Here is a 144179-nt window from a genome sequence, read left to right on the forward strand (position 1 = left end):
GGTGGCATGGTTTAGCTGATGTGGTGGTGTTAGGTCATAGGCCGGACTGGATGATCTCAGAGGTCTGTGATTCTGGGGCAGGGTCTGATATCCCTGCAAGGCTGAGGACAGACATTCTTGTTCTCTGCAACTCCCTGAAAGGAGTTTGGAGCCAGGTGGGTGTTGATGTCTTCTCCCTGGTAACAGATGATGAGAGGAAATGGCCTGAAACTGTGTGAGGGGAGGTTTAGATTGGATGTTAGGAAAAACTTCTTCACTGCAAAAGTGGTCAGGCATTGGAACAGGCTGCCCAGGGAGGTGGTGGAGTCAGCATCCCAGGAGGGGTTCAAGAAATGTGTAGACATGACACTTTGGGACATGGTTTAGTATGCATGGTGGTGTTGGGTTGATGGTTGGACTCAATGATCTTGGAGGTCTTTTTCAACTAAAATGATTCTATGGGATCCTGGGCCCTGGGCCGGAGGAGTCTTGGGAGTAGGGTGGGAATGGTCAGGCCTGGTGATGCCCTCAAGGTCCTCACAATATAAAAGTAGACCTCACAATATAAAACCAGACATATCCTATGTCCTGTCATAACTGTAACTAGTAATATGCAATATGCAAGTAGTCTTTTACTGTCATTCAGTATTCTACAAATACTGAATATAACTACAAATTGATGCACAAATATACACATAAAACTTGTATGCACTTATAAAAAGACTTAGAAGGGTCTATTAAAGTAGGAAAATGGTAGGGAAATCAACAGCACTACAATACTTTAAAAACATATAAAGCCTTTTTTCTTTTACAGATACAATATGTTGGCTGTCATTTATAGCTGAATATAGTTCTTTTAAAACTGAGACTGTAGGGTTTTTTAATTGCTCTTTGGTCTATTTTGAGGAGAGAGTCTAGATGGAGCTTGCAATTCTGGGCTAGCTCTTTCCTGTCACCAGTTACAGCCATGTCTAAGCAGGTGGAAAAAAGTTGCTTTCTAAGCCGCACAGAGACAAACAAAACATTGGGGCCTATCACATGAAGGGAACCTCCTAGCACCAGATTTCTTTTTCCATTTGCTCTCGTTTGAGGGGAGACTCTAAATGGAGCTTGCAATTCTGGCCTAGCTCTTTCCTGTCACCAGTTACAGCCATGTCTAAGCAGGTGGAAAAAAGTTGCTTTACAAGCTGCACGGAGACAAAGAAAAGCATTGGGGCATTTTGAGGTAATTAAATCTGAATTTGGTTCTTGCAGTATTTGGAGGAAAAGAGGGTATCTGTATTTAAACAGAAATAATTTCAATATCTACACATTACCTGAAGCCTACCTCCTAATGTTTCGATCCTATTCATGTTAATGATTAGTCTCGGAATTAGCATACACTGTTGGCAAAATCATAGCTGGTGCTTTTTTTGTGCCTAATGAGGCACTTAGAGTACTTCTTTTATGTAACTATTATGTAATAAGAAAATGCATAAAGCACAAAAGCCATCAGATGACTTTTAGCATTAAAAAAAAATTTATTGAGTTTATAACATAAACTGAGAAACCACAGAATTTCATTATAAAATGTCAAGCACTTTCTGTTTCAACCATTAACATCCAGCTTTTTATGAACTACCTTCTTTTTTTCCTTCCCATAAGAAAGGTTAATATACTAGTCTGAAGATCAGAAGAAGGGTAAACATTCAAGGAACGCAGATGATATTTTCAGGTCTTAGGTTAATTCAACTTGCAAGCTTGATCCCTTTCCTGCTGGAAGTTTAAGTACTGCAGCAAAGTCAGGGTGGGGTCCATGCTGGCTGTCACTGTCTTGGCTGGGCTTGTTTGACACGCAACTGGTTTGCAAACTGTATTGTTAAGGCAAGTGATGTGTGCCTAGAAATTCTTAGCAGAATTAAGAGGTCTCAGGTTGTAGCTTTACAACTGTTGTGATCTATACAACTGATAGGACTGAGTTTTGATCACTTGCCATTGCCTTTGATACCGTGTATGCAATCCTTTGAGCTTCTTGAGCTCATTAAACCAACAGAAAGTTACTTACTCTCTTGGATTTAGCTTGGCTTCTGCTGTTTTAATGAAGTGGTAAACAGGTAACTTGGGATCTTAAAGTCCAGGGAAGGGGTAAGGGAAGAGATGAGGTTACCATCCTAACACCAGCTGCACATGCACGGAGTTAGTCTTAATCCAGAATTGAACCTAACAGCAGTGAAGTGCAAGCCAAAATGCCTTCTCTATTTCATACCTCATTAGATCACAGAACTTTTGGTAAGATATTTTTTTTTTATGTGCTAACATGAAAATCTGTGGTTTCTGACTCCATGGCTCTGCTTTAAAAAATGGAAGTTTTCTGAGCTGTAACATGCAGTGTTTGCAGACACTCTTGAGGGTCAAACCCAAAGAAAACATTTGCATGAGTCCAGGTGAGGTGGGTATACAGCAGAATATCCTGTGTGGAAGAAATGATGCCTTCCTGGTTGGGCCCACAGAGAGGAAGACTGTTATTATTACCATTGGAGCTAGTGGAGCAATTCTGTACCTTGGGCAGTAGAAATTAATGGGCTGTACAAAACAGCTGAAGGGTCAGAGGGTTAGTCCCAGCTCCTTAAATATATGCTGTTCATAACAGCTGTCCACACGTGCTTTACACATGTTCATATAGATCCAGAAATAAAGTCTGGATCTTATACAGTGTATTAGAAAGAAACCTTCATCTAGTATTCATCATCATCTTCCAGATCTTCCCCTGCTGTGGCAGCTTCCAGTGCAGCCAGAGCTGCTGCAACTTCTGCATCTTCCTCCTCAGTTTCTCCACTGAAGTCTTTATGATTGGAGTGTGTGGGTATCTGTGCTGCTTTGCTAACAGCCACAGCAGTGGTACCAGCAGTAATGCCTTCACTTAGACTTGTGGGGTCAGTTTTAAAAGATTCAATACTGTTTTCCTTCACAGGTGAAGGTGGGGTTACACAAAGATCCTGGTCCTGTATTTCTGAAGGCCAAGTGTTTTGGTGTGAATGTCCACAACTGACTGAAAAGCTGTCTTTTCCAACATAGTTCCTGGCTGGGTTCTCGTTTTGGGGGTAATCAACAACCGGCAGTTGTACGACATTATTTTGTGTCTCCAGTATTGCACTTCCTGTGAGGAAAACACTGTCTTCTGCAGATCCCAAATTCTTCTCTTGAATACTGTTTGGCTCATCACAGGCTGCCTTCATCTGCCTGCTTGTCTCTGCGTCAAGTTCTTGGCCAGACCTGTTTGATTTGATGTAAAAGTCTCTATTGTTGGCTGAGGAAGCCTCTGACTGGGTGGAGGTCCCCTGTTCACTGGCTTCTTTCCCTGGGTTTGTGTTGGGATTGAATACAGAGTGCACTCCAGCACACGAGCTGCCACCATTGACTGCAACATTAGGCTTTGCAACGCGCTTTAGAAGGCCATCCTCTTGAAAATCATTGCCTCCATGCTTCCAGAGAGTTTCATGTGTGCTGTTTACCTGATTTTGGTTTTCTGTTCTGTTTAGCTCATCCTTCTGCAGTGCACTTTTATGTTCTGGAATTTCACTGTTCTCTTGGAATTTGGGGTTATTGCTGCCTTGCTCATTGTGTTTATAGCTGTTTACTTCGTGAATGCATCCAGGTGATTGTACTTCTTCTGGATCAAAAATATAGCTGGAGTAAGGAAAATTTGCAGAAGAAATGTTAATTATGTTGTGAATCAATATAATTAGGAAAATATATTAATTTTAAGCTGGAGAGCTTGAGGAGCTGGCGTAACTAAGCTTTACCTAGGGTCCTGAGAATGAGCTAATTTGAGTGGAAATGCTAAACTGAGCTGCTGTCTCCCAGGCCTCATCGTAACAAAGCTCTGTAGTGAGATTCACCAGGAGCATAAGGAGGACATTGGAGAGCTTTGTGGTGGCTTTCGCATGCTTCCAACTTCATTTATTATTTTCTCTGGAGGGTTGATTAGCCAACGAGTAGTCATCATATAGATTGTTAAATGATGTGTCCTCCTGTAGTTGCTACAATCTCTTCCTTTCCCTCCCATTGTTCTCCCTTTTACATTGTCTCTTTTTGTCTTTTGGTTTTTTTTAACATATTCTCATTTTTTTCTTACTTAATTTTTCCTCTCAGTCTATGTTTTCTTTGACTTATTTCTTCATCTCCCCTCTTTCTCCCATAGCACCAGTTTTCTTTCTCACTTTTTCACCTGTTCTAGAGATATGGCCAATGGGCTGAAGTGGGGCTGGGCTGCCTGTCTAAAACTAGCTAGTCTTCCTCTCCATAGAGACTATCAATGTGGGAATTGTTCCCACAACTAACTATGTTTAAAAGCACTGATGGAAGCAAAGATCTATAGTTCCTTTTCATTGCTTAGGAGAGAGGGAGGATCTGACAAAGTCTGTGCTTCAGGAAAATCTCCAACCTTGTAAATGGGTTTAGTTTAAGCAACAAGTGTAAGAGGAGGACAGACACATGGTTTAATGCATTTCTTTGATTCAGTCTGAGCAGCCCTTGTTTTGCTGTACCTTTGTATCATTTTGCAGCATCTGCACCCCATCTGGATTTTCTTTAATCTGAAAAGAGAGAGAGGGAAGGCAAGGGGGAGGGGAAGTGAGTGAAGCATTATGAAATTAGGGCATGGGCAATTGCACTGAAAATGATGCTTGTGTTTAGAAGGGGTTTATTAGCTCAATAGAAAGATGTTTGCAGAAGAATAGATGCAGTATAGTTCAAGGTCTTTCTAGGTTGCTATCTTGCATTCACCTTGGCCTTTTAGTTGACGGGGGAATCCAGGGAAGACGTTAACAGTTCTTAAACAGATAGCAGCATTCTCCCAGAATATTGCAGAATCATAGAATCCTTTTTGTTGTAATAGACTTTTAAGATCATCAAGTCCAACTGTTAACCCAGCCAAGCCACCACTAACGATTTCTGTAAGTACAACATCTCTATGGCTTTTAAATGGCTGCAGGGATAGCCACTCCTGCACTTTCCTGGGCAACCTCTTCCAGGGCTTGACAACACTTTTCAGTGAAGAAATTCTTTGCTAATATCCAACAGAAACCTTCACTGGTGCAGTTTGAGGACATTTTGTCTTGTCCTATCACTTGTTGCTAGGGAGAAGAGATCAACCCCCATCTTGCTCCAACCTCCTTTCAGGGAATTGCAGAGAGCCAGAAGGTCTCCCCTCAGCCTCCTTTTTCTCCAGACTGAACAACCCCAGTTTCCTCAGCTTCTCCTCACAAGACTTATGCTCTAGACCCTTCACCAGGTTCACTGCCTAATGAATATTTTCCTAATCAATTTTATGACTTGGAGACTCCTAAGTCAGAATTGTGGTGGTTTAATGTTTTGGGTGGGTGGGTTGGTTTTTTTTTTTTTTTTTTTTTTTTTTTTTTTTTGTTTTTTTTGTTTTTTTTGTTTTGGTTTGGTTTGGTTTTTTTGTGTGTTTTTTTTTGTATTTGGCAACTATTTACAGACTTCTCTTCCATGCGGTTTTTTTTCTCCACGCTGGTAAACTGCATCTGCAGCACCCTTGTGAGTTTCACAGCCCTGTTCCACCTGTATTTTACTGTGGTAAATTCTTCTGAGTTTGACTAGAGTGAGCAGAGTTTGTTTTACTACACCTTATGTTGCAGGCTTTTTCTGTGTTGGTGTGTCATTGCCTGACCCAGTGAGGCGCTAAGAGCACCCAAAGTCTATTTTTTTAATGGGAGGAAATAGTTTGCTAATTTGGATCCTTGAGAGCTTTGATATTCTGAACCGAAAGTGCAGACACAGATCTGAACATCCCAAAGTCCTAGGGGAAAAAAAAAAAACAACCCACATTATCCTTAATGGGTTGGAGCTATCTTATTTCAAGTTAATCCAGTCAGGACAGGTTGTTAGTATGTTTTGTCCATTGCTGTTCAGGCTCTTCCTTTTTATCTTAAGACATTATCTTTTAAGATACTATTTCTTCAGATATATATCTCTACAACCTCACATACTTTTGCCATTGCCTAAGGACAGCAGCTCACTTCACATAAAACAGAAATTGATGATGCAAGGTCAGGGTATTTTCCAGAGTGATTTATTAACAAAGCACCAAAGCAAAGTAGTATTGATTTATCCTTATCAGGCAGGGTGAGAACTGCACGTCAGTTTTTTATGCTAGCAAAAATTATAATCAAAACTCTCTGCTGTATGAGTTTATTTTCTCACTGTTTTCCTCTAAAATCTCACTTCCTCTGGTAGTGGCACTAATAAAATGGCCAATGTCAAGATCATCATTCCTCAAGCCTCTAAGGGTCTACAATCACTTATCAGCTAGTTTTAGCTAGGGTATTGCTGCTCCTGTCTATGCTTTTTCTCTTTGCATGTGAACTGTTCTGGAACCAAAACTTCTATCAGGAGCAGCTAGCTTGCTGCAGCTTGGTGCCTGTTGGGATGGCTTGTAAGGCAGCTGCTTGACTTCCCCTGGGCTGCTTCTCTCTCCCTCTCTGCTGATCTGGTGCTGTGTTGTCACCCCTCACCCTACAACAATGTGAGAGCAGGAACTGCAATACAAGGTTTTTCATCTGAAAAGGATGCATCAATGTAGTGACCCTCCTACGTGCAGCTGTACAGTATGAAGGCCTTTGGGCACTTTTTGGCTAGATGCGGGGCTTATCTGAGCTGCCTGGCAAAGCCATCTTTTCAAGACAAAGAAGAATGCTTCATACAATTTGTTTTGATCATCCTAAAACTGGATTAACTGTAGCCCTTCTTTAGGTTAAGACTGATTTGAAGCTAATTAATTCAGTTGAGCTAAGCCCTATGTGGACACTTGTTTTGGTTTGACTGACATCTTTAGTTTTAGCTTAAACTTGCTTATGAACTGAACAACTGCAGAAAGTTTCCCAGCTGTTGATAGACTCAACCTTTAAGTCTCATTGGTTGGCCGGTTTCTACTTAAGTAAGTCATGATGTGATCCCTGTTCATGGGAAAGGCAACAAAACTTGGCTTGTGTTAAGCGTCTTTCTATACAGCCTTTTGCCATCCCTCATGCTTGCCATGGGCTAGGAGTATGCAAATATTATTTCAGCTCTGCTAAGTCATGATGATTTCAATTGCTGCCATTTGTCATGTGAGCCCACTCAAAGGATCAGATAGCCTTTGGCTGGGCTTTAAAGTTGATGAGGTTTGGTGAAACCCAGACAGCCTTTGGCTTGGCTTTAAAGGTCATGGGTTTGGTGAAACCAGTCCCAGTTTGTGTGTAGACCAGTTCTGAGAACAGATACTGCTTCTAGCTGTGTGTGGACACTCCAGGTCAGGCTGCTTTTGTTTAAGCTTTTATCTGACAAATTTCCTCCTCAGTGCTTTTATTTATAACTTTTTGTGATTTTAGAGCACAGATTCTTGCTCTTAGGCTTTAACCCTTGGGATGTGCTAATTGCTGTCTTTTATTCGGTTGTAAAGATGCTTGTGATGATCATAGAAGGCAATTATAAATGGAAATTACTGTTGCTGTTTCCAGAGGAAGCACTTTCCTGGTTGTTTTTTTGTAATTGCAACTGCTGTTTGTATTATCGCTACAGCTACTGCACTAAGCTTTTCCACTGATTAGTTACAACTGGATCTGCCCTCTGGCATGAATAAATTATTCCATATGGAAAACACTTTATGTTGTTTCACCTTATGAATTATTTCACATCCCTAAAATAGGAATATGGTTTTACACTGTCATTGTCTAAACACAGCTTTGTTTTTGCTTTTCCTCTTGCCCTTTTCTTCCATATTTATAATGATTTTTCAAGTCAGGCTGGAAAATAATTCTAGGGAACAAATTGCTTTGATAGCATGGAAAGGCATGCTTTAATCCTGCTGATCTTGTTTTAGCTACCTTGCTCTAAAGACTAGTATATTGTGTGATGTTCATAGTTCCATTCATGGATAAGTAGCATTAATAAGCTTCTGTCTGGAGCAGTTGGAATCAAGCACATGCTACAGCCTGGCAAGGGAAAAAAGGTTAGAGAGCTTATTCAATGGATAATATGTTATCTGATACTGAGCTCAGAGGCATTGCATCCTTTTATATTCACATTTCTTTGCATTTTTGTAAGACATTTATTCTGTTACATACTGGGTGCTGCTAAATTGATTAGATAATTTCAGATGTAGGGTACATGATGCTGAGTGCTTCACTGCAGAACACGTGGGGGGTGCTCCCAAAAATGCTGCCTGTCTAAAGTGACAGGAAACTGCTTTGGCCTTCACATTGAGATACTCAGAATTCACATCCAGCTGCCATTCATCCTAGACATACTTTCTCAATCACAACATTCCCGAAGGCCTGTAAATTTTTGCCACTGGTTATTATGCAGTCAGTTAATCCTGAATACAAACACATCACCGACATTAAAGCTCTTCTAAAATATTAAGTACAGATAAAGATACCTACTTTGTTTTTAAACATGTGATGGAACACTTGAAGCATTTACAAGACGAGATAGAGCTATTTCAGGGGAGAGGAATGAAGGGAACCTAGAATTAAATTTTTTGTTTACTCTGCTAAATTTTGGACTTTGACTTTCCGTCTTTGAGTAGCTGCTGAACCTTCTACAGTGTGTCTCAGAGGCTGAGCTTTTACCACTTTCCACAAAATAATCAGATTGTTGCAGCACGAGAGAGTCAGATAGCCTTGTGCTTTGTATATTCAGTGTCAGTGCTTGCCTCAGTTAAAGTTACGATCATTTTCTTCAGTGGAAGAGATGGAAAAGGCCCAGCTCTGTGTGTGCTTTTCCAGCCACCTCAGCAGGCCTTTAGCTGCTGAGGATAACAATAGTTCCTGACTTCAAGAATTCTACCTTGTGTTTGAAGCTGCAACGTGCTTTAAGAGGAGTCTGCTTTGCAATTATCAGATTTGAGAAACACAACCTAGCTTCTATTGTCTGTTTCAATTTCAGCTGTGCTAGGGTTAAAGAAAAGGTGAATGAAATTATGTCATAAAATGGAAAGGAGAAATAAAAATGGTTTGACAACCTTTATCAATATTCTTGGAAGTTTCCATAAAGCCAGAAAAAGAGCAATCTTGTATCTGTTCATGGTGTTTGGTATTTTTTCTTCTGTCTTAATAAACCCCTCAAGAGCAGAGGTAAAAAGCTAAGGGGACAGCATATTAAAATAGCTTTTCCAGTAGGTCTCAAATTGATAAACTCTTGGTGACTTTGGGTCTGGGTCATTCTTTTTTAAGCCAGTTTGGGATTTTTGGTTGGGTTTTTTTGTTTGTTTGAGTTTTTCCTTCCCTACACCCTGGTGCTTTATGAGATTTTGCTGTTTCTTTGATTTTTCCCTCTCCTTCATCCTTTCCCACTATAGATTACAAAGTGAAGAGACTTTTGTTGTGTATTTTCTGAGCTACTGAGCCTGCATCATGCGTCACCCAAGGGCTTGGGGCATCTCTTTCCATGACTTTTGCCAGCAGAGGCACCTTTCAAATTAGACCCTGCTGGTGTCTTTCCCATCAGTATGCTGTGCTTTGCATCCCTTTGTGAAATTTGTGTTCAGGGTACCAGCCTGAGCTACCACTCTCTTTGCAATGGTCAGAAACTCTCACCCATCAAAATTAAGCCTGACTGCCCCATTACTAACACAGACACATTTTACTCAGTGGTTTAGTTTTTTTTGCTAATGAGGTCTTGTGTAGATGTCCCTTGCCCATCACATGGGGTTGAAATTAGGTGATGTTTAAGGTCCCTTCCTTCTCAAGCCATTCTATGATTCTAAACCTAGAATCACGAGAGTAACCTGATGTACTTGAAGATGACCCTGCTCATTGCAGTGGAGCTGGATTAGATGACCTTAAAAGGTCCTTTCCAACCCCTGCCATTCTGTGATTCTGTGACTGTGGGCAGTCTGTGGCTGTTTGTTGAAGTGGGAAGAATTTGGTGTGCTCTCTCTGCTGTTCAAGGTATGAAGTTTGTGATTGGCTTTGTGTGTAGGGACTTAGGTATAATTTATACTTTTTTTCCTAGTAAAGCCATGAAACTGGTGAAGACTCACATGTTTTTCAGGGGAGAAAAGTGGCTTTAACCAGGGCAAGTGTCAAAACCTGGAGGTTCTCATGCCTCAGAAGCCTAAGTTGCTTGTTATGTAGCTGAATTTGTAGGAGTTGCTCAATTATGGCAGGTGGGTTGAAACTAGATGGTTTTTAAGGTCCTTTCCAACTCAAGCTGTTCTATGATTCTGTGATAAATGTTGAAGCTTTGCACTCTGATATAGTTTCATTGTTACTGGGGAACTAGCTCTGATACCACAACATAATTCTGCTTCAGCAAGGTAACACATGACAGGCTGACAGAATCCTTAAATGAAAAGTGCATGTGAGTAGTCACAGAAAAGAGAAAAGCAAACCAAGTGTCACTTAGATGGAATTGTTTCCAATTAACTGAAGCCTACACTTTTCAGGAGATTGCAGAGCACAGTGATTTAATATCCAACACCCAAATAACAATCACTGTGCTTGCACAATCAGTCATCAATCCACCATGAGCTAATCACCACACTGTGGCCTCCCCAACAAATAACCAGTGGGACTAATTCACAGATTCACAAATTGCATTGGACTGGAAGTGACCCTCAAAGGTCATCTTGTCCAACCCACCCTGCAGTGAGCAGGGACACCTCCAACTAGATCAGGCTAACCAGGCCACATCAAGCCTGGTCTTGAATGTCTCCAGGTTGCCCCTACGTATGTGCAAGACCTTGTACTTTGCCTTATTGAACCTCTCAAGATTCTCATCAGCACACCTCTCCAGCCTGTCCAGGTCCCTCTGAATGCCACGCCATCCTTCAGTCTTATCAGCTGCACTACTCAGCTTGGCATCACCTGCAGACTTTCTGTGGTGCCCTTGTTCTTGCTGTTTATATCATCGATGAAGATGATGAACAGCACTTGTCTCAATACAGACCCTTGAGGGACACCACTTGTCACCTTTCTCCATGTGTACATTGAGCCATTGACCACTACATTTTGTATGTTATTATCCAATCAATTCCTTATCCACTGGACACTCTACCCACCAAATCTATATCTCTCCAGCTCAGAGAGATAGATGGTGCAGAGCACTGTGTCAAAGGCTTTACAGAAGTCTGGATAGGTGATGTCTTTTGGTCTTTCCTTGTCCACTGATGTAGTTACACCATTGTAGAAAGCCACAAGGTTGGTCAGGCAGGACTTGTCCCTGGTGAAATTGTGTTGTCATGATTTTAACTTCTGTGTGGTGTCATCTGAAAATGTCTGCATGTATCAAGTGTTTATCCAGGAAATTTGCAATAGTAATAATTGACAAAAATTTGCAGTGACTGTGCTCTTTGTCCTAGGATCACAACATTAACAGTCAACACTAATTACTAGATACAAGAAATAGTACAACATGTGTTTTGTATCTTTGGATTAGTCATAACAGCATCCAAGGGAGAGTGTAGTCTCCTAGCTGAGAGGTGTGTCTACTGTGCAGGAGTCAATTATGTCCTCTAACTGTGGGGGAGTGCTGTGGAAAAGCAACCTGCCAGCATGATGTCTGCTGCACTCTGATGAGAAGGGACTCTGGCAGGAAGGATGTTTGGAGTAATGGAAACAGCTGCTTATATTCGTATTCTCACTCACAAAGCTATGAAAAAGTCAGATTTAGCCTGATAGATTATCTTCTCTGTCATAGAATAGTAGAATGGTAGGTGTTGGAAGGGACCTCTAGAGATCATTTAGTCCAACCCTCCTGCCAGAGCAGAATCACCTAGGGAACTTGTCCAGGCAGGTTTTAAAAGTCCCCAGAGAAGAAGGCTCCACAACCTCTCAGGGCAGCCTCTTCCAGTGCCCTGGTAGCCTCACAGTAAAAAAGGCTTTCCTCACATAGAGGTAGAACTTCCTGTGTTCCAATTTGTCTCTGTTGTCCTTTGTCCTATCACAGGGCACCAGTGAAAAGAGCCTGGCCCTTCTTCTTGACACCCACCCTTGAGATATTTGTAAACATTAATAAGATCCCCTCTCAGTCTTCTCTGTAGCTGTAGTACCAGCTGTAGTTCCAGCTGTAGCTGGAATGAGGAGCATCTGAATTGATGCAAATCCATCATGAGAAACTGCTCCACTTCTTTACAGCCACTCTCTCCCCATGCCCTCAGGCATCTCACCATGTTTTTATCAGATGCTATTTCTTCTCCCACCTTGCCCTTTCACTTTATGGCTGTTTCCTGCACTTGATGTTTGCAGGTGTTCTGGTGTAAGGAGAAGGTAATGAAAGGTAGACGCTATCAGGCTTACAAAAGGTGTTTTGTTTCATGTCGTAACTTTTGGTTAGTGCCCAAGACTGGTCTTCCAAAAAAATGTAATAACATGCATAGCTATGTTAAGTCCTTCTAGCTCCTCCTCAAAATATTCTTTCCAAACCAGTAAAGCCAACCAGATCTTCCACTTACCCCTTGTAACTTTCTGACAGTATGAATCTTTATATGAAGTTCCATGTTTTATTCTTATCATAGACTCATATTTTCACTCTGCCAATGTATTTTTTTTCAAAGTCCTTCTTGTGGTATTTAATTCATAGAATCATAGGTTTGGATTGGAAAAGACCTTCAAAATCATCTAGTTCCAACTCCCCTGCCTTGGGCAGGGTTACCTCCTACAAGACCAGGTTGCTTAAGGCCTCATCCCAACCCCAAGATGGAAAACTTCCATGCTTGGAGCTTCCACCCCTTCTCTGGGCAACCCGTTCCAGTGCCTCACCACCCTCATAGGCAAGAATTTCTTCCTTGTATCTAATCTAAGTTGATATTCCATTTTGAAGCTCATCTCCATGCCTTTGTCAAAAGTCCCTCTCCAGCTCTCCTGTAGCCCCCTCCAAATCCTAGAGGGTGCCCCTGGAGCCTTGTCTTCTCCAGGCTGAACAAATGCATCTGCCTCACACTGTCTTCATAGCAGAGGTGCTCTAGCTTTCTGATTGTCTTCATTGCCCTTCTTTGAACTCACTGTAACAGGTCCATGTTCTTGTGTAGGGGTCTTCAGAGCAGGGCAACAGGACTCCAGGTGGGATCTTATGAGAGTAGAGTAGAGGGGGAGAATCTCGTCCCTTGACCTACTGCCCATGTTGCTTTTGATGCATCCCAGAACATGGTTGGTTTCTGGGGTGCAAGTGCACATTGTTGGGTCATGTTGAGCTTCTCATCACCCTGCACCCCCAAGTCCTTTTCAAGAGGGCTGCTCTCTGTCCTTTCTCTGCCCAGCCTCTATTTGTGCTTGGGATTGCCCCAACCCGTGTGCAGGACCTACCACTTGGCTTTGTTGAAGTTTGTTGGATTGGCATTTTATCAGCTCTCAAGCTTATCATGGACCCTCTGGATGACACCCCTCCCCTCCAGTGCATTGACTGCTCCACACAGCTTATTGTCATCAGCGAACCTGATGAGGGTGCCTCAATCCCACTTGTTCATATCTCTGTCAAAGATGCTAAACAGCACCAGTGCCAGTACCAACCCCTGAGGAACACCACTTGTCACTGGTCTCCACTTAGTCATCAAGCTGTTGACCAGCACTCTTTGAGTGACTAATCCCTCTGATAGCTGTAGACTTTTTATACAAACACATCTCTGAGAAAGTAAGAGCAGTTCACAGGGAAGGTGGACCTTTTTGTGAGGCTCTTCTTACTGCAGCAGGATGCCCTAGGTGGCACATGGGCTATGACTTGGAGGTGACCCAAGCATGTCCTTTTTTTCCCTGCTATGCTCTTGCAATTGATTTTAAATATTTATAAGCTACTTCAAAGGAAATGCATTCTCCCTGTCTAGTTCCTCATCACTCACAGCACGAGGTCACAGAACATTTCCCTACCCCCATTATTTACCATACAAAATGTTTGTTTTATTTTTGATGATTAAAGGGAAGAGTGGGGCAAAGGGTAAAACTCTCACAATCATTAGCCAGTTTGCACAAAGGGAAAACAAACAGTGCTTGCAGCATAAAAATCAGTTGTTTCCTCTTCAGCACAACTTATTCCTTACATTTGGTCTTTGCAGACTTACATCACTGGTGCTTAAGTTACTGAAGTTTATATTTCCTGTCTTTTAAACATGTTAATCCTGTAAAATATAATACCTTGTGCTCTAGGTGGAACCTAAAATCACAAATCATGTTTAGGGCCATATTGTGCTGAGGCAAACACAGAAATGTGCTCATTTCTGAGAAGTCTATGCGTGTGACAAGGCAAAAAATGGATATGGTAAGCAGATGGTCATGTACATGTGAAAGCAGCAATCAGCAGAGAAACTACAGTTGATCCAGGATTTGTGTTAGAACCCCACTTGGGCCCAGCCTGTGTTTGGGAACACAGCTGGAGCCTCAAAACAGTTGTAGCCAATTTTTATGCAACGAAGGACTGTATCTCATCTCTCCAGGAAATGTCTCTTTGCAATATTGTGTGACTTTGCACTTTGGGAGATGGATTCTTTGGTTTCATAGACTCATACAATGGGTTGGGTTGGAAAGCACTAACTGCACCAAGTCTGGTGCTAAGACAGGTCCCTCAGCATCACATCTATGCAACAAGCTCTCTAGGGAACCTGTTGCAGTTTTTGTGAACACTTTAATCAAGAAATTACTTCTGATACCCAACCTAAACCTTCCCTGGTGCAACTTGAGGCCAGTTCCCCTCCTCTTGTCACTTGTTGCTAGGGAGAAGAGACCAATACCCACCTTGTTCCAACCTCCTTTCAGGGAGTGGTAGAGCAAGGTCTCCCCTCAGCCTCCTTTTCTCCAGACTAAACAACCCCAGTTCCCTCAGCTGCTCCTCACCAGACCTGTTCTCCAGACCCTTCACCAGCTTTGTTACCCTTCTCTGGATGCACTCCAGCACCTCAATGTCTTTCGTGTAGTAAGGACCCCAGAACTGAACCCAGTATTTGAAGTGTGAAGTAGAGTCCTCCCACTGATTGATTTCTGAATGTTTCACTGCAGGTTTTATGTGTGTTGTTGTGCATAAAAATTACAAACCATTTGAAGATATTTTATTTCCCCCAATAGGTCTCTCAGACTTATCTTTAGAATGTTAAGGAAATGAAAGAAACTAAAGTTCTTGTGGTAGCTTTTGTTTGGGTGCTTCTAGTTCTGTCTACAGAGCTGACTGAAGAAGCGAGATTTTAACCTTTGGATGAAGGAAGAGATAATGAAGAAGGACTTAACTTTACAGGATTCAATAAATTTAGGTCTGAAAGAGGAGAGAGAGAGAGAGGGGACAGAAACATGCTGCTTGGCTCATTGATATATTAAAGGTTTTGGTAAATTTTGAGAATTGAGAGGTCAAAGACATCTGTTAAAGATAGCAGTGGTTGAAAGATGTTCCTGTCCCTGGTGAAAAATCAGATTGAAACTTTAGCTGAATTGGAAGAAGGGCAGATGCTGAGGTCAGAGAGGTACAGCAATATGCTGGGATCTGCAGTTGCATCCAGCCCTTGACAGATTAACTTTTGGCTATGTCCCTTTTTGGCTCTGTGTGAGATGGAGCTGAGCAAAGTGATTAATTAGAGTGCCTAATGAGGCATAGCTGGGGGATTCAATACTTTTGTCTGACTTAAAGATGAAGTAGCCCTGAGCCAGGGTATTGAGCTGAAAATTTGGACAATGCTGATCACTCAGGTCACCAGCGTGGCAGCCCCTAGGATCCTGTAGGGATGCAGGATCCACATGGCAACATGAATACAAAGCAGATTCTCTCTTGGCCATGATGTGGCCTTAGTGTGCTGCACCCTCACCAGAAGGGATGGGGAGAATGCAAATAAGGACAGAATCTGCTTTTCAGAATATTTATTACTCTGGGGCTGAACATGCCAGAAACTGCACAGTTTGATTTTCTGTGCAGGACTGACAGGAAAGCAAACAAATCCTTTGGCTTGAATTGTGTATGTCAGCACAATTGGCTGTGAAGCTGCTTTTATTTTTCTGTCTTCTGTCTCAGAAGTCACTTTTTCTTAGACTTCAATTTTCAGAATCAGCTGAAGACTATAAGACTGCTTAAATACAGAAGTGTTTTCTAGATGTGATTGTTTCTTGTCCTAGGATACACCTATATATGTAGAAAGGCTATTTCTGTAGGCTTCTGGAATAATTTCATTTTTATTGTGTCAGTTTAGTGGATGCTGATACCATTGAGAAATTCTACTTTGGGACATTAGGCAAATGGAAAACACCAGATGATGAGTGTGAAGGCTACTGCCACAGGACTTAGTCCATGAGAAAGATTTGGCAAGCCAGACTGGTTGCCAGCTCTGTTATGTGATTATGCCATCTCATACAGCTGCCATGAGCCTGCAGCACAGTGTACACTGCTATGACATCCAGTTGGCAGCTGGTCAAAAGTAGTGTTCCTCAGGGCTCAGTACTGAGGCTAACTCTCTTTAATATCTTTATTAATGATGTGGATGAAGGGATTGATGCACTCTCAGTAAGCTGCAGATGACACCAAGTTGGATGAGAGTGCTGTTCTGCTTGAGGGGAGGAAGACTGTACAGTGGGAAACAATTCTATAATTCTATGACTTGGACATGATGGGCTGAGGCCAACTATATGAGATTCAGCAAGGCCGAGGGCTGGGTCTCACGCTTGGTTCACCATAACCCCATCAACCCTCCAGGCTTGGGGCAGACTCATTGAAAACTGCCCGGCAGAGAAAGACCTGGGGGTGCTGATCGAGAGACGGCTGAACACGAGCCAGTGTGTGCCCAGGTGGCCAAGAAGGCCAACAGCAATAGTGTGGCCAGCAGGACCCCCTAGGGAAGTGGTTGTGGCCCTGTACTCACCACTGGTGAGGCCACACCTTGAGTACTGGGTTCAGTTCTGAGACCCTCACTGCAAGAAAGACACTGGTGTGCTGGAGCAGGTCCAGAAAAGGTCAGTGAAGCTGGTGAAGAGTCTGAAGAACAGGCTGGCATGAGGCAGATGTCAATCTCTTCTTGCTAGGAACTAGAGACATGACAAGAGGAAATGGCTTAAAGTTGCACGAGAGGAGGTTTAGTTTGGATATTACAAGAAACTTCTTGACTGAGAGTTCTCAAAGACTGGAACAGACTCCCCAGGGAGGTGGTTGAATCCCCATCCCTGGAGGTGTTTAAAAGACATGAAGATCTGGTGCTGAGGGACATGGTTTAGCACCAACTTTGGTAGAGTTAGGTAATGTTTAGACTAGATGACCTTAATGGTCTTTTCCAATCAAAATGATTCCACGAGTCTATGAAATCAAACTCTTTGTTGATTTTTCATCTGCTGGAAGTTGTTTCCTCTTATATTTGCCTGTGAGTTCTGGTCAGCATCAAAAACCCAGAAGCAATTTCTTGGCATTCTGCAGCAATCTGGGGGCTCTAGATAGCAAGACCTTTGAAAAAAATGCTGTTGAAATATTTAGGTGACTTGGGAAACATTTTGTGAGCAGAGGAAGATGAGAGAGAAATTGGAATTGTTGGAAGTGGGCATGAAGAGACACTGCTAGAGTTTAGCAGGCCTTTGGCCTCTCAGTATGCCTCACATTTTTATTTAGAGGAGCAATATTCTGCAAGTAGGCCTGGATGTCCATGGAGATTGCTTCACACAGGTACTGGAGGCTTTTGCATATCCCTTTAGCCAGAATTGAGGCCAAGGCAGGATATGTGATCCCAGCTGTGATATTCAACTGTAGCTTTATGTCCCCCCAAATCATCTTGCTCTGAATATTTCAAATGCTTTTGATTTGTTTATATCATCTGAAATATTGCTCGTGGCAGTTATGGTAGTGGTAGTGGGGTTACTGCTAGATCATCAGCCTCTCTTCATACAGAGAAAACTGGATAAAGCTGTAAGCAGGCAGTAAGAGCCAACAATTCTCTTTTGTAAAAAAAAAAAAAAAAAAAAGGAAAGAAAAAAGAAGTACTAAACCCCCCAAACCAAATAACAAATGGATCAGAGAGCTTTCTTAAAATTGTCAGGATATTGCATGTGGCCATTTGATGGAATAACCTGCAGCTCTTTGTCAGGAAGCTGTTGGAAATCAGTGTGCTCTCCCTCTCTAGCCAAATCAATCCTTCTGTCTTCCAACTTCTTGTCCTTTCCCCAATCCCCCTTTTTATTTCCCCCCTTGCCTTAGCTTGTTCTTATTCTGTCCACTTGCCTGCATTTCCACATTCTCTCCTGCCATTTTTCATCTCTGTTAACTGATTTACAATGAGTCAGCTTTGTAGTCCGGTATTTCTTAAAGGTAACAAAGCTGCTCTGGAGAACAGGTCTGGTGAGGGAACTGGGATGGTTTAGACTGGAGAAGAGGAGGCTAAGGGGAGACCTCATTGCTCTCTACAATTCCCTGAAAGGAGACTGGAGCCAGGGGGTGTTGGTCTCTTCTTCATAGTATCAGGTGATAGGATGAGAGGAAATGGCCTGAAATTGTGCCAGGGGAGGTTTAGGTTGGATATTAGGGAAAAATTCTTTCCTGAAAGAGCGGTCAGGTATTGGACCAGGCTGCCCAGGGAAGTGGTGGAGTCACCATCCCTGGAGGTGTTCAAAGAACATGTAGACATGGCACTTGATGACATAGTTTAGTGGCCAGGCTATTGTTGGGTTGATGGTTGGACCTGTGATCTTAGAGGTCTTTTCTAACTGATTCTTCTTTACATCATCTATTTGTAAACTTCAGAGTGGAAACTGCCAAGGTTTTTTTTGTTACACCAGAACTATTGGGGGCTGGAAAGGAACACGATTTAGAGCCTGTTCTGTCACCACTTCAAAGCAACATCACTAAAAACGATAGTGGAGTACTGCAGAGAGAAAAACAATCTAATGATGTTTTCTGTTGTGGAGTGCTGAAGTTACAACAGGAGAATAGAAACCCCACAATCCTACCTTTTAAATTGCACTCCATCGACTCCCGAAAGGTTTGCTTTAAATATCTTGATCCTGCAACAGCAAAAACAACACTTTGTGAGTGGTTTTCTCATGTGCTTACACAAGTAAGGAGGATACTCTGAGGTGTAGGCAGTCTGCTGCAGACAATGTGCAATGTAAAAACTTCCTCTTTGTGCCTTTGTGAGTTATTAATTTAGACAATGATCAAACAGCTCACTTGAGTTGTGTGCTCATCCCCTTGAGCTGAACTGGAATGCTAACCTGCTTAAACTGAGTGTGAGCTTGCCTGCTGCAGTGGATTAGGACTCATGTGAAGTGCTTGTACTTCAAATAACAACAATAAAGTTATAAAACTTTCAAATATGCAGTATTAGGGGATTTCCTTTTCTTCTTTGCTGGGAGCCAGGATATTTATTGTAGCAAGGAAACCTTTACCTTTACTGTATGCTTGTCAGAACTTCAGATTTTCACAAACTTTAAAACTTAAGAAATGCTTCTGGCATTGCAGTAACATTCTAGATATCACTGAGCTATTGCTAATTGCTAGCTTTCAGGTTTGAAAGTATCCTTGACTGTACAGGTGATTTCATGGTTTCTGTTGGCTTACCAAGTCAAGAAGCCAACAGTTCGTAGTGTCTGCCTCATAGGTGATATTTAGAAGATTTTCTATTAAAAGCCTGAAATATGACTGAAAACTAAATGCAAACTAGGATGGCCCAGGTATCTGATGTGACTCACTGCTGAGCAGAACCTAAGAACTCTTGATTCATTGTGCTGCTCTGTTGCCCTACAGCAAGTCACTTCACTTGTCTTGTAGGCTACCATTTCATATTCTTTTCAGAACTCAATGTTTGTGCAGCACACTGGAGATTTATTTCCCTCTGCAATCTTTTTATATTGTTGCAAAGGGTTGAGAGTGTTTCTGTGCATCTGTTAGAGGTGCTGTCAGTAATTTAGATGGAATAAGAGATAAAGCTTATGAAGAATGAGTCACTGTGTGTTCCTATTTTTATGCAACCTTTTACTGTGGTCATCTTGTGACTCTTTGTACCTTAATTCTATTCCTACTTGATACAGCTGTCATTATTAATTACCAAGTAGATTCTTCCATTTAATTTTTGTTCCAGTCTATAATTAATCTTCCTTACAGTGCAATTCTGTCTTGATGTCCTTATTTGTTTGGTGTAAGCCATGGCCCGAACGTTTCTGTGAACAATGAAAGTAAAATGAAAAATAAAATCCATGGTCTTTTGCCCCATGTAGAAAGCAGGCAGATTTTGTTCACCAAATGCAGTCCATTCTTCTCTGCTGTGAATTGCTTTTGTCTAATAAATTTTGAAGTAGTAGGTTAGCTACAGGGTTTCATTTTAATTTCTAATTGGGTTTTGTTTGTTTGTTTTAAATCTTCTAAGAAATGTGTTACTTTAATTCCCAGAAGACTGAAACTGAAAATGACCTAAAGAAGAGCTGGTGGGAGTCATAGCTCTTGGTAAGTTGGAGACTTACCCATTACATCACACCAAGTGATGACTGATATCACTGTGAACTTCTGTCTGATGCATGTGACTGGCTTTTGACCCAAAACTAGAGTGTGATTTTTCTTTAATGAAAAGGAAAAGCAATGAATTAGTGGAACTGTTTGCCTATAATTGTAAAATGAGTGCTGAAAAATCCAAATGATGGCTATTTAACAGAAGAATATGTGTAGAAGCTGTATTTCAACTCATTTGCTCTGTGTCAGACAGGATCAGGCATAAACCATTCTATATTTGTAAAATTTGAACTAAAAATATCCTCTTCTCATTATATTTGGAGCTTTTCCTTCTTCTGCATGGGACATGGCTGCTAGTCCTGCAAATTACACTTAGGCATCATAATTAAATAGTCTTTTTTCCCATCATCTTTGCTTAGCAGCATTCCTTTTGAGATATTCTGGGAAACTGAATACTTGTCTGGTGTGTAAAACAGAGTTTGTAAATCAAGGAACATTGCCACATCCTGCTCCCTTACATTGTTTAATACTTTTTATATTACTCTTTCTGAGACAGAAGCAGGAAAACTTACACACCCAGTCGCTCCAATTTATTGTGTGACAAAACTGCAAGTGACTTGAAACCCAGTCCTTGGATTATAGTTTACCATGTTAGTGTAGATCTTTCAGGTGAGGAAACAGTAGATACATGGTTGTCATGGATCCAAGCAGGAAGCAGTTCTCACAATCCAAAATAACCTGGAATTTAAACACAATCATGAGGCTCTCAGAAACTCCTATCTGCATTTTTTCATTTCATATAGCTGTGAAAAAGTCATATAGTCAAAATTTAAGTGCAGTACCCTAAACCTGCTTTGGCATGAGCTGTGGGTACACTTCAGACCCTGGGTGTGTTTTGTGCTGGACTAAATTAATTTTTTGGATATCAAGCAGTTATTTCTGTGTTTACTTTATGGTGCTGTGGTTGAATCTCTTTCCTAAGTTTTTTGTTTTTTAACTGTACAAAATGCAGGCCTCTTGCTTGTTGATGGTAAAACTGTGATTGACATTGCTAGGTGTGGAACCAAAGCTTTTACAATTCTGTGGCAACGTCATGAAAGTGAGGAGTTTTGTGAAATCAAAGCTGAATTTGAAAATCCTAAATTGTTTCTGTGAATGCTTGGAGTGAAGAAACAATCTTTCATTTGTAGAATGCACACTCCCCAAGGCTTGCGAGAAGCAGCTGAGGCATCTGAGGAAAAGCAGCCCAGAGAAAAGGAGGCTGAGGGGAGACCTTCTCACTCTCTACAACTTCCTGAATGAAGGTTGGAGAGAGGCAGATATTGGACTCTTCTCCCTAGGAACAAGTGATAAGAGAAGAGGAAACGGCCTCAAATTGTGCCAGGGAAGGTTTAGTTTGGATATAAGAAAAGAATTTCTCGAATGAAAGGTTTCTTAAACACTGGAACAGGCTTCGCAGGGAGATGGTTGAATCCCCATCCCTGAAGGTGTTCAAAAGCTGCAGAGATGTGTTACTGAGGGATATGGTGTAGCACCAGACTTGGTAGAGTTGAGAATGGTTGGACTCAATGATCTTAAAGGTTTTTTCCAACTGAAACAATTCTATGATTCTATATCTGTCTTGATTTGCTGGGGAAATTGAGAAGGAAAAGAAGTGACCAGTTAGCTTTCTTTATGAGGAAATACACTCTGGAATACCTAGGAAATACACTCTGGCAGGGGAATTGGACTAGATGATCTCTAGAGGTCCCTCCCGACCCCTATTATTCTGTGATTTTATGAGGGATCTTGACAAACAGCTGAAAAGAGGCATTAATCATCTGGAACAGCTCTGTGGTCAGTTCCTGGGAGCATGGGTTGAACTTTCAATTGCCACCTTTGTGAGCTGAGCTGCATTCATTTTGCTATAATCTGTAAATGTTTTAAACTGGTGGTGTGTTGGACTGCAAGAAGTGGTACATTCAAATATGTACAAGGAATCTCTGGAGCATTGCCACCCTTCCCTTAACTAAGGCAGCTTGGGATAGTGCTGTCCATTGAGTTGATCTTGCAGTCATCACGTGCCCATTTGTGTCTAGATACAGGTTCTTAGCTATAGACATCTTTTAGTGAGGCCCCTTTGAGTCAATGGCAGAAAGAGATCTTTTTGTGTTCTATTTGTTCCACCACTTTTGTAGCAGACCATGCTGGCTGCTTTATTTTCTTCCTGGCAGCTAGTGATCATGAGGTGTTTTAGGTAGCAGTATTCTTGTTCCTGGCAGTATCCTGTCCAGGCTTTCTGCTGCCTGGACTATGAATCACAACAAAATAAATTTGTCTTATGTTTTATGAAGTGTTGTACAGAATTGTAAAATAATTGTTTGAAAGGGAGCTCCAGAGTTCATCTGGCCCAACCTTCTACTTTGTAGAGGTCAACAACATAGTATGAAACATGTAACACCCAAGTTTAGCTCATTAACATGTAGGAAACTTTGATCTTTGTTGGCAGTGTTTGCAACAGCAGCATATGGCTCTGCTGGGCAGGTGATGCAGTGTCAATACTCCGTCTGTGTTTGTGTAGTTGTTTATTAGTAAAAATCTCCCAGAAGCCCGGGGTGAAAGTTCAGCACACAAAATTTTCCACTCTTCTATGTCCCCTGTTCTTAGCTTGGGTATTAAATGTGCTCCCATTGCTTTCCTTCAGACTTCAGCCCAAAATGCTAGCAATCTGTCTCCTGTTTAAGTAACCTAGAAGAAGAAAAGAACGTAGTGGTGTCATGCTGCATGGTGCTAGTTGCATGTATCCCTGTGTGCTGTGGAAGTACACAGATATTCATATTCCCTCTAGAAGAAGAGATTTGTGGCAATTTCCCTGGGCCTGTTGTGAAGCAAAAGCGTTTTGGTTGCAGCAGATGACACTGTACCTCAGGTACTGCTTTATAATTTTAAATTTTTTTGTGTCAGTACAAGTAAAATAGTGCCTAGAAAAGAAATGTCACATGGATGGGACCTATTATAGCTTCACCTTGCAAGCTGCTTGGGCACAGAGATGTAGACTATTGCTGTAGACACTATTCAGTCAGATCTGAAAGACCGTGACAATCTGGCAGACAGGACTCTTCATGGAGAAGCTTTCTTTTCTTCTGCCGGACAGAGAGGCACCTGGGGGTGTTGATTGACAGCCAGATAAACATGAGCCAGCAGTGTCCTCAGGTGGCCAAGATGGCCAACAGCATCCTGACCTGAATCAGGAATAGTGTGACCAGCAGGTCTAGGGATGTGGTTGTTCCCCTGTACTCAGTACTGGGGGCAGTTTTGGGCCTCTCACTCCAAGAAGGACGTTGAGGTGCTGGAGCATGTCCAGAGAAGGGTAATGAAGCTGCTGATGGACCATGAGCATAAATCTTATGAGTAACGCCTGAGGGAACTGGGGTTTTTTAGTCTTCAGAACAGAAGGCTGAGGGGAGAGACCTCATCGCCCTCTACACTTCCCTGAAAGGAGGTCGGAGTGAGGTGGGGGTCAGTCTCTTCTCACACGCAACAAGTGACAGGACAAGGGGAAACAGTCTGAAGTTGTGCCAATGGAGGTTCAGGTTGGATATTAGGAAAAATTTCTTCACAGAAAGAGTGCTCGGGCATTGGAACAGGCTTCCAGGGAAGTGGTGGAATCACCATCCTTGGAGGTATTTAAAAGATGAGTGTGGATGTGGTGCTGAGGGACATGGTTCAGTGGCAGTGGTGGTGGGATTGTGAGTTCTAGGCAATCTGTTGGACTTGATGATATCAAAGATCTCTTCCAACCTCAGCAGTTCTATGGTTCTTTCTTTGTGGAAACTGAGAACATGCAGCCTTTCCTGTGATCGGAATTGGAGAAACAAACCTGCCCAGATGCTTAGGAATTAATTAAGAAGAGGGAGTGAGCAGAACCAGTTCCCAGTTCCTGTGGCTGTCAGCACCCATAAATCAGATCTGGTTTTCCTTTTGTAGCAGGACAAGAGCATGAATTTAAATAATGGGTTTGACTTGCTCTGGAAACACAAAGCAGGGAAATCACCATGCCCACACCTTTTGCAGATGCTGTAAACACACAAATGTTATTGTGTATCTGCTCATGGAGGCTTTCCAGCATCATTGTGCCAGATACGGTCGAATGCCTCAGGCAGGTGGCAAGCCATTGACTACAACAAATCCTTGTTCTGTGGACACCCAGATCAGAGTCACAAAGGAGCAGCAGGTTAGCTCCTGTTTTCTAGGTTCCACCTGAGTTCTGCTCAACAAAGGCATTAATAATGGCTGGTAGAGAAAACTCTAGGGGAAAACAAAAAGAGTGGGGTTTGTCTGTTTTCCACAATTGGGAATTTAATTATAATATGAAAAAATAAAAATAAAAAATAGACTTATACTCTCACTGTAATGGATCATCAGGAATAGTTCTGCATGGTTTGATTTATTTTTATTTTATTCTACCTTATTGTCAGAGAGTCATAGAATCATTAAGGGGGAGGGACTATTGACAAAGGCATGGAGTCACAGGTTGAGGGGGTAATGGCTTCAAACTGGAAGAAGCTGGATTGAGATGAGACATGAGGAAGAAATTCTTCCCCATGAGGCTGGTGAGGCAGTGGAACAGGTTGTCCAGAGAAGCTGTGGGGGCCTCAAGCCTGGAATTGTTCCAAGCTGGGCTGCATGGGGCCTTCAGCAAGCTGGTCTAGTAGGATGTGTCCCTGTTCATGGCAGGTGAGGGTTTGAAGGATCTTGCAGTCCTTCCTTTCCAGTACAAACCATTCTATGATAGGCCCTTTTGGTTACCACAGATATCTCCAAGATGTAGAATTAATATCCAAGTCAGTTGGGAAGCAGTGATGCTTTAATAAAATACTGAAAACCAGGCTTGAAGATACCAATAAAATGGTTGAATATTGTCCCATATTCCCTGTGTTGCCTACAGGTGTTACAGTGTTCTGGAAACTTTAAGTGCAGGATGGCATCCATTCTCCTATGGTTGCTTGAACCCTGTGATGTTGTACTGACAGATCTTCCTAGTCTGTTTTTGTTTTATTTGTTGCTTAGAGAGAGGTTTTGGGCAGAACCTATCTGGTAATTCAAGGAGAAACAGGCCTCTAAATTTCAGAACAGCATTACCAGAGCTGTGGTGAGTGCACTTATGAATATTTATCTGGGACTTAAGATTCAGAGTGATTGTTAAGAGTGCAAACCATTGCCCATTTTAATCAGGAGACATCCTCAGACCCCCTCCTCCTTTCCCTGTCACACTCATGTCCTGACAAGCTCCACAACCTTTGTTTTTAAAAACTTATGCCAAAACAAGAACATCCATAATAAATTTCAGCCCAGAAATGCTTCCTTCTTTTTAAAGTGTAAATATTTAAACAGACCTATGCTAGCCAGACACTGACACTGGGAGATGTTCACAAAGAATGCCAGACACTGGCTGGGTCTTTGCGTTTGTAACAAGAGAACATTTTTTCCTTGAACTGTAGAATAAATATTTTCACTTTCTCATCTATATATAAATGCTTTAATTAAAAATATTTTAAGAATTTCCTAAATTATTATTAAAGCTATGCCCAGCAGCATTTTATCATTTAAAATTCTTCATCATCATGATTTCACTAGCACAACTTCATGAAAAGGTTGTCTTGTACACTTTGGAGTCTCATGTAGACATGGCTGAAAAAGTAAATCATCATCCCCAGCTCTTGCCCTCACCTCATTACTGGACAAGGCTATTTTCAGTGTAGGGAAGGTGGAAGAGGCTGAATTTCTTTGTTCCTTTTTACCAAGATTCACAGCACATATTAATATGAACTGACATTTGTTGCAATTATCTTTGATTGCTGCATAGAATCATCCGGGCTCCGAGATCATCAAGTCCAGACACTTCACCCATTCCACCAAGTCTGTCACTATACCATGTCCCCAAGCACCAGATCTCTATGACTTTTAAACATGTCCCAGGGGTGGGGATTCAACCACCTCCCTGGGCAGCTCATTCCAATGCATGTTCCACCATGTCTTCTCCATGGCACTGGGCCTTCCTCCAAAGGGAAGGAACTTGTATGGTCCTTAAGCTTGGTAAATGCTACATTGTCAGTCAGTTGTGATTAGCTGTGTTACTTTGTTGTGTGATTCTGGAGTGGCTGAAGGAACTGGAGCTGTTTAGTCTGGAGAAATGGGGGCTGAGGGGAGACCTCATTGCTCTCTACAACTCCTTGAAAAGAGGTTGGAGTGAGGTGTAGGTTGGTCTTTTCTCTGTAGTAACAAGGGATAGGATGAGAAGAAATGCAGCAGGGATAGTTAACGTTGGACATTAGAAGAAACTACTTGACCAAAAGGGTTCCTGAAGTCTGGAACAGGCTCTCCAGGGAGGTGGCTGAATCCCCATCCCTGGAGGTGTTTAAAAGCTGCAGAGATGTGGTGCTGAGGGATATGGTTTAGCAGCAGACTTGGTAGAATTAGATACTCGTTGGACTCAATGATCTTAAAGGTTTTTTGGCAACTCATTCTCTGATTCCTGAAGCTCTTGACAAATGAAAGGTAGAACTTTATCTGCAAGTAGCGTCATGCTTTTAGCTGTTTGTCCTGTCTCTGTGTTGTGCCCCACCTTCTTGGGGAAGTGATGGGGGAAAGTCTTGTTTTCAGCTTTTTGTCATGCTCTTCTGGAGAACATTGAGGCTGCAATGCCATGGTGTCACCTAACAGTAAGAGGTGTCTTACAGCTGGGCAGAGCCAAGGACATGCTATAAGCCTGAGCTCACACTGCCCCCCCTGATGCTCTGCTCCCTGCAGACCTGCTTTCCCTTGCTTGGGCTTTGCAGGGAGCTTCTGTTGTCTATATTCTTGCAGCAACTCATATATTTAGTGGTGGAGGGGGTGGGGAGATGTGTGTGCTGTGGACATCTGTCTCCTCTTTCCACTACCTATTTTGTTAAAACTGTCTGATGTGACATGCACTACTTGATGCAGATGTATCCATATGATTAGCAAGTCTTGCCAGCTTTATCTGAGTTGCAACTATCTTGCTTAGAACCTGGCTCTGCAAGCCCTATTCCCAGACACCCAGCCACCTCCCAGGCCGACTATTTTCAGACACCGGTGACAAAGCAACATCTAAATTAGCTCCAAAAATTCTGAAGGTTTTTGAAGAGTGTAACTCACTGTCACAAGCTCTTCAGCTGGCAAAGAGCCATGGGGGCAACCTGTAGAAACAGGATTTCCCCCCAGGCATGTTTTTGAGGATGTGGAAATGGATGACTTTAAATTATGGACTGTAATTTAGACAGTGAGGAGATGGTAGACTGATTCTGTTTGAAGAAAAATCTCTTTAGGAAAGAGATCACATCTACAACTCTGACAGAAGAGTAGAGATTCAGTCAAAACCTAACTTCTATAAATGGCTTAATAGCAAAGATTGTGCCCATAGAGGTAAGAACTGTGTTGTGCTGAAGGCTGCAAAACATGGGGAGCTTTGAGGAGTGGAATTTCTTTTCTTTTTGAATAGTGTAGAGTAGTGGCAAGATGTTCTGAGCTATAATTAGTTGAACATGACTCTTATATTGCAAGGTTTGAAATAACTGTCATTGCATACGTTTGTAGTTGAAAGAATCACAATGTGCTTAGCATTCACTTATGGATTTGGATAACATATGCAGCCTTTAAGGCCCCAAGTTTGGAGCAGGACTTGTTTGTTATGGTTCGTAATTGTGTGAATATTACACTGACACAATTAAAGAGTGAGCCAATGTGGAATAAAAGTCCTTCAGATGACATTTTGAACATTCAGAGCTAGCAAGCACAGGCTTGGGATCAGCTTTTCCTCACAGAATTATTTTGGTTGGAAAAGACCTCTAAGATCATCAAGTCCAACTATTGACCTAACACCATCACGACCACTAAACTGTGTCCTGAAGTGCCATGTCCACAGGTTTCTTGAACACCTCCAAGGACCTCTGGACGTGCTCCAGCTGGAAAGATCAGTCACAGTGGCTGCTGCACCTTTCTGCTACTTTTGGTACATCAGATCCCCTTCTGAAAACGGGATTTTACTGAGAGAGTGAAGCCAGGTTTCTTGTTGTTTAGGAAGTACAAAATTGAGTGGAACTAACGGATGGGCCCTTATTTTATAGTTATCATACATTTATGTACCTCAGCTTGCATCACTAATCGATGTTACCAGTATATGCTTGAGATGACACATATATTTGTTCTGCAGTTTCACAGAATGGTAGAATCATTTCAGTTGGACAAGACCTCTAAGATCATCAGCTTCAACTGTCAAGCCAACATGGCCATGGTCATTAAACCATGTCCCAAAGTACCATGGCCACAAGACTTTTAAACTCCTCCAGGGATTGTGATTCCTTGGCAGCTTGTTCCAATCCTTCACCATTCTTTCAGTGAAGAAATTCCAGGGTCTGAGAAGGAGTCTTTTGATGAGTGGCTGAGAGAATTGGGGTTGTTCCGTCTGGAGAAGAGGAGACTGAAGGGAGACCTTCTTACTCTCTACAACTCTCTGAAAGGTTGGAGAGGGATGAGTGTTGCTCTCTTCTCCCTAGTAACAAGTGATGGAATGAGAGAAAATGGCCTCGGGTTGCACCAAGGGAGGTTTAGGTTTGAGATTAGAAGAAACTTCTTGACTGAAAGGGTTCTCAAACACTGGAACAAGTTTCCCAGGGAGGTGGTTGAATCTCCATCCCTGGAGGTGTTTAAAAGCTGCATAGATGTCATGCTAAGGGACATGGTTTAACCCCAGCCTTGGCCGAGTTGCAGAATGGTTGGGCTCAAAGATCTTTTTCAACAAAAATGATTCTATGATTCTGTGATTCTAAGATTTTGAAAATGGAAACATTTCTCTAATGTAGTCTTCTACACCACTTCAAGGTCTTTTTCAGAGCAGCTACTGCAACTTAGCTGGACTGAGATAATTTTTATTGTTTCTTTTTCTGCTACATATTTCCACACTGATATGTTGTATTGTGGTCTGAGTGGCACTTGGAACTTTTTGGAAGGAAAAGAAACAGTGTTGCAGCCCAGAACAGATGCTACTTCTTTAAGTAGCAGAAGTGGAGGTTACAGGCCCACTCCTCTGTATTTATATCATTATCTCGGTGCTGACTGCTCACAGTCACATATTAAATGGCACAAAACTCTCACTAAACACCTAAAAACTCAGTCGTGTGCATCACATCCCACAGTTAGCAGAAGTGGGTTTGCATTTAAAGCAGTTTTATCTTAAAATAGAAACTCTTACTGGGCATGTCTTCAGCAGCATCTGCTTGCTTTATTTAACTTAATTAAAAGCTGCTTTAAAATGCATTGATGACATCAACATTTGGATAACATTATGGTGTGATGGCCTCTGAAATAAAGAAAAGTTCTTTTTGAAGTATATATTTTTTTTTCTTGCAACCTATTTCTCAATTTAAAATTTCTAGTGCTGTGAGACTGACAGTCTAAGCATCAAGAAGGCTGACAGCATTCTGGCCTGTATCAGGAACAGCATAACCAAGAGGACTAGGGAAGTGATTGTCCCCCTGGAATCAGCACTGGTGGGGACACAGCTTGAATACTGGCTTCAGTTTTGGGGCCCTCACTACAAAAAAGACATTGAGGTGCTGGAGCAAGTCCAGAGAAGGGCAGCAAAGCTGCTAAAGTGTCTGCAGAACAGGGCTTCAGAGGACCAGCTGAGGGAACTGGAGCTGTTTACTCTGGAGAAAAGAAGGCTAAGGGGAGACCTCATTGCTCTCTACAACTTCATGAAAGGAGGTTGGAGCCTAGCTTTGACACAACCTCGGTTTTCAAAGTTAAAATAAGTTAAAATTAAAATCCTGGACTTTGGGTGCACATGGAATCATAGAAATATTAGGATTGGAAGGGACCTTAAGTATCATCAAGTTTCAACCCCCCTGCTATGGGCAGGGATGCCTCACACTAGATCAGGTTGCTGAGAGCCACATCCAGCCTGGCCTTAAAAACTTCCAGGGATGAAGCTTCCACCACCTTCCTGGGCAACCTGTTCCAGTGTCTCACTACTCTCATGGGGAAGAATTTCTTTCTAATATCCAATCTGAACCTACCCATTTCTATTTTTGTTCCATTCCCCCTCAAAGCCAATATTGTTGCAGTGGTTTTCTTTTACAAATAGCCTTTATCTGAGGGTCTAAGTCATCTACAGTATGAGTATTACCCCCAATAATAAGTACTTTTTTTTCCTCAGTGGTTTGTTTTTCATGACCTCTGTGGAGGCAGGGATGTCTGTATGGACTGGGGGACACCTCAGCCCAGAAAGCTCTTGCACTTCAGTATTGCAGGTCTTCTGCTGTGGTGATTCACTGTAAACACTTCTCAGTATTTTGACATCTGGACACAGTCACATTTATTGTATATTTTCTTTTTCAAATGACATGTGCTAATAAGATTGAGGGGGGAATGGTAAGTCTCGTTTATAGAAGCCAAAAAAACATGTAGCCTTGTTCTGGTTGAGAAAACACACATTTTTGTTTGTGGCTTCTTCTTAAAATTCTCTGTGAAAATACCATTCCCCCCTCTAACTTTATAGGGTGATCTTTGAGATGACCTTTCGCTGGTTCTGAGGGCTTTGAGGTTCTTGTACCCTTGGAAAAATATATCAGGGCTTAGTTTTTGTGTTCTTTGTCAGGCTGCCAGTTTGATATCCAAAGAACAGAGCTTCTTTCCTAGTCTGAATGACAGTGCCGGTAAAATAGGATGGTGAAGTGACAGGAAAATGGTTGAACTACTGATGGAGACCCAGATAGCTACTAGATTCTATCCAGGAACTGTGACATGTGAGTGACTTGTGGTGTACACTCCTGTCACAACTAAATTTCTGTGGTGCTGAACTGCTGCCGAGAGATGGCCCTTTCCAGAACTATTCTTTGTGCTGTGCTGTGTGTATTCCAAAGGAAAAAAACTGAATTTGAAGATTCACAATGAGCCCAAGTCAGAAAAAACACCCAGTCTCCTATGGCTAGAGCTTTATCTGAACCGTAAGGTGAAAGCCTATGAACCAGAGAATTCTACACCTGCTGAAACCATTGCATTGTCCTATCACATCTCCAGCTGAGGGCACCCCCTTGGGCACTGGCTCTGAGTGCAGCATCTGGTGCCCCCCAGTAACGTAAGGGAGGAGTTTTCCCCAGGGCTGAGAGGACACAGAGGCAGCTGTCTGCTGATCTTCTCCTTTCTTCCTCTAACAAAGGAGTTTCTTTATTCAGGTAGCATTTAAAAGTCAGAAAGCAACCAGGGAGTTTGCAAAACAAGCCTGCTGTTTAATTTGCAGAGGCTGGGCTGTTGTGACATGGTCTTGAAACACCAGCCATGCTGCAGCTTGTGCTGGGACAGGGATGTGGAAACTCTTCACTGCTGTTGACTGTGGAAAGGACCTGGGGTCCTGCAGCCTGGAAAAGTGCAGACTGAGAGGGGATCTTCCCAGTGCTGATCAATGGCTAAAGGGTGGAGGTCATGAGGATGGGGCTGGGCTCTTTTGAGTGGTGGCCAGTGATAGGACAAGGGGCAGCTGGCAAGAACTTAAGGACAAAATTCTTCACTTTGAAGTTGCTGGAGCTCTGGACCAGGCTGCCCAGAGAGGCTGTGGAGTCTCCTTCTCTGGAGTTATTTAAAACCTGTCTGGACACATTCCTGTGCAATCTGCTCTAGGTGATCCTGCTTCAGCAAGGGGCTTGGACCAGATGGTCTCCAGAGGTCCCTTCCAACCCCTACCATTCTGTGATTCTATAATGTATGGCACACAATGTAAAAAGAAACAAAGTTTGTCTAGCTCAGGCTGTTTGGAAAGATCTTGCTGTATTTTATTTTTTTCCCCATTTATTACTTTTTATATAGTAGAAAGCTTTACAGGTGTGGAAGGAGCATGGAAAGGACGTCTCCTTAGGAAAAGCTTAAACTGGAGGAAACAGGTGGCAACCATTAATATTTGGGTGGAGCAGTGATTGAGGGAGGACAGCTTTGTGATTAAGAGGCCTGCTCCCTCCCAGCAGACTGTTTGTGGCTTTCCTGCTGGCACTGCCTGCCTGTGCTCTCTGTTGCCCCAGTAGGGGGTGAGGTGCAGGAGTGGTCCATGGGACATAGCTTCAGCCCAGCTCTGTCATTGGTCAAGTGCCACATCACAGCAGAACAATTCCCAAAGTTCCCATCTAGATGTGAGGGATATTAGTGCCTTTTATGTATAAAATTTTGCCCTCTATAATCTGTGTAGTTGTCTAAAGTCCTGTTCTTAGACTTGACAGCAGAGTAGTCATGACAGGTCCCTTTCTGATCAAGGTATCTTGACAGCCACATTGTCCAAACAAATTTAAGGTTCATAAAGCCTGGTGTTTCCTTGACCTTGAAGAGTCCCTGATGCTCTGGGTGAGCTCTGAGCCTACCTCATAGAATCACAGAACCATTAAAGTTGGAAAAAACCCTCTAAGTGCATAAATTCTCACCCAGCATGCCCTCAAAACCATTTCCCCAAGTGCCATGTCTGCACATTTTTTAACACCTTCAGGGATGGTGATTCCATCACCTCCCTGGGCAGGCTGTTCAAATGACTGACCACCCTTTTCAGTCAAGAATTTTATCCTAATATCCAACCTAAACCTCCCCTGGCACAACCTGAAGCCATTTCTCCATGCACAGCACTGACACCAGAATCCGTTGCTGGCAAAGCCACACGAGGCAGCAGCCACCACACATTATGCAATAACATCCTGATGTCATCCACAATCTGGGATTTCAGGGCTCTGTGGTTAAGTGGCTCCTAATCCCAAGGGATTAAAATCCAGAGTGTTTATTTCTCAGGAATTCTTTACTGAAAAGCAAGATGGGATTGGGTTATGCTTCCTTGTTCTCCCTAAAGCAAGCAGGTGGCAGAAGTGTGGATCCAGTCTGGAAGTGTCTAGGTAATTGACAAATATATAAATAGGCTTTATTTTATTAGGCATCTCCCTTACCGTCAGGGCAATGAGGCTTTTATCACTTCTGGTACCTGCAGATGCTGCTGTAACACAAACAGGGGAACATTGCAAAAACCCCTGAAGAAAACTCAGAGGCAAAGCACTCAGAGCCTCTGCAGATGGGGAAATCCTGCAGGAAAGGAGGCAACAAAAGCCCTGAATTATAATGGGAGCTGGGTAAGTGCTCTCTGTGAATAACACACACCTCAGAGTCTTCCAGGCATCTCACCTGGATGCTTCCAAAAGGCCATTCACTGAAAGCTTTGTGGCAATCAATTGCAATCTCTGTTTCCACAAGGAGAACTTCAGGCCTCCTGGAAAGCAAAAGAAATGGCTGGAGAAAGAAGAAAGGTGAAGCCCAGGCCCTGTTTCTGTTTCTCTTTGTTACCAAGCCTTTCAAATGGGCTCATTGACACCGGTGCTAAGTCCTTTTTTGTGTTGCTTTTTTGCAGTGCTTCTTAGCAGGAGAAAAATGCATTGGCTCAGTGAGGAGAAGATTTTTCCCACATCAGGCTTTTCTAGGCTTTATGATGCTCTAGGTTTCTTTTTTTTCCACATAGTTGTGTTATTTTTTTCCATGGGAGGGAAGTAGCAAAAGATCTCTCCGTGTAGGATGGTGGCATGGGAGGAGGGTGAAGCAAGTTCTGCAAACAGGCTTGTTTCAAATACCACCCTAGAGAGAGAGAGTGCAGGTTTTTGGAGACCAGGTGCCATGTGGTTGGTGGGAGGGGATTTCTGTGCTATTGATTAATTCTAAATTGTGTGGGGTTTTCTTGGCATAAATGAATGGGGTCTCTGCCAACTTCAGCTTAATTTTCCTTCTGTCAAATGTGCTGTGAGAGCTCTGTGAGGAAGAAGTTTTGAAGGTGGGGGTTGGTCTTTTCTACCTAGTATCAGGTGATAGAGCAAGAGGAAATGGCCTGAAATTATGCCAAGGAAGCTTTAGGTTGGATATTAGGAAAAATTTCTTTAGTGAAAGAGTTGCTGGGCATTGGAACAGGCTGCCCAAGGAGGTGATGAGATCACAATCCCTGGAGGTGTTCAAGAAATGTGTGGACATGGCACTTTGGGACATAGTTTAATGGCCATGGTGTTCTTAGGTTGAGGGTTGGGCTTGATAATCTTAGAGACCTTTTCCAACCCAAACAATTCTATGGTTCTATGAAGGACCCTGAAATCTGCAGGGCTTGATGGAGTTAACTTTTCCATTTGCTTGGGAGAGGGAGCGTGGCTTTTCCTGAGCTGTAGTATATTTACATATGGAGTTCCTTTTGCAAAGTTTCCAGAACCTCATTCTCAAGAAACCCTGAATATCTTCTAGAGCTCAAAAGGCTTTTTAATGATATCTTTGGATATTATGCTTCTTACTGGGGATGCTGTGAAGATGAGGAAAACTAAACTAACCTGAATAAAGTGCAAATCCTTCATGGTAACAATAGAAATTTATGTAGATTAGGAAACAGAAGGCCAAACCTAAAAAATGTGTGACTCTTGATGGATTCTGTCCTTGTGTCAGAGAATTTGTGCCAGTATCTGGGTGAGCTGCTCAGCAGTGCTAGCACTGCACTGTGCAGTGAGCTCTGAGGATGGAAGAATATTGCAGGCTGGAGGAATGTAGGTTAAAATAAAATCGAACTGACAAGAAGAAAGAATCTGTTTTACTGAACAAAGGAATCTCAATCTATGCTTAACTTTATTTCATGTCAAGAGCAGAAGGTACAAATCTAGGCTCTTTCATGGCATGATGCTGAACAATGCAAGCCCTGTAGCACAAAGAGCATCACACTGCTGGATTACCTGTCCTAAAATGTGTTTCAGAAAAATTCAGTCAGGTTGGCTTTATCTTGACAAATACTCATTTAATGCAGCTGTTAGAGCAGTGCAAGCCACAGATTTGCAGTAAGTCACATTTCTGGGGCTCACCCCAAATACTGGCCTCAGGAAATTTGGGTATTTTTTTCAGGTTTGTCTTTTTAAATCAAGCTGGAATGATACAGAGAATGGAAAATAATTTCATAAGATAGAAGAATCAATGGTTTACACCTTCAAAATAGTGACAAAGGCAATTTAACATAGAATCATGGAATCATAGAATGGTTTGTATTGGAATATGAGTGGCAACTTAACAAGTTAAGGCACCTCAACAGGTTTTGGGGAAAAGCATGAAACTAGGTCCTTGAAGGGCAAACAAAACTCACAAGGAACTGAGTTGATGTTGGTTTCACTGTTTCAAAGAAAATTTAGATAGATACAGGAGAAAAAAAAAGATTTTGTGTGGCTGGCAGAATGGAAAATCTTTTGGGAAGTTATAACTGGATCTTCAAATTGGAATGTAAGCAGAAGGAAAAGACACTGAAACCTGTTTATAAATAGCTTGAGTTTGTGAGAATAACATCTTTAGTTTGTTACTGCTACCCAAAGTGAACCCTGCACAGAGGAATAGGTATGACCCACAGACCAAATGTGTATTTTTCTGACAAGAACAGCATGAATTAACAACTCAGCCTCGCCCCAAATCCATGGCTGCTAGCAGGTCTGAGAATCAGAAGGCTGTGCACAGGACATAGTATCTGGGCTAAGGCACATCCAGGAGAATGGAGTAGGAGAAGTAAATGTAAAGTCTGGAGAGCAATACACTGGGTGCAGATGAGGTGGTGGGCTTGAAAGAAAAACTTGACTTTGCTTATCTTAAAAAATTGCTTTGGACAATGTGGGTTGTAAAGGTGCCTTGCTCAGAAGGGTACCTGCCATGAATATGCTGCTCTCAAGTCATATTTCTTGTGTTCAGTTTTGGGGCCTTCACTACAAGAAAGACATTGAGGTGCTGCAGCAGGTCTAGACAAGGGCAACAAAGCTGGTGAGGGGTCTGAAGAACAGGTCTGGTGAGGAACAGCTGAGGGAACTGGAGTAATTTAGTCTGGAGAAGAGGAGGCTGTGGGGAGACCTCATTGCTCTCTACAACTCTCTCAAAGAAGGTTGGAACAAGATGGGGGTTGATCTCTTCTCCCTAGCAACAAGTGATAGGGTAAGAGGAAATGGCCCCAGGTTGCACCAGGGAAGGTTTAGGTTGTACGCTGAAAGATATTTCTTGGATGAAAGGGTTTTCAAACACCGGAACAGGGTCCCAGGCAGGTGGTTGAGTCCCCGTCCCTGGAAGTGTTTAAAAGCTGCAGAGATGTGGTGCTGAGGGACATGGTTCAGCATCAGACTTGGTAGAGTTAGATATTGGTTGAACTCAAAGATCTTAAAGGTCTTTTCCAACTAAAACAATTCTATGATTCTATAAACAAACTTCAAAGTCACATTTTTCTCACCCAGTTGTCCTGTATGGAAATGATGATAAAACTGATTTTATCATTTTCATTGTTAATCCTTATAGCTTCACAAAATGAAATCCTGATAACTAATATATCTTTGGTTGGGACACACGAAGAAGATCCTTTCCTCAGCAGAAATATTTGCTATGTTGTGGGAGGAGAGTTGGTCTATTTTGTGAGCAGAACAGTAATAGTTATGTCAGGCATAGCCTGAATGAGATGAACACAACTGATGCATTTCTTTTTCCTTCACCCTTTTTGGGAGAGGGTGGGCTGGGGGTGAGGTGGGATGTTGGTGGGTAGCTTTTCCCCATTGTTCAAGATGTTCTCTCTATATAGTACTGCTTTTACATAACAAGTGTGGGAATCATATTAAGATGCATTTTGTTTTTTAACTTCATTGTTTCTGAACATTTCACATAAAAAAGGGTCAGCAGAGAGTAGAAAAGGAGAGAATTGTTTGAGCCATAGTTAAAAAGTACTGGCAAAATGGATCACGAACCTTTTAAAAGAGAAAAATACAGAAAACTCTAAAAGTCACACTCAAAAGACCTCAAGAGAAGCCTCTGCTAAAATACCTTAATAAAGACCCTTTCATGTAATGTAACTTTTTCACTTACACAAGTTCTCCTTGATTCAAAGGGGTTTTCTTTCCTTTTGAACACAGCACTTAATTAGTGTGTAAATCATGGAGATAATTCAATCTAGAGCTGTCAAGAGTGCAGGTGAACTCTTCCAATTGCTTATTTTAAACCAATTTCCTGCACAGACATTGAGTGATGATAGGTGGCTAAGGGAGTGATTAGTCACAATGATTTTGTGAGCAGGAGCAAAGAGTTTTTATAAGTACAGTAATTATTTCTCATAATGAGGCACATTAAGAAGGTCCAAATGTGGCTCAGATCTGGTAGTGATGAGATAGCAGTGAAATACAGCTGCATTTCTGCTGTGTTATTGAGTTGCTCATCTTGCTCATCTTGATTACATTCTCAACCTTTTTCAGTGTCTCAGTAGAACAAGACTTGAAAGCTACAGAAGTCTACATTGTCTTGAAAGACAGTATTGTCTGGCATTGAGCCAGCTCAAGAATATTTATTGATATTTCTTTTAGTCCTGTGCAAAAGAATGGCCTTTATTCACAGAAATTGTCAATAAAAATTGCACTATGAGATCTGATTTTCTGGATGGAGTGTTAAAGGCCAGGTTGAACAGGGCCTTTGAGCAACCTGGTCTAGTGGAAGGTGTCTGCCCTTGGCAGGGGGGTTGGAACTTGATGAACTTGAAGGTCAAACTATTCTATGGTTCTGTGATGACTGTGTTTCAGCAGTGGAATTGCTTGTGATGCTCTATGCTAACAGCAGGCTGACATTTCAGCAGAACTCCTTGTTGCAAAAAGTTTCTGCTGTGGCTCTAAACGGTGTGCCTGGTAGCGCTATCGTAAAGCAAATACCTGTTGTCCGTGTGCTAGAACTTTTCTCTCCTGGCCTGTCTGACACACTGCACTATGACAAGTTACCAATACTGAGCTAAATTTTGAAAGGGTGTTTGTCTTTAGAGGCAGTTTTGAAAGGGTGTTTATATTTGGCTCTTAGAGTGTTTGGGAGACTTTGCTTCAAGTTCTGCTTCTTGCCCAGAGTCGTCGGATTGATTTGGCTGCTTGCTTCTCAAACCCACAAGCAAATATGGGTGACTATGTGCTCTGAGCTAGATCACAGAATCACAGAATTAACCAGGTTGGAAAAGACCTTCGAGATCATCAAGTCCAACCTATCACCCAACACCATCTAATGAACTAAACTATGGCACTAAGTGCCTCATCCAGTCTTATTTTAAACACTTCCAGGGACAGCGACTCCCCCACCTCCCCAGGCAGCCCATTCCAATGGCAAATCACTCTTTCTGTGAAGAATTTCTTCCTAGCATTGAGCTTAAACCTCTCCTGGCACAGCTTGAGACTGTGTTCTCTCGTTCTGTCACTGGTTGCAAGGGAGAAGAGACCACCCCCCACCTGGCTACAACCTCCTCTCAGGTAGTTGTAGAGAGCAATAACATCTCCCCTGAGCCTCCTCTTCTCCAGGCTAAACAGTCCCAGCTCCCTCAGCCTCTCCTCATAGGGCTTGCACTCCAGACCCCTCACCGGCCTTGTTGCCCTTCTCTGGACACATTTGATCATCTCAACATCTTTCTTAAATTGAGGGGCCCAGAACTGGATATATTACTCAAGGTGTAAGACAGGTGGTCTCTCACTCTCTCCAGGATGGAAGTCCAGCTGCATTGATTTCAGTGGTGCTATTGTAAAGCTTCATCGTGGAAGGATGGCAATGAAACAAAAGAAAACTGTTTGGTGAATACTGGGTACTGGTGTCATCTGAGAAAGCACCGAGCTGGCCTGCCTCTAGCATCTAGCTCTTTGTCCTCGGCTTGGCTCTGTTTTCTTAAACTGTCTCTGGGGCTTTTTGATCATCTGTGCATTAGCCAAGCCGTATGTTTGTACTCTGTCTAAACATAAAGTGAATAGAAATGTTTTTATAGAAGGTGATTAATTGGATAATTGCACTTGGATAATTGCACTGAGCATTAGTTTTTAATGTGTATTGGTAAATATGGACTAACCTTTTAGCAATCTGTGTGCACTCATCCCAAGCAATGGAAAATATTCCCAAGGGATTCTAGTTTCAAAAGAGATGTTACGGAAAGAAATTGGACCTTGTACATGGCTCTAGCTTCTCAGGCCCCTGGAGGCATTCAGTTCAGGGCTCAAGACTGTATGTAACTTTGTTTCATTTATATTGCAAATGAAATCTTACGGTGGTTTTGGTCTTTAGTCACATAGGGAAAGGGTGCCTGGCAGTTGCCTCTGTATCTTTGCTGCACAGACATTGCCTGCTCACCACTAACACACGTGTTCTCTGACAGCAGAAATGCAGAGCTGATATCATGCCGTGCAACATCTGCTAAATTCACATGGGGAAAGAGAATATGAAAACAAATACACAAAGGGCACAGCTACTGAGATGGTAAATATTGGTTTTTCCATGCCACACCCAAACCAAAAATAGAGACAGAGGGCCCCTTAACAAAGCTTTATTCAGGTTCCTGAGGGCTGAGAGTAACTGTTTGTTTTCCACTGAGCTGTGAGAGGACTTCAGAAACATAGATTTGCCTGAGCATTACACTTTTACTGTGAATAGATCAGAAAGAGATGAGGAAAAAGCTCTGTGGAAACTCATAGCGTTAAAGGTAATGCAAATGCAATCACTGCCAAGCTTGCATGCCATAAGAGGAATAAGAGCTGATAACATTATTTTTCACAGAATCACAAAATCACCATAGTTGAAAAAGGCCTCCAAGGTCATCAAGGCCAATCCTTATCTAACTCTGCCAGGGTTACTACACCATATCCTTGAGTACCACATCAAGATGGCATTTAATTACATCCAGGAATGTAACCACAATGTAATCCAGTAACCACTTCCCTGAGCAGCCTGTTCCATGCTTGAGAACCCTTTTGGTACAGAAGTTTTTCCTAAAGTCTAACCTAAACCTCACCTGGTGCAACTTGATGTCATTTCCTCTTGTCCTTGTGACTTGTGAGAAGAGAACAGCACCTGCCTCTCTGCAACCTACTTTAAAGGAGTTGTACAGTGAGAAGGTCTCCTCTCAGCCTCCTTTCTCCAGAATAAACAATCCCAGCTTCCTCAGCTGCTCCTCACAGGACTTATTTTGGGGCAAAGAAACTGCCCATGATGTGGGCAGTTTGCATTTGCTAACTGGGTAAGAGGAGCAGCAGGTGAAGGAGCCCAGGGGCTGGTGGCAGTCCAGGAGTTGGGAGGTGCTGTAGGAGTGGTCATTCCACCCAGAATGGAGAGGAGGAAATTGCTGAGTGGCTTTGTTGGGGCATAGGTGGTGCTTTATGCATCCTAAACTCTTGCACAAACCTCAGGTGCTTAATAAGGTAGATAAAGTTGGGCACTCCCAAATCTGCTGCTGATTAAACTGTTGCAAAACAGCAGTGGGATGAAGGACAAGGCAGTGTAATAAATACAGCCCAGTCAATAAATACAGTAATTGCAACAAATACAGGAGGGAGGACAGGAAGTCAGAGGGGGAGAAGCCAGACAGGTCCTCAGGAACTGGGCTCCATAGGGTTCATCTGGGATATTCCCTCCCCCTCCTGCCTGAAAGCTGCCTTCAGAGACTCTGCACCATAAATGGATGTTATCGAATCACACAATCATGAAAGCTGCAAAAGACCTTTAAGCTCATCTAGAGAAACCATCAACCCAACACCACCATGTCCAGTAAACTGTGCTCCCAACTGCTGTGTCTACACATTTTTTGAACACCTCCTGGGATGAATGCCAATTTGCCTGGGCAAATTGCCTTAACATCCAGATGCACCTTTCCTGAGCATGGCAGACTGGGCAGAAGTGAAATATCTGTTCTCATATGATTTGCAGAACTTCTGTCCAACACAGATAAACCTGTACTGCTGTGGGTATCCATTCTGCTGGCAGCAGTGTGCTGCGTAGCACTGGCACAGTTTGCACTAGGTTGTTTCTTGTTCTCCTGGCCTCTGTTGACAGCATGAGAATTTGATACTATTCCCACTGGAGCCAGCATGAAAAGCTCCCTGGGTGGACTTCAGATTGAAAGGGTTGTTGGTTGTGTGCTCTTCTTGACATGGGATACCACATCTTTGTTACTCAGCTCTTTCAGAAAAGCAGATTGCCTGCTATAGTAATCAACTGGACCTTGTTTATATAAAATTAGACAATCATAGAATTGTTTCAGTTGGAAAAGACCTTTGAGATTATCAAGTGCAACCATTATTTAACTCTACCAAGTCTTGTGATAAACCATATTTCTCAACACCACATCTCTGTGGCTTTTAAATACCTCTAGGGATGAGGATCCAACCATCTCCCTGTTCCAGTCTTTGAGAACCCTTTTAGTCAGGAATTTTCTTCTAATATCCAACCTAAACCACTCCTGATGCAACTTGAGGCCATTTCTTCTCCATCTATAACAGCTAACTGTTCTTTAATAGTTGGGAATTTATGCCAACATATTCCAGGCCCAGTTGGTAACATCGAAAAAATATAAGTCTGAAGGAGATGTTTTACTATTCCAAAAAGAAAAATAACTTATGTGAATTAATAATAGAATATTGAACTAGAAATATTTTTTCTAACCAGAAAGCATCTGCGGTTTTGCAGCAAACATCTGTGGTTAAAGTGGAAAAAATGGAAGTTAAAGTTGTACAAAAACTGTAGACAGAAAAAGTCAGAGAAAAAAAAGAAAACTTGGGTCTTTTTTCTTTGCTTCCTGTTGTAAGTGATTAAATGTTTAGTTTCTAAACAATGTACTCAGCTCTTAATAAAAGTTTGAAGTTCTTCCATATGTCTGAGTCAAAGTGACTCAGAGGAGAGCTCACAGAAAAATTGCTGCTAGCTTGCTTTTTTTTTCCTGATAATCCCTTTTGACCTTTCTACCAAAACTCATTTATTTTGTCCATTTTGATACCAAGCTTTCAATAAGTGAAACTCCATTGTGTTTTATAACTATACTCCTTAGCAATACACCCTGCCTGCCAGCAAAAATCAGTGCTTGCCATGCATCATTGCTTGGGCATGAAGCTTTGACAGTACTTCTCCTGCACGAGCACATGCTAAATGAGGTGCTCTGGTCAAGGAGCAGTGAGGATCTGGCCTCCTGCTCTGTGTCAGCTGTACCTCATCCATGATAACTTTGTTGTGTGTAAATCATGACCATATATAACCCTCAGATAAACAGACTCTGAAGGAGGGTATATTAGTTTGAAACAAATATTTATCACCTCACTTCATATTGTCATCCTTCATTTGTTTGTGTTGAATTCCCATGCCCCAAGTCTTTTGTGAAATGGCATCAGTGGAAGATGTAGACAACCCTCGTTTAACCAGATAGTGAGCAAACATAGCAAAAGACCATCCCTTCCTGAAAGGCCTGAAGAAAGTCTTTCCTTGGCTTCCATTCAGTAAAGCCTGAGAGCAAACACTTGAAGTAAGATTGTTTCCTTGAGATCAGGTACAAACAACCTTGTGGTTAGAGAAGGGCCTCAGCACTCACAAATGTTTACCACATTCAGTCAGGCTTTCCAAGGAAGCCACAATTCCCTTCTCTTTGTTCTGGCTTCCGACCTACCTAGAGCTGCACAAAACTCATCAGGTTGGTGGCCTTAAACCTGGCACAAGCTTCCTGAGATTTTCAAGTCTTTTCGAAGATCTGGACTGGCTTTTGACCAATGCTTGGCTTGTGGTTTTAGGGTAAAGAGGAAATTATTTCAAACTTCTGGCAGTGTTTTGATTTTTAGAACTGTTAGATTTCCTACAAAGTCCAAAAAAAAAAAAAAATCTCACTTGAGTTTCCAATAATCTGTTTCAAAGAACCTCTCTTTTCTTGCTTATGAGCAGGAATTACTTGATTTATCTGTCCTCCCCATGAAACACTCTTTTTGACTCTATTGCTGTGACAAAGCAAGGGAATAGGATGGGTTATTTCACTAGGAAAAAAAAAAAAGTAATCATTAAAGCAGTGCAAATTCCTGTAATGAGTGTAAAATTGTGGGTATAATGAACACCTGAACTGCTGGAGAGCCAGACAGCAAATCATAGAATCACAGAATGGTAGGGTTGGAAGGGACCTCCAGAGATCAAGTTCAACCTCCCTGCCAAAGCAGGATCACCTAGGACAGGTCCCACAGGAACGAATCTAGATGGGTCTTGAAAATCTCTAAGGAAGGAAACTCCACAACCTCTCTGGGCATCCTGTTCCAGTGCTCCACTTGTACTCTTTTCTTGAGGAAACAAACTACTGCTCCCCCTCATTCCATGGCCAGCCTCTCTCTCTGGTAAAGAAACTTCAGTGTTTGTCCTGCCCTTCACCTCACAAACATAGTTGTGTAATTAACACTGAACAAAGTTACCTGCTGAGCTGCTAAGTGCTGGTTTACCGTGGCACACCCCATTTGTACAAACATTTCTGGCCACGGCAGGCTGCTCCTAGCATGTCAGGTGCAAGGTTACTCCTCAGTGAAAGCCTGGGGAATCGGATGGCTGTTTATCTGGGAGCTGGTGAGCTCCCCTCATTCCCTTTAGCTTTAAATTCAGCTTAGCAAATAAGCCCGTTATCTCCGAGAGTTTCTACATAGATTTTTGTAAATAATTGAAGTTCAGAGGACAGGTATAGTAAATTTTGAAGAGAAATGTAGTAGCTTCTTGTTATAGTCCCACCAGTACAGATGTGAGCTCCACTGTTGGGAGGTTAGAGGTACAATTAGGTATAAAGTTTTGATGTCTCAGGCTGAACATACACTAGGCCATACTAGGATCTTAGTCCTTCTCAATGTTAGACCTGCTATGTCTTGAGATTAGCACTCTGAAAGCGAATGACAGCATTTGAAGTTTTAAGCACTACTGGTAAACTTTAACAGGAGGTGTCTGTACCCATGGCAGGTGGGGGGTAGAACTAAATTATCTTGAAGGTGCCTTCCAACCCAAACCATTCTAGGATTCTGAACTTGTTGAGGCTAAGATTTTAAAATCATAGAATCATAGACTAGTTTGGGTTGGAAGGCACCTTCAAGATCATCTAGTTTCAAATCTCTAATGTACTGTTATCAGTACTGGTACTGATAAAACACTTCTCTTGCTTTTTCTTTTTTTCCCCAAAGAAAATTGAGAGCTTGTGTGGGAAGAAGAAAAGGAGATGGGCTTTATAGAATAAACTAAGGGAAAAATACATTGCTTGCAATCACCACCCAACCACTGTAGGAGTAAAACAGTAATCACTGCTTGTTGATTTTGTGTAGGGGGAATCCTCAGGGGGTGGAAATCTTATGATGCACTGGAGATCTTTTAGTAAATATAGATACTGTAGCTCTATAGAACATAGTCTTCAACTACAGTCCTATAAAGGGATTACAATGCTGAGTATTTAGAACACTGTCTGAAAATAATTGCCATTTAAAGACAGATTGTGTTGAGAAAAAGATCTTTGTGATACAAATGTTAATGCTGTACCCTGAAAAAATCCTTTAGCACAAGTAAAAAAAACCAAACCTCCTGCAATATTGCCAGCAATTGTCACCAAAACTTTCTGACTCCATGTGAAAATGGATACTCTTTAGTGTATTTTGAATTTGTGATTAACTGGGGTTTAACTGACTTTCCTCTTACTCCCTATTTCATATGTTTTTCTCACTGTAATACTCCCCAGCTGCCTTTCATTTGCTTCTGTAAGATTTAAAAATAAAATTTTTTTAATGCACCAGATTATAGGAGGGGAAATCAGAAATGTTGTAAGTTCAATGAGGAAGCCCCATCTGTTAAAATTCACTTTGATAGAAGTGACCGAAACAATGTACAATTCATGGTGTAAGAAAAGCCAAGGGTTCTAAACCCCTTCGTTTCAGATATCAAGGACATATTAACTCCCCCTGCACCCCACGTACTCTATTACAACCATTTCAAAAACTAAGAAATCTTTTAAAATACTACCTTTTTAACATAGATTTGGCTTAAAAATTTGTTTTGTTTGTATCTCTCCTGAGCCAGCCCTTCTTCTGAGTATAAAAACAGTACTGACTCTACAACAGGTGGAACAAGTGAGGTCAGCTATTCTCAGGATAAAAGTCTTTAGACTATTCTGACAGCTAAAAAAGGAAAGAGGGCACAAAAAACACCCTGCAAACAGTTTCTCTGTAAAGCACAGCGTTGCAAGTTTAAAGGCAGAAGAACTTTTCCTACCTGTACCTTTTGTGCGGATCAGGAAGTGTAGCTTGTTTCTGATTACAATCTTCCATGGCTCAGCTGGGCTTCTGCATTTGAATGTTAAATATGTAAGAATGCCTTGTGGAGCTGGAGAGTTTGCATGACCTCTTAATGAGACACTGTAGTTAGTGTCATTGGGTATTAAGGCATCATGTGACTGTAGATGAAAATAAAATCCTTTAAAGTTTGCATTTAATACTTCCTAGAATCTGTAACCCTTTACCTGCAAGCTGGCTCAAAACCTGAGAGAGCTCACTGTTTTTTGGTCAAGGGGGTGAGAAAAGAGAGGAGGAAGGATATGTGCCAAACAATTCCTTTTCCTCAAGGACAGTCACTTACAAGAACCACAGGTCCGAGCCTGTCAGTCTGTGAATGATGCTGTTTTCATATTTTTAAAATTAAATCTCCCCAGGTCACAAACGGTGCTGCAGAAAGTTGCTCTGGTTACATCAGGTACTTTTGTCTAGCACTGACATTTAATCCCCACTGTTCTGGGTGATGTTCCCTGGAACAACTCTGTTCTAAGGGGGATCTGCAGGCATTGCAGTTACCTCTGAAAGTTGCTGCTGACTTTCCTGGAATCATTTTGGTTTGGGTGTGGTGTTTCCAAAAGTGGGATGAAAGATGTTCTGCTGTCACAATCCAGTTAGGAGAGTGGTCCCTGGGCAGGAGGCGAGATTTCACTTAGGTAATACCTGCAAGCAGCTGGGTCGGGGGTTTCCCAGCTGTAATCTTTAACGTATATCAAGATACCTGGAAACTAAAAAAAAAAAACAAAAACAAAACACCACCAACAAAAACCGTCCCACACCTCCCGGAAAGAACTAGCACTAACATTGCATAATCTAAATGTGTGTGTCACAGCTGGGAACAGTCCAAAGCAGCACTGGCAGAGCAGTTTGGAAATGTTCTGCTAAATCCTGTGTTTGCTTGTGGTGTTAAGCCTCATGGAAGCAGCTACACAAGGTTCAGCTGCTGTAAGAGTAGGTGTGCTGTTCTCACCTTAAATAGTGGCGGGCTCCTACTGGAGTCCTGCTTGTCTTTCTCATGCAAAGCACCCTCCTCAAATCCAATTCCAGTAGCGGAAGTTTGTCCTGTTGTGTTTTGTGAGGGGGAGGTAAGACCATCCAACTCATGTCAGCAGTGTGCTGAGGAGAGCAGGCAGACGGGTCCTGTGCTGGGGTGCAGAGGCTGAGCTGCACCACCTGCCCCCGGGCTCCCTCGGTGGTGCTGTGCACTGGGGGCTGAAACATCAGATGCCAGCAAAGAAATGAATAAAAGCTGCTTTGGATGTGGTTATTTTAAGCAGTGTCATCATGTGAAGGCCAAATATCATTTACAGGCTGTGAGCTAGCAAACTGCAAAGCTCTGCAGCAGCTCTTTGGCTGATTTTAATTTTTTCTCCTGCAATCTTTTAGTGCCAGCTGAAAACAGACTTTGAAAGCCAGGAAATGTCTCAAAAAAACCTTCACTAAACCTTCGCAAAACCTTTGCTAAACTCTCCCAAAGGCTCTCTGGTCAGTGAGGGAAGAATTATCAGGCTACTAGATCACCAGGTTGTTGGAGGCAGTGAGGAAGGAGGGATAAGCAACAGACTCACGCATGGTGTGATCTGTGTGCCCACTTTACAGCCCTGCCAAGCTGGGGCTGGCCCCAGTGGGTCAGCTCTGTATCTAGTAGTATGTGGCCATTACCCTCTTGATGGTTGGGCTAACAGGATGCCAAATGTCCCAGGTGAAGAGCTATGTGGTGAACCAAGAGGCTGCTGGAAGTGACCTCAAGGAGACTGCTTCCCCCTTTCTCCTGATACCTGACCTCCTCCTCAGACCCTTTTCAGAGCTCCTGTGTTTTTGGCATTCCACAGGCCATTCATCCTTGCAGTTCCTTAAACCCACAGCTGGTATTTCTGCCCCAGCTCCTGCACTGCTCCTATAGTGCTGTTTCTGAAACCTAACCTCTAAGTAACCTAGAGAGATGGGGAACTACTGGAGGGAGTCCAATGGAGGCCACAAAGATGCTGATGGGACTGGAGCATCTCTCTTACGAAGAGAGGCTGAGAGACCTGGGGCTGTATAGCCTGGAGAAGACTGAGGAAGGATCTTCTTCATGCTTGTCAATATGTGTGGGGCAAGAGGATGAGGCCAGACTCTTTTCAGTGGTGCCCAGCAATAGGACAAGGGTCAAAAGACACCAGCTAGAACACAGGAGGTTTCACTTAAACATGAGGGAAAAATTTTTGACTTTTGGGGTGCTGGAGCACTGGCACAGGCTGCCCAGAGAGGTTGTGGAATCTTCTCTGAAGACTTTCAAAACCTCCCCAGATGCATTCCTGTGTGACCTGCCCTAGGTGACCCTGCACTAGCAGAGGGGTTGGACTTGATCATCTCCAGAGGTCCATTCCAACCCCTACCACTCTATAATTCTGTAATGCTTTCTATGGCTATGTGCAACCTGCTGAGACCTTTTCAGACTGATGGTTTGGTCAGGTTTTCATAGATGTGTCCTGCAGGAAATGATCATTTCTCTCACCAATCCATTGTCCTTGTTCAAAAACATGAGTGTGACAAATGCTTTTTGTAAAAGGAAAAGTAGTCGAGACATTCAGCCTGCAGAAATCCTCTTTTTCCTCTAATCTCATTCTTGTACCTTAGTCAACTGTTTTGGCTGAGGACTTTTTTTTGGAGACTGTTCCTGCTGAGACAGAAGTCTGCCTGGAAAAAGTACAGCCCCAAAGGTCAAATCTGAAACTTCAGCTACTGTTGTCAATATGATATTACAGTGGCAAATGCCAGGCAATTTACTAGCAGGCAATGGGATAATGGAGACAAAGGGCAGCAAACCATCCTGTTATTTTTGGGGTGTTCTGTTTTCATCTGTGCTACAGTACATCTGCACTTTAACTTCCTCTCTCACTTTGCAACTGTGTGCATTTCACTTTAAATCCACTCAATAGATCTATTTTGGTCTAGAAGCTTTCTCCCATACACTGAAGTGCCTGTAGAATCAGAGCCATCAAAGAAGGGAGATGATTTTATTTCTCTTTGTTTCATGCTACGTAAAAATACAACCTGTAGCTAGTGTGCTGTGTGGTGAAAGCTGTGACAGTGGGAACATGTGAAGGCATCTTAAATCTGCTTTTCTGTATTCCCTGCTGAGGCTGGAGAAGGACTCAGTGGGCACGGCACTCTGGGATGTGTTTTAATGGCAGTGGTGGTGTTAAGTCAGTGGTTGGACTCGATGATCTTGAGGTCTTTTCCAACCAAAACAATTCTAGGGCTCCATGATGCCAAAAGGGCAGGTGCTGCAGGTGTACCACGGCTGTGCTGAGCTGGGATGGGAGCATTAGCCAGGCAACATGGGCCTGGGTTGATGGGGCAGCAGAGGCAGGAAGAAGAGCTTGCCAAGGGCAGATTTTAACAGTCACTTTGGGAACCATTTGTGATTTGAAGAGCACATGCTGCTGGAGTGGATGTCTTGGGAGCATGTTCCCTGTGGTTATTTGCCTATGTTTTCAAGGGAATTTAGACCTGCATAACTGGTCCTTGATAGTGAAAGTCCCTTTTTCACAGAAGGATGCTGGTACAAACTTCTCCTTCTGGACAAGCACGTGGTAAAATACATCATCCCACCCTGGAAAGAATTGTGATGACTATTCCTTCAGTGTTTGACCTTCCTGTTGAAACTAAGAATTGGGACTTTGACTTAGACCCATACAAAGAGTGTCACATTGCTCATATGTCAGGAGACTACTTCCAAACTGCAAGGAATTGTGCTCAGTGACTAGGCTGGAATGATAAACCATGGCAATAAAGATAGCTCATTGCTCTTCTTGCAGTGATGTGGTGTTCTGGGAAGAGATATTGAGGTATCTTGTACCCCTTAACATGGTACAAGAACTTTGTAGTTGGTCACATCTATAGCAGAAATGCTTGATAATGATTCTTAGTAACAAACCTTTGGTAGCACAAACTACCCAGAAGGCTTTACCCATGTTTGAATGACCACAAAATTCAATTTATGGTTACATAAAAAATAATGTGTGATGTCTCTGGTTTTATAATTAGAAGAAATGAAAATAGATTTCAGCCCAGGGGGGGTCATGTGTGACCCCTCCCTGGAAGTGTTCAAGGCCAGTTTGGATGAGGCCTTGAGCAATCTGGTCTAGTGGAAGGTGTTCCTGCCCATAGCAAGCGGGTTGGAACTAGATGGTCTTTCAGGCCCTTTTGAACCCAAACCATTCAATGAATCTATGAATCTATGTTAAAATAACTATTTTTACTGACAAAATAGAACAGTGGAGATTGTTGCTAATAGCCTAATGGTAATGTCCTTTAAGGAGTTCTTTTGCCAAAGAGCAAAATATCTGGATTTTAAGCTGACCTGAGGCTGAGATAGTCCCCTCTGCATATGAACACCATTTCAGTGATATAGTTTTGCTTTAAATTCCCTTTGCACCATGGAGAAAGCAGGGCTGGGGAACCACTGAAACCTGAATGCCTTTTCCAGGCTACATGTTAACTCACATTTTGATGCTATCTGATAATAATGTGAAAGAAGTGGAATGGCCACGGGCTGTATGAAATGAAGTCACGGGCTGTGCATTCCCCAGCTGTGGTGCAAAGGAAATGACTGATGAAAATATTTTTTCTAGCTGACCTCTGGCTTACCTTTGTCTGCCAAAGAATTTCCGGCTAGTTCCCCTCCAAAGGTCATAGCCTATTCCTAGAATCTTCTGTGTCAGAAAATATGGACCCCATCTCAGCCTGTTTATTGATGTGCACTTTAGATAAAGAATAAAGGAAAGCTTTGTTCTAGATATGCAAATAGTGCTCCTAAAACGAAAGCAAATCACCCTATTCCAACCTAGGGGTAGAACAGCACTTGGTATTTGGATGGCTCATTGTTAGAGAAACTACTTTGTCCTTGTAGCACAACACAGACATACCTGGGGACAGACTTGTGAGGAGCTCTGAAGTTCTTACTCTTGCAGTACCAAGTATTTGGACACTGAAGAGCCTTAATAACTACATTTCAATATCTGAGGGGAACTTACAGGAAGGGTGGGAGGGACTGTTCAGAAGGGCTTGTAGTGACAAGACAGGGGCCAATGGTTTGGAACTGGAGCTGGGTAGATTTATGTTGGACATAAGGAGGAAGTTCTTCACAATGAGTGGTAAAATACGGGAACAGATTGTCCAGGGATGTGATTGAGTCTCCATTCCTGGAGATATTGAAGATCAGACTTGATGTGGCCCTGGGCAGCCTGATCTAGTTGGAGGTGTCCCTGCTCACTGCAGGGGGGTTGGACAAGATGACTTTTGAGAGTCCCTTCCAACCTGATGCAATCTGTGAGCATGTAACTCTGCCAATGCCATCCAGAAGCAGAATGTGTCTGCTGCTCAGGCTCAATGTGAGGAGTCTGATCCCTGAGAAAGATATTCAGAAAGGTGAAGTCTGTTAAGACACAGATAAACTATGAAGAGGGACAGGACTTTAACATCATCCTTGAATCACAGAATTGTTTTAGTTGGAAAGACCTCTAAGATCGTTGAGTCCAACTATCAACCCAACACCACCATGGCCATTAAACCATATCCTGAAGTGCCATGTCTACATATTTTTTGAACACCTCCAGGGGCAGTGGAATGAGATTAGGAATATGATACTTAGCTGAAGGGTTTAAGTGGATTAGGAGTCATATTGATGCTTGTCTTTCTCATTGTTTTACAACTAAGAATAGTAGTTCTGCCCCACTCTTGGCTAGAACACAAAAGACTAAGGTTGAAAGCAGGACAAGAACACCCCTTCCATCAGCACTGCTTGCATGTGCCAGCCTATTGCTTTGACCAACTAGACAAGGCCTAAAATCAATTCCCTTTTTGACCTGAAATGAAGGGAAGACTGCTCTCACTTTAAGCTCAGACTTCTGTTTTGCTGGCAACAAGAAGCTCCAAGAAGCTGTGCCCTTGCACAGAAGACCACAAAGTTCACTGAGCCAGAAAACACGAGCAGCAAAAGTCTCTCATTCAGCTGAGCGAGGACCAGCTGGGTTCTGGTCATGCTTCCCCAAAAGGACGAACATTTCTCTGGTTCTGTCTCTTGCTTTGTTTCTGCTACACCTCTTTACTACCCAAGGATAGCCTCTCCTGGCAGATAGATGTATTTTTACTCTTCCAAGGTACTGAGTTTCCAACATCATGCAGCTTATGCACAAGGAGTTCCAGGCAAAAATGTGTGAGTCAAGTCCAATGTTTGAAAGCAGGTGGAATTTGTTAACCTTCAGGACAGGATTCTGGGAGGCATGGATCCCACAGCCCCTTCCCATAGCTGCAAAGATCCAGAGGCGTGTGGGATTTCAGGTGTTCCCCTGAGCTTCCTACTGAGTAGATTACAGAAACCTTTGTGTCTGTTGACTTGCACACAGTATGGAATGTAGTCATAAGCAGCATCTAAACATGGATATTTTGGGTTAATTTAATTGTTTTTAGAATGCTTTGATTGAGTTAACTGAAGTGAGAAAAATGCTGGATTTTTTTCCTTATGGATATAGCCCTTAAAAAGTATTTAAATATAGGCCAATGGGAGCTGCCAATGCCCTGTGCCCTCTACCAGAGGTAAATTTCCCTGAAATTAAGGGAGAGACACAAATGTGTTTCCTTAGTTTATTAGTACAAACAATGCATACACAAGACTGTATATTGTTTGAAGACTGCAATAGATTTCTAATTTAACAACTCTGTAACAAAATTTAACTAAATCTGACATTTATGAAAATATAAATCTCTGATTGGGTAGGGTTGTTTTGTTTTGTTTTTCCCAACAATACAAAGTTTACATAAAAACATTCAGTATGATCTATTAGTTGCAAACAAGTTAGGAAAAAACTCATTCAAGTCACTTATAATACTATATTGGCTTGTACACTTAACATTCACACACTACATCAAGTTCTAGCTCAGCATTCATTTCTTGGAAATTTGTGGCATGGAGATCTGCTTTCAAAAAAGAAAACTGTTTTTGTTTAAATAATTGGAAGAAATTTCCACAGGTGTACCAACTTGAGGAGGGGAGAAAGTTTTTTATCCTTTCAGATCCAGTATTTTTATTTTACTTTATTCTCTTCACTTGGGAAAAAAATTAATTTCTTTATTAAAGCATTTGTCATTGTTTCACAATTTCTGCCTTGAAACTGGTAAAAGTGTACAAAAGGCTCAGAACAGTTCTAAAGCAGAAAGTGAAGCTCATAAGCACGTGGAAGTAAGAAAAACCCATTAGAAACTGGACCAGTAAAGAACCTTAGGACAGTCTTTACATTTAGTGGAGTATTTCAGCACATGTACAAGCAGTCCCAGAGTGTTTGGTCATCTGATCTGTGTTTAGCATGGGAAAGAACAGAAATGACAGTAAGGCAAACGTTATCAAGATTAATACACGGCATCTCTGAAAACTTTCTGTTAAGGTTACTTTGGGGACACAGGTGATACTTTAGATTTTCTTACCACAAAATGGATAGCAATCTTTTAACAGAAAGAAATGAAGGTGTTTTAACTTTTCATCTGTAACACCCTTTCTTTTTGAAAGAATTTTAAATATGACCTAATGTACTAATATACACTGTGAAGACAAAAGAAAATTCCCCCAAACCAAAAATAGCCCCCCCAAACCTACATTCTTTATATGATCTAGGTTCTTATCATTTTTATCACAATACAGAAACCTGAAATCCCTGCATGCAGTTAAAAAAAAAAAAAATCTTTCAGTCCATTCATTGAGGTGAGCAAATACTTAGCAGCTCACATTTATTTTTTTTTTGCAGCTGACTGGCACCTACTCCTTTCAACTCAAAGATTAATCTAGTTTAAAAAGAGCAACAAAAATTAGATATTTATAAATGATGGAATGTATCAAGTGTTCCAGGTTGGCAGGTGACATCTTGTCATTGCACCATCAAGCATGAAAACATTTTTGCAAATGGGTATAAAGTTGGCTGTTAGCTATAGACCCATCTATGCGACTTGGAATATAAAATAGTGGTCTGACTCTTCTCACCCATCATGTGGAGCTTTACTTCTAGTTAAAAGAGTTTGTCAATCCCAGATAAGATCACCTAACAATTTTGATAGTATTGCTAGAAATTTTTAATCAAGGCCTTGGTGAAATCTTGGACTGAACCTTGTATTCCGAAATGTAACAAAAACCAACCCTGCAGCCCATTTGCTTTATGTTTGCTTTTTTTTTCCCTGTAAGGATATTTGTGGAGGAAAACCCAGCTGGTCTGCCCTCTGCTAGTCCCATCTGTCTTCCAAGAAACACACGGATTTTTATGTGAATTCAGAAGACAAATCTATGCATCTATACTATTCAGATAAGCTAGTCCAGAGAGTTACTCAGTTGTCAGCAGTAAAGCCATGTCCTCGGCAGTCTATGGCTGCACACACTTTCTCATAGCAATAGTTGTGTTTTTTGGTTGGGGTTGCTTCACTCACCTCAGGCTCTGTAACTGTAATGGGGCTATCCCTTGCAAATACCTCGGTTGACTCCCTCCAAATGCAGTCTGCAGTTGCTTTGAAGCTGTAATTGTGACATTTTGGCCTAATCACTTGCATTGTATTGTTGAAAATCTGACGGCTGTTTGAAGTGGCAATTTTGATTTTCAACGTGGCGTCAACTCGATCCACTACGGTGTAAGTACCTATACTTCCATCATCAAACCCAATGATAATATTTAAATGTCTCTGAGAGACTGCAAGAAAAGTGGGAGTTTTATAAAGAGAACAGGCACCGATGTTTTTGCCATCTGCTAGCCTCATTACTATTAAAGTCGAGACTGCACCGTTCTCATCATCTTCTTCACTGCAAAAACAGATGTACACGAGGTAGCGGCCATCCCGGGACAGCCTCTGCCGCCAGATGATACCTGGAGCATGAACCACACGAAGTTTGCCACTGTATAGATCAAGAACATTGATGTTCTCATCACCACGGGTTATAATTCCTAGCTTCCCATTTGGGGAGATTTCGAAGTCTTCCAGAGTTTTTAAGAAGTTGGTGGGCAACTGCACACGTCTGCATATGACCTCTTCTGTCAGGCTCCAGATGTTCACAGTTTCAGTAGATGTTATAAATACTATAATATCTGGGCAGTCTGGTATCAGCTTAATATCCACGATGCTTGCACCATCATCACAGCAAAACTTCTTGGTTATACTGCCTGTCCAGAGACTCACTGCCAACACTTTGTTCTTTGCCATTCCGACCACAAACGTATTTGCAGTTGTTATAAATGCGTTCTGTAAGGCAACTAAAATATTGCAAACCCTATGTCCTGTAGCCAGCCGCCAAACTCTGGATGCATTCTGCTCACAGAGGGAGACCACAAATTGATCGTTATGAGTAATCATTAGCTCTGAGATTTTTTGTCCGTTAATGCGAAAGATATTTTCTCCACTAACAGTGTGCCACACATACTGGCTGCTCTTATCATCTGATGTAACCATTATCTCTCCAGATGAGGTCAGCACGCAGTTTTCAACAATACCTTCGTGCTTGAACACAGCTTCAATAAATCCAGTGCTGAAGTTCCACTTGTGGACAGAATCTGATCCATCCAAGGTGTATATCAATTCCCCTCTGGCTGGCAACACCAGTCTCTGGATAGGCTTGCCAGATTTGTCAATATTGGACATCGCGGTGATGATGTCAATATCCCAAATGGAAAGGACACCACTGGTGGATAAAGATAGCAGCATGTTGTGATGATTTGATTTAATTAGCCTGACTATAGTTCCTGAGATTTCCTGTAGGCTCGCCATACACTGTCCTGTATCTCTTCTCCAAACAAAAATGGCTGAGGTATTTTCCATTGAAGCAATTATACAGTTGCCATTTTTGGACAACACAGCAGATATGAAGCGCTCGTTGTGTTTAGCTCTGAACTTTTCAGCCACCTTCCACACACGAGTGTCAAGAAGTTCAATGCTGAGCGCCTTACAAATTAAAATTGCACTTTGGTCTTCAGAAAGCTCTATGCTGACAACTTCACTGTCTTCTCTCCTGCAGTCAAAGTCATCTGTAAGCTGGGGATTTGTGATGTCCTCCGTATTCCAAACAGAGAGGCTACCCTCATTGTCCACCATCACCATTTCTTGGGCTGTGTCCAGAATGAGAAGGAATTTCACAAACCCACTAGAAAATTCTGAGGTCACAGTGGCCAGCTTCTCTCCACTGCCCAAGTGGAAAATGGTCGCTGTGTTCAAGTACTGCCCACAGAATGCATAGACTCCATCTGGAGAGCACTGGACACAGGTCACCTCATACCAGCAGTGGAAGTGGTAGAGGGGCCAACCATAAAGAAGGTCTATGACAGTAACATCTTTGCTGGCCTCCAGCCAAGCCAGCGTGTGATTGACCGATAACGTAAATCCATTTATAAAACTGGAGCCCCCTCCAATCCCACAATGCTTTGACCCCTTAATTTCCACCTCAGACAAAAGACAGGAGTTTATGTTATCATATATCAAAAGAGTGTTGTTTGTTGTGGCCACTACGAGGTACTTCTCATCACTCGTGAGCTTCATCCCTAAGATAACCGACGGAGCTGTTGTAATCTGCCTGAGTAACTGGCGGGTCTCTACGTCCCAAGTACTGATGGAGCCATTTTCTAAAGCAGCAATAATGGTGCTGGGATTAAAAGTAGGCAGAATCTCAGTGACGTGCACGCAGCTGGACGAGAGCGGGAGGCGCTCAGGGCTGTAGGTCACGTCCATGGAGGAATGCAAAGGGACAATAGAGCAGTACTTGGGTCCGTCCTTGTCACATTCTAAGAGGAGATGTCTGAGCTTAGGCAATGAACTTACCACTGGGAGAAGCCTCTGCTGCAGCTCAGCGGAGAGCGAACCTGGGTATTTGACTACTTTGAATTTTATGCTGCGGAGGGTACTGGCCAGAAACTTCAGCTCCTTTTCTTGAGAGTAGCTGTAAGCCAGTTCTATGTCAGAAAGTGCTTTATCAAACTGCCCTATTCTAATCATGGTGTACAGCCAGCTGAAGTTCATAATGACTCCATACAGAAGATCATCTGTTTTTCCACATCTTGTCAAATGATGAATGAGCTCTGTCATTTTTCTGTGATTGATAAAAAAGATATCAGGCTCTAATGGATTACACTGAAAGACCCATGGCTGATCAGGTGCCTGCCTGTCAAAAGCAATCTGATCCATGCAGTGCTTTTCATCCACATGCAGGCCTCTACTGTCACGGTCAGGACAACCATTCAGATACTGGTCATTGTTGTAGAAAGGTTTTCTTCGTCCACCTGACCAAACCCCAAGGAAATACTCTGCCATGACTGTGTGCATTTCATGTAAGTCTTCTTCATTGTGCAGGTACAGTTTCTGGGCAATGAGCTGCAAGTGCCTATTTGCCCATAGAAGAAGCGTCACATTTTTCACCTGCCGCTCTATCAAGTAGCCCTGCAAGCCCTCCTTAAGCCTTGCAATGTATATATATGGAATTCTCAGTGGGTTACTTTCCCTGACACTCTCCCTCAGTTCATACATGACACTGTTGTCAAGGGCTAAAATATCTTCCAGCTCCATTTCACTCAGGCCAGATTTGGACATAGTGATGTAGCCAAGTGCTCTTGACAATAGTTTTGATCCGCACTTGTTTTCCAGTGACCAAAACAACTGCTCTATGCTTTCATGGACAGTGACGCAGAGGGAGGACTCATCCACATCTTTGTGCGATCTCCAGTTCCTGACCTCTCTGAAGGTCAAGTTCACAAACATAGGCAGTGTGCACTTGGAGAACGCTTCATTGACGTAGATTTGTTGCCCTGATGTTACTTTTCTTTTAACTCGCAGCAGCTGATGTTTCAGTACTTGGCTACACATCTTTCTGTCCCTTGCAGTCAATTCAATGTAGTTGTCTTCTTCATGAATAAGGCACCTCAGTTTTTGCAGGATCCCATGCTTGTTAGGCAGTGTTGACAAAATGATCCGTACAGAACGGGGAAGGTGAATGGGAAGCCACCAGAGCTTCCTGCCATCATCACTATCTGTCAGCTGTTCTAGGGCATCAAAGATTATTACCAGCGGCCTGTGGAATGAAGACTCATTCAAGAGATTGATGAACAAGTCCCGAAGGTCATGAATCTTTTTTGGGTAGCTTTGTACAAGGCAACGATAATTGACTGCTAATTGCTCACAAATGCTTTGAAGGATATTCTTCAGATCTGTACTTGTTTCGGTGGATCCCAAAAATCTTATCACTACCACAGGGTCAGAATCTGATCCCATCTCTTCTTGCAGCCAGGAATAGGACTAGAATACAGAGCACAGTTTAGTTAACATGTACGCACACTGGCAGACTTTGTGAGTAGTGACTGTCTATACACAAATAAACATTTGCAAACTTTACTAGTTGAATGGAAATGCTTTCACTGGCAGAGTTCAAGGCTGGTTTGCTTTACATGCACTGAATCAAATTCCTGTCATGTATCATTTCTTTAGCCTGGCTCATATCCCAGAACACGAAGACCCAGATACACAAAAAGGCTTATATCTAAGGGGACATGAGGAGAATATAGTCCATAAACCCCAGGGTACTCCTTGCAAAATCCCTGTCTCACTTCTGAAAGCCAGTAGGCAGATCCTCTTATTAACAAACTTCCTCAGACACTAAGCAATGTCATCCTTGGCCAGGCAAAGCAGCTTGCCACCTAAACCCATTTAACATTGATTCCAAGCGGAGTATAAATGCATGCCCCGAGAGCTTTGGAGGGCAGGGAGCAGAGTACGGATTGCCCTTTACTAGCAGGTTACCTCAATTCCTGGATCACAGAAGTACAGTCTGTCTTGGTGTGTCTGTGACTTTTGCTCTTACACACTGCTGCAATGGGTGAAAAATATCTCTTGCTGTTTGTTTTCTTCGCTTACCATACTCAAAGCAATTGTGGAATGTGGCTTTAATTCCTCTCTGTGAAGGCTAACACACTCAGTTCTCTTACTTGGTAAGCCTCGTCACCTCACTTTCAGTTATTACAGAATATTTTAACAGTATAAATTTGAGTCTCTAGATTAATTTATGCATGCACATCTGAAATAAGATCTTGAGATGCAAATCCCAGATTCATGCATGCAACTAATGACAACCTATAGGAAGTCACATTTGGGAAAGATATGGGGTTTTAAACATTATTGTTCCCTTCTCAATTTCCTTCTCAATGATTCAGCTGTTTCCCAGCCCTAAAGTCTCTGAGCATCCTTCAGGGAACTCAAAGTTGTGACTCTCAGCTGGAGAATTAGGCTTAGATATGCCATCTTGGTCGTCTTCTGCATCTGGTCCTGCCTTGCACAAGTGTTTCCCTCATCTCCCTGTAGTACTCAGCTGAATCACTTTAACAGCCTATGGCAGACAAAGGAGTACAGGTATTTCTGCAGGGCATTACAAGCTGCTAGCAGGTGTACCAAACTATTTCTGGACTAACTTCTGATGACAACATAAGATGGCATGACTTGGGAATAAGACTAAAACCAGCACATCATGTTTAGATGGTTCCTGATTCACAGGACCTCAGTGGGAAAAGAGGGAAAGAGATCCTTCTAAAATATATGCTATTAATTCAAAACTCTATTGATTCCACTTAGGTTTGTAAGAGCTCTGATAGGGTATTTTTGTTTTGCCTAAGCATGTGATACAGATACATTATTATGAAAACTCTTTTCCTGAGTATGCAGAATATATTTTATATACTGAGGCCTGCTGATAAAGGAAGACTGAGAACCAAGCTGGCCCTTACACACTAAAGCTCCTACCATCACCATATTGTGAGGGGCAACGGGTACAAAATGGAACACAGGAAGTTCCACCTCAACATCAGAAGTTCTACCCCAACACGGGAGAGGCATGGAATTGGTCTAGAGGATGGCCACAAAGATAATCAGAGGGCTGGAGCACCTCTCCTATGAAGACAGACTGAAAGCATTGTGGCTGTTCTCCCTGGAAAAGGGAAGGCTCCTAGGATACCTTATAGTTGCATTTCAATATCTGAAGGCGACCTACAGGAAGGCTGGGGAAGGACTGTTTAGAAGGGCTTGTAGTGATAGGACAAGGGACAATGGTCTGAAACTGGAGCAGGATAGATTAGGTTTGGACATTAGGACCAAACTCTTTACAAGGAGAGAGGTGAAATACTGCAACAGGTTGCCCAGGGATGTGGTTGAGGGAATGCCTCCTGTCCCTGGAGACATTCAAGATCAGACTTGATGTGGCCCTGGGAAGCCTGATCTAGTTGAAGATGTCCCTGCTGACTGCAAGGGGGGCTGGACAAGATGACCTTCAAGGGTTCTTTCCAACCCGATGCAATCTGTGAATCAGAAAAAACATCTTTACTGTGAGGCTGGAGCACTGGAACAGGCTGCCCAGAGATGTTATGGAGCCTCCTTTTCTGAAGACTTTCAAAACCTGTCTGGACACATTTCTGTGTGGCCTGCCCTAGGTGATCCTGCTTTGGCAGAAGAGCTCGACTCACTGATCTCTAGAGCTCCCTTCCAACCTCTACCATTCTGTAACTCTGTGATATGTGAAACGTTAATTTACCTTCTTTGCCACTTCAGCTAACAAAAGAGTCTTCCCCGTGCAAGGCCCTCCGTAGATGATCAGAGGGTTAACGTGTCCTATCTTGCTCGGCAGAACGTACTTGTGAACTGTGTTTAGTGCTTCGCATCGATACTCGTAGAAGGTGGAGTACATTTTACAGAGAGATGAGTGCTGGAGAACCTCATCATACAGCAAGTCTGTCTCGGTGTCAAAATTCTGCTGCACTGTTGCTTGGATGATATCAATCATGTCTTCATAGAACTGTTTGCCAAGTCCTTCAATGTAATGGTTCTCCACTTCTTGGGAGTAGCCCAGTTTCATGTCACAGTGAGTGACGGATGTGTAGACTCTCAGATTGGACGATGCGACGATGGTGGGAATGAATTCATCCCTGAGCTTGATCAGTTTCTCATGGGCTTCGGGATCTCGTAGGAACTTCCCAGCTGTATGCACCACATCCATGTATTTTCCCATCTCTGGAATCTTCACGAAACGCTCGATGTTGGCAATTTTCCGAATGTAGCAAACACACTTCTTTAGGAAAGCTGGGGTTTGTTTACCCAAGGCAAAATCAAGTTCATCTTCAATAGCTGAAGGATGAAAAGAGAACACAGAGTCTCTGTTATCTTTTTTTTTTTTTTTTTTTTTAAAGAGTTCAAGATCATCCCCCACCCCCAACGTGCAGATTTGGAAATGTTTGTGTCTGATTTCTGTAGAACAGAAAAAAAATCGCTGGCTGCTTTTGTGTAGGTTTTGGTCTCAAGCAAGGACAATGAACTTTTTGTCTTTCTCTTCAGTTAGATGAAAACAGAAAATAGATTTTCATGTTTGTGGAAAGGTTGATGGAAAAGACAATAAATGAATATATAGAAATAGTCTGAACTTTACCAGAGGAAAGATATCTCTTTGCTTGGCTGTGTTTCATTTTTCCTTTCTCATACAGCAATTTCACAGAGGTCTTAAAAATCTTCTTAATCTCTTCCGATATATCTTGCCATTTGGTCTCAGTCATGGTGTTTGAAGAGGATTCCATCTTTTAAAAATATCCAGAGTTAAACAGTAGCTGTAATACACACATCTACAACTTCAGAAAGGAAAAGTTTACTATCCACAGCCAGAATTAATGTGGTAACAAAGAAATGCATACAGTAAGAAGAAATAAAGAAGAGTTCAGCTTTTAATGCTGCAGACAATCACTATGTATTCCAGTTTGGAATGAATTTAGCTACTTGGAGTATTTTCTGAATTCCTACTGTAGGCAGCTAATGTAATATTTTGGAGGAATAAGAGCAGTAACACCTTTATAGAAAGAGAATTTTGGGAACCAAGCCTGAAATAATACTAATAAAGCAGTTATACTGCTAGAATTATTTCTCTTTTAATGTGAAGAAATAGTAATTATTTACACTTAGATCTCAAAACTGAAAATGAGATTCCTAGAGGAACCTGAAAAGAGGAATACTGAAAAGTATTTCAAAAATACTATACTTGACATGACTTTTGTTCACTTATTGCTATAGTAACAGTAATATTACTTTAATCAGAGAAGGACCTGGATGGAAATTCACTACTCCTTTCAGGTGGTATCTCCCAGATGCCACAATGGAGGTTCCTCCAAGGCAGTCATTGCTGCATTACTTACTGCAGGGATAGTGTTTAAGAGATCTCCAGTTTTCCTGGAGCGTGTAATAGGAAAAAGAATAACCTCCAGGATAAGCTCCCTAACACTTCCTTCTTGACATGTTCAGAGCTGTGTATCTGTTATTGCTTTCTGTAAGCTTATGAGATATAACTCTATGTTAGCTTAAAGTTATGAACTTCAAGTTATGAATTTACTCCTCTGTATCAGTAGCTTGAGGAAAGTTACAGTGTTTGCAACAATAAACCAGCCAAGCTTTAATAAAAGGGATGCTGTGGCTGTTAGCAGAACAATGCAGAGTTACAAAACTTGCATTCTCCCTGTGATCACTAGTACCCTAAATATAGAAATCCCCTAAAAAATCTAAATGACCTTGTTTGTAAATAATTTTAAAAAAATCTAAATATTATTTTTAAAGCACTCCTCATAATGAAAAGCTGTTTTCAATAATTAGCTACAATATACTGCCTTCAGCTCCTTAAAACTCGTTCCATGTCTATGTTTTTTTCATACAACAGTATAAATAAATGTTGTGCCACATGATAAGCGAACACAGTGCAATGGTTTAATTTAGCTTTCTTGCATAATACAGAGTATACTCAAAATGAAGTGAGCACTCTGGTAAGAACTTCCCTTTTTTGTGCACTGAAATCTGTCCTTGGGTGTATAGGATGTACAGGAGGGCAGAATTGAGCCCTGGGTAATACACAGTTTTTATTGTCATCAAAGACATTTCTCATTTAAAAATTATAATTAACACAGTTCAAAAGTCTGTTAGAATACAGTTAATAAGTTGAAAGTATGAGCTCTGACTCAGGGTAGCACTAAGCACTTGTTTGACTGTTAAAGAGCTTTCTTGTACGGGCAGAAGGGAAGGTGTTTATCTCCTCTGCAAATCCTGAAATCTAGCAAAAGCACAAGAGCAGGGCAGGAGGCCTGAGCTCCATCATCAGGGAAGAGAAATCCATACAACTGTCCCACTGCCCCCAGCAGGTGATGAATTGCTACAATCTTCTTGCCCCAGGTGTTAACAGGACAGAAGTCATGACCTGTTGTGTTTCTTGGTGTTTCACTGCTGCTCCCTTCACCCTGTCTGGCAAAGGACCACACACCCTGGTTGCTTAGATGTGCACAGGGCTGAAGAAGCGAATTCAGTGCCTGGCCCTGGGAACTGTCCCCCACTCTCACTGACTGAGAAGAATTTTGTGAGGAGGTGACTAAGACTTACCGTGTTCTGGTAGTTCTTCAGCATTTCAGATTTTGGTCTGAGGTAATAGGCTGGTGGCACCGCGTTCTCATCCCTGCAGTACCACTCCTCTAAAATCCTTGTCTCTAGCTTGGCTTCTACAGCAGCATCCAGGATCATTTCAAATTCTGCTGACTCAACCTCCCCGGGGATTCGGATGTTCCCATACTTCTCTCCCAACAGGCCCTGTGTATTTGCAGGAAGGTATGGATTAAATTTTGATTTTTGACTATGTAAAAACCCTCCACAGCATCTGAATTTCATAAAAATCAGGGTGGCAGTACTTTAATTTTGAAATTGCTAGGAAGGGAAACAAACCCCATGCAATGTTCCAGGCTGGAAAAGTGACCGGTAGAAAAAGACCTGGAGGTGTTGGCTGATGGTGGGCTAAATATGAGCCAGCAGTGTGCTCAGGTGGCCAAGAAGGCAAACAGCATCCTGGTCTGGATCCGGAATACTGCGTCCAGCAGGAGTAGGGAAGTGATTGTCCCCCTGTACTCAGCACTGGTGAGGCTGCACCTTGAACACTGCGTTCAGTTGTGGGGCCCTCACTGCAAGAAAGATATTGAGGTATTGGAGCAAGTCCAGAGAAGGGCAATGAAGCTGGTGTAGGGTCTGGGGAACAGGTCTGGTGAGGAGCAGCTGAGGGAACTGGGCTTGTTCAGCCCGGAGAAGAGGAGGCTGAGGGGAGACCTCATTGCTCTCTACAGTTTCCTGAAAGGAGGTTGTAGTGAGGTGGGGGTTGGTCTCTTCTCCCTAGGATCAGCTGATAGGATGAGAAGGAATGGCCTGAAATTGTGCCTGGGGAAGTTTATGTTGTATATTGGAGAAAATTTCTTTCCTGCAAGATTGGTCAGGCATTGGAACAGTCTACGCAGGGAAGTGGTGGAGTTGCCATCCCTGGAGCTGTTCAAGAAACATGTGGATGTGGCACTTCAGGACATGGTTTACTGACCATGGTGGTGTTAAGTCAATGGTTGGACTTGATAATCTCAGAGGTCTTTTCCAATCAAACCCATTCTATGATCCTGTGAAATACAATGTGTGGGGCATTACTGTTGAGGATACTGAACTGATCTGCATTCTGTTATGGTGACTTGGTAAAGTTTCAGGTGGACACATTGTCTTTTGTAGTATTAACTGGTACCAAAGCCAAAAGGCTTTCAAAAACCAAAAATGATCCCCAGGGAGGTGGTTGAATCCCCATCCTTAGAGGTGTTTAAAAGCCACAGAACTGTGGTGCTCAGGGACATAGTTTAGCACCAGCTTTGGTAGAGTTAGATTATGGTTGGACTCAATGACCTTAAAGGTCTTTCCCAATAAAAATGATTCCATGATTCTATGAAGAGAAGAAATTTAAAAATATCCAACCTACTTTCTTAGCACAATACTGACTCATGTATTATTGATTCCCATTAGTCATAGGTTGGCATTAATCTTGCATAAAAATGCCAATGTTGAAACCCATTCCTCTGGACTCAGGCTGCATCTCTGATTCCTTTATCTCTGTGTTTATTCTTAGTTTCAACACCAATGAGACAGATTTTATGTTCTGTTAGATGAGAATGGACATGATGTTATGTAGAGCTTGTATTGATACAATTAAAAATGTGGCTTATACCAGCAATACCAAGGATCAATGTTGCCCAGTCACAAGCTGCTTTCCCTTATTGCAAAAATGTTGAATGTCTTTGCTCCAGAAGCTGTTCAGTGAAAGGAGCAATGGGGCAAGGTAAAAGTGGTTTTTGGTCAACTACCAAGTAGAAATAGAAGTAGAAATAGAAATGTCAGTACCTAAGTGCACATATTTGGCATGCAAATGCCACAGGGAGCCTACAGGAAAGCTGGAGAGTGACTTTTCATAATGATGTCTAGCAACAGGACAAGGGGGAATGGTTTTAAGATGAGGAAGAGTAGGTTTAGACTCGGTCTTAAGGAGAAGTTCTTCAGTATGAGGGTGGTGAGACTCTGGAATTGGTTGCCCAGAGTGGTTGTGGATGTGTCCTCTCTGGAGGTGTTTAAGGTCAGATTGGATGAGGCCTTGAGCAACCAAGTCTAGTTGAAAGGAGTCCCTGCCCATGGCAGGGGGGCTGGAGTAGATGATCTCTGAGGTCCCTTCCAGCCTAAGCCATTCTGTGATTCTATGCAGGTAAAGGTTTGAGGAAGTAATTTCTGAAACTATGGCATGAGAGATTTTTCACCTTCAACACTGAAGATTAAAATACTGGTTACAATGCTGTGAATTTTGAATTTATTTCCATAGTCTGCTGTCCCTAAATATTTATAAAAAGAGAACAGAGGAAAACTTTATAGAAGATAGAGTTGCAGGACATTCCTGCATTCTTTTGACAAATTTGTGATCATCAGCTTAATTCTGTATTCAAATCTTGGTCTAGAGAAGTCAGTGAGAACTGTCACTTCCTTTGAAGTAGGATTTTTTATTTCTTCCCTTATTTAAATGGATTCAGCAAAGACTCTGAGTTAATGAGGAGTGCTTAATGCAGAGAGGAACCAACAGTATTGGCATCTTGATCTGAATAAGCAAGATCTTAGTAAGGTAACACTAATGCAAATACAATGGTACTCTAAAAATGTAAATGACCTTGTTTGTAAATAATACAAATGTTTACTGTTATAAAAGCACTCATAATGAGAAGCTGTTTAATACTTTTCCAGCTGTAACTAAACTCTGACAATCAATAACTGATGATGATGAAGCTTGCTTCACTCATTATAAAAGCATGAAGCTGCAGATGCCTTTTCTGAATACAGTTATTCTGAAGGTACTCAAGGGGCTCATAGAATCCTAGAATGATTTGCGTTGGAAGTGATCTTAAAGATCATCTAGTTCCATGTCCCTGCCATGGGCACAGACACCTCCCACTAGAACAGCTTGTTCAGGGCCCCATCCAACCTGACTTTCAACCCTTCCACCTTGGAGCCTCCACAGCTTCTCTGGCAACCTGTTTCAGTGACCCACCACCCTCATGGGGAAGAATTTCCTTCTTCCTCAGTTGAGCTTCTTCCAGTTTGAAACCATTACCCCTCATTCTGCCACTCCATGCCTTTGTCAAATATCCCTTTCCAGCTCTCCTGGAGGCCCCCTTCAAATAATGGAAGGCTGCATCATGCTAGATGCTGTAGCCTCACAGCAGAGAGGTCAGAGCAGTGCACATGAACACTTCCTAGGCTCTTCCAGGCCAAACCACTGCAGTTAACTCTGACCACAGCTCATGCTGTCTAAATTAACCTGGCTGATTTCTGCCTGGACCAGGTCAGAAAGAGCTCACATGAATACAGAGCTGGCTCTGCTGGTAAGCCTCCAACACAAGAGTATTAACAAAGGGCTGATGGACAGAAACAAGGCAATGTCTGTCCACTGAGAGATGAAGGACAATAGGAATAGTGGCAGTTCATGTGTGGCGTGTTTCAGTCTCTGACAAGTCCCAGCACCCCAGTCCTTCATAAAGCTGCTCCAACAGTGAGGCATTAGCGGAAACAAAGGTTTGCCTGGTTGCCCATTCATGTTCCAGAGTAGCTTCCTCAAGGAGCTAGGAGAAAGCAACAAATGCATTCAGTAACTAGAATTAAATAATAATAATTGCATTGAAATGTTCCAGTATTTTTATTGCGTGTATGTATTTTTCCTGTGTAGTTATTCTAACCAGTAGCTCCTCTCACAGAGTGCTGCTTTGCTTCTTCACATAATGAGACAACTGGTGAAAATTTGTACTTTTTACTGTTCTGATCTATTCATAGAGCCCTGGAATTTTGGAATTCTGATGCTGCAAAGGTGTAAATAAAATATAATATTATTTTCCTTCTTTATTCAAGTGAAGCTAATAATTCATATCATGCTGAACTGCAAGCATTTGCACATTCAGGTTGGTGTAGAAATCTCACAAATTTCGCTCAGAGGAGCTTTGCCATGCAAATTTTGTAATTATCTCAAAGCAATTATTACTTGAAATTCATTAGGCTGCTCTTTTTCTGAACTGAAGTCCAGTGGATTCAATAGACAGTTGCCCAAGCAAAGATCAATAGCTGGGCCCCTCATTAACCATACTAAAATGTCAACACTAAAATGTCTGGGTTTAATATACTGACTTTAATCAATTAGATTTGTTTTGGCATTATTCTGTATACTTTTCTGCTTCTCTGGTACAGTTCATGCTGTTCTCTCTTCTCTGGACTATAGGTAAATAACAAAGGCAGTACTTTAAAATGAAAAGAGAGATGCTTTTTCCTTCTATCTTGTCTGTCATTGCAAGAGACATTATGTAAATAATCTTGTGTTAGGGATCATCCTCCTGGCTACTAGAACAAAACAGAATGAAAAGGAACTTGGACATGATCAGAATACTGGAACCACCAGGGATGACAGCATCACAACCTTTTAAATAAAACAGATGCCTATGCAAATACTATCTGAAAGCCTTCACATTTTGTAAAATCAAATCTTAAACAGCAGAGGATACACATTTAGCACTGTGTACCTTGATGCTATAGATGGCATTGCTAGTATTTTGCTAGTCCAGCATTTGCTGAAGGAAAAGTGGCCATATACTGCAGAGGAACTGCACAGATAAAAGAGTGTCCTCCATTTGGGATGATGACAGTGAGCATCCATAAAGCTTACCAAACAACAAAATAAGCCTTGCATTGTTTTGTTTTGAGGTATTTCTTCTCTTCTTGCTTGGTTGTGGTTTATGGAAATGAAGGTTGATCTTAAAAGATGACACATGCACAGTATAAGAAGAGAAGGAAGTCTGAGTGAATATATGTGACACTGCAAGGTGAAAACTAAGTGTAGTTTATCTTGGCATCTAGTGTTCATCAGCTGAGCACCATATAAGGATCTAAATGTGCTACACCATTTAGTTTAGAACATAGGAAAAGGAAGATACAGAGGTCATGCCAGTAACCCCATGGCGATGTGTTTTTATCCTGAGAACTGCTCAGGGAACAGCAGGCAGCATGGTGAAGAGAAGTTTTCTGTAACTGGAAGAGGGTAGATTTAGACTGGATATTAGAAAGAAATTCTTTAAAAAGAGAGTGGTGAGCCATTGGAACAGGTTACCTAGGGAGGCTGCGAATGCCCCTTCCCTGGAGGTGTTCAAGGCTAGGTTGGATAGGGCCTTGAGCAACCTGGTCTAGCTAGGAAGTGTCCCAGTTTCACTGGCCATTTAACTGAGGTACTGACACACAGCTTTGTTTTTCTGGAGAGGACAAATGTAGGTGATGCTGTTTTCTAAGAGGACTGCAATATCACAGCCCAGAGATGGAAGCAGGAGGCATGCTGAGGAAGTGCAGCTGTTCTCTGCTGAAAGGTTGAAGCTTGAATGCTGAACTACATCACATAACCACATCAAGTTTCTGAGGAACAGTTCTTTACCTAAGCACACCGTCCTCCAGATGCACTGCACATTTTCCATTAACAGTGGTCACCAATTAAAAAAAGACTAAGGAGTAGAAGCTGATAATTGTGTTCACCAGATCTTAGTAAACTGTTTCTAAGGCTATGCGGCAGCCTTAGGCTGGATGCATTTATGCACACAAGCTGCGAAAACTACATCACCCCATGTTTAGATACAGAGGTGAGGCTTGGAAGTATCTCCTCCTACCTGGTACCAGGGAATAGAATCACAGAATGTTAGGGGTTGGAAGGGACCTCCGGAGATCATTGAGTCCAACTCCCCTGCCAAAGCAGGATCACTTAGCTCAGGCTGCATAGGAACGCATCTGGAAAGTCTCCAGAGAATGAGACTCCACAGCCTCCCTGGACAGCCTGTTCAAGTGCTCCAGCATCCTCACTATAAAGAAATGTTGAGGTGGAACCTCCTGTGTTCTAGCACCCATTGCTCCTTGTCCTGTCACAGGGCACAACTGAAAGGAGACTGGCACTTTCTTCTTGACACCCACCCCTCAGTTATTTATAGATATCGATCAGATTCCCTCTCAGCCTTCTTAAGACTAAACAGCCCCAGGTCTCTCAGTCTCTCTTCATAGAAGAGATGTTCCAGTCCCACAGTCATCTTCGTAGCTCTCCATCGGACTCTCTCCAGCAGATCCCCATCTTGAACTGGGGAGCTCAAAACTGGACACAATATTCCAGGTGTGGTCTCACCAAAGCAGAGTAGAATAGCTACCTCCCTTCCGCTCTTTTGGTGTTGTTATGGTTAAATTTATACCTTGCTGTGTGAGTGTAGTCTATCAGGGTACCACAAAACCACTCCAGCCTTAGAGAAGTAAATAAAAAGCTCTGAATTGAAGTTTACTTCCAGTGGCTTTAGTGTCTGAACTGGATCCATGGCCAGCAGCCTTTGGAAATACCTGCCCCCCTCTCTATATTCAAGTAAAAGCAAATTTCTTCATAGAAAAATGAAGCAACAGAATTTACAGAAAATATAACTTCTTACAACCTTCATGTTGTTTCCTACTCAGGCTGCAAATAACAATACTGTCAGACCTGTGTGAAAAATATCCCAGTACTCTACAGTAATAACCTCCAACTTGGATGTGTGATAACAACACTGCAGCATTTTGATGATTATTAGAGGAAACTATTTTTAAAGGGAACAGTAATATTTATGCTATGTTCAGTACCAAGAGACAGCTTTATATGTAGACCTGTGAATCAAAATCTCCCACCTGATGAGTCATTTTCCTTTAATAGTAAACCAGCAAATTAAAGACTCATAAGATTGAAGGTAATTGAACTGTTTAAAGCTACCAGGCTGCCAAACACACATAAAACCCTCAGCAACCATTTGTATTTAACAAAACTTGAAGCTTGGGAAGGGCAGATTTAGACTGGATATTAGGAAGAAATGCTTTACAGTGAGGCTGGTGAGACACTGGAATAGGCTGCCCAGGGAGGCCATGAATACCCTGTCTCTGGAGGTGTTCAAGGCCAGGTTGGATGAGGCCCTGGAGCCACCCAGTCTAGCTAGGAGGTGTCCCTGCCCATGACAGGGTGGGGGTTGGAACTAGATGATATTTAAGGTCCCTTCCAATCCAAAACCATTCTATGAATCCATGAATTAACACAGGGAAAAATCAGCAGTAGTCTTCTTAGCTTTGCTGAGTCCAAGGCTGAAGTTCCTATTACGTGAGTAAGAAATTACTGGTTAGATCCAGATGCGGAATATTTTTCCCTCTGATCTTCTTGGAGTACAAAGGTATTAAAATTATAGGCACAGTCACAACAATGAGCAAGAAGAGGAAGTCAGATTTGGATTTGATCTTGATATGATGGATTCTCACATTCATCAGACTTTATCACTAAAATGGCCAGGACCCGTAATACCATTCCTTTTATTAATGCAGAACAAACTGAAATTTGATAGAATCATAGAATCACTGAATCTTTTTGGTTGGTAAAGACATCTAGGATCATCAAGTCCAACCAGTATCTAACTCTACCAAGTCTGATGCTACACTGTGTTCCTCAGCACCACATCTCTGCAGCTTTTAAACACTTCCACAAGTTCCAGTGTTTAAGAAACCAGGTAGATTTTATTCCAGCTAGGAGATTTAATGAGGATTTAATAAAACAAGATGCCAAATATCAGCAAGTTATATTCATTACTGACTGGTTTCATTAATCTCTTTAAAAAGGTATGTATCAACAGCTGCAAAGCAAGTAATTTGAAACTTCAGTTGTAATATTTTGTGAAGTGATTTCACATACTTGCCAACTCCAGAGCAAAAATTGTCTTGCTGTTTTGTCAACAGAGAAAGCTTCAGATTAATTAAAATACAGTTTTGCCACTGGTGAGTGACCAGATCTAATGATCTTTTGCTGGGCTTCATGGGATCAGTCCTCCCACTTGTACTTCTTAGTCTCTGTGAGGTTTCCTTCCACAACAATGCTAGCAGCATGATGGCCCATTCAGCTTTAGACTGACATGGAACTAGTAGGCCCTTCTGTATGCTCTTAACTTATGTGCATGTCTCCTACTTTTCACATGTTTTGAGGGGAAGAATTTTTTTTCTGCTTTATTATATTATAAATTTTGAGAGAAAGAATTTTTTTTCCTGCTTTATTATATTATAAATTTGTGGGAGGCTAGAAAGGGCAGTAGCATACTTGCAGGATGAAAGGAACTAATGCCTATGAAAGGAACTAATAATCTAAACTTTAATAGCAGTCAAGGAGAGAAAGAAAAATGTGAAAGAGCTCTTCAAAAAAAGCTGATCTGAAGTAAAAAGACTAAAGCAAGCACTGTGATGACAAAGATTAAAGCTTGTCTTGGCTTTATAAACCACACCCCTTACACCCTTGCCTGCAGCTGACAAAGAATAATATTGCTTGAAGTATTCAGAGTGTCAACGATCTTCACAGTTAATTCAGACCACCAAATATTACAATGAGAATGCTAAACCTTCTAATTTCATTTATATTAAATACAAATCCATCTTTTCATAAAGCCATCTCCAGAACTGCCACATTTCAAGAACTCTTGTTCTTCATTTCTACCCAGTATTAGTTTTGCATTTCTAATGCAGATGAAAAAATTCACCTTTATATGTCCTCTTAGCTTTCACATACCATATATCTTCAAGACTGGAATAGCTTAAAATCAAACCTTGCCTGCAGTAGCTTTCTGCTGGGATATCTTCATGCCTTTCCTAACACTAATTTTTAACTAAAAGGCAATCAGATCTAATATTAATTGTAAGTGTACAAGCACTAAATGCTAGATACTGCCTGCAGGGAATAGGTCAAGTCATTAGCTAAATGTTAAAAAATTCTGTAGCAAGGCCCCAGGGGAAACAAATGAAATATGGCAAAGAACATCAGGTCATGACACTTGTCTCAATTAAAACACTACCTTGCCTTTGCCATGCAATGGAATGGGCAAGAGGCACAGTCTGTGCTCTGCCAAAGTGTGTGGCCAGGCACTGAACTGCTTTGCCAGCCAGGAGCTGCAATATTATTCCAAATTCTTTTTAAACAGTAATTTCTATAGCATGCAAAACAGCTAACAAGAAAAGAACATGTAGCTTACTCATCATAATTACAGGCTCCATAGCATCTCCATAGCACCTCCTCATGACAAGGTGACCTCCTTAGTGGATGAAGGAAAGGCTGTGGATGTTGTTTACCTGGACTTTAATAAAGCCCTTGATACTGTTTCCCACAGCATTCTCCTGGAGAAACTGACTGCTCGTGGCTTGGGTGGGTGGCTACTTCACTGGGTAAAAAAACTGGCTGGATGGCCAGGCCCAAAGAGTGCTGGTGAATGGACTTAAATCCAGTTTGTGGTCAGTCGGGGCTCAGTACTGGGACCAGTTCTCTTTAATATCTTTATCAATAATCTGGATGAGGGGATTGTTGTATCCTCAGTAAGTTTGCAGATGACTCTAAATTGGATGGGAGTGCTGTTCTGCTTCAGGGTGGAGTGACCTGGCCAGACTAGATTGATGGTCTGAGGCCACTGCATGACATTCAATGAGGCCAAGTGCTGGGTTCTGCACTTGGGTCATAACAACCCTATGAACATTCTAGACTTGGAGCAGAGTGGCTGGAAACTGCCCAGCAGAGAGGGGCCTGAGGGTGTTGGTCAACAACTGGCTGAACACGAGCCAGTGTGTGCCCAGGTGGCCAAGAAGGCCATCAGCATCCTGGCCTGGATCAGCAATAGTGTGGCCAGCAGGACCAGGGGGGTGATTGTGCCCCTGTGCTGAACACTGGTGAGGCCACACCTTAAGTACCTGGTTCAGGTTTTGGATCCTCACTACAAGAAAGAAATGGAAGTGCTGGAGTATGTGCAGAGAAGGGCAATGAAGCTGGTGAAGGGTCTGGAGAAGACGTCTGGTGAAGGGTCTGGAGAAGAGATCTGGTGAAGGGCAGCTTACCAATTCCATGATCCTAAGCAAAAATTCACTGGTGGTTTTTGGTTTTTTTTTTTTTTTTTTTGAGGTGGAGTGGAATATAAAGTTACTCTGTGAGGTTATCCAGTTATGAAAGGAAAAAGCACATGAACAGGAACTCCAACAAAAGCACTTTGCACCAAACCCAAGTATTTTAAGAGAAAAGAGGCAATACCTTCCATATGCATACCAGAATCACTATGAAGAACACTGATACTGTCTCTTATTTTAGTTCTGTAACTTCTTATCTTTCACGGAAGGGAAAAGGGATCCTGTCAACTTACACAGCCTGATCATACAAGAAACCCAACTGACCAAGTTACTGCTAGGTGGATTTAGCAATAATCAGACTGAAAACTGAGATAGTTAATTTGTGGGTCTGTTACTCATAGCAACCTTCCAGTACATGAAAGGGGCTACAAGAAAGTTGGGAAGGGACTTTTTACAAGGGCTTGTTGTGACAGGATGAGAGGGAATGGATTGAAGCTTGAGGAGGGTAGTTTTAGACTGGAGATTAGGAAGAAATTCTTTACAGTGAGGGTGGTGAGACACTGGAACAGGTTGCCCAGGAAGGTCATGGATTACCCCTCCCTTAAGGTGTTCAAGGCTAGGTTGAATGAGGCCTTGAGCAACCTGGTCTAGTGGAAGGTGTCCCTGCTCATGGCAGGGGGTTTAAAATTAGATGATCTTGAAGGTTCCTTCCAACCTAAACCATTCTACGAATCTCTGTATTTGAGGAAAGGGAGGGTATATACCCTAGGTGCAAGTATCATTAAGAGTTCTCTTTGAATTTATCAACTCCCTGCTGAATACTGTAAAGTTTGCTTTTTTTTTTTTTTTTTAAACACAAAATTAAGACTGCAAGATTTGGGATTTCACCCACCAACCCCTTCTTAGTTCTGCAGAATAGCTAATGTTGGCTTTCTGGTCTACAGTCTTATTTGTAGATCAGAACATTACATCTAGCTTATGACAATACTGCCTCAGAAGGTGGTTTGGTAAAGCTCCTGAGGGTCAAGAGGAAACAAATCTCATATATCTCATGTAGCCTGTTTTTTCTTCTACACATTATACATAGAATGATAGAAATCTGAGCTTATGCTAATCTTGTTCTCACTAATATGGTAATTTATATTAAATATAATACCTAACCTTTCTGGAAGGCAGCACCAAAAATCCTCTTTATGTCAAGAAAAAGAAATACAGTGACTTAGCAGAAAATATGACTGCAGGCTGAAAATGCAAACTATTTTAAGACCCATCAAAACTCATGCAGTTTCTGTGTTCCACCAAAATGCTGCCTGATGAATTTTGTAGCACTTTGCAGTGGCACATGTTTAAAAAATGGGTAAGCATTTTTAGACTCCAGATTTGAGTTTTAAAGAATCAGAGATGATTGACAATACATTCCCAGCCCTTAAGCAGACCAAGGAACTCACTTACGATAGCTTAATCACAGAGCCTCACCCTGTGCTCGATTCCACTCTGTGTATGTGTGGTTTTCAGAGACAAACAAGGAAATGGGTGTACAACCCTTGCCTGTTAGTCTGGTGACTGTAAAAGAAGACCTGGTCTTGCTGAGGGGAAGCTGGTATACTCTGCCTTTAAAATTGAATCACTTTTTCTGTTCTGAAGGATTAAAAAAATACACAAAGCTCCACTTTGACATTCACAGAAAAATCTTTCCTGCTGGCCAAGTCTATCGAAAACAGGATTAGTGTCCACAGACATACACTTCACTTCAGATTAATGTCAATGAGTTCCACGGAGTCACTCCTGACATGCTGTATGACACCAAACCCACTTAGGTTAGAGAGAGTTGTGATTTAGACCAGATGCGGAGTGAGAAGACAATTCAGTCTGGTATTTGTTTCTTGCAATATACTTTATTGGGAGTGGTGGGCTATTGTGCCACGTCTGGTTCCAGCTATTGAGGATGAGTTGCACCAGGAGAGGTTTAGGTTGGATATTAGAAGAAACTTCTTGACTGAAAGGGTTCTCGAAGACTGGAACAGGCTCCCCAGGGAGGTGGTCGAATCCCCATCCCTGGAGGTGTTTAAAAGCCACAGAGATGTGGTACTGAGGGACATGGTTTAGCACCAGACTTGGCAGAGTTAGATTATGGTTGGACTTAAATTGTCTTAAAGATTTTTTCCAGCCAAAACAATTCTGTGATTCTATTTCTCCTCATTCACTGAAAAACTACATACCGAGCTGCTTCCTTGAGGAAAATTCAATTCTAAAGTGTACCAAGCATGTGTCCCTTCTGCTGAATGTCCTAAGAGCATTAGGTTCTGGGCAGTCCCCATAAGATGCCTGTCTCATTACAGACACATTTGATTGACTTGAGCCTCCCTAACTTAAGCCATGGCCATTTTACCAGAGAGCTAAAGCAAAACGTAACTCAGGTGTTCCAGAACCTGGATATATTTGGTTTTCACATTAGGGATAAATCCTAGTGTACTGCCAGAACTGAAATAGGAGTTGAGGAGATTGAACAGAGCTGGAGTAATATCATTTGGAATTTTCTCTGAGCTGGAATGTGATCAGAATTAATGATCAGCCATTTGTACTAAGCAAAGAGAGCCAAGTAGTAGTGTATTTCATGGGCTGATGTACTGTAGGAACAAAAAGATCCAGGGGTGTAAAGAACATTTCACTCCTCAATTTTCCATATTTTGTCTTGAGTTTCAGGGTGATTTAAGGACATGCCAAATATTGTAAATTGCTAATACGTAATTCCTAAAGGAATCTCAGTTTTACAATGATCTGTCTGTTTTTAATGGTTTATTAGTGCTGAAATTAACAACAAGCTGTCAATAATTGGAGAGAAATAATGTAAATTACATCAGCTGTTTGGAGTAGGTAGAAAACGTTTTTACTCTTTTGGGGGCCAGATTATTTAAATGATGACTGGAGAGAACCTCTTAGGTTTGTACAAACCCAAATATACCAAATTAAGCAAATCATGATGGGCTACAAACTCTTTCATTTCCATTTCTCTGCTTCATTTCACACATAGGCAGAGACTGTGTGGTGCTGCACAGATGGAAGAGAGCACACGTGTTAGAACTTGCAGGCTGTGTTTGAAGAGAAGTGCAGAGAAGCCTGCCAGTTCTCTCATCTGAACTAAGACATAAGGTTTAGATTGGGTATTAGAAGAAACTTCCTGACTGAAAGGGTTCTCAAATGCTGGAACAGGCTCCCCAGGGAGGTGGTGGAATCCCCATCCCTGGAGGTGTTTCAAAGGAGCAGAGATGTGGTGCTGAGGGACATGGTTTAGCAGCAGACTTAGTAGAGTTAGGTTGGACTTGATCTTAAAGGTCCTTTCCAATCAAAACCATTCTATGATTGTAGGATTCTACATCAGGGAGCCCTGATAAAAGGTCAGTAAACCTATTCTGCAAGTAATCATTACAGTCTTAATTGGTATCAAGCACTGTACTTGGCTTCCTAAATTATTAGTCTAACTCCTTAGTGTCTCCTTGCTTTTAATGGAGAAATTGTCATCCAGAAGGTGACTCAGATATTCATGGAGCTACCTATATTTATCTACTAGTTATTAAAAGTGTTCAGACTAGATCTGAATAGACAAATCCCATTCATGATCGCTACTGAGTACATTCAGAAGAGAGTGGTTGAGGGAGGTTCTCCTCCTGCTCTGTTCTGCCCTGGTGAGACCACATCTGGAGTATTGTGTCTAGTTTTGGGCTCCTCAGTTCAAGACAGACAGGGAGGTACTAGAGAGAGTCCAGCAGAGGTCTACAAGGATGATGAAGAGACAGGAATTTCTGAGGAAAGGCTGAGAAATGTGGGGCTGTTTTGGCCTGGAGAAGACTGAGAGGGGATCTTACTAATGTTTACAAATATCTGAAATGTGGGTGTCAAGAAGAAGGAGCCAGTCTCTTTTCAGTGGTGCCCTGTGATAAGATGGAGGGCAATGGATGCAAACTAGAACACTGGAGGTTTACCTCAACACAGGGAGACACTTCACGCTGAGGGTGCCAGAGCACTGAAATAGGCTGCTCAGAGAGGTTGCAGAGTTTCCTTTTCTGGAGACTTTCCAAACCTGTCTGGATGTGTTCCTATGCAGCCTGCTCTATGTGATCCTGCTCTGGCAGGGGGATTGGATTGGGTGATCTCCAGAAGTCCCTTCCTACCCCTAACATTCTGTGATTCTGTGAACAAAGCAGAAAACAAATTTCTGTACTTTTTCATAGATTCATAGAATGGTTTGGATTGGAAGGGACCTTAAAGACCATCTAGTTCCAACCCCCCTGGCATTGTCAGGGACACCTCCCACCAGACCAGGTTGCTCAAAGCCTCATTCAACCTGTCCTTGAACATCTCCAGGGAGGGACCATCCATGACCTCCCTAGGCAACCTGTTTCAGTGTCTCACCACCCTCACTCTAAAGAATTGCTTCCTAATCTCCAGTCTAAATCTTCACTCCTCAAGATTCAATTCATTCCCTCTTGTCTTATCACTGTAAGCCCTTGTAAAAAGTCTCTTCTTGGCTTTCTTGTAGGCCCCTTTCAGGTACAGGTTTTGCCAGTCTACTGACTGGGAGAGCACTCACTCTGGCCTGGAGAATCTGGAATCAATACTGAAGTTGTTGTCTCACTGCAACCTCTTCATTAACTGTTTTTTTCTGTTTTAAATTCCTGGTTTGCCTTGATTTCTTTCCTTAGTAACAATTTCAGGCATGCATTTCTTAACAGCTTCAAAATTCTGAGCTGCTAAAATATGCAGCAATGGCACGTGAAGAGGTTTCCTTCACTGTCAGAGAACATCCATGCCTAAGGACATTGGGTGTTGCTACAGTGCCATGACTTGCTGTTCCAACTCTGTCTATCCATCAAATGAAAGATAAAAAATAGAAAACGAAACCCAGAAAACTAAATTTAGTCATGAAAGATGGAAGCTACCCAAACTGTCTAGAGATCTGGGGCAGTGTGTCCTTGTGAAAAACAGTGTCTTGACAGCATCAAACCCAGCCCAGACTCAGAACTCCAAGCTCTGGGCTCATCAAATGCTGAGGATGGCTTTTGTTCCCCAGGACTCTGAAGCTAAATGACAGGGAGGCAAGTAGGTGAATGAAACAGAGCCAACAAGGTGGTTATAAGGGTGTGATGAAAGTACAGAACACATGCTACAGCTTGCATATTTGGTATGGAGAGACATCATCTCCAGCCTTCTCAGCAGGCAGTGCTTTGTATCCCCTCCACTCCCATGGGATTCTGTGCTCTCAGTTCACTAAATCTTTGAAATTCTCCCCATTAAAAAAAAAAAAAGTAGAATCAGTGGCCAGAGGGATGATCCAAAGGCTGAAGAACCTCTGCTGTGAGGACAGGCTGAGAGAGCTGGAGTTGTTGAGCCTGCAGAAGAGAAGACTGGGGAAGACTTCATAGCTGCCTTCCAATAATTGAAGGGAGCCTACAGGAAGGCTGGAGAGGGACTTTTCATAAGGGTGTCTAGTGATAGGGCAAGGAGAAATGGTTTTAAGCTGAGGGAAGGTAAGTTTAGGCTGGATCTTAGGAAGAAGTTCTTCAGTATGAGGGTGGTGAGACTCCGGAAGAGGTTGCCCAGAATGGTTGTGGATGTCCTCTCCCTGGAAGTATTTAAGGCCAGATTGGATGAGGCCTTGGGCAACCAAATCAAGGTGAGAGGAGTCCCTGCCTATGGTAGAGGGTTTGGAGTAGATGATCTCTGAGGTCCCTTCCAACCCAAGCCATTCTATAATTCTACGACTCAATAATTTTTCAGAACCCTTCTCTACCTTGCTATGACAAGTCAGAGTTCACTTAGCTGCGTTTAGGTACGGAGGAGAAATCTCCCTTTTCTAGATTATTTTCTTAGGAATATGGGGAAAACATTTGGAATAGCAAAGGCATGGTCTTAAAATTGTTTTCCACTGAAATCTTAACACCAAAACACAGGCTGGTAAGTTGACATTAAAGCTATCAAAGAAGAGTGGTAGGTGTTCTTTAGATATCTGAGTGACAAGCACTACCCTTCCAGCTGTGACAAGCGACTATGGAGAAGACAAGCAGTAGTACATCAGCACTAAACAGAAGCAATGCTCATTTACTTTCAGAGCAATCCTTATTATAAAGACATGCAAAAGCAGAATCCCTGTAGTTCAGTAAAACTTCTGTAATTGTATAATTGACAGATTTGTTAAGAAGCATGAGGCATCTTTACTTGAAAACATCCAGCCTGACAGATACTGAGCAAGTCTGTCTTTGCCCTGTGTGCTCTGGTATGCCTTCAGCACTAGAATGAAAGTGGAATTGAATTTATCTAATGAAGGCAGGATGTCTGTTTTCCTCTCTGCAAGCACTTTGTCTTAAAATAACGCTGGTTGTCTTCTTAAACACAAATGAAGTTTTACAGATGTTAATTTAACTTGAGAGTTACCCTAATATAGATTCATAGACTGGTTTGGGTTGGAAGTGACTTCAAAGATCATCTAGTTCCAACCTCTCTGCCATGGACAGAGACACCTCCTACTAGACCAGTTTGCTCAAGGCCTTGTCCAACCTGGATTTCAGCACTTGGAGCCCCCACAGCTTCTCTGGGCAATCTGTTGTAGAGCCTCACCACTCTCATAGGGAAGAATTTCTTCCTCTTGTCTCATCTCAGTCCAGCTTCTTCCAGTTTGAAGCCATTACCCCTCATCCCTCATCCTATCACTACATGACATTGTCAAAAGTCCTTCTCCAGCTCTTCTCTAGCTCCCTTCAAATATTGGAAGGCTGCTTTAAGGTCTAATTCTGAATTTTATCCTGTGCCACTGAAATTCAAATACAAGAAAGACATTGAGGTGCTGAAGCAAGTCCAGAGAAGGGCAGTGAAGCTGCTGAAGGGCTTGGAGAACAGGCCTGGTGAGGAGCAGCTGAGGGAACTGGGGTTGCTTAGCCTAGAGAAAAAGAGGCTGAGAGGAGACCTTCTATCTCTCTACAACTCCCTGAAAGGAGGTTGGAGCCACATGGGTGTTGGTCTCTTCTCTCTAGTAATGGGTGATAGGAGGAGAGGAAATGACCTCAAGTTGTACCAGGGGAGCTTTAGGTTGGACATTAGATGAAACTTCTTGGCTGAAAGGGTTCTCAAAGACTGGAACAGGCTCCCCAGGGAGTCATTGAATCTCCATCCCTGGAGGTGTTTAAAAACTGCAGAGATGTGGTGCTGAGGGACAGTGTTTAGCCCCAGCCTTGGTAGAGTTAGATAATGGCTGGACTTGATCTTAAAGGTCCTTTCCAACTGAAATGATTCTGTAATTCTGTGATTCAAGGCTTTCAGATTTCATCTTTGGTTAACAGATGAACTAAAGCAGAAAGAGCTGTGATGCAGCATGCCTGAAAATCATGGTAACAGCATGTTAGAAGCTGGAATTTGTCTTCACCCCAAGACCACTCTTCCTCACAGCCCTGTAGAGGGCATGTAGAAGGTTTCAGAGTGCATTTTAAATCATAGAGACATCACTATAACAGTTGCATGCTGTGAGGTTAGAAGCTAAGTATTGTGTAGTGATATACTGGGGCTGTTTCTCTGAGCTAGTTGCAGTCAGAGTGAGAATCTCTGTTTTGGTAACAGTAAGGAGAAGGCAGAGAGTAGGAAAACCACCAAGATTCAGACCCTCCTCAGGTGGTCACCAACCCCCAGTCTTTTCACGGTCTCTTACCTGCATCCTATCTTGTCCGGCTTTATGACACAAACAAGGTTTAGGCTGCTCTGCTTTTTTAAGTCCTCCCAGGCCAGCCAATAATGCATGTGTGACCAGTGCCAAGAATTAATTAATGGCCTCCTTGAACAAGTAGTCCATACTTCTGTAGTGATAGCAGCACAGGCATACCTTGTGATTTCTACATCCATCTTTCAATGGGAAGTGATCATTAAAGATCCTTCTTTCCACTAATACTGAATAATCATCATTAGTCTACAGTGCTGTGCAGGGAAACATTTGGATGCAGAACAGCAAATGTACAGCCAGGAATATCAAACAGAAAAAAGAAAAGAATGCATTTGTTCTTGAATCATGCATGCTAGTTATGTTTTTTTGGTAAAGTAAAACAATATTTTTATACCCACAACAAAGCATGGACCTGCAGAACTTTTCAAGCAATCTTCTAACAGCTTCATCCGAGTCTTCTGCAGCTCAGGACTGTCCCATTCATCTGCTTCAACTCCCCAGTATAAGTCTATGACCTGGAAAAGAGGATGCAACATTGGTACTTTATCATATGCCCTTTTTACCCATCAATTAATAATCATCTTGGTCAACATTTCATGTACTGCTAAGCATTGTCAAAGGCAGTGACCTCTATAATCATTCCTGACACTGACTGGAAAGGTTTCCTGAGGTAAATGACAACTCAGGTCTCTTACTTTCCTTCCCAGATATTCCCTCCTGGGACAGTCTCTCATTTCCTATTAATATTTTTTTGTGCAGAGATTAGCATGACAAGATCTTGATTTGATGTAGTCTTTTTTCGCTGCTGGACTGCACAGAATGGGTAGGTAAGGATAATAAAAGCATTGATCAAATCCTGACTCATGGAAATGAATGGGATTTTTGCTGTGGATCAGAGTCAAGACCATGACTTGTGGACACCCTGAGTCACTTGTATCCACAGGATATAAACTCGTCTTGTGCGCATGACTAGAAAGAAAGACTATGTGGACCTCTGCAATATTCTGCTTCCTTTGTCAGCTGCTCTTTGTTACTTTGAGAGCAGAGATTAGAGATACGCACTGGCAACTGCTTGCTGTTTTGCCTTTCATGTCCAGCTACTGTCTCAGTTTTGTTATGCTAATTAGTTGCAAACAAACTCCTGGAAGAAACTGAAATATGGAGGTTAAAACTTCTTGGAAGAAATTAAGTGATGAAGTGCGATTTCACTACATATTTTAACTAAAAGTCTGATTTTTACTGTGGGAAACTGACTTTAAAAGAATAGGAATCATATGTATGCATTTCTTTTGGAGCAAAACTTATGGTACATGCTCCTACTGTCTCGTTTAAGCAACTATTGATTATCAGGATCATGTGTGCATCTTGAACAAAAAAATTCCAAATGGATAGCTAAAAAAATTAACATTGTGTGTACCTTGAACAAAAATTTCCAAAGGGATACCTAAAAAAAATAATCAAAATAATGGTATTAAGACATGAATATCTGACAGTATTGTTTATTGTAATATATTTATGCTGTGGAAGCACTCTGCTGTTTCCATAAGTAACAGAACCACAAAACTAGCTGCTGTCTAAACAGATGACAAAATTGTCCTGAAGGCCTAAAATATGAAGTAATACTGGGTTGATGTAAAATTCACCAGTTTACAGCTGGTTACTCTTGGGAAATTTCCCCTACCAATAAAAGGTAAGGTTTAAGACTTAATCCTAGAAGCATTTATGCCCATGTTTAATTTTACTACCAACAGCCTTGTTGGTTTCTTCTGTCAGAAAAGTTTGGGATGTGCGTCAGTGTTTGCTGGAGTGGGCACGTTGTTGCCAAACAAGAGAGGTAACATGCAGTCTGACGGATGATGAGTGAAACAGCCCCGTGTGTAAGATACATTCTAGCTACACTGCCAAGAAAATACACTTAATATCTTAGGTTTTTACACAAGCTCTGTTCCAAAATTTTGCTGAAACAAGCAGCTTCTGCTTTACAAAAGTGTGTCTCGAACAGCCTTCTTATCTCCCCTTTATAAGAAGAGGGCAGGTAAATAGTGATTAGGAAAAAATGTTCCCTTCTTCCTCTCTCCCTTCTGTTATTTATCTGTATGACTTCATTACTGAACCTCATATTGCATTCAGCTGTCTGATTACTTGAATGATGTATGACAGAGCTTAAGTATTCCAGTCATAAAATTAGAGCATCTCAGCATACAGTCAAGAATATTTGAATTACTGGTTGAATGAATTTAATGTGCTGCTCGAGTCCACCTGAAACATAAAAGCAATTTCTATTCTAATTAACTGTTCAGAAATCACACTAAGTCTTGTCAATGTGAAGAGCAAATTCTCTGGAATAGAAGATATCACAGGGGCTGCCTTCTCTTTGTTACAACATTGTAGAATCTGTTCATTGAGCAACACAATTTTGGCCCATACTATCTTAACATGCATTAGTTTTGTCATGCAAGGTGAAATATTTTAGCCACTAAATCTCTCTAGGCACCAAGAATTTCAAAATTAGAGGCTTATCAGCTATTCCTTCTGCTACTGAAATAAATAGGGTTTACAAAATGAAAGAAAGGGAACAGGAAGACAACTGTAGCTGATGTTAAAGCAGATTTTTACTTCTATTTAGTAAAATTGTGACAAACATTGACTCTAAATTTAAGTGAGGCTGTCAAAGTGAGATGACAACCAGTGAGAACTACTCACAAACAGTGGGCTGACACTGGTCTAATTAAGTTCCACACTAGTCACCTAATGGAGGCTATTTGTTCCTAATTCAGTGCTTCCTTTTGCTTCTTTTAGCTTTTGTCCTACCAATCCTAAAGTTTCACAGATTTTTCTAAAGAAATGAAATAATTTTATCTTTATCATAGAATCTTTTTGGCTAGAAAAGTCCCTCATTGACTCCAGCCAGAGTCTAACTCTACAAAGTCTGGTGCTAAACCATGTCCCTCAGCAACCACATTTCTGTGGCTTTTAAACACCTCCAGACACAGAAACTCAACCACCTCCTTAGGCAGCCTGTTTTAGTCTTTGAGAACCCTTTCAGTCAAGAAGTTTCTTCTAATATCCAACCTAAACCACCCCTGGTGGAACCTGAGGCCATTTCCTCTCCATCTATCACCAGTTGGGAGAAGAAACCAACCCCCACCTAGCTCCAACCTCCTTTCAGGGAGGTGTAGAGAGTGAGGAGATCTCACCTCAGCCTCCTTTTCTCTAAGTGCTCAGAAAACCACAACATTTTAGTTCATGCAATTTTCCATCTTCCTTCTAGCACACATCATATGATGAGAATGATTTGAAGCATTTTGTAACTCCCAAAAACAAAAGAGTGTGCTGCTAATTAACTATGGTTAGTTATTCTCCTATAATATATTCTCCTATAATATATATTCTCCTATAATTTTTCTATTGCAACTCCTTTTTTTACCCTCTCTGTCCTCCCCTACAGAACATTGTATACCAGGTACAAACCCCATACACTCTGCAGATCTTTTTCTCAGCTTACTTGCTTTCTGCCTTCACCAGCACCTGTTTGTCAGAACTATTTTCTGATTCAATGGAAAAGGAAGCCCATTGAGCAAATGGATTCATAGAGCAGTTGAATATATTCAGTTCTGCTTTCACACACACTGCGTTCTCTAACTCCCCAGACTTGATGACACCTGACAGATCTCATGCTTTGCAACATGTGGAACACTTACCAGTGCAGCCAGATGACTCAGAGGAAGCTGGAGCAATGAAGGTACTCAAATGGATTTCATTTGGGTCATGATCTACCAGGAAGAAGGTGTCTTCAGGACACCCTGTATTTTAGTGCATTTATGGTAGTAGCATGCAGGGCAGTGCTTGTTTTATCAGATTACATAGCAGTTATGTGTTCTGCTCTCTGCAGGGAAATAGAAATGTATCCCTCTATCTGAAAAGTACATAATGCTTTCTTGACACCACTGGGCTGAAAACTCTAGTTTTGGTACTCAGCTCATAAATTCACAGAACAGTTTGGGTTGGAAGGGACTTCCAAGATCATCTAGTTCCAATCCCCCTGCCATGGGCAGGGACATGTTCTGCTAGATCAGGTTGCTCAAGTCTTCATCCAACCTGGCCTTGAACACCTCCAGGGAGGGAGCATCCATGACGTCCCTGGGCAACCTGTTACAGTGTCTTACCACCTTCACTGTAAAGTTGATGCTCAATTGATGGTAATCTAAGAAACTTAGTGTATAAGGAATGGAAAATGAAAAAATCAAACCAAACCAAAAAAACAGTTTTGCTAAAGTCTACCTCATAGCCTCCTCCAAAATGCTTTACTCCTTTCCCTGGGCAATTTCTTTTGCAGGTTTTCCTACTTTGCTTCCACAGAAACATGAGAGCTTTGTAGCTGCTTTCAGAAATGTGTCAGTGGAGCTGTCTCTCAGACCTCATATCACATAGAGATCCTCCTGGTGTTGAAGCTATAACATAAAATAATTTGCTTCCATGAATATCAAGTAGACAAAACTTAATTATTCCTCCCCTCGAGACTACATTACAATCCATTTGGAGAAGGACATGTTTCCTCTCACAAAGTATTTGGTGGATTATGATCTACTTGGAAGAGACATTTCCCTCCTGTCACTGAGATGTCTCTTCAAAGATGACTGAGAAATAGAGTTTATATTTTCCATTAATATCACATGGTAGTACCAGGAGAAAAACGCTTCATTATTTTGCTATTCCTTGCATGTACCACTGCAGCTGGGACTTCCCAATCAGCTGATGAGCTAGGACCTTCAGATGAAATTCTTTTATAGCCATAATCAAAAATCACTCTGGAATTTACCACCATGCAGATTCAGCAAGTCCAAGTGACTCAGGGGATTAAAACCAAATATCCTAATTTAAGAACTTGTTATTTTGATTAAAAACCAGCTGCATGTGCATCAAGAATAATACACTGGGAGGAGCAGGATGTTGCAGAAATGGTATTAGCTGTTTCCAGGCTGTGCTCTGGAGAGCTGAGGTTTTGGAGTCACTAAAATGGGACGTTACTACTAGTGCAGGAAGGCTTGAAGGAGGATGTAGAATCAGGATTTTTGAAAAGCTGGAAAACATTTTTACACCCTCAAATGCTCCATTTATATTTTGCAGCACAGAACCAGCTCCAGGCCTGTTGACATGTACAGCACTTTACTGGACGAATTCTGGGCTGTGAATTAGGATACACGTGACTTAAAGGTACAAATGACTTAAACTATGATCCCAAACTCATGTGTTTTACATCATATGAAGTGTATTTACCTCCAACTGGCTCTTACCAAAGGTGTAGGTGTGTCTATGTCTTCCATAAGACAAAGGAAAACATCAACTGACTGAAGCAATGGGGATTTTACAATTCACATGGAAGGAAGCAAATTCCACAGAGTACAAACACTGCTGAAATGTTCCACTTTCAACTGGTTTTGGTAACCAGTTTCAATATTCACCTAGCTGAATTATTTCTATGTTTCAGCAAAAAACAAACCTGTAGTCAGATTGTAAGAATTATGTGAATATACAGATGGTGCCACTTCAATGGTGATTTCATGTAATTAAAAATAGGTTGCATGAAGTATGGTTTGTAGAATCACAACACTTTAATTTAGATGTAACATTACTTCTTCTGAAACACTATCAATATATAAAACAGACCTGGTTTAAGCAAGTGTCCAATGTGAAACTCAATACTTTGTTGCCACATTGTTTTCACTGTCAGTGCAACATTGGATTGTAAAACTGTGTGGTTTTCTTATCTGTTCAGAATTTACCTCAAATACAACAGTAAAATAATTTTCCTACATCAGTACAATTAACATATAAGAGGAGTACAATTAAACATATAAGAGGAGTTGTTTCATAGAATCACAGAATGGTTTGGGTTGGAAGGGACATTAAAGATCACCTGGTTCCAACCTAGGGACATCTTCTACAGACTGTTCAAGACCCCATCCAGCATGGTTTTGAACACTTCCAGGCTTGGAGCCTCCACAGCTTCTCTGGACAACCTGTTCCAGTGCCTCACCACCCTCAAGGGGAAGAATTTCTCCCTAATGTCTAATCAAATCAAGCTTCTTCCAGTTTGAAGCTGTCACTGTTTTACCAATGAGATTTTAAAATGCTACCTGTTTTAAATGGAGTTATCTTCAAGAAAAAAATAATGCAAGATTTGACACACCAAAGCCTACCTGAAATTCCAGGCCATAGTTTTCTCTGCAGAATTCTCTCAGCTTTGGATACACGTGTTCTCTTAGGGCGCTCCTCTCAGCTATGGTATCTGTGGTGGGGAAAAAGATGTTAGTAACAATCATAGAATGGTTTGGGTTGGAAAAGACCTTTAAGATCATCAAATCCAACCATTACCTAAGTCCACCAAGGCTGGTACTAAAGCATATTTACATGAACTCTCTTCTTTTATTCAGAGATAAGATTTATGACATCAAGAGCCCTTAGCATATACAAACACACACAAACCTAACAAAAATCAAGTGCTGGGATTTAAGCTCCAAACTGTATGTTGTACAAACACATAGATTGTCTGTAAGTGCCACATTAGACTTCACCTACACCCTAATATTGCAGCATATTTCAACAGAGTGCAGATGAATTAATTTTGTAACTCAGCAGACAGAATTTATTAGTTTGCCTTCTACTTCATTTCCAAGAAGCTGAATGTTCTGAATTAGAAATCCCATGGAAGAAAGAAATATATCAAAGATAAAAGAGATCTCCATACTTAGAAATAAATCAATAACATGAATTAAAAACATTGTGCCAAATGATAACTTTCTTCCCCATCTTTAATCTTTCTTTCTTCTTAAAAGGAAGAAGCCTCTTGATGGCATTAATTATGGTATCTTTTGGTTCAGTTAATTGCTGCTGTCACACTAAATGCTGACATAAATTCTGACTAAATGGTGTCATCCTGACATCGGATTATTCCTAGCATGCAAAATGACCTGTGTTTTGATAAGGAAGGACAATATGCCAATGACACCAAAATTATGATTAAATTCTGTCTGTTCAGATTAACATGGACACATTTACATCAACCATACCACTCAAGAAACATCCTGTCAAAAATAAATTTAGTTAGTAATGCAGTCTTGCACAGTTCATACATTTTATTGTCTTTCCCAACAAAACTAAGGTATGTGATGGATTTTGCCAGGTCTTGGCTGTGACCACTGTCCACTGAGTTAAGACACAGAGGGATGACACCACTGGTGTCAAAATCCATGCCATATCTATTTCAGGGCATTTTACTTTGGACTGAGCTCAACTCCCACAAACTTTGGGAGTGCATTAGGTGAGATCCTGGTGTTATATTCCTGGTTTTCTTCCAAAAAGAATCCAGTTTATCACAGAATCACAGAAAACATCCAGTTGGAAGAGAACTCAGAGATCATCCAGTCCAACCCTGGATCCAGCACTGAAGGGTCAACACTAAACTCTGTTCCTAAGTGCCAGGTCCACACCTCCAGAAATGGTGACTCCACCTCTGCCCTGGGCAGACCATTCCAAAGTTTGAGAACCCTTTCAATGAAGAAATATTTCTTAGCATCCAGCCTGAACCTCCCCTGGCGTAGCTTGAAACCACTTCCTCTATCCTATTGCTTGCCACCAAGGAGAAGAGGCTGGCTCCCTCCTTGCTCCAACCTCCCTTTCAGGTAGCTGTAGAGAACAATGAGGTCTTCCCTCAGCCTCCTCTTCTCCAGACTGAACAACCCCAGATCCCTCAGATGCTCCCCATAGGCCAGGTGCTCCAGGCCCTTCACGAGCCTGGTTGCCCTTCTCTGGACGCACTGCAGCATCTCAGCATCCTTCCTGTAGTGAGGGGCCCAGAACTGAACACAGTACTCGAGGTGTGGCTCCCCAGTGCTGAGTACAGGAGCACTATCACCTGCCTGCTCCTGCTCTATGATGTGAGACATGTTAGACAGCGATGAACAAGGGACTCACCTCAGAAATGTACTCCAGACCTGGATGAATAAAGACACATCCTACAAATATTTAGGAATGGGGTGCAAAACCCAGTGCCCTCAGCCCAGAGCTGCCTGAATTACTACACAAGGAGCAGAAGGACAGATGAGTTGCTCCATCCTTAGGAACCACAGTTGTTAATTTCCCCCCATACTTTAGTGCCTGAGCCGACCTTTTCTTGCAGAATGTAGTGCACAGCTCACAAGGGTAACTGGCCAGAGGCTTGTACTATGCCAACACAGCAGCATTATTTTGGCTCCAAACTAACGTTTCTCAGTGCTAGCTTGGAGTCACTGTACTGCTTGGTGCTGCTGCACCTTGTGATAAAAGCTACCTGCCTACTTTGCTTCACTTGAAACACTGCACTTTTTGTTTTCACTTTCCCAGTAACTGAGGCCCTTAGATCAGTCAGGGATAGAAGACTCTGTGTTCTATATTCTTTGCTTCAACACAAGTCAGTTTTGGCATACAAGTCTATGACAACACAACGTCATCATATCTTCATGACTGAGTAGAAGAAAACCTGTCGAAGACCAACTTGCTACTCAGGTACTAAGATAAATAGGTTCTGGAAAACAACTTTTATGAGGAGCAGCTGAAGGAACTGGGATTGCTCAGTCTGGAGTAGAGGAAGCTAATGTGAGATCTCATTGCCCTGTACAACTCCCTGAAAAGAGGTTGGGTGTTGGTCTCTTCTCCCTAGTAACAAGTGGTGGGATGAAAGGAAATGTCCTCAAATTGCACCAAGGGAGGTTTAGGTTGGATATTAGAAGAAACTTGACAGAAGTCGTTCTCCAACAGCAGAACAGGCTCCCCAGGGAGGTGATTGAATCCTCACCCCTGAAGGTGTTTGAAACCCAGAGATGTGGCACTGAGGGACATGGTTTAGCACCAGACTTGGTAGAGTTAGATCATGGTTGAGCTTGATGATCTTAAAGATCTTTTCCAACTAGAATAATTCTATGATTCTATAAATCAAAATGATTCCTGCTTCTCTAAATGGAAATAAATCATGACTATAGCTTTGTTAGTGAGGAAACAACAATTCACAGTTACTGTCCACAGTTACTGAAATGATCAACATGACAGTGGACAGAATGGTCCTACTAGGGAATTCAAATAGGCTAAGTTCTAAGTTGCAGGAACAAAAGAATTGGAAAAGGTCAGAAGTTAAGATTAATGATGATTAAATGATAAATGGGAAAGATATTGTCTGAGCTACACAGCAGATAAAACCATATCCTGCTGCTTTCCATTGATGCCCATGGAATTTACACTGCAAACTCCACTGCCTCTCATTTTAGAACACAGAGCTTGTTCCCTTCAGTGTAGTTTGTGGAGTCTGGTTCAGAAAATGAAACAAAGCACAGCAAGAGTAGTGCTACCTTTCTATCAAATAGAAACAGAAGCATTCTTTCAGCTAGACCTGTGTTCTGCATAACACACCTGGCATACCCATCCTGTATTTTTTTATTCCCACATCCAGATCTAATGGGATGTGCCCACTTAATTGGAATTTGTGTGTGGTGCTTATATTAATGAATTTAAAGAATTCTTGTATTTGTCATAGATTGTGAAGCATTAAGGAAACAGAAGTGCATGCAGTTAAGATGAACAACAATAATTAGTATGGATGGCAGATAAGCTGGTTTCATTAAATAAAATCTAACCTGATTTACAGTGACAGCAAATCTGTGAAGCTGGCAGAGCCTAACAACAAAAATGTCACACAGGCAAATTCCACCTTCCAGGCTGCCTCTGTAGTTGAATGGATTCTTCAGGCAGCCACAAAGAGAGAGTAGCTGTGAGGTGAGCTTTATACACCTTCTAACACTAATTCTAATACTACAAAACCCAAATGATAGTCCGCAGTAAAAGATGGGACTGAAACTACATCTGCAAAAACACAAGACAACATAAAAAACCCCAACAAAGCAGCAATCCTGAACTTGTCTTCACTATTTAACTGAAACTAAAACATGACATGATCTTGAGCAAGAGACAGTGGCTTCCTGCATGCACATCTTCTGTGCTAACTCTTGAATATGGTTGATAGGCTGAGGCCAATTGTATGAGATTCAGTGAGGTCGAGTGCTCAGTCCTGCACCTGAGTCACCACAACCCCATGAAAGCTCCAGGCTTGGAGCAGAGTGGTTGGAAACTGCCCAGCAAAGACCTGGAGGTGTTTGTTGACAGCTGGCTGAACATGAGCCAGTGTGTGCCCAGGTGACCAAGAAGGCTAACAGCATCCTAGCCTGTACCAGGAATAGTGTGACTGGCAGGACCAGGGAAGTGATTGTTCCCCTGTACTCAACACTGGTGAGGCCACACATTGAGTACTGTGTTCAGTTTTGGGCCCTCACTACAAGAAAGATTACAAGAGCAGGTCCAGAGAAGGGCAACAACACTGGTGAAGGGTCTGGAAAACAGATCTGGTGAGGAGCAGCTGAGGGACCTGGGGTTGTTTAGTCTGGAGAAAAGGTGGCTGACGGGGGACCTCCTGGCTATCTACAATACCCAGAAAGGAGGTTGGAGCCAAGTGGGTGTTTGTCTTTTCTCCCTAGTAATAAGTGATAGGATGAGAAGAAACAGCCTCAAGTTGTACCAATGGAGGTTTAGGTTGGATATGAGAAGAAACCTCTTGACTGAAAGGGTTCTTAAAGACTGGAAAAGGCTCCCCAGGGAGGTGGTTGGATCCCCGTCCCTGGAGGTGTTTAAAAGCTGCCCACCTGTAGTGCTGAGAGGCAGGGTTTAGCCCCAGCCTTTGTAGAGTTAGAGAATGGTGTGACTTGATGATCTTAAAGGTCTTTTCCAACCAAATCAACACTATGATTCCATGGTTCCCTCCTAAGCCACATAGCCACAACATCCTGCCCACCCCTGCATCCTGAACTGACTGGGGATGCCACGGCAGCTCTCCTCTCTCCATGCAATGGTGAGGACTTCACTGAATTACCCACACAGGCATTTACAGCCTTTTTTCCAATATCAGGCAATTGCTGTTCAAACATGACTGTTTGTGTTAGGTGTGATTTCTGAAGGCTTGTGGCTCAGTCAAATCACTGCCAGTTTTCATTAGAGCACTCCAAGGTTCTGCTTCTCAGTGTGAACTATTTCCATGCCAAAGCTTGACCTTCAAACTCAAGCTGTTCTGCTATTAAAGTTGCTTATCTTATTTTTAGTAGAAATACTGCATTTTACATTCTTGTGTTAGTAAACAGATGATTTGAATTTACAAACAGTTGCCAAGCAGTCATCTCTGGGATGAAATGGGTCATGGAAAATAGAATCATAGAATCATAGAATGGTGTGTGTTGGAAGGGACCTCCTAAAGTCATCTAGTCCAACCCCCCTGCGCTCAGCAAGGGCATCCTCAGCTAGATCAGGTTGCCCACAGCCTTGTTGAGCCTCCTGGGTTTGGGCTTCAACCACCTCTCTGGGCAACCTGTTCCAGTGTTCCACCACCCTCATGGTAAAGAACTTGTTCCTAGCATCCAAAATAGCCTAGTTGAACAAAATTTCAAAATATTTATGCAAAGGAACTGAAAGAGTTAACATGGAACCCAACCCTGAAGAAAATTGCCCACCAGTTGTTGTGCCTTAAGACCAAACAGTTTCTCTTCTTGCTGGTGGTGATACTGGTCTGAGTTCAGCCACAGTGATGGGAATGGCTGCTTCATAGTTCCATAGAATGGTTTGGGTTGGAAGGGACCTTAAAGGTCATCTAGTTCCTATCTCCCTGCCATGGGCATGGACACTTCCCACTAGACCAGCTTGCTCCAGGCTTCATCCAACCTGGTTTTGAACACATCCAGGGAGGGGGCACCCACAACATCCCTGGGTGACCTGTTTCACTGTCTCATCACCCTCCCTGTAAAGAATTTCTTCCTAATATCCAATCTAAACCTCCCCTCCTCAAGCTTCAATCCATTGCCCCTCATTCTATCACTACAAGCCCTTGCAAAATACACACACAGGCTGCACTCACATGATGACTCTTATTCAACCAAAGCTTGACACAGCTGAATAAGAAGGTTGCTCAGCCCCATGATGCAAGCTGAGGCCCTCAAGCAGGGGACAGTGTTAAGGAGGAGGGTGTTTGTGCCGCCATGGTTTGACTGACAGAGCAATGCTGCATGGCCCAGCTCGCTGGAGCTGGCAGGAAAATTATTGACTGACACTAACAGGTTGAGGCAGGCAGCTGAACCTGGAAGAACCAAGGCAGAAAAACAAAGAAGCTGCCCTTGCAGCTGTTCAAGGCACCAAGAAATGAATGTCATACAAGGTCATAGAACTGCCTGCAGGTTTTACCTCCAGCCCACCAGTCAGGAAAGAGCAGCTCCTTGTATGAAGAGGAGAAACAATTTCATAGAATCATAGAACAATCTGGGTTGGAAGGAACCTCCAAAGGTCATCTAGTGCAACTCCTCTGCAGCAAGCAGGGGCATCCTCAACTAGATCAGGTATCCCTCCCCTGTCCTTGGTGTTTCTGCACTTTGCAGTGGGTTGAGACAGAATGTTGCTGGGAGTCTTGACCTCACCTTTTTCACAGCCTGCTTCTCTGCTAGCTTAGTCTCCTGCACAGTGGCACACAGATAGAATCATAGAATTGTTTTGGCTGAAAAAGCCCTCTGGGATCATCAAGTCCAACCTTCAACCCTACACCACCTTGGCCATTAAACCATGTCTTGAAGCGCCAAGTTTACATGCTTTTGGAACACCTCCAGGGGCAGTGACTCCACCACCTCCCTCAGCAGCCTGTTCCAAAGCCTGACCACTCTTTCAGTAAAGAAATTTTTCATAATATTCAATCTAAACCTCCCCATATGTTTGTTATTATGTAATGTCAGAATCTCTTGTGCAACTATGGAAGCCCTGGATGTGCAGAGAACTTCTTCTCATCTAGTCCTGAAATCACATCCATGAAGATACCCAGCTACTTGCTTCCTCAAGTACTCTGCATCCTTAGATCTGGTGGATGGGTAGGGCAGATTCTTGCCATGGGATTTCTTTTTGAATGGATTGCAATAGTAAAGAATGTGGATATTTTATAACCATTGCCTATTAACTGCAGTGAGAATTTCTGCACTTGATTTATCTAAGGATGTGATGCAAATAAGGCTAAAAATTACTCAGCAGCAATAGCAAGTAAGGAAGTGGCTGCCAAGATCCTTTATGCTATCATGTCCTTGTCACATATGACTACACATCTGAATGATTCCTTTTAAACTGCCTTTTTACCAGTAGCATACCATAGCCTTTGTCTGTTACCCCTGCTATCAAATCTTGCAATACCACTAAGAAACAAATGTCCCTAAATATTATGGAAACTTTGTCTTTGAGAATAATACCATAATAATAAGTCATTTGCATTTCTATAGTGCCTTTCATCTGAGAATCTCAGAGCACTTTGCAAGCAAGGATTTTCAATCCTAGCTGGTAAGAGAGAAAAAAATTATTTGAGCTACCTAGTACCCTTGCCCTCCTAGGAAATGAGCTCCAGAGACTCTTGGTGTTTCATTCCCTCAAGGTTTCTCTGAGTAGAGAGAATCATAATAAGCACCCAGTGCTTCCCAAGACACTTTTTAGGTAGACTGGGAATGGGAACAGATTGGTCTCGGTCACTTCTTCCAGTGTCTCCTCCCCAGACCACACTGCCAACCTTCAAGTCTCTAGGAAGGTAAATGACAAATTGGACAGACTGAAGACCATTCATGAAAGAAACTAAACCCCACATCTGACTGCAACCCTCCCAACAAATTCTGACTGCTAAAATACTGCAGCATTACTGTGATGTCCTTATCCAGAATGATGGTGGGAGCTCTCTCATGAGATGTGTATGAAGGTTTCCCAGGGAATGTCGTGGATGCCCCTCCCTGGAGGTCTTCAAGGCCAGGTTGGGTGAGACCTTGAGCAACCTGGTCTAGTGGAAGGCATCCCTGCCCATGGCAGGGGTAGTTGGAACTAGAGGATCTTGAAGGTCCCTTCTAACTTAAACCATTCTGTGAATCTATGGACTGTGTATGACCCTACTAGACTAGGGAGAATCTAGATTATAGTCCTTCAGCTCAGAGTTTAGCTACCAGGCTAATGTATAAAAACACTGGTGGCATCTCCCTCTTGTCAGCCCTCTCAGTTCTTGAAAAATAACTACAACAAAAGTGGGCTGAGCATTTGAGCCCAAAAGAATGGGTGCTTGGCATGAAAATCAGAATAAATCAGGAAAAAAAGCATGAAATTGGTAATCAGTCCTGAAATGTGTCTCTTAGTTGTGAAGAAATGACAGGATTTGACTACAAATTTGTGGTCTACAGCAGAACATTTAAACAAACACATTTTCCACACAAAAGCGCTAACTGTCTGAGGCAGGACTCAAAATGCAGGGCATAATTACAAGCCTATAATGCCTATGTGCAGCAATGAGCTTTTCTCTTTCAGCCCCCAAATCAAACAATATCCAATTTAAAATAAGAGGTTGTTCTAAACCCTGTTTCTCTGAAATGTTCCCTGCTGTAGGGTCTGGAAGACGAGAAATTCAACCTAACATATAGAATATGAATCTATTTTTTTTTTCTTTAATTGTAACATTGAATAGCTGACTACATTTCACAGCGACATCTTAGTGCTGCGCCTTGACTGTCCGTACGATTGACCAGTGCCACCTATTGGCTCAGCAATTACACCCATGTGGCAGTTTCACGGAATCACAGAACATTAGGGTTGGAAGGGACCTCTGGAGATCATCTAGTCCAATCCCCCTGCCAGAGCAGGATCACCTAGAGTGAGTCACACAGAAACATGTCCAGGTGGGTTTTGAATGGCTCCACAGAAGGAGAATCCGCAGCCGCTTTGGGCAGCCTTTTTATGCAGATAAAAACGTGAGGCAGCTGGGAAAATCAAAGGCCCGAGTTAAAATACAGATCTTAGCAGAAATATATCTGTGGAACTGACATGACAGAAGGGCAACAAAGCTGGTGAAGGATCTGGAGAAAAGATCTTGTGAGTAGTGGTTAAGGTGAAAAGTCATCTGAGAGGAGACCTTCCCGCTCTCCACAACCCTCTGAAAGAAGGTTTGACCCAGATGGGGCAGGAGAAACTGAAGACATAGCATGTTCAGAAACACCAAGATTAAGTCTGAAAATTATCTCTGCAGAATACCAAAGCTTATCACAACTAAGCACTGGATAACAGCAAAGCCTGCAAGGACAAGAATTTGCAACTACAATCAAAATTGATGTGGAAGAAAAACTACTTGCGAAATCTGAATGAGGACTTTTCAATGAGCTGTGCAAAAAGGGGTAAGAGAAGATGTAAGAAGGGCCAGTAGAGTAACAGAGATACATGCAAAAATCCTACTAATTCATCTAGAGGTATCAACTCACACTTCAAACCATGATGGAACTACCTAGAAAGCAGAAAAAAATGCTGTACAACGTTGGAAAAATGCTTTCAAGAACGAAGTTGTGTGTACTGCAGTAGCTTTAATTTTTTTTTCTCCTGACAGCACTAGACCAAAGAGAAAACAATCAGGGTACATTACTAAAGCACTTGAGGTAATGAGGCAGTGGCAATCAACAGAGCAATGGGTGTCACAGACATTTTGCCTCCTAGCTGAACTGCAGAGTCAAGTGCTGGAAGTGAGTGATGCAGCAGGTTGTAGGTTTTGAGGAGGTGTAAAGCAGAAGTGAGACATAAGAACCCACGAGGGAGCAAGGCTTGTAAAAGCACACGCAGATTGCACAGTGCAGGCTGGCAGAGGCCCATTAAATACACCTCATTCTGAAGAAATTCCAGTCAACACTCCTATAGGACTTTTCATCTGGAAAGGCTATGGAAAAATTCTGAGCACTGCTGGCTCTCCAGTAAAGTTGTCCTCGCTTTCTCTAAAAATTCTATGCAAGTTCACAAGTCACCAAGTTCTGAAATAGGTCTTATGTGGAGCAAATGGGAGAACTGGGATTGTGTAGTCTGGAGAAGAGGAGGCTGAGGAGACTAGAGTGAGATGAGTGTTGGTCTCTGCTCCCACATGCCTAGCAACAGGATGACAGGAAGTGGCCTCATGTTGTGCCAGGGGTAGTTTAAGTTGGATATTAGGAAAATTTTCTTTCCTGAAAGAGTGGTCAGGCATTGGAACAGGCTGCTTAGGGCGGTGGTGGAGTCACCATCCTTGGAGGTGTTCAAGAAACGTGTAGACATGGCACTTTGGGACATGGTTTAATGGCAATGGTGGTATTTGGTTGGTGGTTGAACTTGATGATCTTAGAGGTCTTTTCCAATCTTAATGATTCTATGATTCTGTATTCTTTCTTAAGTTTGGTAGAAACAGTGATGTCACTGTTTGGGTCATTACAAACTAGCTGCAGTCAGTCAGGGCAGCTGGAAAAAGCGTGACTGATAAATATAGCCTTCCTGTATGGGCTTTGAGTGAAAGATATGAAGACTTTTACATCAAAAGATGAAAAAGATTTGAACCTGACACTTGTAGGTGTGTAGAGACACCCACAGAAGACATGAAAGGTGCTGCTTGCTATCAGTGCAGTAAGCCTGCATCAATAAAGAGGAGTTTTCTTTGCAACAGACTTCTTTTTCCTGATGCTAAATGTAGAGGACTATTAAACAGCACTGCACAGTCAGAATAGTTCTTGGCTGCCTGCAGAAGCAGTTGCCAAAGACGAAGAAACTGAATGACAATCCCAGCACAGGAGATCAGCTGCAAGAGGGCATTAAGCCCAGAACAAGGGGACTATGTGAGGGAGGGATGCCAGAAACTCAACCACACCTTGCCTAAATAAGAGAATCTCAGTCAACCTTTGCAGGACTCTTTCACATAGTGACAGACAATTTCTGCCTATCTCTAACCACCCACTTCAGTACAGTGTACTGCAGTACAGCAGATTTTAAACCTAGAATTCCAGGTGGGGTCTCTGCTAACAAAATTGTTGAACATGACCAAATAATTCATAAAACTGGCTCATTTTGACAGGTTATGTAACATCTCAGAGGAAAACAGTGACTGACATGTAGAGGAAGCGTGAGTTAGCTTACCTCTGTTCTCCCTTACACCTTTCTAATGATTCATCTAAGCCTTATTTTTAGGGAGGATTATATAATCCAGTTGAAAAGGCCATTTAAAAGAAATTCTGTAATGGATCTATTTTTATAAGTCAAATAATGCCTTGAATTTACTAGACATTGTTTTCTTGTTCCAGATTTTATTAATCACTTCCACTTGCTCACCACATTGGTTCAGGACAGGCTGAGGGAGCTGGGGTTGTTCAGCCTGGAGAAGAGAAGGCTCTGGGGAGACCAAATAACAATCTTACAGTGCCTGAAGGGGGCCTACAAGAAGGCTGGAGAGAGACTGTTTACAAAGGCCTGGAGTGATAGGACAAGGGGCAATGGCTTCAAACTAGAGAAGAGTAGGTTTAGATTGGATGTTAGGAATAGGTTCTTTACCGTGAGGGTAGTGGAACACTGGAACAGGATGCTCAGGGAGGTAGTTGAGGCCCCATCTGTGGAGATTTTCAAAGTTAGGCTCAACAGGGCTATGGGCAACCTGATCTAGTTGAGGATGCCCCTGCTTACTGAAGAGGGGGTTGGACTAGATTACCTTTGGAAGTCCCTTCCAACCCAAACCATTCTACGATTCTGCACTAATCTCAAATATAACAAGCATCCTACAGGACAAGAAATGACCAGGTAAATAAAAGGAATCCTGTAAACAAGTCTCCTCCTCCCATTCATAAATAAACTTCCAAAGGAAAAGCTATAATGTGAGCTATTAGACACTTCAGAAATGCCTCACATGCAGAAAAGCTTAACCTGGAACAAGCAAGTCTGTGCTGGACACAGACCCATGGTAAAATAATCCTTATTGGAGTTTATTGCTTTATGTTAGCAATCTTTTGGCTGAGAGTCCTGAGGCTGTTTAGCCAGGAGGAGAGCAGCCAGAGATGATCCTTGAGGTCTTTTCCAACCTTATTGATTCTGTGATTCTGTGAATGCTGATCAACACCTAAAGGGTCGGGCATCAAGAGGATGGGGCTGAGCTCTTTTCAGTGGTGCCCAGCAATAGGACAAGGAGTTACAGGCACAAACTCGTACACAGCAGGTTTCACTCAAACATGAGGAGAAACTTCTTTACTTTGAGGGTGCCAGAGCACTGGACCAGGCTGCCCAGAGAGGTTGTGGAGTCTCCTACTCTGGAGACTTTCAAGACCTGGACATGTTCTTCTGCAACCTGGGTCACCTTGCTTTAGAAGGCAGGGGGCTGGACTAGGTGATCTCTAGAAGTCTCTTCCTGCCCCTACCATTCTGTGATTCTGTGAGATTTCTAAAGCATAGGTGAGGCTATGAAGGTACTCAGTTCCTAGCAGAGTGAAATGACTATGAAATAGTTAAAATTACATAATGACATGTGCTGTACGTTATGCATATTATATTATATTATAGTACATCATTATAGTACATTATATAATAATGATGTACATTAATGCATATTATGGATTAATGCATATTAACGTAACATTAATAGCTTTAACTCTTAATGATTAACTCGATGGTTGGACTCGATGATCTAACAGGTTTTTTCCAGCCCAGCTGATTCTATGTAATAAATGGACTCTAATATTAAACATTTTCAAGAGTTTCATCACACCACAGAGGCAAGCTACTACACTGAAGACTGCAGCTGTGCCACCCCAAGCAAACCCTACGAGCAGGCTGTACAAGAGCATTGTCAGGCTCTGACAGTCTGAAATCTTCTCTGTTGAGCTAATGGATCAGCCCCAATAGCTGATACTTAGCAACAGCATGACTCTGGATTAAGTCCAGTGTGAAAGTCCTGCCATTTGCTAGTCTTTCCAGCTTCTGGCACCAAGCAAGCATGTTTTGAACAGCCTGATAAATCTGGCCTGTAAAGATGATGGAGATTCTGTACAAGAATGGCTGTAGTTGGTCAGGTATAATAAGGGCTGTCCACCACAGCATCTTGTCTCCAACAATGGGCAATAGCAGATGCCTATAGGAGGAGTTTAACACCAAGTCAAAATATGGTGGTGATGTGGGGTGGTTTATGAGTTGTATGTGGTACAGCTCTCTCTTGCCCAGCACAGCAGCACGGACGTGGTGGTACTCTGCACTGACCCAGAGCTCCCTTCTCTTTATCTTGCTATACTTCTCATGTTCTGCTACTTGTGATTTAGCCCTACTCCCCTTCTGACTAAAGATTTTGTACGTAAAAACCTCTCTCTCATACAAAACCTAAATTAATAAGAGTAGCATCAGGCCAGTGGAGTTATTTTAGTGTTGCACTGGCACTGCCACGATTAAATTAGGTCTCTAGTTCTATCTGTTATTATCCTTCTCTAATTAAAGTAGTAAGGGGATAGAGCAGTTGTCTTGAACAGCACTGCCCAGATTAAAAAATCTGCCAGATTTCTCTGTATCCCATGCACATGTCTATCTGTGACCACACTAGATCTACCACCTTCAATATATTAAAAACTTCAATTACTGGTAGCTAAATATTACTAATGTATCATGACTGCAGCCTGAAAGGATGTCTTATCACAAAATACTCTTTGAACAGATGGAAATTCAAAGGAATTTCATTTGTTTCAGATAAAAAAATCTGCCGCTTAGGCACTGCCCTCATATCTTGAACTAGAAGATCAGTAACTCCTCCAAAAAAAGCGTGAAGCTTAATGCAGGATTGTCTCTTGTGTTCACACAGCTGTGGACACATGTAACTGCCCTCACAGTCGTGTATGCAAGTTCCTTAAAATGAGTTGTTTTGCTGCATAAGCTTAGAGGTAAGATGCCCTTTGTACTACCCTGCTCTTATGTGATTACACGAATGTCATCATGGACTGTACATGGTCTCCTTGAAACACAGCCTTGGAAATCCTCCTGAGTTTGCTGCACAGCAGACTGCTGCTCAGCTGCGAGGTCATCCCATTGCCCTTGATCAAGCTGGAAAGAAGCTTCTGTGTTGATGGGGGGAGGCACTGCAATGTTGCTACCTCTCATTTTGAGCTAGTTCACGTGTCTTGCTGTGGGAACAATTCATTCAGTCATAGAATCATAGATTGGTTTGGGTTGGAAGGCTCCTTCAAGATCATCTAGTTCCAATTCCCCTGCCATGGACACTTCCTACTACACCAGGTTGCTCAAGGCCCCATCCAACTTGGCTTTCAACACCTCCAGGCTTGAAGCCTCCACAACTTCCCTGGGAAACCTGTCGCTGTGCCTCTCCACCTTCATGGGGAAGAATTTCTTCCTTATGTCTCATCTTCTTTCAGTTTGAAGTCATCACCCCTTGTCCTGTCACTCTATGCCTTTGTCAAAGTCCCTCTTCAGCTCACCTGAGGGCCCCTTCAAATACTGGAAGACTATTCTAAGATCTCCCCAGAGCCTTCTCTTTTCTATCTAAGAAAAAACAGTCACAGAATCTATGCTGGAGGTGGCAAACAACCCTGAATGTTTCTAAGTTTATGTGGAAAAAATCTAAACTCCTCTGTAAAGCATTTACTTTTACTTTTACAGTAGCATTTAACACAATCAAGGCTGTTCTTCAGTACTGCCAGAGCTACAACCTTGAGTGATGCCCTTGGAACATAAATAGTTCTCACAAGGGGTCCAAAACCAACAAGTTTGAAAACAGTCTGTGACAACATGCCTTAAGTTTTATATGTCCGTTTATACCATTTTTACACTATTTTATATAGCATATTTGTGTATATAGACAAAAAATTGCAAGAAATAAAATTTTAATTTTTCTTATAATTAAAAAAAGTTAATCATGTGTATTTAAAACATGAAGTGATCCAATTTTTTTGCAGCTGAAAATGTCAGATGCTGCTTGGCAGGAAGGTGACTGGGTTCCAGGTGATTTTGCTCATTTCTAAATTATCAAGCATGAACAAACCCAACAAACTAAATAGTTTCCTGTTTCACAACAAAAAAATAGAAGCAACCCCCCACCTTTTGATCTTAATCTTCTTCCCCAAAGGCACATTCTACCTTTTGAGCACCTGAATTAAAAATTTTGTTGAAAATTAAACAAAAGTCGCCACTGTTTCCATGTGAATATTTGATACATTTAGAGCAAATCCGTAGCCCAGTCCCTGCATAAGCAAAGCACTCACAAAAAGTAGATGAGGGCATGAAGAACAGTTCTTTTCATACAGTTTATCGACAGTTTCTTAAGTTTATCTGCCCCAGCAGAATAAACTTCAATCCAACTCAGTCTCCCATCATAGCCCAAAATGATAATTTCCTCTAAGAGGAACAAAAACTTGGAGGATCCACAGAGCAAAATGTCACCTCCTACTGGTTCTGCTTGCAATCTGCCTTGCAAAAATAATTAAAGCCTACATGAGACTTGATCATACAGTCTCAAGGTCTTGCTTACTGCTCAACCACAGCAACAACTGAGCTGTTCTGTGGCATAAGAGAAAACTTCACATAGAGGCAGAAATACTGAAAATTCCACGTTTCTTTCCAACCTTTCTATGACCTCTGGGCCTCCTGAAATCAGACATATTTCAAGTCAAGGCCCATTCCAAACCCAGACACTTGAACCATGCTACTCTCCCAAGCTCTTGAGATACTTTAAAACTATGGAACTTTTTTTTCCTCCAAGTGTAGCTTGGTTTGTAGCTCAGCCACTACAGTGATGTGCGTCACGTCAAGCCATAAATAGGTACAAAGTTAGGTAACCAGAACTAACACTTAGCACAAAAAAGTCCTCAAGTTATTTGTCTCCACATCTCCGCAACACCTCCCTTGCAATTTCATACACTTGAACATCTGTGTTTTCCTTTAGCTAAGGAATAAATTCCACCCAGATTATATAAAATTGTCTTTATAAAAAGATCTTCATGCACTGCATCCAAGTGGGGACACCATATGGTATTTGGGGCTGGCCAAAATGGACCATCATTAACTAAGCATTATCCTGACTTCTGAGTATTCTTCCATATTAACATCTCCTCAATTATATTTTTCTTAAAGAAAGTAAGATTTCAGGAAAAAAAATACAACGCAGCTGGAACATGGCAAGAATGCAAACTGATACCTTTGTGTTGTCATATATGGCAGCAACTTTGCAGCTAAAGTAATCATAATTCTTCATCTGTTAGGAGCTATCCACCCTCAAGTTCAGCAGCACTGAACTACAAATGCACATAACATTTTTTTAAAATTTTCACATATATATGAACATGCATAAAACCATATTTAATTCCTGCAAAGCAGCCTCCAACAATAGGTCCAAACAAAAATATTGGATAAAATCCACTTCTGTAATCATCATTTACAGGAATAATCCTTTTCTAGTCTGCAGGTGAGTATTCTCCTCTCTGTAACATGAGAAAATATATAAATTTGGTATCAAACATTTGTCCTTCATTAGACTTGAGTGTTTTTCAATTAATACAATGTTTTGGATGATGCATGTCCAAGGAAATGAACGAAGTCAAAAAACTCTATTATAGCTCTAGGAAACTCCACCTCATTCAATAGTGTAAGACAAGGAAATCTCTCTCAGGCAGTCTATGGTGAAGCTGGTGAAGTTCTAGCTCTACAGATGTTTTATACCTTGCTTGTACCATGGAGGCATTGAAGTGGTGGCAATATGAGTGATATTCCTATTAGAAGATTGTCTTTATTTACATTCCTTCCTGTATACAGAGGACTTCATACTTAAGATTATCATGCCACATCTAGTATGAATTAGGTTTTTTATAAGTAGTTGGCTTTATGATTTAGAAGAATGGGTACTAGAGGCACAGAAAGCCTGAGGAACATAGCTGTAAAGGGCTGTAAAAACAAAGCTTGTTCGTGATCTCATTCTGGTTATTTCTGTTTGTACCACAGAAATGTTTTGAATGGCTAGAAAGTATTAACTAGCAAGATCCAGAAGAAGCAGTGCTGTGCTGGAGCTTCAGAAACACGCAGAGGTGCTGTGGAGAGGAGAGAGAGCAGCCTGCAGTTGAAGTAATGGATGAAAAGGGAGCATCCTTGCCACCTGAAGTGCTAGATGCATCCTTGTTTACACTTTGAGGTAAGACTGGCTAACACCACCTCTGCCAGGACACACTCAGATGCTATATAAAGGTACCTTCATCCTGTCTTCAACAGAACCACCCATGTATAGGATTTGACTTCATACACAGTCTCAGCAGCACGTTCATTTGTCTCTGATAAATTACAGATGTCAAAGGCACTTTCATAATCAAACTGAAAGAGCTCAGAGTAAAAAAAAAAAAACAAAAACAAAAAAACAATCAATGTCTTAAAGCAATAATAAGACCTGTAGTCAAACAAGCAAAGGGCTAACATTCCCACTTCCAGGAGAGCCAAGAGAATTTGAACTTATCAAAGCTTTGACTCTGGGTTTCAGTTCACAGGATTTAACTTTCAGGACAAATTCCTAACTCCAGTTAAGGCACCAGTTTCTACTTGGGCATGTTAAGGTTGCCTGAGATCACTACATCATTTCTTGAAATAGCAAACTTTGTAACTCCATTTTCTCTTTGAAGTAGTGGTGAGAAACACTGGATGGCACTGAACCTACACAGTGCTGATGTGGAGCCTTCACCTAATGGGACCATATGGAATTTTACACCTATTTTATTTACTATGAATTGTATGCTAATGGCAGGTATCTAAGCTGACACTGTTGAGCAGCACAGAAACTGTCATTAACCGATTGCTGTTACAGTCCACAGGTTTCTACATGAAACAGTAAAAGCATTTATTGCAATCAGTTGAATCCAACTTACTTTTCTCTTTGCAGCAGTAAAAACATCCTGAAAAAAATCAGTAATTTTTTTACAAGCAAAATCTTCAGCCTCTGATAGCCAAAATAGATATGTTTGATTGCTTTTATTTACTGAAATAGAAAAAGTAACTATTGACAGGACAAGAGGAAATGGCTTCAAGTTGCACCAGGAGAGGCTTAGGTTGGAGATTAGAAGAAACTTCTTGAGTGAAAGGGTTCTCAAACACTGAAACAAGTTATCCAGGAAGATGGTTGAATCTCCATCCCTGGAGGTGTTTCAAAGCCACAGAGATGTCCTGAGGGGCACAGTTCAGCACCAGCCTTGGTAGAGGTAGATAATGGTTGGACTTGATGATCTTAAATGTCTTTTCCAACTAATATGATTCCATGATTCTATAAATGAGAAACCAAACTTATTTATATTCAAGTAATAAGGGAACTTCAACGTTCCTAAAGATCCAATATTTTTGTTTAATTCACAGATTGCATTGGGTTGGAAGGGACCCTCAAAGGTCCTCTTGTCCATCACCAACTAGACCAGGCTATACAGTTGATTGATTAATTGATATCAACAAACTGAGCAAAACAATACTGTTAACTACTAGGGGAAAAGAATGTCACCTACCTACAAAACTTCCCCTAGAAAATAAGAGACTGTAAAAAGGAAGCAATCGTGGTCCTATATCACATGCTCACTGTCACTACTTACTGGTCGTTCTAGGGATTTCTGTTTAAGGAATTTTACAGATAATCATCATTTCCCTAGTTGCATAATAAACCCACACCATATATTTCAGTCCTATGAAAATATGTTCATAAAGAACAAACCAAACACTGATGCACCAAACTTCTCCAATATAAAATTATCTCCAATATTACAAATATTTCCTGTGCTAAACTGATATAACTCAAGAAAACACTTGTAAATTGGGACACTTTAAACTGTGGATGAAGTTTTCTTGTGATTCTTAGTAGGGTTAATCTGCAAGTTTCTCTGGCATCATGGTAGATACACACAGAGCTGTCATGGTTTAACTTCAGCCAACAACTAAGCATCAAAACACAGTACTCTTCTAGCTAGCAAGAAGGAAAATTAGCTCCATCCCAGTCAAACCAGGACAAGAGCACAGCCACAGGGTACTAATTTCTTACCTCTGATAGTTTGAGGACTCACTATCCCTCTAAACCTAAAAGGATGGGTATAAACTGCACTAAGATGCTGAAAATACAGAAAGCCTTTAATCTTGCAAACATACAGTGTGAGCTGGGGATTAAATATGATAAATAGTTTACTAAATTGGAAAAGTTTAACCTCCTCCTTCTTCTCCTCCCCCAAACTCTTGCACTGTCAACTATCTTCTAGGTATCTGCAAAGAGCATTTCTATTTCTAGGTAGGTTATCCATGCATTCTTTTTTTAAGGTGACCTGCACTTAGTAATACTTGTGTCAGTGATACCACTGATAAACAGTCATGGTTGTTCTATGGTTGTTTTGATTGTGTTCACAATCTCTCTGCTCTGAAATTTCCATCCCCCAAATGTTCATTTCTGGAAGCATTCATGTTGCAGATACAATTTGGACATGAGAAGTATTACTCACTCTGCCTGTGTGATCCTACAATGGAGCTAATATAAATAATCCCCAACTGAGCAAATTATTTTCTTCCTTCCTCTTAAGTGTTGGGTTTGTTTTAAAGCCGAAATGTTGAAGTAACAATGCAATGGAGAGATAGAGCTTCAAATCCTAACTTTTAGAATGAGTTTAGTCTTGTTTTTTAAATTTATTTTAGCTAATACCCAGCTAATCTAGCAAGCTGTCCTGATGAGAAATGCCACGCACGTCAAACATGGAGGCATCAGTAGCTCCATGGTTAGGGTGAAGCTGGCAGAAATCCACCACTCATGAATAACATAACTTCTAAATATCCTTTATTTCAGAGCCAAATATTTTTCCTTTCAATTATCACTCTTTATATAACTTTGCTTAGATTTCAACAATAAACCATAAGCATTTTCATGCCCTCCTTAATAAATGGCACCTTTTTAACAGGGATGTTGGATGTGAGAGCTGAGAGTTTCCTTGTGCTGAGCCCTGAAGGTGTGGGGATTCAAGGCAATGCTCTGCCCACTTTTTTTTTTTTTTTTGCTTGTGAGCACTATTTCTCATCCTCCTCTAAGTACTTGTGCCAAGGCAATTTTCACTTCAAAATTCAAACTCTTTTGTCATTTCAGGCTTGGTTTTCAGCTCTCTGATGTTGGCATAAAAGGTAATGGTATTGTTGAATTAGGAGTGTTGGGGAGAGGGTGGTGGGCGGTGGTGTGGAAGAGAATTGTGAATGCAGCCGGCTCATTTTTGCAGACAAGAAAAGTCATAGGTGTGAAAGCTTAATTAATTATTTCCCTGCTTCGAGCGGGAATATGCTTCAGCTACTTAAATCTTCCGAGTGGGAATGACACCTCCTGAGTGTATGCAAATGCCTCGTCTCAAAGGGTGATTTTAAAAATAGGCTGTAAGTAGCAAGATGCCTAATTAGTTCGGATACAGAGTAGCGATGCCGACTTGATGAAGCTCAACCCGCAGGTTTCAGCGCCTGCTTCCTCGGAAGCAGGGCAGGAACGAGATCTAAGGACCACATCTGTTGTACCCTCAGCCGGCTGAGACCCGTTTTCACTGTGCCATGAAATCATCGCAAACTCAATTAACTAGCCTCCCGAGGAAAGCTCCATAAAACCCCCACCCTGAAAAACCTTCCCCGGGAAGCCGAAGGCAGGGCAATCTGCTGGGAAGCAGCTCGCTCCCGTGTCCTCAAGCCCCCGTGTGCCCCGCTGCTCCGACACCGAAAAACAGAGGCACCTTCCCCGCCCCGGTGCCTTTCAGACGTGTCATTTATCGGGATAAAACTTCAGGAAAGGTTCATTTCGGTTCCTCCAGCCCCGCTCCGAGCTCGCATACCCAGCAATCCGGCACTGCCGCACGCCTTGCCCTGCCAGTCCACACAGCCGCGGCTGCCTCGCCCCGTACGCTCTCCGCAACGCTCCGGTCGGGACGAGGAACCACTCGGCCACGACGCGGAGCCCCCTGAACCGCTCGGGAGCGGCGGGGCCGGGGCCGAGCGGCAGAGCGGTGGCTGCGGGCGGCAGGGGGAGCTGCGGGGCGGGCCTGAGGGAGCGGCGGAGGCCGGCGGGCCGCGGGTTACCTTCGGGGTTGGCGCTGATGAAGACGCGGACGCTCCTGCCGCTCGGTACCAGGTGGGACGGCAGCGCCGAGAGGTTACCGGAGAAAGCTGCCCGCCTCAAGGCCGCGTCCCGCGGGCAGGGCAACCTGCCGCCCGCCCCGGCCGCCCACATCCCGCCGCGCTGCAGGGCGATCCTGGCAGGCGGCCGCCGCGCCCCGGCTCAGGGCAGCCCCAGGACAGCGGCGGCGGCGGCGGCAGTGACGGAAGCGGCCATGCGGACACTCCGGCTGCGCGGCTCGGGCTGGGGCCGCGGAAAGAAAGTTTGCGGCTGAGCGGTGCCAGGCACGGTGGCAGCCGACCCCCTCCCAGCGCCGCCCAGCCGCGGCCCCGAAGAGCCGAGCGCCAGGAGGAGAAGTTGCGGCGCGCCCGGAGCGACGAGTCTCTCGGCTTCCCCTCTGTCAAGGAGGGTTCGCGGTGTCCAAGGCAGGGACGTCTCCGGCGAGGCTGCCGACGCCTTCCCTCCGAGTGTGTCACAGCTCCGAGACCGGGCTTTTATAGGAGAACTGCTGCCGGCTCATCCTTGGGGCTCCGAAGAGTTCAGAGCCCTGCCTGGGTTTGTGATCGCCTGCACAGGAGTCCCACCTGCTCAGAGACAAAAGGGATGCTCTTGCTGTTTTTTTCTTCCTTCCTTTTTTTTCTTTCCCCCCCTTTTCTTTTCTTTTTAATCAGTTATTTATTTATCGGAATAAATGAAAAGCCGTGGTTGGAAGAATGCCAGAGGAAGGAAGACAGGAAGCAGCGAGAGCAGCAGCCGTGGGATGCGGTTCCCTTTGCAGCAGTCAGTGGCGGGGCGTCCCGCCGGGCAGCGCCCATCAAATATTCAGCAGGGCGGCGGGGTCGGGGCCGCGGGGCTTAGAAACCTCCCCGGGAGGGGCTGGGCAGGCAGGGAGCCGGCAGCAGAGTGGAGGGGAGGGGCTGTGGAGGGTTAAGGGAGGGGTAGTAACCGGGTTTAAATTAGCCCGGTGGGGCTGGCGGCTGGGGACATGCCTTCTAGGGGGACGGGGCAGCTGGTTACAGAGGGATCTGCAGGGGTTTCTGCAGGCTTAGAATCTTAGAATCTTAGAATTCTAGACTCTTAGAATTATAGAATCTTAGAGTCAGGAAATCATAGAATCGTAAAAGACCTCTAAGATCATAGAGTCCAGTCATTATCTAACTCTACCCAGTCTGTCTGGAAAGAAAAGTCTTTAATGCAGGTGGTATCTCGTTAGGTTATTTCATATGCCATATATAGTGCGAAGTTGGCTTGTGTATTTATACAAATGTGCAATGGACTATAATGTGTATTTGGCAAACTTAGTGTGTGTTCATACACGGTATCTGGAAGCCAAACTCTTCTCAGTGGTGTCCAGTGACAGGACAAGGGGTCGTGGACAAAAACTGAAACGAAACACGGGAGGCTCCACATAAACAGAGGAATGAAATTCTTCACTTTGAGGGTGGCAGAGAACAGGCTGCCCAGAGAAACTGTGGAGTGTCCTCTGGAGGCATTCAAACCTCTCCTGGACATGTTCCTGTGTGATTTACTCCTCTGAGTGATCCTGCTTTAGCAGGGGCGGTGGACTAGATGATCTCTAGAGGTCCCTTCCAACCCTCACCATGCTGTAATTCTCATTCTGTGATTTAAGAGGTGAGGTTTTTCACCCCACTTCCTTTTGGTCTTCTCTTGCTGTCCCTCAGCCCTGCTGCAGTCCCAGCCAGAGCAGCAGCCTGCTGTGGCAGGCAGAGTCTGAGCTGGCTTTCACAGAGGTGATGATGCTAAAGTAGGCAAAAACAAACTACTCAGCTCTGTTTCAGAAATGACAGTGATAGCCAGATGGGTTCCCTGCGTATTGCTGAACAGACTTTTTAAAAGATCCTGGTTTCTTAAAGGCATAAGTCATAAGCAAAATTGTCCCCCCAGGTGTATTTGCACATGAGTATAGGGGAGTAAATTTGTTACTCTTTGCTTGCTGTTGCTTTATTAATTCTGCACCCCATAAATCTGGGGCTAATTTCAACCAGATGAAACAGAGGTGTAGATTTTAAGATACTACTTCTCCAAGAGAACATTCCTGTAAGTTCTATGAGCACAGCTGGGCAGGGGGGAGTGTGCTTACCTGCAAGAAAAATCTGCAGCATGCATTTAGACCATTATTACTGAAATTTCAACACTGGGCTGAGAGGTTGTGCTGCTGTGTTGGGAAGTGAATGCCTAGGAACTGGAAAATCCTTCTTTTGATTAAAATGTGATCACTGGAATAGGCTGCCCAGGGAGGTGGTTGAATCTCCATCCCTGGAAGTGTTCAAAAGCTGAAGAGATGTGGTGCTGAGGGACATGGCTCAGCACCAGACTTGGCAGTTAGATAATGGTTGGTCTTGATGATCTTAAAGGTCTTTTCCAATGAAAAAACAATTCTGTTTCCTGTAGGATTCAGTGGTTTCTGACAAGGAGCAAATCTCCCTTGAAGCCTTTCTTGGTAGACATACCTGTTTCTCTTCTCTGTGGATTCTCTGTTTCTCTGTTTAAGACAAGCCTGAAGCTTTAGCATATAATTCAGTTAAAAAATCTGACAGTCATAAGATGCAGTTCCTTCAGAAATGAGGCTTCATATATGTCAGTGCTTACAAAACTATTGGTCTTATCTTCCCTTCCCTTTGTGTAGCCAGTGTGCTTAGACCTGCCTTTTTCTGGCTCGTGTCATGAGCAGGTAATTTCTCTGGTACAGAGCTGAAAAGCAGCTCCTTGAGGCTACAGACAGATAATGAATGCACGAAGGAAATGATTTATAGTGTAGGCTGAATGACGTCTTAGGTACTTTGCTGGGACTGGCTCTCAGCTGGGCTATCTCATTTGCTTCTCCATTAGAAAGTATCAGGCAGTTCTTCAGTATGAATGTGCTTCTGGAAGCAGCTCCTGGTAAGGGTGCAGAGACTCCCACTTCAGATTGCTGCTGCCTTAGTGTTGTCATTGATAGATTTCTCAGGCAGCTTCTTTGGAAGATGAAGCTCATTAATCTGCCCCTTTACCATGCCAGCCATAATGCAGTGGATTTTTAAAGACTCTTTGGCAGTCATTTTTACCAATTGAAAACTTGAGTTTGCATAATTTGAATTCTTTTGGAATTGTGTCTTTGACAGCATTGACAACAGCATCAGCTTTTGACTGAATATATTGTCTCAGGAACCCATAGGCTGAATGAAACAGGAACAGGCTTGTCAGTTCCAGCTGCTCACCCTGTCTGTCTGTTGCCTGGGTGTTACCTCTCCTGTGGCAGGCACAGTTGCAGGGCATGTGAAGCAGGTAGTCTGTGCAGCTTGCAGGCTCCTGCTGTGCAGTTCAGAGCCCTGAACTGTCTTACTATTTTGATCTGAAACCTGGCCTTTATGCATGACTCAGCTTCCTGTCACGGTGGCTGCCACCTCTGCAGAAGATGAACTGGACAGATGCCTCTGAGTGGTGATCTCTTCAGCTGTCCAGCTTCAGTCTGTCTGCGTTTGGGGCTCAACATCCTCAGGTTCAGCCCCTGTGAATATAAAATGCTGGGAATGAAATACAATGAGGCTGAAATGGAGAGGATAAAGAAATGATTACACAGAAACCAATTTACTGCTTTACCTGATCAGGACTTGAGTAGTATGAAAGCACTCTGGGTTAAATGTGTTTGGAGATTAGTTGATAGCTTTTCTAAAATAAAAAATAATTACTATGCTAATTCAACAAGAAGAAAAAGCGTATTAAAGAATGTTATGTAAACCCAAACAGGAATTATAAAGAGGATACTGCTGTGTTAATGAGAAAACATACATCAAAATGACCCTGTCTCTTACTGAATAACAGACTTTGTAAGTTTATAATTTAGAAATTATATTTTAGAATCAGTGTCTATGTTTTGAGTCCAAAACTAGTTATGTGGAAGCTGCCTGAGCAGAGATTCTCATCCTCTAGAAAAAGATTGCAGAACATATCCTGAAGGCATGAGCCCTAAACTTTCACACTGACTTTACTGTACTTGAAGCAGATCTTTAGTGTCTGTCAACAAAGATAATGTAAAAAAGTATCCTTGTGCTGAACGGGAATAAAAAGAGCACTGTAGTTCTCCAAGAGACATCATGTAAACATGGCTGGTAGCTTGATCCTGAAATCTGAATCTGTAAAGTAGCAGGGAATCTTTACTTGTATGCATTCAGTATACATGTTTTCCCTTTTATCTGGATGGTTCTTGAGTACTCTTCTGCCCTCATTTGCTCCAAGCTCAGATCTATTTAAATGAAGCTACAGAATGCATCCCTTGGTAAAACACATGAGTAAACCCAAGGTATTCCTGATGGCCTGATCCTGCTGTAATTCAAAGTAATGCTTTACGTCTTGAGGAATCCCGCAGGAAATGATGAGGCACCGAAGGTGTGAAGGACAACTCAGAAGTCCCGATCCAAATCCATGGAGATCAACAAAAATTGCACCAAGTTGTTTGGCTTAAACTCAGCATGGATAAGGGTTTGCAGTTCACAAGTGACTTCCTGAGACATGTTGTTTTGAGTTGAGCTTTGTGCAAAAATGAGCATTAAAGGCCAGTTCTATCACTCTGAAGAACTTGGGAAGTAACCTGAGTGATGGCTACAGGCAGTGTTGTGATACAGACTTAACTATGAGAAACAAATTTAAGCTGTCTGTAACTTAAATTTATGTTCTTGTTCCTAAGTGCTTCAATACATATTGTGGGGTGTGCAGAAGTGCTCAGGAATGGTTCAGTCCAGTCTCCCTGCAATCACTAGAGGCATGCTCAGCAATTTTGTTGAAGGCATGCCTGTAGGTACCACTTCTGGAAACCCTACACCAAATATGTAACAGGCTCATAATAGTTTAATGTTTTTTTTTTAATGTCTTTCAAGTAAAGTGAAAGACTATGGGGAGATCTTCTCACTCTTTACATCTACCTGAAAAGAGGTTGAAGCCAGATGGGTGTTGGTCTCTCTAGTAACAAGTGATGGGATGAGAGCAAATGGCATCAACTTGCATCAAAGGAGGTTTAGGTTGGATATTAGAAGAAAATTCTTGACTGAAAGGGTTCTCAAACACTGGAACAGGCTCCCCAGGGATGTGATTGAATCCCCATCCCTGGAGGTGTTTAAAAGCTGCCTAGATGTAGTGCTGAGATGCAGGGTTTAGCCCCAGCTCTTGTAGAGTTAGAGAATGGTTTGACTTGATGATCTTAAAGATCTTTTCCAACCATAATGGTTCCATGATTTTGTTTCTATGATTCAATAAGTGTTTTGTCCTGCATCATAATACAGCCACTGAGCTATGACCCAGGTACTTAAAATACCCATTGGGTCTGCTCAGATGTTTAAAGTCTGCTTCTGCCAGGGGCTTCATGTTCAGCCTGCCTATTGTCTTCCTTCCAAAATGGTAACTGTTTGCAGGAGCTGGGAAGGCAACATTTTAAGATCAGGTCAAAAATCAAAGTTTCAGGGTCATCAAACTGACCAGCATCTCCCCTTTCATGTAGAAGCTAAAAGACTCCTGTATGGAGTGACATCTTCTGATGGAACATTCACTTAAAGCCAAGTGGGTTTTGCAGCTCCCTAGCAAGCTGGCCTGGTTTTAGGAGCAGGCAAAGCAGGCAGTTGCCTAGAGTGACAAGCAAAAGGAGGCAATAAAATCTCACTTTAAGTAAGGAAGAGACCTTAAGACTCTGTTGCTGTTCCTGCCTGTTTGATAAGGATTCCCTAGGAGTCATGGTCCCCAAGCTGCTGAGTTGCTGAGACAGAACAAGCTCCTTGCTACAGGAACTGTGGCCACAGCCCTGTTGTTTGAATGTCCTATCTGTTTATTCTTGTCTCTGCTTCAGCTTGCTGCTGCCAAAACTGGAGGGAGAAACTTTGCTGTGCTCCTTCTGTGCTCCTTTTCCTGTGCAGTGCTGTATTACTTTTGCTGGGGTGGTTGGATTGGCAAGAGAGCAGGGGCAGATGTGCTGAGACTAAAGAACTCACAGAATTCATGATTCACTTAAAAAAAAAAAGCGCCACAAAACCACCCTGTTATTATTATCTTTGCAAATTAGGAATGACAGGCTGCTGAGACTTACTGAGTTTATATTTATGTCAGAAAACTGATTGCAAGAAATAGGAGCTGTCTTAGCAAATCTTATACGGGTACTGGGTTCCCATGAGGACCTTTTGCAGCCATTTCAGGGCTTAGTTATTCAATGTAGACCTCCATTTTCTACCCATTTTTGATGGCTAAAAATATTTATTTCCTTTCTTTTTCCCCCTCACTGCTTGTGCTCTGACTCCTGTAGGTTTTTGGGGTAAATCTCTTCCATGCTGTGAATAGGTAGCTGTATTAGGCTTTGCCAGTGGGTAGACTGACCAGTAGCCTTCAGACTCACTGGCAGCATGGTTACAAGAGCCATGAGGATGATTAGGGGACTTGAGCATCTCCCCTATGAAGAAAGACTGAGATCCCTGTGACTATTAGTCTTGAGAAGACTGAGAGGGGATCTCATCAGTTTGTATAAATATCTGAGGGGTGGGTGTCAAGTGGAGGGGGTCAGTCTCTTTTTGGCAGTGCATACTAATAAGACAAGAAACAATGGGTGCAAGCTTGAACATAGAAGATTTCAGCTCAACATGAGGAGAAACTTCTTTACAGTGAGGGTGACAGAGCACTGGAACAGGCTGCCCAGGGGGGTAGTGGAGTCTCCTTCCCTAGAGACTTTCAAACCCCACCTGGATGCATTCCTGTGCAGAATACGCTAAGTGATCCTGCTCTGGCAGGGGGGTTGGACTCACTGATCTCTTGAGGTCCCTTCCAACCTCTAATGTACTTTGATACTGTGATACTGCAATACAAGCCGTACCAGAGAACCTCTCTAGAGTCATAATCATTTTGTTCTACTGCTCTTCAGAGGAGCTGGTTGGAGCCCCAGAGTTTTGTGAGGTGACTGCATCCCCGTCCCTGGAGGTTTTTCACATCTGCAGAGATGTGGTGCTGAGGGCCATGGTTTAAGCCCTGGACTGTGTAGGCTTAGGTACTGGTTGGACTCAATGATCTTAAAGGTCTTTTCCAACCAATATGATTCCGTGATTCTATAAATAAGAATTAAAAAAAAAAAAAGACAATCCTGGTCTCATCATAAATAATAAATTTGGAAAGCATGTTACATCTTATTAGACTTTGCAACTTTATTGTCACATCAAGAGGAGATGTATGGGAAGCAAGCTGGCCCACCAGAATGCTCTTACACTTTCTCTGAAACATCTGCAGTACTAGATCCAGAAAAAGATGCTAAACTTTGGGCTCATAAAACAAAGACAAGCTTGAGCTTCTCTGTTTTTCATTCCATGACTACATTTCTGCTGTGGGTGAGCCTGTAACTAAATTCTGGTAGCTTCTTCATGTTCTCTGCACAATTTAGTGGTGGAAAAGGTGGATTTTTTTCCCCATTTTGCTGTTGTGCTTTTGAATCTACAGTAGTGGCATAAGTGTTAAGTTTTCCAACCACATCACTTTCACAAGTCCTAAGGAGAGACTCCAGCCTGCAATAAGATTTCCAAAGAGAGAAGCATAAGAACCATCCTGGTTTCCAGGAGCTGCCAAGCAGGGTAATTATGCACCTGCACAACCTTCAAGTTAATTTATATTTCAAGGGAAACAGGGAAGATAATACCTCCAGGCTGGTTAGGTGTGTACCTTTGTAGGTACAGTGGTACTTCATTCTCATCTCCAAGTGCCCATCTTATTTGCCAGCTGGCACTGGCAGAAGGAATTCTACTTCATCCAGAAAACAGTACACCACCAGGAATTTGCCTTACCCCCTGGAATGACAATGATCTGGAGATAGCAAAGGTCTGTATGGTTGGGTTTGTGGGCTTTTGGGAAGTTTTTGTTCTTCTTTTTTGAGCTTCTTTAGAAATTTTCTGTTTTTCTCAAGGCAAATGTAACCTTTTCTCTAAAAATGTGGTAAGTGGCTACACCACTTCTTTATTCTTATCTCATGTCACACTTGATTGAAAGGTTCTTTGCAGCTAAAATAACACGATGAAGACATGGAGATTATTTTTGTCTTAGTTTCTACTGGAAGCTTAAAAGAAATGTGTTACTTTTTTCCTACAGAATTAGTGTCCTCTTGCACACAAGGGTAGGCTCAAACACACATAAACACACTCAAAGACACACCAGGATGTATGGATCGCTAAATTCACACAAGGACTACATAACAGCAAGATTTCCAAGTTAGTCATTCAAATTTGCCTACGTGACTTTAAATTTTACCCTGTTACACATATGATTTGTAGCAATCTTTAATTAACTGACCCAGTACTCTATCATCTCTTGACATATGACAGTGCAGGCTGGAGAGGTGATCACTTCATGAGCAGTATTCATCTACTGGTCAGTGTGCATTTGGTGGCATGCTTGTGGTTTAGCATTCAAACTCTGTTAGAATACACAAGAGTCTTTTTCTCCTGAGCTTGCCCATACCATTTCTCAATCTAGTAGATCTATTAGCATTTCCAAACCAGAGAAAGTTTTGTTACTACAGCACACTTGTTCCACTGAAGCACAGGAAAACTAAGACCTAAAGTATCTGTTAATTTTGGATGCCCTCTCTGAGAGACCAAGGGCTGGGTTTTTTTCCAAAGTAACTGGTGCTGGACATGATTTTGATCAGCTTTGGTTGTAGCTGAGAGTGTTCAGTGTTTTGTGTGTTTTAACCTTCAGAACTCCCAAGTCAGGTGCCCAGAAAACAAAGAATGTAGAATTAATGACCACCCCCAAAACAGTTACATTACTTAATTAGCATCCTAGTAGAAGCCAGGATGGAATGTAATTCCCTCCTCATCTGGAGTAACCTGTACTTTCTTAGCCATGAAATTATTATCTTTTCTTTTCCTCATTCCTGTACCTCTGCTAAAAATAAATCAGCAATCTGCTTTGTTTTACAGTCCTCCCTCATCCATAAAGGTTAGCCATAGTGACAACAAAATAGGCAAACTATGTTCCCACGTGTCTTTAACTTCATTAGGTAAGCTGTAATTTCCCTCCTTAGCCCAGCAATCACAATCTTCCCACATGCTTCCCTAGGGACTTTATGCTGCTTCCCTCTTCATTTCTTTATCCCATTCAATGTGTCTTATTCAGTGCTTTTATTCTTTCCCCAGATTCTTCTCCAGTGTGTCTATCTCTTTGCATTGCCCGCCGTCTGTTTTTATCCTCTTTCAGCTATAGGGCCTAGTCTCGCTTTACACTCTTTGTGCAATCTCAGTGTTTGATTTTTATCTCTCCCCTCGTCCTCAGTGGCCAACCACTCAGTTTTAGCTCTTCTGTCCCTGTGCTTTCTAGGGATCATGACTCTCCAGGCCTGTCTTTAGCTCAAGGTTGTGGAATTTCCTTCTCTGCAGACTTTCAGATCTCCCCTGGATTCATTCCTGTGCAACCTGATCTAGGTGATCCTGCTTTAGCAGGGGGGTTGGATGTAGTGATCTCTGGATCTAACCACTACCATGCAACAATTCTCCCCAGTTCCACACTAAATTTCGGTCCTCCCTTTCCCCTCTGCCTGCTCTGCTCCCTTCTATCCTGGAGTGGGTATGGCCCCTGCTGCTCCCGGACACACACTTCTCCCAGGAGAGCAAAAAGGAGCTTTGGTCTTTAAAAATATGTACTGGTAGTGGTAAAGTTCCATACGGTGAGAACATATGGTGAGGCTGCCCAGGGAGGTGGCTGAATTGCCATCCCTGGATGTATTTAAAAGCTGTCAGGTTGTGGTGCTTTTGGATAGGTTGTAGTAGTGGCCCTGCTAGAATCAGAGAATGGTTTCATGTGATGATCTTGGAAGTCTTTTCCAACCATGGCAATTCCGTGGTTCTGTGAGCATTTGAGATGAACCTTGAGGCTTTTGGGTGCAGGAGCTGCTTTCGGCAGCGAAGAAGATACACATTGCACTTCTCTGAGGAAACACAATCCAAATAGGAACCAGAAAGTAAAGGAGGAGGAGGGACAGAAGGCTGAGATGTTTCTCTGTGAGTCTGTCCAAGTTTCTGCAGTGCAGCTTTTGCATAGATTGTTAAGGCAAGGCATCTTGGAATCGTACCCGAAACAGCAATTAGGGGGAGGCTGAGCCTGGGGAGCACGTATGTGTCTGCAGTAGAGTTTAGATCAGGCCATCTGCTCTGCAGCATTTCAGGAGGGTTTTCTTCTTCTTCTATCTGATCTACATCTGCTGCACATGTGGCAAGTGAATTTGAAATAGGCAAGTCCAAATATTTCCTGCTGCGAGGCTGCTGAATAAGGCTTGATGGTCTGGTTATGCACGTGTCTGTATGTGTGTATTTCTGCTTGTTTGTGCATGGGAGATGGAAAATAAAATCACTACACTCTGATGTTTCTGTGCTAATAGAAAATTAAGCCATTTGCACTCCATTGTTAATGTGATTTTATGGGATTTATTGACATGGCAAATTTATTTTTGGCATATGAAGACCCAGGGGAATGGGACTATAATAGCAACATTAATTTGTCTTCTTAGTGTTAAGAAAATAAAAAAAAAAAACCCAAACTAAACTTGCTAAGCTTGTTTTACCTGCAGGGCTTGTGAAAAAGCAGCTGTCACTTTTTAAAAGTCTTGTTTAGTATATGCCATCATTTTTTGTCTGGATCCTGAATTGATACTGCAGCACTGCTGGGGGAAAAGGAAACTCTCCACCTGCTCCAAGTCCAGAACAAAGTATTTAATAATCTTGGAGACAGGAATTGAGAGGAAAAGGGAATTTGTCTGTGTGAATCTGGTCGTTCTGTCACAGAGATGATGGCAGTGGATTTCTGTCTCTAGTCTACTGTTGCTAATCCTGATTTCTGTAAGTTGATGGAGCATGGAGTACCTTATATCCAAATGCCATCACAGACATGTTTTGCAACTATTACTGTGCCACAGTTGTACAGTGCTGTGCTCTGAAGTGTTATGAAGGCCCTTAGGCAGCTGGGATGTAAAAACATTTGCTGAAGAAGCATGAGGACAACTATCGTCATCCAAGGGTGAATTTTAATTTGAAATAATCTTTCTTCCCAAATAAAATCTGTCATTTGGGTCATTGCTTCTTTAAAATGATGTTAAATTTTTTTAACAGACTAGTTTAGATTCACTCTGGAGAGTTAATCGTATTTGATATGCCAATTTAAATAATTCAGTCAGTCTCTATAGTGAGTTATGCATTGCTTATTGTAAACAATGGCATCAGAATGTGCCCTTTCAGCAGTTTAGGTATCTATAAACTATCAGGTCCCAAAATGTTTCAAAGCTCTCAGCTATACAGTTACATCAAGGTTCCTGTCATGGTGAGAGCATAGAATCATAGATTTGTTTTGGTTGGAAAAGACCTCTAAGATCATCCATCCTCTAAGTCCAACCATTGACCTGACACCACTCTCTTGTTCATTGCTTCCCTTCTGAAGAAAATCTGCATGGTTGGGCTGCAAACAGGCACCAGACAGGGAGACAAATGTCCCTATACTCACTGACTGCTTACTCCAGACACCAGCCTCTGACTCAGTCTTTGCAAAGTATTCTGGGAGCAGGTAAGTGCTGAACATAGAGGCATAGAATCATTTTGGTTGGAAAAGACCTTTAAGATCATCCAGTCCAACCATTATCTAACTCTAGCAAGTCTGGTGTTAAAATATGTCACTTCATCCCTTTGAAACTCCTCCAGGGATGAGGATTCAACCACCCCCCTGGGCAGCCTGTTCCAGTGTTTGAGAACCCTTTCAGTCAAGAACTTTCTAATAATGTCCAACCTAAACCTCCCCTGGTTCAACTTGAGGCCACTTCCTCTCCTCCTGTCACTTGTTTGTAGGGAGAAGGGACTTGCCTGTTGGCTGCACTGCCTGATGGATGCAGTTACTCTTTTTTTTTTTTTTTTTTTAGTTTTCCTGTGTGAAAGAACTGGTGCCTGGTCTTTCAAGAGACACAGTTTTCTCTTATTTGTCTGGATGCCAACTGAAATGAGTTGGAGAGCTTTAAATCTTTTCTAAAAATTATTCTTTAATTAAAAGCTTTGCTTTAAGGTATCCTACTACCCACAACACCCCCCCCCCCCAAAAACCCCAAACCCTAAAAATAATGAATTCCCTCTCCTGCTGAAATAGAGCTCTTCTACAAGGAATGTAAGAATTCCTTTATTGTCCTTTTTGTGTGTGTGTGTGTGGCCCTCTTCTATTGCCAGGAGACCTGGAGATGCTAAGTGATGGTTCAAACATTTAGGGGAACCAAATTCTGAATTCTTCAGTCTCCATTGATGTGTCTGAAACTCAAGTTCAGCTCTTACTCTTTTTTTGGTTAATAAAAAGAAAGAAGAAAAAAGTTAGCTGGGAGCATTTTATCACCCACCCCACCCCCATGTTATGTGCTTTCCATGTTCATGAAAGAACATAAAAGCATGCAAGCTGAGGAGAAGTCCCTTCCTCTGAGGATGTGAGTCCTGTTGATTTCAGTAAGAGACAGAGCTCAACTAGAGCTGGAATCACAGAATTGTTTTGATTGGAAAAGACCTCTAAGATCATTGAATCCAGCTGTCAAACTAAGACAACCATAGCCATTAAACCATGTCCCAAAGTGGCAGTTCCACACATTTCCTGAACACCTGCAGAGCTGGTGATTCCACCACCTCCCTGGGCAGCCTGTTCCAATGCCTGACCATTCTTGCAGGAAAGATTTTTACTAATATAATAATATTTTTTACTAAATTTTCACTAATATCCAACCTAAACCTCCCTTGGTGCAACTTGAGGCCATTGCCTCTCATCCTATCACTTGCTACAAGGAAGAAGTAACCAACCCCCACCTCACTCAAACCTCTGCTTCCAGCTAGGTCATATTTTGTGCACACACATAACTAGGTTGCTAAATCTGAGTCAGGAAGCTGATTCCTTACAGGCCAGGTAGGCTGGGACTGCTGCCTATTGTTCCTGCACACACTTATTTGGGGCTTGATCTGCTTCAAGCAGTCAGTGAGTATTTTCACCCCACAAATTCTCATGCCTACAGTAATTTTGTGACTCTATAGTGTTGTAGAAAATATACAGGCTTTGGTTTGTTGCTGGGTGTTGAAAAATGTGTTATAGTGTGAAATAATATGTAACTAAGTAAAATGGAATTCCTTATAGGCTTTCCTTGCCCCAAATATATGTTATGTGTTCTCTTCAACTCATTGAAAGATTTTTCTGCCAAATGAGGCAAGTTCAGGGTGTCAGGAGACTTGGATTTAACTCACAGGCCTGTCAGATTTTCCTGTGCAATGACTAAGCAAGTGAATTACAACTAGGTCTACAGAGAAATTTAAAGATATAACTCCAGGTGATCACCATCTTTGTTTGGCTGCTGAATCCTTAGCTCCGTAATTACTAATTTAGGTCACTCAGCCTTATGGCTTCTGGGGGCTTCTTTCATAGAATCATAAAATTGTTTTTTGATTGGAATTGTTTTGATTGGAAAAGACTTCAAAGATCATTGAGTCCAACTGTCAACCTAACACCACCACAGCCATTAAACCGTCACTCAAAGTCCCAGGATCAGTGCTGGGGAGGGGCCCCCACAATTTGTACAATGGGCAGCTCTTTTCCACTAAGTTTTGGGGCCCTCATTACAAGAAGGACAATTTCTTGCTGGAGTGTGTCCAGAGAAGGGCAGCAAAGCCTGTGAAGGGTCTGGGGAAGTGGCCTGGTGAGGGAACTGGGGTTGCTTAGTCTGGAGAGTAATTCATCCCACAGACGTTCAGGAGCCAGGGAGTCCAAGCTGGGGCTGAGGGCTGAGCACTTTAGCAGTGAGTTTCTATGCACCATTTCCTCATTTGTAAGCTGTGAAGGAGCTAAGATACAAGCAGTAGTATCTCCTCGCCTCACAGGCATGCTGTAAGCATTAGACATCATGAGAAAAACATAAGCGTGAGACCCTCCAGCTGCTACTGGATGCCCTTACAGATTTCAGTGGTTGTGATCATTAAAAAGGAAGAACTTAATTTAAAAAAAATGAAATAATGTAATTTCCCGAGTCAGAGGTTGGCCAGGAGAACGGACTTAAATCTGCTCCTCTTGGCAGGGTTGCTGTTGGTACTCTTGTAACACAAGTGCATAAGATGCCATTTAGCTTTCCACCTGGAAAACAGCGTTTTGATCCTCATCCTGTGCTAAATTCCTTCTGTGGTATTGAATCCATGAGAGCAGATGGGTGTTGCAAGTTACCATGGTACCTCCTTGGTGATTTCCCTTTCATGGTTCCCTTGAGCAGCAGGGTCTTTGATGTGAGAACTGCATTTTTCAGGACATTGCTTCCTGGGACAGTGTGCCTGTATTGTGTTCCTGTTTCTGGTTTGGTTTTCAGGTGTAGCACTGAGACCAAGCTATTCAGGTCAAACAGTTTTATCTGAAAACACAACCTTGATGTGTGAAATGTTATGAGCTCAAACCATGTTCTGAGGCTGTGTACATTGTCGGGCCTGGCCACCTCTACAGAGCTGCTTGGCAGGTGTTTTGAGAATCCAGCAGCACAGAGGCTTCTTGACATAGGGCTGGCTTGTGTTTAGGAAAGAATTAAAGTTTCATTCTTCATATTAAATGTGTCAGAGAGGTTGCTCCCTGCTCTCCAGAGGAGATGGACAGCTAAGCTGTTCAGAAGATAAAAGCTCACTGCCAGATAATCTGCTGTGCAAATAACTGGCTCTGTCTTCAGAGTGCAATGATACCATGGCTGTTCACAGAAAACAGCACTGAGAATGTCTGTCAGGGGTAAAGTCTCACAACCTCTCATCTCACAGGCTTATTACTCATAAACTTAATTAGCTATCACAGTGAAACACATAGAGCTGTTTACTTCTGTACTCTCAAGGGCTTTGATGACATTTTGCACCAGTATAGAAGTAGGTGGCACCTTACAGCTGTTACATCTCAGTCTTGCTGTGTTTGCAGGAAGCACAAAGGTGGGCAGATATCTTTTCTCTTAGAATCATAGAATCACAGAATGGTTTGGGTTGGAAGAGACCTTAAAGATCACCTAGTTCCAACCCCCTGCCATGGGCAGGGACACCTCCTACTAGGCCAGCTTGCTCAAAGCCCCTTTCACACGTATTCCAGGTAAAGAGGGTTACATTTAATGAACTGTAGTTTTCTTAAGTGTGAATTGATTTGCTGTCATACCCATTGCATAGAGTAAGTAATGTCTTAAGAGATACTTGCATTACTATTTTTTGGTCCCATCTGCTCTGCTTTCCCTTGCAACTAAGCACCCATGCTGTAGTTAATGAAGTAGTGGATGCTGAAGAGCAGAGTGGATGCTGAAGAGCAGAGTGGCCTTTTCTTCTGTGGTGCAGATTGATTTTGAAACCTACAAGTGACAGCAGTGAAAGGACAGGCACCACTAACTTACAGGGAAGTGCATCTATATTCAGTGTAGGTTGAAGTTCACCTTGAGGTGCCTCTCCCAGTCATCCCCGCTTACTGGGTTCTGCCTGACATCATACAGTAGTCTTGGAGTGCATGAACTGGTTTCTTTTCAGGAGATACTAAACTGAAAAACAAGCTGTGGCATTCAGCCCATGGGGCCAGGCTGGAGATAATCTGAAGTAAAATATCAAAACCTAAAATACGTGTGCTGTTGGTGTTGAGACCTCTGCACCAAAAGTTTTACTCTGCACTTCTTGCTAATGTAGACCTACCTAAAAAGCTATCATGACCTAGGGCCTTTTCCTATTGGTAGTTTCCAGAAAACAGGGACCAGAAAATATCACAAAATCACAAACCCATTGGGTTCAAGCTCATCTTTTCCACTCTCCCCTGCAGTGAGCAGAGACATCTCCAACTAGATCAGATTGCTCCCATCAAGTTTGAACTTGAATGTCTCCAGTGATAGAGCTTGAACCACACCTCTGGTCAACCTGTTCTAGTATTAATAGTATTAATAGTCCTTCTTTGTAAAAAGGCAGGCCTCAGGATTTGTATTTTTTTCAGCAGCCAGAAAAAAAATATTTGTGTGCATTATTACTGATTATTTGAATTGCTGTGCAATTGAAAGATCAGAAATAAGGTTGCCAGAAATAGTTTAATCTGTTGCTCCAGTCTCTTTCTACTGCTAGATAATCAGTTTTAGATGGAAAATGTGGCTAATGTCTTGTCTCCTTTATAGTCAGCACCTTTGATGTCATTCATTTTAGTTTTCCCTCTTCCACTGTTCATAAAAAACAAAATCACTTGTGATGAAACTTCAGATGCTTCAAATCAGCCCAGCCATGTGCCTCATCTGCAGACAACTGTGGTGTACATACTGTGTGAGAAGAACTTAGACATCCTTGTTTAAACACACAGAGCCCATCCAAACTGATTAGCATTCCAGTTGTTGTTAATATGTCTAAAGCTATGAGTGCCTGACATTTATGAGGACAATTCTTAAAATACTGTTGCAAATATTTAATAGCATGTAATAATATAGAATCATAAAATCGTAGATTTTTTTTCTGTTGGAAAAGACCTTCTAAAATCATCAAGTCCAACTGTTGAGCCAATACCACCATGGCCATTAAACCATGTCCTCCAGTGCCATGTCCACACAGTTTTTGAACACCTGCAAGGATGGTGGCTCCATCACCTCTCTGGGCAGCCTGTTCCAATGCCTGACCACTCTTTCAGGACAGAAATTTGTCCTAATATCCAACCTAAGCCTCCACTGACACAACTTGAGGCCATTTCCTCTTGTCCTATCAATTGGTGCTAAGGAGAAGAGGAGAAGGGAGTTGTAGAGAGCAAGAAAGTCTCCCCTCAGCCTCCTCCTCTCCATACTAAACAATCCCAGTTCCCATAGCTACTCCTCACCAGACCTGTTCTCCAGACCTTGCACCAGCTTTGTTGCCCTTCTCTGGACCACCTCTAGCACCTCAATGTCCTTCCTGTGGGAGGGTATAAATATAATACTACATACATATTATTATAATACTATGGCATGATAATAAGAGTGTAATATTATAAATATATGAATACACTGTAGTGAATGAAGTAAAGATTAGTGTTCTGTTTTTCCCTGGAAAGTTTCTCCCAAAATATTCAGCGACATGGTGTCCATAATAGCATAAAATGCAGTGGAAGCTGACGTGGAAGTATGTACACTGCATAGTCTGTGTATTTAATTTGTAATGAGACATGGAAGAGCAGGTTCCTTAGGTCCAAACCAACCAACATTTCATTGGCTTCAGAGTGTTTTGGCCATAGAGATTCCATTCTTTTGAGTTCTTGCATCTGCTTCACTTCTATCATCTGGGGCTGACTTCTGTCTCTGGCAGGATGTACTGCAACTCAAGGAGGATTTTTATTATGCTCACTCCAACGGCCATATCTTCACAGGACATACTCTGCTTTGAAATCCTCTTTTCTGGTACCCTGCAGGAAAGCACTGGAGTGAGACTTACCATGAATTATTTATTGGAGTGACTGGGTCAGGCATGTGGCAACAGTTTGTTCTAAGTGAATAGAAGCAGTTCAATGTGATTTTCTGCTTGTAGTGGCTTTTCAGCCTCTCAGAACTGAAACTGAGAGTGTATTTTGAAGTGGAAGCTGGAGTGTTTTCCCGTCTTCTGAGCTGGTCTGAGCTTTATGTCTCTTTAAAGCACAGGGCTTGGGAAACATGTTCTGCAGTGTCTGTCTTGGTACAGAGAAGCATTCAGTTGTGTCTGTGGTTTTCAGAGGAGGAGCACAAAACTCATGGAGAGGAAGACCTGTTAGGAAAACAAGTTGTGGGGAGTCCAGGTATTAGGGAGAGAGACTCTGGACCTAGAATCACTTTGTGGGCTCCTCAGTGAAAAGGCTTTATCATAGAATGATAGAGGTTGGAAGAGACCTTTGAAGATCATCTAGTTTACACCCCTGCCAAAGCAGGATCATCGAGGACAGGTCACATAGGAATGCATCCAGATGGGTCTTGAAAGTGTCCAGAGGAGACTCCATGACCTCTCTGGGCAGCCTGGTCCAGTGCTCTGCACCCTCACAGTAAAGAAGTTTCTTCTTATGCTGAGGTGGAACCATTGCCCCTTGTCCTGTCACAGCACACTGCTGAAAAGAGACTGCCCCTTTCTTCTTGACACCCACCCTTCAGATATTTGTAGATATTGAGAAGATCCCCTCTCAATCTTCTCTTCTCCAGACTAAACAGCCCCAGGTCTCAGTCTCTCTTCGTAGATGTTCCAGTCCCGCAGTCACCTTCATAGCTCTCTGATGGACTCTCTAATATATTCCTGTCCCTCTTGAAGTGGGAAATGCCTTTTAAAATCATTGAGTCCAACCATTAATCCAGCACTGCTAGGTCAACACAAACCCATGTCCCTCAGCACCATGCAGGAGGACTTGAACAGGAGGATCCTGGCTATGGTTTACAAGAGGTCTGTGCAGGTAGGGACAGCAGAGAAAGGCTAAGAATAGGTACTGCTGGGAGGTTGCTGGGCAATGGTGAAGGAGGTCAAGTTGCCCACTGGAAAAGACAGCTTCCCACTGATTTAACAAGCTAGGCCTTCAGTATTGCATGTAGAACATAATTCTGTGTCCTTGATACTTGTCTGGAGGTAGTGGCAGAGGAGGAATCTTAAGCTTTAACAGAGGCTACCAAACTTTGATATGATAAGGGAGCCCTGAAATATGGACTTACTGGGAACAGCCAATTTGCCTTGCTTGTCTAGAATGTTAATGATTTCTTGGGAAAAAAAGGAGACATATTTGAAGACACTGTAAATCCAGATAGCACAGAGCTGTCAGGAAAAAAAACCTGACAAAAAATTACCAGAAGGACCTATTTTTGTTCTGGAGCGAATCTTTTCACTTTCCTTCTTTTAAAGCACAATGACAGTTAATGATTAATAGACACAATCCTCAGCACTCCCAGCAGGAAGCCAGCCTAAGTGTGTGGGAAGTCTAAATAATTGAAGGGAAAAGGTGACAGAGGCAGCCATTAGTTCTTCTGGATAAGAAAGTCTTCATTGCCTGGCTATTTGCCCAAATGAAAGGGAAAATTTCCCATTTGAGTAGTGCAATCTCTACACTTCATGACACACTTCCTGTGGGGGGGCAAAGAGAAATGAGAGGGCTCACTGCTTCTAAATTGGTAGAAACTGATGCAAACTCCCCTCATTTTTAATTGCATTACAGCACACCAGTGGGCCTGCAACTGATGCAAACTCCCCTCATTTTTAATTGCATTACAGCACACCAGTGGGCCTGCAACAGAGCCATCTTGTCAGGAAGAACTGGGCAGCATTCCAGAGAAAAACTTGAACACCCTAGAGCAGAATGAAGCTCTGTGTCATGGATGCAAGTAGAGAGTATAGAGAGAGGAAATGGGTTCAGGTTGTACCTGGGGAGGTTTAGGTTGGATATTAGAAGAAACTTCTTGATTGTAAGGGTTTCTATGATTTCTAGAATTATTCTCCTCCTCTTATTCTCCTCATAAAAGTACAGGGTATCCTCTTCTCAGGAGAATAAGTGTATGCTTTCCACAGTTTTTAAACTAACTGTGTGTCATGGTTTAACCCCACCAGCAATAAGTACCACACAGGTGCTCACTTACTCTTGTCCCCCTGAGGAGAATTGGAAACAAGTAAAACTCATAGGTTAAGATAAGAACAGTTCAATAGTTCAAATAAGAATAAAATATAATAATATTAATAATAATAATTGCAATAATAATGGTAATGAAAAGGAAGATAACAAGAAGAAGATGAAATAAACCCCAAGAAAGCCAAGTATGCACAATGCAATTGCTCACCACTGTTTAGTGATGCTCAGTAAAGCAGAAAGATCTAGAAACAACACAAAGGAGGGTGGTGTAGTAGAGGTTAATGCCCTTTTCAAGGAGTTTTTGAATGAAGGGGACCTGCAAATGTATTTTGGATTCTTTTCCCAGAGTAATCTTTCTCAATGATAGTATTACCAGGAACAAAAGCTAAAGAGAGAAACTAGAGTTAAGGGACTTTATTTGAGAGCAGAAACTACTCATGATTCCTTGGATGTCAATGAGAAGGAAAGATGCCAAAGTAGAGAAAAAGTAGAAGGAAAGTAGCAAGCAAAGTCAATCAGGAGAAGGTTATGGAGGAGGAAAGAGCCTATGGCAGGATAAAGATGGTCGATTGCAGGAGTAGGAAGGAGTAGGAAGAGTGGCATGACCCAGACTCAGAAGCGTTTAGCTAAGTTGCAGACAGCTTGGGTATGAATGAAAGTCAATGATGTATTCTGTTGCTTATTTAAGTGTGAAACATCTATAATAGTGTTTCCTGGTGGCATTTTGCCTGCACAGACTCAGGATGTAGCAGCTACCTTCCCACAGTGACAGTCAGCATAGAAAACTGCAGAGGCCATGTCCTGATCGCACCACTATTTCCCATCTGGTGAGGCTGAGATGATTTGCACTTCCCTGCTTAACAACTTTGCAGCCAAAAGTGGCTGCAGTCAGGTACCCGAGCAGTGTCTTTGGGAAGGGTTTCAGAGAGGTGTCAAAGGAGGATGTGAGGGAGATCACAGAATCACAGAATGGTTTGGCTTGGAAGGAACATTGGATCACCTAGCTCCAACCTCCCGCTAGACCAGGTTGTTCAAGGCCCCATCCAACCTGGCCTTGAACACGTCCAGGGAGGGGACATCCACACTTCCCCAGGCAGCCTGTTCCAGTGTTTCACCACTCTCACTGTAAAGAATTTCTTCTTCATGTCTAGTCTAAATCTCCTCTCTTCCAGCTTAAAGCCATTGGCTGTTGTCCTATCACTATAAGCCCTTGTAAAAAGGTTTGGGATTGCTCCTGCCAAACAAAATGAAGAGAATAAAGAAGGGACTGAAGCCTAGGGGCTTAGTTTTGACCATCCAGGTATTGAAGAAGGGGCATGTCTAGTCCTGTTGGAAGGTGTGCTGGAGACTTTTGTGGCAATGGGTTTTCAGAGGCAAAACTTGCAGAATGCATCAGTTTGGAAGGGACCATTGAAGGTCATCTTTTCCAACCCCACTGCAGTAAGCAGGGACATCATTAACTAGATTAGGTTGCCCAGGGCCCCATCAATTTGACCTTGAATGTGTCCAGGGATGGGGCCTCCACCACCTTCCTGGGCAACATGTTCCAGTATTTCACTACCCTCATTGTGAAGAACTTCCTCCTGATGTCTCCTGTGTTTGCTGTGATCTTTTAGAGGAAGTGGAATTTAATTATTTCTTTTAAGCAGCAATTTTTGTGTGGGCAGTTCGAGTATTGAAGCTGTGGATGGCAGTTTTAATGCTCTTCCTAACAGGACTAAATTACAGAATGAAGGCTTCATTTTGGTTTATTAAGTAAGAACTTACAACTCTGCAGTGATTCTGAGTGAGACTCGGGGGGGAAAAAATTGAAATTGTGTGTGACCTGTTTCGATTGCTGCATCTGTCACATTTCTCTTCTGGCTTTTCTTTCCATGATTTTAATATCTTTGAGTTTGATAAACTATTTCTAAACTTAGAAAAGATGAAAGGACAAGAACTGGCTTGCTATAAGACTGCATAGAAATTGTGCTTTGTGGGGACAGTTTTCATTCAAACCCTGCCATATTTACAAAATACTCAGATGTTGGGTTTTTTTATGTCTCCTGGTCACTCTGCACTGCTTAAGCTGATGAGAAAGTTTGTGTCAGAGGTAGCTACTATCAGATTTCAAATCCCATACTAATATTTTAAACCCACATTTTAAGCAGGTTGTTGCTCAGCTCCATCATCATAGTAATTTCAAGCTGACTTCTTCACACAGAGCTGACTAAAGTAATATTCTCAGTGCACTGATATCCTTAACTCTTTCTATTCTCTTGTGCTTTTTTGAGGTAGGAAAGGTGATGCAGGATCCTTCTACTTTCATTTTTCAGCTGGCTTGCAAAGGAGTTTAATCAGATTTTATTCACTGAAGAGTATCTCCATCTAAAGAGTTCACTTACTGGCAGAAAGGTCAATGAAGTCATAAGGGAACCATCAACGTTTCCGTTCCACATCTATGCTGTAAAAGCACTCTTAGTCTATGTGCTAGCAAGAAGATCCACATTTCTCAGAAGAGCAGTCTTTTTCCTCTCTTCAGTGGATGCATCTATCTTTCAAGCTTTCAGCTCTAGATTCAGACAAGGAGGCCTAACTGTGGGCTTCTCTGGGGATCAGCTGCTGGATTAGCTGTTAATAAGCAAAGACAAAAGTATATGATGATGGGAGGGGTTTTTGATGATATCCACACAGCAGAAAGCCATGGCCTTTCTGAGCTCTGCACCCACCACATCTGATGCAGCTTCCCAGGCAGAGCTCCTGTGCAACCATGCAGCCAGCCAGGTGCATCAGGCTGCAGATTGCACCTTGCTCTTGCACTGCTACAGGACAGTAGCAGTGAGCACACCTAGGGAGTCGTTACCTACAGGGTATAGGGTTACCTATACTCTCTGTGGCTGACTGAACACGGTGACTCAAGGGACAAGGGTGACAAGCTCCTGCCTGGCGCAGCAGGCACGTCTCCTTTGGGACTACACCACCTTCCCAGGTACCCTTGCATAACAGGTATGAGGCTCTGCAGGTGTAACACTCTGCAGGTGTAATCAATAGCAAGGCTTGGAGGTGTTGCTGAGGTTAAGTTGTGCCGTGCTTGGCATCAAAACTGCTTCCATAAAGAAAACTAAATGGGTTACTGTCATAGGTGACTGCCTTCTGAAGGGAACAGAAGGTCCAATATGCAGACTGGACCCACTTCTCAGGGAAGTCTGCTGCCTGCTGGGGGCCTGAGTTAAAGATGTGAAAAGAAATCTTCTTACCCTGGTACAACCCTCAGATAAGTGTTTGTTTGGCTTTTCAGGTAGATAGTGATGATGCTAGAGATAAGCCTGCGGGCAGCACACTGATGTTTGAGGGATGGTGTGCTAGTGAGGTCCTTCAGTCTGCTGTCTCAGTGGAAACAGAAGATGGAGATCCGTGCAGCAGCAAAGACACAAGGGTTGTTGATGGAATAGGAGCAGAAGCTCCTGAGAATGGTCACAAAGAAATCAGTGCTTCACCCCCTTAAAAGGTGATGGGATCAGTAGCCCAAATGAGTGCATTTAGACAATGCACACAGCACGGTCAACAAATAGAAGGAGATGGAAGCCATTGTGCATCAGGGAGACACTGACATCATGGAAGCATGGTGGGATGACTCACACAACTGGAGTGCTGCAGTAGATGGCTATAAACTCTGGGGTGTCCATCAAAACATCCACCCTGAAAATGTGGACCTGGAAAGAGCTGTATTCCTGACTTTGGGAAGACCCTGGGTACAGGCACTCCTGGACCATTGAGGGCTCTTGAGTCTACTAAGTTCCATCTCCTAGAGCACTCAGCATTCACCAGAACATTTCAAGAACAAATTTAATTCCTGAGTAACAGGAGCCATAAGATTTCAACAATGGCATATATTTGGGTCACACTACAGCATGGTTCTTCAGTGCTAAATTAATATCCTCTCTGCTATTGTCAGTCCAGGCAGCTCATAACTAGTTGAAGCACAAGAGAAGCTGATATGAAAAGTTACTGAGCAGTGGCTAAAATGGCCAGGGAAATGATAATGTGTGTTGGAATTTTTTGATATTTGAAGAGGCAAGTTAGATATTTTACATATTTATGGAAATCCACTGCATTATGTCTTTGGATTGATTTAAATGCCTTTGTCTAGTGAGAATTAAACACAAATTTTATGAGTAAATTAACTCTGAAATGTCCAACTAAAAATATTCAGAATGAGCAATTATTCAAAGTAGAACTTATGGGCAAGGATGATTCTCTATTGAATTAATTATAAATGATGAGGGACACAAACCCAGATTTTAAAAATACTTTTATAGTGGGTTTTCTAAGGAATTAAACTCAAGTTCCACATTGTGTAATCTCTGCCATATGGACTATCTTTGCCTCACCCACCTAGATACCACAAATTGTTGGTGACAGCTCCTGCTTTGATCCTGTGCTAGATTATTTTGCAGAGGAGATAGCGATGTTTCAGAGTTACTGGCTACAGATGAGGTTCTGCAATGGCAGCAGAGTCTGACATAATAGCATAGCTTCTTTACTATGTTACTAGGAAGATAAGATTTTATGGACCTCCTCAGATACCAGTGATACATTTACTTCACATATCTCTACACTGAAAACTCATTTTGCCCCAAAGATAAAAGTAGTTCCTCCTGCCAAATCTCTGAACATCCTCATTTCCAGCCAGCAACCTGCTGACCCCTCAGAAGCAGTCTGTGCCTCCCAAACTCAGATCAGCTGCTTCCAGATGGAACAGGTCCATGCATTGGAGCAAGTGTTTGAAGAAGGTGATTGGACTCAAACTACATACATGTCCTGGTTGCCACTCATTCAAGTTGCCCCTAATGTATCAAATCTTTAGGACAGGTACAGAGTAGCTGTAGCCAACCTGTGGGAGAAAAGAGGTATTCAAGCTTTTTGTGAGAAGTATGTCAGCCGTGTTAAGAGGATATATAAAATAGGATGGAAAAGGTTTGTTTAGCACCCAGGAGCAGGTCACAAATATGATGGAGGCCAAATGTTAGGTGAGTTGGCTTGATCTCAATGTAGTGCTTTGTATCTTTCATTGCATGCCTGGATGACTCCAAGCCTAGAAGGTGGCAATGCTGTGTGCATGTGACACCAAAATAGGTGGAAGTGTTGGTCTGCTCCAAGATAGGATGGCTCTGCAGAGTGATCTGGACAAGCTGTATCCATGGACTGAGGCTGACTGTATGAGATTCAACAAGACCAAGTGCTGGTCCTGCACCTGGGTCACAACAACCTCATGAATGCTCCAGGCTTGGGGCAGCATTGGCTGGAAACTGCCCAGCAGAGAAAGACCTGGGGGTGATGATCGACAGCTGGCTGAACATGAGCCAGTGTGTGTCCAGGTGGCCAAGAAGGCCAACAGCATCCTGACCTGGATGGGCAGGACCAGGGAAGTGGTTGTCCCTGTGTATTCAACACCTGTGAAGCCACACCTTGAATATTGAGTTCAGTTTTGGGGCATTCACACCAAGAAGGACACTGAGGTGCTAGAGGGAGTCAAGAGAACAGCAATGAAGCTTGTGAAGGGTCTGGAGAAAAGGTCTTGTGAGGAGCAGCTGAAGTTCTTTAGTCTGAGAAGGGGAGGCTGAGGAGAGGCCATCTTACTCTCTGTAATTCCCTGAAAGGAGGCTGGAATGAGGTGGGTGTTGGTATCTCTCCCTAGTAACAAGATACAATGTGAGGATAATGGCCTCAAGTTGCGTCAGGGGAGGTTTAGATTGGATATTAGGAAAAATTTCATTCCTGAAAAAGTGGTCAGGCGTTGGAACAGGCTGCCCAGGGAGGTGGTGGGATCACTGTCCCTGAGATGCTCAAGAAACGTGTGGATGTGGCACTTTGGGACATGGTTTAGTATGCATGGTGGTGTTGGGTTGATGGTTGGACTCGATGCTCTTAGAGGTCTTTTCCAACTGAAACAATTCTATGATCTTTTGTTCTATGATATGAATATGGAGTTGTGATACAGATAATGGTCAGAGGCCAGCTGTGGGAAAGAGCATATGATGGTTACATTAATGAAAGTGTGGAGTAAGCCCCGGACCTTAATAAACCAGAATAAGTAATCTCTAAATAATATGGAAATGCCTAGTAGAGAGATAGTCAGCTGGAGATGTAATTCATACTCAGAAGCCCAGAAAACACAATTGAGGGACTACAAGAATGTTTCATGCTCCTAAGAATGTCTTTGTTGTTGTAAAATCAAACTCTTCATGCTGACACTCAAGGGCTCTGTTTTGTAATTCTGTACTCTAAACATAATTTTGACTGAGGATTTTGTTCTGAAGTCAGAAAGCTCTGCAGAAGACAGAAAAAAATCATTGGCAAGTTAGATATTGCTAAGCTAAGTCATACTGTACATATCTTCTGTGAAAATGAAGTCCAGAATTTACTCTGCTGCTTAAATGAGGCCTGTACCATGAAGGAAATTTATCTGCACTATGAGAAGATTAATTAATTTTCTATTCTGCAGGACATGCCTTTAGTGACAGTAATTCTTCAATGTCAGTTTAACAACAATATGTCTGTACACCTCTTCTGAGACAGAGCTGGTAATCCATCCATTAAAGGCTTAAATACTTCTTTGATGCTAAATGTTTTTATTTATACCATAAATATCAGGTGGTACCTTATTCTACACTGCAGATGGATATAATGCCTAATGAGACACAGCAAGCTGTGAACTTGGAGCCAATGAGCAACATCAAAAATGCCTTTTTCAAAGCAATTATTCTGATAAAACTTTTCTGAACACATTCAGTATAGGCTGGATGAGGAAGGGCTTGGGGGTGTCAGCTGCTGAAAAAATCAACATGAGCTGGCAGTGGTCACTGGCAGCACAGAGGCAACTGTGCCATAGAATCATAGAATAGTTTAGGTTGGAAGGGACCTTAGAGATTACCTACTCCAGCCTCCCCCCCTTCATGGGCAGGGATGCCTCTCAACTAGACTTGGCTGCTCAAGGCCTCATCCAGCCTGGGACTGAACACCCCCAGGGAGGAGTCTCTGTTACTGTGCAACCTCATCTAGGTGATCCTGCTTTAGCAGGGAGTTGGATTAGATGATCTTGAGAGGTCTTTTCCAACCCCTATCATTCTGTGATTCTGTGATCTTCCTAGTATTGGTCAGAGGAATAGATGTGCCAGTTCTTCATCAAGAAGAAATGCAACAGAAACAAAGTTAATGGCATTTCAATGCATTAACTTTGTATTTATCTCATAGGCTTTTACCTAAATTAAAAAAGATGGGGATTATATCCCTGTCAGATTGCTGTCCTGTGTCAGGCAGGAGGACAAGCTGGATCAGGGCAACAGATGTAAACACAAGAGCAAAGTTATTTCAAATGCATGCTGATATTTATTGACACCTTGCAGAGTCATCATTAGATTGAATTCAGTCTAAAGGTCTTTGATAGAAACAGCAACAGCAGCAACTCTTGCACTGCTGCTATTGCTGCTTTGGGGATTTTATTGATATTGCAAAACTTTTATGGAAGCTTCAGAACTCTTGCCAAGGGTGAGCAAAAAATGGATCATTCAAATTGTGGTATTGAACCAGCAGAAGATTAATAGAAATTGGGAAGTTTTTACAAAGCAGTCTTAGATTTTTTGTTGGGGGAAAAGGAAATTGTTAGCCCACATCAGTGTGTGCTAAGTGTGCTGCATAAAAGTTACTTTGACTTCTCATCCATTAAAGGTTAGAGGTGAGGTAAAATGAAGGAGAACTTAGCAATGACTTCATCTTAGAGGGTGGGGAGGTCTGATCCCTTTGACATGATACATATACAAAATTTATGGGGCCAGTTTTAATGTTATTCACTGTTCATCGTCTCTTTAGAATGGAAGACATCACCTCAGCTGGTGCTACACTTGGACAGTCTAGGTGTATTTCTGAATGGAAACTCAGAAAGCTCTTTTCTTTTGGAACTTCTGTGATCTTGGCCTGTGCATGACTCTCTGTAATTTTATGTAATTGTTTTATGACATTGACAAACATACTGGTATGACATCAATGATGAAATGTGGCCAGCAGATCAGGAGAGGTGATTCTGCCACTCTGCTCTGGTGAGACTTCACATGGAGTACGCTGTCCAGCTCCAGACTGGACAAGAAGGAGATGGACCTGATGGAGAGGGTCCAGAGTAGGGCCACAAAAATAATCAGAGGGCTGGAGCACCTCTCCTACAAAGACAGGTGGAGAGAGTTGGGACTGTTCAGTCTGTAGAAGAGAAAGCTCTAAGGAGAGCTTATAGGGGACTCCTAGTACCTGAAGGGGACCTACCAGAAATCTGGAGAGGGACTGTTTTCAGGGGCTTGTAGCACTAGGACAAGGGGCAGTGGTTATGAACTAGAAAAGGGTAGATTTAGACTGGACATTAGGAAGTTCTTTCCTGTAAGTAGTAGAACACTAGAACAGGCTGCTCAGGGAGGGAGTGGAGGCCCCATCCCTGGAGACATTCAAGCTCAAGCTTGATTAGTTATTTCACGAAGATCCTGTAAAGTTAATAGCTAATAGAAATTGACTAAGGACAAAGAGTATCTGAGGCCTAAGAGTATCTGAGGTAGGACTCTTGTCCTTTGAAGTTTTGATTCCTCATGTTTTGCCTAGCGAAGCATGTAACAACTTTGATCTTAGGTTCTTCTGATCTAGGAGGAAGAATACTGATAGAAACCAGGTATGATGCTCTGTTTGTGATTTAATCACTCAGATGCCTTTGGAAAGCAGATCGGTAATTTCCATCATCATTTGCATTAATAAAATTCTGGGAAAAAACCCATATCAGAGAGCAATTTGTCTCTTGGTCATAACAGTTCTTGACAGCTGAAGAATTCCTCCAGTAAGTGTAAGGGAAGCATCAGAGATGAAGCCGTGGAAGGGCAGAGGAGCCAGCACGGATAAACCAGATGCAGTGACTGTAAGAAAAATGCATGCTGCCAGTGTCTCCTTAGGTCACAGCACTCACCCCCTCTTTCTGTGACCTACACTGGCACCACGCTTCTGCATATTCCTGGCTTTCATGTCATTGTGGAGGTCCTTAGAAATGTGGTGGTTTAAAACACAGGGTGCAGTCTCCACTTTCTAAACTATTCCTCCACTCCCTGGCTTTAATTCTAACATGTTTGAGGAAAGTAGGTGCAATTTATCTGTGATAGGGATGCTCCTCATAGTTGTCTTACTTCTAGGAATGGAAGAAATTCTGTACAGTAAGCATGGTGAGACACTGGTAAAGGTTGCCCAGGGATGTTGTCAATGCCCCCTTCCTGGAGGTGTTCAAAGCCAGGCTGGATGAGGCCTTGAGTGACCTGGCCTAGTGAAGGTGTCCCTGCCAATGCCACTGGGGTTGGACCTAGAGGATCTTGAAGGTCCCTTCCAACGCAACCCATTCTATGAACCTGTGAATCACAGAATGATAAGAGTTGGAAGGGACCTCTGGAGATCATTGAGTCCAACCCCCCAGCCAAGGCAGGTTCACCTAGAGAAGATCACACCACAACACATCCAGGTATGTTCTGAATGTCCCCAGAGATGGAGACTCCATCGCCTCTCTGGACAGTCTGTTCCAGTGCTCCATCACCCTTAAATCAAAGAAGTTCCTCTATCTGCAGTATATCATAGAATCATAGAATGCATTGGATTGGAAGGGACACTTGAAGGTCATCTTGTCCAATCCCCCCACAGTGAGCATGGACATCTTTAACTAGATCAGATTGCTCAGGGCCCCATCAAGTTTGATTTTGAATGTTTCCAGGGATGGGGCCTCCAACACCTCTCTGGGCAACTGTTCCATTATTTCACTACCCTCATTGTTAAGAACTTCCTCCCAATGTCCCACTTAAGTCCATACTGCTCTAGGGCTGTACTAAGAAGCTCTGAAGGATGTTTGTAATGTTCTTAGTCTTATTTGTGCACTTCTGAAGCTTCTCATTGTGATTGGAGACAACATATGCATGTCTTAGGCTATTTAAATAAATGGATGTCTGGGCCGGAATAATCTCTGCAGGATGGAAAAGAGAGGAAGGTTAAAAGCTAAATGAGACCATTCAGAAGATTTACAATCAGCTGTGAAAGATGTTTTCCTGCACTAGGGGTAATCAAGACAATGAATTTTCATGTTTGTCTTGTGGTAGAGAGGAAATTGAATCAGATGTCTCCTGAGGATTCCTTTATTATTTGGTATTCACACACTGGCACTCACACTTCCTCAGCTGCTGGCAATCAGATAACTTCCATCACATATGGTAACCAGGTTTGCTGCAAGAAACGTTTCCCAACAATCCCAAATGTATGGCATTTAGAGAAAAGAGATCCAGCACTTGGATAAGGAATGTCTTCTTTGCTTAGCTGTAGGCTGCCACAGTTTTGTCAGCTGCATGGGACAGATTTGGGCTTTGGGATCCCTTGTGAGCTGTGTTCTGTTCTCACTGCTGGGAGTGGGGAAATGACAAAGAGCTGGTTGGTGCTGCTGGGTTGTGGAGAGTGACTAGTGGTGAGAGGTGAAAGCTTCCCACCTGTAGCAGCAGCTGCACTGGTCCCTGTGTCAAACTGTGGCTTGAGCAAAAGCAGAAGGAAGCGCTGTTCAGCCTAAATTCACTGAACAAGCTGCTTCCACAGAATCACAGAATGGGAGAGGATGGAAGGGACCTCCATAGATCACCTAGTCTAAGTCCCATGATAAAGCAGGGTCACCCAGAACAGGTTGCACAGGAACACATCCAGGCAGCTTTTGAAAGTCACCAGAGAAGGAAACTCCACAACCTCTCTCGGCAACCTGTTCCAGTCCTCCAATCTCAAAGGAAAGTTTTTCCTTAAGTGGAACCTCCTGTGTTCTAGTTTGTGCCTCTTGCCCCTTGTCGTATACTGGGTACCACTGAAAAGAGCCCAGTTCCATCCTCTTGCCCCCAACCCTTTAGCTATTGATCAGTAATGAGAAGATCCCCTCTCAGTCTGCTCTTCTCCAGGCTAAACAGCCCCAAGTCTCTTAGTCTCTCCTCATAAGAGAGATGCTCCAGTCCCCTCAGCATGTGTAAATCAAGGAAAGATGAAAAAAATGCAGAACAGCATTGTGCCTTTTTTAGACACAAGCCTGTTATTCTCTTGCTGGTTCAGCTTTTTTTTTTTTTTTTTTTTTTTTTTTTTTTTTTTTTTGAGGGGCACAGAATGAAAATTGACCCTCTAAGTGCCTTGCTTTGGTAAAGAGAGAGACTGCAAATTAATAACTCAGCTGAAGCTATGATGAACAGGTGCAACTGGAGTTAAATCTGGCTCAGGTCATCTGCTTCAGAAGATTAGTCTTGGTTTGGATTAACTTGCCCTGGTGCTAACACATCATTTTTTGGTAGTTAAGACTTTTCCAGTCAATACCTTTCTGGTATCTCAGGGTTCCTAAACTGTAAGCAAAATTTTTCCTTTTCAAGGTCTGTAAAAGGTTTAAGTCAGAAAAAGAAGATTATTCAGCAATCTCTGGCACATAGAAACGTCACAGAGTAACTGTCCTGTTTTTATTAGGTCCGGAAGAGATAATTAGGGCATCTTTTTTTGTCTACAAAAAAGAATGCAAGCTACTATTTGATTGAAGAAAATGTGTTCCAGATTGTACAGAACTAAAGTTTTCATAAATCATTTAAGAACAGCTAAAAAAAAACCCAACCCCTCAAGCTGCTGCTGCTTCCTGAAAAATAGTGCCTCAGTACAGGCATTTTTAAAAAGCAATGCCCTTAGCTGTCTCTAAGTGAAAGACCCATGGAAATCTGGCAGGGGGTCACTAGAATTAGTAACATTACTGACATTCCAGTTACTGGCATTCCAGCTCTTTCTAAGCTCTGAAAACTAATTGAAACCTGCTATGGACTTGTTGCAGATAAAGAAAAATAGAGACCATGGAGCAGGTGTTCCCCATATGACCCTGATGGAGACTAGAATGGAGACCTGGTCATGATGGATATGAAGAAGGCTAAGGTGTTCAGCAACTATGTTTCTTCAGTGTTCACCAGCAAGGGCTCTAGCTGTACTGTCCAAGCTCCAGAGAACACAGGTAGGGAGTGGGAAAAAGAAGATCTGCCCACTGTAAGTGAAGGGCAGGTTCAAGAGCATCTGATGGTGCACAAGTCCATGGGGCCCGATGGGATCCCTCCACGGGTCCTGAGGGAACTGGCAGATGAAGTTGCCAAACCACTGTCCATCATGCTTGAAAAGTCATGGCAGTCTGGTGAAGTCCCTGCTGCCTGGAAAAGGGGAACCATAACCCCCATCTTCAAAAAGGGACTAGTGGAAACTATGGTCTCGTGGAAGTTGTCCCTGCCCATAGCAGGTGGATTGCAACTAGATGATCTTCTCTTTCAACTTAAACCACCTGTGATGTAGCAGGCCAGGTGGCAGCTGCACTTAAAAATGAGAAGAAAGCCATGTTGCTGTTTGTGTGGTTTCCTGGGGATTGCTTTGTGCTCTTTGACTCTTCTGAAGTCACAAAAGTACCTGGAGGATTGGTTTGCTGGCTCTGTTTGGGAATTTTTTTAAATGAAGTACAGTGGGATGTAACTTTCTGTCTGCTTGTTGAGGGAAAAAGAGGGTAAGTAGGAGCTAATTTTTCCAGGAAAGAAGCAGGCAACAGTTTCTAGAAAGTGGCTGTGGGTTTCTCGTTGAGGTAGGATCGGAAAAAGTAATTGAAAGGGCAGGAGGACCTTGAAGATGTGTTGTGTGTGTGTTTGTGTTGTTGTAGTATGCTTCAACATGTTCTGATGTTTAGTCTTGTATCCCATGAATGTTCCTGCCCTCTTATAAATATTGAAAAGGAATGTGTGACTCCATTAAGAGAAGCTGAGGAGGAATGTGCTTACATGTGCACCCACATGAAAATAGAAGCTGTAGCTTTGCTGTGACCACAGCACTGTGATCTACTGGTTTGTGATGAGGCATTTCTATGGAAATAAAAGAGGAAGGAAGACAGAGGAATGGCTTATAAAGGGATTCCTGGTAATGTTTCCCTGATTTCCCCCTTAAGATAAACTTGCTCCATAATGCCTTCTTCTTCAGTAATATTGCAAGGCTGGCCTGAAAAGGGAATATGTAAAGGTTAAGGGGCTTCTTTACTTTGAGGCTGGTGGATCACTGGAGCAGCCTGCCCAGAGAGGTGATGGTGTCTTTGGAGTCATTCAAGACCTGCCTGGACATGCTTACAGATTCACAGATTGCATTGGGTTGGGAGGGACTCTTAAAGGTCATTTTGTCCAACCTCCCTGCAGCAAGCAGGGACACCTCCAACTACATTAGGCTGCCCAGGGCCACATCAAGTCTGATCTTGAATGCCTCCAGGGACAGGGCCTCAACGCTGAGTAACCTGTTCCAGTATTGTACCATTCTCTTTGTAAAGAGCTTTCTCCTAAAGTCCAACCTCAATCTACCCTGCTCCAGTCTCACACTGTTCCCCCTCATGCTATCACTACAAGCCCTTCTAACCAGTTCTGCACCAGCCTTCCTGTAGATACTAAAATGCTGTTATAAGGTCCCTCCAGAACCTTCTCTTCTTCAGGCTGAACAACCCCAGTTCTTTCAGCCTGTCTCTATAGGACAGGTGCTCCAGCCCTCCTGTGCAACCTTCTCTGCATGACCCTACTCTGGCAGAGGGGTTGGACAAGCTGATCTCCAGAGGTCTCTTCCAGTCCCTGTCATTCTGTGAGGAAGTGCTTCCTTGTGTTGTAGGTTTTGTAAAGTGGTTATTATTAGTCAAAGGCTCACGTAATTGCATATCTGATCCCCCTATCAAGCGTCGGTGCCAGAGGTAGGTACTGCTGTGATTCAGAAAGAAGTCTGTAAAAATGTGCAATTCAGTCTAAAAAATGTCTGTGTTGGGGACTTTTTTTTCTTTTTGTGTGGTTTCCTGCTCCCCCACCCCCAATACCACAGCTGGATCCCTGATGCTGCAGTTGTATTTGATCAGGCTCTCCTGTGGAGATGCTTTTTGCTAATGCACACAAATACTCTTCTTTAATGAGTGGGATGTCTGTAAATTGTGGGGTATTGAACAGTCTCCTGCTCTACGTGCACAGCCAATGCACGTTGGTTTGCTGCTGGCACAGTGAGATGACTTTAGATAGAATCATAGAATCAGTCAGGGTTGGAAGGGACCACAAGGATCATCCAGTTCCAACCCCCCTGCCATGGGCAGGGACACCTCACACTAGATCAGGCTGGCCAGAGCCTCATCCAGCCTGGCCTTAAACACCTCCAGGGATGGGGCCTCAACCACCTCCCTGGACAACCCATTCCAGACTCTCACCACTCTCATGGGGAAGAACTTCTTCCTCACGTCCAGTCTGAATCTCCCCACTTCCAGCTTTATTCCATTCCCCCTAGTCCTGTCACTACCTGATAGCCTAAAAAGTCCCTCCCCAGCTTTCTTGTTACTACTTCTTCCTGCGGGATGGGTTTGTGTGTAAGTGAATGTGGCACTGCAGTGTACTCACAGCCTCCTTGAGTATGGCAGGAAAGCAAACGCTTTTCAGCAAGAGGAAAGGTTGAGGAAGGAGGGACAGGAAGACTTTGCTTGGTTTTTAAGCCAGTCAGTGACCACTGAGTTGTGCTGATCAGGTAGTTCTCTTATCTGATTTGTGATGCCAGCTGACACAGTAGTCACTAGACTTGAACAGACAGGATATGCCATCTTTGCAGGATGCTTGAGGAAGCCTCCTGGGGGAAAAGTCACATATAGGTATCGTGTTGATTTCTTTCATGTGAGTGCTCTGATGACCAATGATTTGTGTGCACTAGGAGTGCAAAAGCCATTGGCTTATAAAAGAAAACACAAAACAAGCCAACAACCCAAGAACCTGGTTATTTGGAATGCAAGGTGGAAAAAAAAATAATGGGGGGGGACACATTGATTAGGATGTAAGATGTTGATACAGTGGGGATTTTTTTGTTTTTTGTTTGTTGAACACATTGAAAATCTACATTTTTAAAAAATGTTAATGCAAAGCTGTCTGATGGAAGACTCTTTAATCAAAGGATCTGCCATACTGTGGAGGCTGTGTTGAGCTGGTCATGCAGTCATAAATTCTTATTAGCTTTGAGGTTTTCCCTGAAGTGCTTAAAACAATAACATTTCAAAACATTCCTCAGGCCTATTAATGAAGAAAATTTCAAATGGGTCACAGTGACACTGACCTTTGAAGAAAATTCAGACTTGATTTGATGAGGAGCCTTAAGGCTTTTTTTTCCAGCCTGTCAAACTTGACCTTTCATCTGAGTCTGTTTTGTTTTGAACACAGATTTTTCACATATCTACATATTCATGTCAAACAAATGCTCCCAATGTCCGTTACTGAGTATTTAGAAGAGAGGAGCAAACACTTCTGTTTTGGTTGCTAGCAAGCGTTTTGCACAAGATGCAGTCACCTCATACAGAGTAAAATCTGATTTTAGAATAAGCCCTGTTGGATATCATACCAATGCTATGTAATGTGTATATTGGGAAAAAGACCTCTAAGATCATCAACCCAACACCACCATGGCCACTAAACTAAATAGTTCTCAAAAAAGCTTCAGGAGTCGAATAAGCAGTTGTAACTTTTATTCTTACTATGGTCCTAAGCTATGGAAGTTTGCTTTATTTTTGTCTCTGTAAGGCTGCTTTCCAAGGGCCAGATGGCAGCCTATGAAATGTAGTGTAGCTAGGGAGGAAACAGACCTTCAGCACAAGCAGCAAGTCATCAAAATTTAAGGGCTGTATTAGTCTTGATATAAGTGTGCAAATAAATCTGGAGTAACCATAGTGCTGATGGGTTTAATTGTGCTGGCTCCAGTAAATTACCTTGTTTGCTAAAGAGTGAATTAGCTGTGGGTGAAGCTGCTACTCATCTTCAAAAACAACACTTTAGAAGGAGATTTGCGGATGATGGTTTTTGAAGGAGGATTTCAGATGATTTCTGAGAGGTTGGATCTAGGTGGGTATTGGTCTCTTCTCCCTAGTAAGAAGTGATAGGAGAGGAAAAGGGCTCAGGTTGTACCAGGGGAGGTTCAGGTTGGATATGAGAAGAAACTTCGTGATTGAAAGGCTTCTTAAACACTGGAACAGATGTTCCAGGGAGGTGGTTGAATCCCCATCCCTGGAGATGTTTAAAAGCAGCATAGTGGTGCTGAGCAACATGGTTTAGTGATGGCCTTGGCTGCATTGGGGTAATGGTTGCACTTGATCATCCAATGGTTGCATTTTTCTATCCAAAATGATTCTGTGATTAAGACTGAAGACAGGTGAGTGCCAAAGCATGTGTGGTTTGTCAGTTTGTCTCACCTCTATGCAAGAAATGAATTGGAAACAAGAACAGACTTGACAAACTAGGTCTCATATGCACAATTCTACCAGTGCCTCCAAATAAATCAAGGGAAATCTCTGTAGGTAGGATTTGACAGGTCTTAGAGTCTTATAAATTTAATCTGAATTAGAGCTGAAGCAGTAGTCCCCTCTGACATTGCATGGATTAGCTTGTAAGTACCTAGACTCATGGTCCTGGCTGGCTGGCACCACACTGAGGGTATATCATTTAGCACATTGGAGATGGGAGACCAGAAACAGTCCAGTTTTGTCACAACTCAATTTTGGCAAGCTGCCTTATGCTACCTGAGCAGGCTTTGGACTCTGTGTTGCTAATAGCTAGGTCAAAGCTGTCTTTTCTGCCATACTGGTTGTAGACGATTAACTCAGTGTATCCCTGTATTGTTTTGTCTGCACCCATCTGAAGAGCTCTCTGTGTTTTGCTCATGGATTATGTGCATATCAAATACAAGGTTAATATGTTGTGACCTACAAAGCTCAGGAGAAGAAATGAGATAAATAGCAAGGAGAAATGGATGCTTTACATACATTTGGACAGGTCTATCCTATTTTGAACAGGATATCAATCATGTAGAATTGTTTGTAGGTAACCTTGTCCATGACTGAAGTAAGGAAGCAAACTAAAGAGACCCAAGCCTGGGAGTGTTTAAAGCCAGGTTGGATGGGGCCTTGAGCAACCTGGTCTAGTGGGATGTATCCCTGCCCATGGCAGGGGGGTTGAATCTAGATGACCTTCAAAGTTCCTTCCAACCC

The 144179-nt window shown here is 42.4% G+C and overlaps 2 protein-coding genes across 2 annotated transcripts; both read right to left on the reverse strand.

The window, feature by feature from the left end:
* Positions 1 to 2693: 2693 nt before the first annotated feature.
* Positions 2694 to 21016, reverse strand: C8H4orf19 (chromosome 8 C4orf19 homolog). The gene is made up of 4 exons (XM_054383256.1): positions 20991 to 21016; positions 18849 to 18902; positions 4506 to 4553; positions 2694 to 3645 (listed from the first exon to the last, which is right to left on the reverse strand). Exons 3-4 carry the CDS (start codon positions 4535 to 4537, stop codon positions 2694 to 2696), a joined length of 984 nt encoding a protein of 327 aa, XP_054239231.1. The 5' UTR covers positions 4538 to 4553; positions 18849 to 18902; positions 20991 to 21016.
* A 32818-nt stretch (positions 21017 to 53834) lies between these two features.
* NWD2 (NACHT and WD repeat domain containing 2) lies at positions 53835 to 107635 on the reverse strand. Its single transcript, XM_054383217.1, has 7 exons — positions 107485 to 107635; positions 86706 to 86794; positions 80904 to 81020; positions 62916 to 63119; positions 60937 to 61081; positions 60049 to 60638; positions 53835 to 57770 (listed from the first exon to the last, which is right to left on the reverse strand). The coding sequence occupies exons 1-7, from the start codon at positions 107633 to 107635 to the stop codon at positions 53835 to 53837; spliced, it is 5232 nt and encodes a 1743-aa protein (XP_054239192.1).
* Positions 107636 to 144179: the final 36544 nt, after the last annotated feature.

Source organism: Indicator indicator, chromosome 8, assembly GCF_027791375.1.
Source record: "Indicator indicator isolate 239-I01 chromosome 8, UM_Iind_1.1, whole genome shotgun sequence".
NCBI lineage: Eukaryota > Metazoa > Chordata > Aves > Piciformes > Indicatoridae > Indicator > Indicator indicator.

Coding starts and splice junctions, on each gene's coding strand:
- C8H4orf19 (XM_054383256.1), bottom strand. CDS start 4,537: ATGGGGTGCAGATGCTGCAAAATGATACAAAG. Junction 3,646..4,505: donor TGCTGCAAAATGATACAAAG/GTACAGCAAAAC, acceptor TCCTTACTCCAG/CTATATTTTTGATCCAGAAG.
- NWD2 (XM_054383217.1), bottom strand. CDS start 107,635: ATGTGGGCGGCCGGGGCGGGCGGCAGGTTGCCCTGCCCGCGGGACGCG. Junction 60,639..60,936: donor AAAGAGATATCTTTCCTCTG/GTAAAGTTCAGA, acceptor TTCATCCTTCAG/CTATTGAAGATGAACTTGAT. Junction 57,771..60,048: donor TAGCTGAAGTGGCAAAGAAG/GTAAATTAACGT, acceptor TCTGTATTCTAG/TCCTATTCCTGGCTGCAAGA.